Here is a 144179-nt window from a genome sequence, read left to right on the forward strand (position 1 = left end):
TTTCTTGTTTATTTTGAAGTTAGATTTATCAAGTTCAGAGAGGGGGAAATTGAGGCCCCCCACTAGCATAGTTTTGCTATGTATTTCTTTCTCTAACTCCCTTAACTTCTCCTCTAGGAATTTGGATACTAATATCACTTGGTGCATATATGTTTAGTAATGATATTGCTTCACTTTCGATGGTGCCTTTTAGCAGGATATAGTTTCATTCCTTATGTCTTTTAATTAGATCTATTTTTGCTTTTTCTTTATCTGAGATAAGGATTTCTACCCCTGCTTTTTTTTTTACTTTAGCTGTAACATAATATTCTGCTCCACCCTTTTACCTTTACCCTGTGTGTGTGTCCCTGTTTCAAATGTGTTTCTTGTAGATAGAATATTATGGGATTATGCTTTTTTATCTCTTCTGCTATCTGCCTTTATTTTATGGGGGAGTTCATCTCATTCACATTCACAGTTATGATTACTGCGTCTTTCCCTCCATCCTATTCCCTCCCATGTTGGTGCTTTTATTTCTTACTTCTCCCTTCCCCTCCTTAAGAGTTTTCCTTTTGACCACCTCTTCCTTCAGTATTCCTTCCTTATGCACCCCCTCCCTTTTTCTACCCTTTCCCTCTACTACTTCTTTTCTCCCTTTTAACCACTCCCCCCTTTTTTTCCTCCTTTTCCCCTCCTACTGGCTGTAGGGTATGATAGATTTTTCTACTTTAGGAAAGTCCCTCCTTAAACCAAAAACAATACATAAAGTTCATAAAACATTTATCTCCCCCCCTTTCTTTCATTCTACTATGATGTTTTTATGCCTCTTTGTGTGGCATAATTTACCCTTTTCTGCCTCCTCCTTTCCTTTTCTCCCATTATGATCTCTTTGCAGCCTTTAATAAGGTTTTTTTATCATCAGATTAGTTAATTTATACACACACCCTCTATCTATGTTTATCCCTTTTAAATGTCATGATAATTATGCAATTCTCAATATTGACAGGTATCAGCTTCCCATATAGGGATGTAAACAGTCTATTCTTATTGAATCAAAAGTTATGTGAGGGTGTGTGTGTGTGTGTTTTCCTTGCTTACCTTTTTATGTCTTTCTTGAGTCTTGTATTTTTAGACATGTTTTCCATTGAGCTCTGGCTTTTTCATCAGGAAGGTCTGGAAGTCCCTTATTTGATTGAATGACCATCTCCTTGCCTGATAGATTATTCTCGGTTTTGCTGGATAGTTGATCCTTCTTTGCCGTCCAAGCTCTTTTGCCTTACAAAATATTATATCCTAATCCCTTCAATCTTTTTTTTTGGAAGGCAGTTGGGGTTAAGTGACTTGCCCAAAGTCACACAGCTAGTAAGTGTGTCAAGTGTCTGAGGCCAGATGTGAACTCAGGTCCTCTTGACTCCAGGGCCGGTGCTCTATTCACTGTGCCACCTAGCCACCTCCCTTTGATCTTTTAATGCAGAAACTGCTAGGTTCCCTGTGATCCTGACTGTAGTTCCACAATGTTTGAATTGTTTCTTTCTGGCTGCTTGCAGTATTTTCTCCTTTAGTTGATAATTCTGGAATTTGGCTACAATGTTTTTGGAGTTTTCAATTTGGGATCTCTTTGAGGAGGTGTCCAGTGCGTTCTTTTTTTTTTTTTTGTAAAGCAATTGGGGTTAAGTAACTTGCTCAAGGTTACATGGCCAGTTATTATTTCTGGGTGTGGTGCTGAGTATCTGAGCCCGGATTTGATCCAGGTCATCCCAACACTGGAGCCAGTGCTCTTACTCACTGAGCCACCTGGCTGCCCCTAAGCAATCGGAATTAAGTAACTTGCTTAAGGTTACACGGCCAGGTGTTTCTGGGTGGGTGCTAAGTGTCTGAGCCCAGGATTTGATCTCCAGGTCTTCTCAACACTGGAGCCGGTGCTCTTACTTGCTGTGCTACCTGGCTGCCCCAAGTGCGTTCTTTTGATAACTATTTTACTCTCTCGTTCTGGACCCTCAGGGTAGTTTTCTTTGATAATTTCTTGGAGGATGTTGTCCAGGCTTTTTTTTTTTAACCATGGCTTTCCAGTAGACCAATAATTCTTAGATTATATCTCCTGGATCTGTTCTCCAGGTCAGTTGTTTTTCCAATGAGATATTTCACATTTTCTTCTAATTTTTCAGTCTTTAGATTTTGTTTTGCTTCTTGATGCCTCATAGAGTCATTAGCATTATTTTGGCTGTTTCAAATTTTTAGTGAATTATTTTCCTCATCTAATTTTTGATGCTTCTTCTCCATATGTTCAGATTTCACTTTTAGGGAAGTATTTTCTCCAGTTAGATATTGAACCTCATTTCCCAATTCACAAATATTACTTTTTGAGGTTTTGTTTTCTTCAGTGATATTCTTTTCCACTGTGGCAATTTTAAATTTAAAAGAACTGGTGAATTTATCTTCTACTTCTCTAATTTGGCTTTTTTTCTTTTGTAAAAATAAGACGTTTACTTTTTTTTTTTACATCACTATAATTTCCACAAGGATTCTTTTTATTTCCCTGTCCCAGAGAGTCATCCCATATAATAGTTTTTTTAAAAATTAAATTTTGTATTTATTTTTAGTTTGCATCATTAATTTCCACAAGATTTTGAGTTACAAATTTTCTCCCCATCTTTCCCCTACACACTGCCCTAAAAATAGGAATCGTACTGTATACCCCCTCCCTCGATCTGCTCTCTCCTATATCCTATGCCATGCACCCTCCAACATTCTGATAGGGCAAGATGGATCACCATATCCCAGTGCCTGTATATCTTATTTCCCAGGTGCATGTAAAATAGTAATAATAATAATGACATATTTTTAAACATTTGATTTTAAAACTTTGGATTCCAAATTCTTTTCCTTCCTCCCTCATAAATAACCCTTGCTGGGAGGTTAAGTAAATCAGTATAGGTTGTACATGTGTAGCTATGCAAAACATTACCATAGTGGATATATTGTGAAAGACTGACTATATTTCCCTCTATCCTATCCAACTACCCACTTGTTCTGTTATCTACTTTGACCCTGTCCCTTTTCTTTTTTTTCAAATGCTTAATTAACTTCTGATTTACATCATTCTTTTCTGCCACATTTTCAGTTACAAATTTTCTCCCTTTTTTCCCCTACCCACTGCCACAAAATAGCAGTCCCACAGGATATCCCCTCCTCCAATCTGTTCTCTCCCATATTTTCTTCCATACCCCTTTCGAATTTTCCATTGGATCTCTATGCCCCAGTGCCTGTATATCTTATTTCTTAATTACATGTAAAATAGTATTAATAATAGAATATATATGTATATATTTGAATATTTGATTTTAAAACTTTGAATTCCAGATTCATTCCCTTCCTCCTTGTCACCCATGCTTACTGGGAAGATAAGCAGTTCAGTATAGGTGGCACATGTGTGGCTAATGCAAAACAATAACATAGTAGATATATTATAAAAGACTGACTATATTTACCTCCCTCCAATCCCACCTCCCACTTGTTCTATTCTCTACTTTGATCCCATCCCTTTTCAAAAGTGCATGCTTGCAACTTCCCTCCCACCCCCAGCCTGCCCTCCCTTCCATCATCCCCCTCTCATCCCCTTCCCCCCTACTCTCCTGGAGGGTGAGATACCCTATTTAGTGTGTATTTCATTCCCTCCTCAAGCCAAATTCAGTGGGAATAAGGTTGACCCATTGCCTTTTGCCTTCCTATTTTTCCCCTCCATTGTAACCATTTTCCCTTGCCTCTTCTGTATGATATAGTTTACCCCAATCTGTCTCTCCCCATCTCCTCTCATTATATTCCTCTCACTGCTTAATTTCACCTTATAAGTATCATTCCTTCCTGTTAAATTGGTCCTGTGCCCTCTATCTATGTATACCTGTAAACATATATACACATTCACATATGTATTCATATGCCCATATACCCTCATATATAGACATATATATATATATATATATATATGATATATATATATTTCTAATCCCTTCAGCTACTGAGAAAAGTTTCATAAGTTACAATTATTGTTTTTCCATGTAGAAATGTTAATAGTTCAACTTTGATAAGTTCCTTATGATTTCTTTTCCCTGTTTACTTTCTTATGCTTCTCTTGCGTCTTGTATCTGAATGTCAAATTTTCTTTTCAACTCTGTTTCTTTTTCAGCAAGAATGCTTGAAAGTACTCTATTCCACTGAATGACCATATTTCCCCCAGAAACATGATACTCAGTTTTGCTGGCTGGGTGACTCTTGGTTTTAATCCCAGCTCCTTTGACCTCCAGAATATCGTATTCCAAGCCCTTCAATCCCTTAGTGTAGAGTTGCCAGATACTGGGTTATCCTGATTGTGTTTCCACAATATTCAATTTGTTTCTTCCTGGCTGCTTGTAATATTCTCTCCTTGATCTGGGAATTTCAGAACCTGGATATAATATTCCTAGGAGTTTTCTTTTTGGGATCTTTTTCAGGAGGTGATCGGTGGATTCTTTCAACCTCTATTTTGCCCTCTTGTTCTAAATCATCAGGACAGTTTTCTTTAAGAACTTCCTGGAGGGCGATTTTTATGTTCTTACTTTCATCATGGCTTTGAGGTAGTCCAATAATTTTTAAATTATCTCTCCTGGATCTTTTTTCCATGCCAGTGATTTTTCCCATGAGGTATTTCACATTGTCTTCTATTCTTTCATTTGTTTGGATCTGTTTAACAGCATATTGATTTCTCATAAAGTCATTAGCTTCTATTTGCTCCAATCTAATTCTGAAGCAATGATTCTCCTCAGTGAGCTTTTGAGATTCTTTTTCCATCTGGCAAATTTGGCTTTTTAAGGCATTTTTCTCCTCATTGCCTTTTTGAGCTAATTTTGCCATTTGAGCTAGTCTGTTTTTTAAGGTGTTATTTTCTTCATTCAGGCTCTTGATTCTCATTTCATAATTTTCTTGCATTGTTCTCATTTCTCTTCCCAATTTTTCCTCTACTTCTCTTATCTGCTTCTTAAGGTCTTCTATGGACTGTAACCAGCTCATATTTTCCTTTGAAGCCTTTGGTGCAGGAGTTCTGACTTCACTGTCTTACTCCTGTTCCATGATTTGCTCCTCTTTTTCCCCAAAATCGGAGTCTAATGTTGGAATCTATTGTCTGCTTTGTTTCCTTTGCCTGGTCATGTCATCCCTAGTCACTTGACCCCTGGGCTTTTTGCCACAGTAGGACTCTGCCACCAGACAGGGGAGCTTTCATCCCAAACTCTGGGGTTTTCTCAGCTGCCAGAAGTATTAGATGGGTGCCCTCTCTGAGGTCTCCACATGCTCTGGCAAGCTGGACACACACCCCAAGACCACCACCCTAGACTGCAATCCAGATCCAAGAAAGTTAAAGCAAGAGGAATTACCCCTCAGACTGGTACTTGGTTCCCCTACACTCTGCAGGCCAGGAGTTGAAGCTGCCACATGACACTGGCTGGCTGTGCCAGAATCTCAGTGGCTTCTTGCCCCGGGGGCAAAAACCACACATTCCCACTTACTGGGAAATAAGGTATACAGGCACTGGGGCATAGAGATCCACTGGAAAAGTTGAAAGGGGTATGGGAGAAAATATGGAAAAGAGCAGATTGGAGGAGGGGATATCTTGTGGGACTGCTATTTTGCGGTGGTGAGTAGGGGAAAAAAAGGGAGAAAATTTGTAACTGAAAATCTGGAAGAAATGAATGATGTGAATCAGAAGTTAATTAAGCATTTGAAAAAAAAGTGGGATGCACTCCCAGCTACTGGGTCCCAAAGTCCACACTGTACTGACCTCTCACTTTGTCCTTCACATCTATGTGTTGATAAATCTGGAAACGGCCACAGCTGCTGCTGATCTGGAGTCCCTCTGGCAGATGGTTGGTCAGGCCTGCCCCAGGGCTAAATCCTAAGCGTGGGGCTGGGCTTGGCTCCCAGAGCACCATGCTGGCCAATTCCTGCTGGCCTGCCAGGCTGTCCACAGCAGGAGGTTAGCTTTTCTGTATCATTTTGTGGGTTCTGTGGACCCTGTCCTTTTTCAAAAGTGTGTGCTTCTAACTACCCTCTCCTCCCCAACTTGCTCTACCCCCATTATGCTCCCTCTCATTTCCTTCCCCCCTACTCTCCTGTAGGGCAAGATACCCAATTTAGTGTGTGTAATTCCCTCCCTAAGGCAAATTCAATGAGAGTAAGGTTGACCCATTTCCTTTTGCCTTCCTATTCTTCTCCTCCATTTTAACAGTTATCCCTTGCCTCTTCTATATAACATAATTTACCCAATTCTGTCTCTCCCCATCTCCTCTCATTATATTCCCCTCTCCCCTCTCTATTTCATCTTTTAAATATCGTCCCTTCCTATTCAATTGATTCTGTGTCCTCTTTTTAGGTATACGTGTACATATATATATATATATATATATATATATATATACACTCACATATGTATTAATATGCACATATACCCTCATATATAGACATATATACATATATATATACACATATACACACATCCTTAAACTATCCTCATACTGAGAAAAGTTTCATAAGTTACAATTATCATTTTTCCATGTAGGAATGTAAGTAGTTCAACTTTGATAAGTTGCTTATGATTTCTTTTCCCTGTTTACCTTCTCATGCTCCTCTTGCTTCTTGTATCTGAATGTCAAATTTTCTATTCAACTCTGGTATTTTCATCAAGAATGCTTGAAAGTCCTCTATCTCATTGAATGACCGTATTTTCCCCTGAAACATTATACTCAGTTTTGCTGGGTAGGTGATTGTTGGTTTTAATCCTAAGTCCTTTGATCTCAGGAATATTATATTTTAAGCCTTTTGATCCCTTATTGTAGAAGCTTCCAGATCCTGTGTTATCCTGATTTTGTTTCCACAATATTAAATGCATTTCTTCTTGGCTACTTGTAATATTTTCTCCTTGATCTGGGAACTCCAGAACCTGGCTATCATATTCCTAGTTTTCTTTTTGGGATGTTTTTCAAGAGGTGATGGGTGAATTCTTTCACTTTCTATTTTGCCCTCTGATTCTAAAATATCAGGTCAATTTTCCTTGAGAATTTCTTGAAGGATGATTTCTAGGTTCTTTTTTGGATCATGGTTTTCAGGTAGTCCAATAATTTTTAAATTATCTCTCCTGGATCTATTTTCTAGGTCAGTGGTATTTTCAATGAGATATTTCACATTGCCTTCTATTTTTTCATTTGTTTGGATATGTTTAATAGTATCTTGATTTCTCATAAAGTCATTAGCTTCCATTTGCTCCAATCTAATTCTGAAGGAATGATTCTCTTTAGTGAGCTTTTGAGATTCTTTTTCCACCTGACAAATTCAGCTTTTTAAGGATTCTTCTCCTCATTGGCTTTTTGGGCCTCTTTTGTCACTTTAGTTAATCTATTTTTAAGGTGTTATTTTCTTCAGTCAGGTGGTTGACTCTCTTTTCATGATTTTCTTGCATCATTCCTATACATCTTCCCAATTTTTCCTGCACTTCTCTTACTTGATTTTAACAATCCTTCTTGATCTCCTCCATGGCCTATAAACAGTTCATAATTTTCTTGGAAGCTTTTGGTGCAGGAGTTCTGACTATGTTGTCTTCCTCCCATTCCATACTTTGATCCTTTTTGTCCCCCAAAAGAAATCTAACATTGTATAGCTGTTTTTGTTTTGCTTCCTTTGCTTGCTCATTTTCTCACTCAATTACTTAACTTTTGCACTCTTTGCCACAGTAGACATCTGCTTCCAGAGGGAAGAGCTTTGTCCCAAATCAGTGGGGTTTTCACAGCTGCCAGAGCTATTTGGAAGGTACCATCTCTACAGCCCCCATGTGCTCTGGCTCACTGGTCACATACCTCATGACCACCACCCAAGACTGTGATCCAGATCCAGGAAGGTTAAAGCAAGAGCAATTACCTTCTGAATGATTTCTTGGTCCCCCTATGATCTGTTGGCTGGGAGCTCTGAAGTAGCCACGTGGAGGTGGCTCCATGGCTGCTGCACCTCCACAGCTTCTTGCTCCGGGGACAGAGCCTGGACCTTGCCTCCATCTCCCCCAGTTCCAACAGAGTTCTACACTTACTTTTTACTATGTCTTTGACATTTATGGGTTGATATTTCTGGAAACTGCCACAGCTGCCAGTGATCCACCCTCCTGAGGTCCACTCTAGCCACTGCTGGTTGGGGCCTCCCTGGGGCTAAAACCACAGGTTCAAGCAGGGCTGGGCTTGGCTTCCAGCACACTGTGATGGACCCTTTCTATTGGCCTGCTAGGCTGCATTCAGCAGGAGATTTGTTTCTCTCTGTCCCTTTGTGGTTTCTGTAGCTCTTAACTTTGTTTAGAATCATATTGTATAGGTATTTGAGGTGGTTATGGGGGGGCACTCACTGAGTTTTCCTGCTTCTATGCCACCATTTTGGCTCCGCCCCCTCTCTAATTTGGTTTTTAAAATCCTTCTTGAGATCTTCCAAGAATGCTTTCTGGGCTTGAGACAAGCTCATATTTCCTTCTGTGGTATCAGGTGTGGGTATAGAGTCAATGCTGTCCCCTTCTGAAATGGTTTCTTCTTGCTTGTAATAATAGGATTCAATTGTCTTTGGTTTTGCTTTTCCAGCTTGCTTCTAGCCCATTGTGATTGCCTATTCCTTGGCTTTTAAAGTGGATTTCTGCTTTGGGGGTACAGAGGGCTCTGATCCATGCTTCTCAAGCTGGGGGCTAGAGGCCTGGTTGTTGCCTTAGTGTTCTGTAGCCTCTGGGTGTCTAGACTGAGGCCAAAGCCTGGACTTTCAGTGTTTTCCCTGGGTTACTCTGAGGCTCGCAGAGTAAGGTGTGAGGGAAGCATGGTCTGGCAACTTCAGGTTTCCACCTCTGTGTCCCTGAGCTAGAGATCAGGCAAGCTCAGCAGCTGGTGACTGGCTGCTCTGGTGTCTGCAGAATCCCCTGACTGTGCTAAGGCAACTCTGCCCTTCTGGCTTTAGTGCTTTCTGGCTCCTCCCTTGGGCTTTGGTATCTCCCACTGATCAGCTATGATGAGGCTTGTTGGGACATCACCAGTCCTTCACATCTGGTTCTCCACAACATCAGTCAAACCTTTCCTCTAGGACTCCCAAGTCCATAGCTGGTGCCACTATTTCAGGATTTTACAATGGGGCTATATTCTCTGGGTTTTTTGGGGTCAGAGTGGGAGATTAGAGCAGCTTGGATTTGCTCCACCATGTTGGCTCCTGGAAGTTCAGGCAGGTGATTTTTAAAACATCCAAGCAGTGGGTTGATAGCCCCAGGAGAAGCTGTTGTCATTGCCTCTAGTCCATCTGTCTCTTACCTAGCTTGAACAGACCCTCCCTGTGGTGAAAGGTCTGAAAATTGCCCCTTTGGTGGGTGAATCCGCTGTCCAGGGCTCACTCTGGCTCTGTTGTGGTCTGGTCTCAGATCTGTGCTGGGCAGCCCATGCATGCTCTTTACTCCTCACTCCATGCTCCCCCTGCCCAGTCCTAAGTGTGCACTTTCCTAGATTGGGAATCGGTCATGCTGCATATCCCAATGGATTCTGTCACTCTAAAATCCATTCAGATTCACTTTTTAGAGTTTGCTTATGGAATTCACAGAGGAGTTCATGTGAGTTCCTGCTTTCAATCTGCAATCTAAGCTCCACCAATAACTTATCCTTCTATCGCTATTTAGCTTCAGTTTCATTGTCTTGGCATCAGGAAGAATTAAGCCACATGTCTTTCAGAGGCAAGAGATAGGGTAAAAAGTTAATTTCTAGGTTCACATTATAGTGCCTCTTTCATGTTCATATGTTATATTTGCATTTCTGGTGTTGACGTGAATAAAGCTATAATTTGCCTGATAAATCTTCTCTACTTTAGGTTATAAAACCCCAATTCCTTCAACAGATCCTCAGCTCACACAATCTCAAGACTCTTTCAGCATCCTAGTTGCTTTTCCCTGGATGATTCAAGCTTCTCCATGACTTTTCTAAATCAGGATGCTTATGAAAGAACATGGTATGGTTATGTCTGGTTAGTTATGGTCTGGTCAGGATGGAATATATAGCAAATATCACTACTTCCCTAGTCCCGAGATCCCTCAGGATTGAGATCATCCTTTCTGAATATGGACACTGAGTGTGACAAAGGCAAAGTGGAGAACAAAGCTTAAAGTTAAAAGAGCAGGGCCATCTGAGGGTACCCAAGTTTTGTAATTACCCACTCTGATCCTTAGTAAGCACCTCCCAACTAGCCAAGATTTACCAAAGGGGTATGCCAGTTACCTTATGCTCTTCCAAGGTAGAAATTTGGGTGTAGGGGCATAAGAAATCTATTAAGAAATTAACTGAATAGTAAGACTATTAATGCAGCAGAATTTCAAACAGAATTATCTTTGGAATGGAAAGGATACATTTTTAAGAAATGGTTAATAGGGGGCGGCCAGGTAGCACAGTGAGTAAGAGCACTGGCCCTAGTGTCAGGATAATCTGGGGATCAAATCCGGGCTCAGATACTTAGCACCACACCCAGAAATAACTGGCCATGTAACCTCGAGCAAGTTACTTAACCCCAATTGCTTAAAAAAAAGAAGAAATGGTTAATAGGAAATGTAAATTCAAGATAAGAAAAAGTAGAAAGAGGTCATGTAACTACCCCAAAAGAGCTTAACTCACCTGTCTCAAACAAAATACATTCTAAGATTTGGCAAATCCACTGCCTATAGCCACTTCTGGGTCACACTTCAAGGGTAGAGAGGAGTACTTTTGATCAAGAGAGATCAGGGGCCTTGAAAAGCAGTATTACTTCTGGGCCCAAGGGAGCGGGGTATTTAAAGAGCAGTATCACTTCTAAGACCAAAGAAGCAGGGATCAGTAGCAATTGTAATCCCAAGAAATCAGGAACTCTTCCTGGGTAAGGACCAGAGCACAGACCACAAGAAAAGTGACCACAGCTCTCTCTAGATCACAATACCTTGGAAGCACTAAAAACTTCTAATCTAAAAACATAACTAGCTCTTAAAACAGTAGTATAAAAATGGTTGAAGCTTGAGACAACTTGGGACAGGCAGGGGTAGCAATCATGATCTCGGACAAAACAAACACAAAAATAGACTTAATTAAAATACATAATCAGGGAAACTGCATTGTGCTGAAAAGTACCATGGACAATGAAGTAATATCAATATTAACATATATGTACCAAATGGCATAACATCCAAATTCTTAAAGGAAAAGTTAAATGAATTACAGTAGTAAATAGAGAGTGAAACTATACTAGTATGGGAATTAACTTTCCCCTCTCAGAGCTAGATAAATGTCTAAAATAAATAAGAAAGGACAAGAGGGAATTAATAGTCTTTAAAAAGTTAAATATGATAGATCTCTGGGGAATATTAAATGGAACTAGAAAGGGGTATATCTTTTATGACACAAATATAATGCTGATGTTCAAACCAGGAAGAGCCAAAACAGCAAAAAAAAAAAAAAATTATAGACCAATTTCCCTAATAAATATTGATGCAAAAATATTAAATAAAATGTTAGCAAAAAGATTACAACAATTTATCACCAGGATAATACACTCTGACCAGGTGGGATTTTGTAATGGTAATGGTAATTTGAAGATCTTTCCTGCCCTTTAATAAGCTGAAGTGAATTTTTGGACCTTCCCTAATTTGAAAATACATTCTACCCCATAATAGGCTAAATGTACATGGAGCCTATGGTGGGAGGAGTTTGCTGAAGGGTGGAGCAGAGCCCAACAGGAGAAGCTTGCTTAGGGGAGGCTTGTTTTTCAGGAAGGCCCACACCTTGTTACTTTGTAATCAGACAGTGGATCAGGAGGGTTGTGATATTCTTTGACCCTGGAGCAGGCTATATATACCTCTGAGGTGAGGTTTTGCTTTTGGCCTCATTTATGGGAAGAGTTGTGTGATTTGGACAGATGAGACTCTAGGTAGCCATTGAGCACCACCACCACCCCCAGTCTCTCCTTTGAAAACCCAGATGTTGGTGCTTCTCTCTCTGATAACTAATTATGTAGATATGTGATGGTCAGACAGCTAGAAGCCCTATCTGTTGGTGAATTGTGTTATTTTCTCTATCTGTATGTTTTGTCTGCTTGTAACTTCTGTTTATATTCTCTGAAGTTCAGGTTGCTGACTTATTCCCCTGAACTAGGTAAATACATACACACACATACATATATATGTATATATGTTTGATTAAAGTCAGATTGTTAACCCTTTTTGAGTTGCTTTCCTTTAGAAAAGCAGATTAAAGAAACTGTGCTAACAACCATCCTGGGTATGCTTGGGTGCTTGCTACTACAGATTTATATCAGAAATGTAAGGTGGTTCAATGTTAGAAAAAATTTTAGGGTAATTGACCACATCAATAACAAAAACTAACAAAAATCATATGATTATTTCAATAGTTGCAGAAAAAGCTTTTGATAAAACATAGCACCCATTCCTTTTAAAAAATACAAGAGAGTATAGGAATAAATGGAGCTTTCTTTAAAATAAGTAGTAACTATCAAAAACCATCAGCAAATATGTGTAATGGGAATAAACTAAAAGTTTTCTCAATAAGATCGGGGTGAAGCCAGGATGCCTTTAATCACCACTATTATTCAATATCATACTAGAAATGTTAGCCTTAGCATTAGGAGAAGAAAAATAATTTGAATGAATTAGACTAGGCAATGAGGAAAGAAAACTATCACTCTTTGCAAATGATATGATGGTATGCTTTGAGAATCCTAGAGAATCAACTAAAAAAAAACTACTTGAAATAAGTAACAACTTTAGCAAAGTTGCAGGATATAAAATAGACCCATATAAGTCATCAGCATTTTTGCATCTTACCAGAAAGCTCAGCAAGAAGAGATAGAAAGAGAAATTCCATTTAAAATGATTGTAAGCAATGTGAAATATCAGAAATTCTACTTGCCAAGACAAATCCAGGAATTATATGAACACAAATACAGAACGCTTTTCACACAAATAATCACATTAAAAAATTGGAAAAATATAAATTGCTCATGGGAAGGCTGAGTTGATATAATAAAAATGACAATTCTACTTAAATTAATTTACTTATTCAGTGCCATGCCAGCCAATCAAACTACCAAAATTATTTTATAGAGTTAGAAAAAATAATGAAATTTACATGGAAGAGCAAAAGGTTAAGAATATGAAATGAATTCATGAAAAATGTAAAGGAAGGTGGTGTAGCTATACCAGATCTAAAACTATATTATAAAGCAGCAATCTTCAAAATAACCTGGTACTGAATAAAAAATAGTGTGGTGAATCAGTGAAATAAATCAGCTACACAAGGCACAATAGTAAATAATTATAGTGATATACTATTTGATTGACCCCAAAACTTCAGCTTTTGCAATAAAAACTTACTATTTGACAAAAAATGCTAAGAAAACTGGAAAATAGTATGGCAGAATCTAGGCATAGATCAGCATTTCACACCCTATACCAAGATAAGATCAAAATGGGCACATGATTTAGACATAAAAGGTGATACCAAAAGCAAATTAGGAGAGCAGGGAATAGTTTACATGACAGATCTATAGAGAATGGAGAAATGTATGACAAAAGAGGTGATAAGGATCATCATGAAATTCAAAATGGATAATTTTTATTACCTTAAATTAAAAATATTTTGCACAAACAAAACCAATCCAACCAAGATTAGAAGAAAAGCAGAAAGCTGGGAAACAATTTTTACAGCAAGTATTTCTCATAAACATTTCATTCCTCAAATATAAAGAAGTATTCTCCAATTACTAAACAGTCAAAGGATATGGATAAACAATTTTCAGATAAAGAAATCAGAGATCTCTGTAGGCATATGAAGAGTGCTCTAAATCACTATTGACTAGAGAAATGCAAATTAAAACAACTCTGAGGTTCCACCTCATACCTATCAGATTGGCTAATATCACAGAAAAAGAAAAAAAAAACATGTTGGAGAAGATGTGAGAAAATTGTTACACTAATTCATTGTTGGTGGAGTTGTCAATTATCCAAAAATTCTGGAGAGAAATTTGGAACTCTGCCCAAACAATTACAAAACTGTGTATAGCCTTTGACCCAGCAATGCTCCTCTTAAGTCTATATCCCAAAGAGATCATAAAAAAGGAAATGGACCTCCATGTACAAAGATATTTATAACAGCCATTTTCATGGTGACCAAATACTGCAAACTGAGGGGATACCCATCACTTGGTGGATGGCTGAAGAAGTCATGTTATATGAATGTAATGGAATACTATTGTAATATAAGAATTGATAAGCAGATGGATTTCCGAAAAAAACCTGGAAAGACTTATTTTAACTGATGTTGAATGAAGTGAATGGAACCAGGACAATATTGTACACAGTAATAGTGACATTGTATGATGATCGACTATGATTTATTTAGCTCTTCTCATCAAAACAATGATCTATGACAATTCCAAATGACCCATGATTAAAAATGCTATCCACATCCAGAGAAAGAACTTTGGAGTCTGAAAGCAGATTGAAGCATACTATTTTCTTGGCTTTTTTGCTTTTTCCCTTTTGATCTGTTTATTCTTTCAGAGTATGACTAATGTAGAAATATGTTCATGGTTGTACACATATTATCTATATCAGGGTGCCTGCCATCATGAGGAGGAGGCATGAGAGGAAAGGAGGGAGAAAAAATTGAAACTCAAAATATTATTAAAAAATGAATTTTTAAAATTATCTTTACATGTAATTAGAAAAAAAATTTAAATCTTTCCAGAAAAAAAGAAATAAAACATGGGAAGAGAGGGTATCTAGGAGGAGGTTATGGTCAGCAATGTGTAATAAAGCACAGAGAAGAGCTAAGGAAGGACTATTGGATTTATAAATAGATAATTATCATTCTTGAAGAAAGAGCAGTCTTACATAAGTGGTAGTACCTGAAGTTGTTCCACAACAAATGGTAAGAGAAAAATCGGAAATGAGGAAAATAGGGAGTTTTCTTTCTGGGAAATTGACTATCACATGAAGGAGAGATATGATGCAATTTTTAAAGAAGAAATGATCATATGAAGGCTTTTTATATTTATGGAAGAAATTTGGAAATGTTTCATAAGCATTAGGGAAAAAAGCAGTACATAAGGAGAGATTTAAAATTAGGGTGATAGAAAGTGTGATAGAAAGGACAAACTCCCAGAAGAGACAGGAGATGATAACATTAAGGGTCAAAGGAGAGGAACTGGTCTTGGCAAGGTCCTCTTTGTTCTCAGAAATTGGAGCAAAGAAGGAGGTAGTGGGGGAATGGTGTTGAGGGGCTGTGAAGTATAGAAACGGGAAAAGAAATCTCCTGACAGATGGCCAGGCTAGATCAACTCAACTCACAAATGCCAAGCTAATGGTTTTTATTTTTAACAATTCACCCAGCCATCCTTGGGGATTTAGGTGGCTCATCCTGGTTTCTGCTCCCCCTTCTCTTCACCTTAGGAATAATGTTATCTCCCCCAATCTCAATGGCTGCGTAAGTACTGGAGTTTCTCTTCACTGACCTCTTTGTGTTTATGTCCAGGCCTCCTCAAGCCCTAGCTAGACCTGCCCACACTTCTCCTAAACCCTGTTCTTTGGCTCAGATGGCTAATTAGCTTACTAGGAGAGAACTGGAGCTTAGGAGGCTTCTTTTCTCAATCCACACTTGGGCAGATGGCCCCTATGGGCCTCCAGTTTCATCAGGTCCTTTAGAGCCTAAAGAAAGCATTATACTGAACACTTTATTTTACACTTCTGATCTGCACCTAATATATATTATTATCTTTGCATTTAGTGAAGTTTGTGTCTTATGGCTTTCCAAACTGGCATCTTTATGAGGGCAAGGGCTCTCATATATTTCTAAATTTTACATTCCCCCAGCTGCAAAGTCCAGATCTCTGCACATTATGAATGCTTCATAAATCTTTGTGGTTTGGTTCAAATCAAACAGAATGACTATCTACAGGGTTCCTGATTTGAACATTTTTTTAGATTTCCACCTTATTTCATACAATGTAAATAGCCTTTCAGCCTGTGCTTCAGACTGCATGGAAATTTGCGTCTCACATAGGGATTATATCTACATGTGTATGAATATATATGCATGTGTACTTAAGTCTCTACTTGTTTGTGTGTAGTGAAACTTACTATGTGTGCTTGTAAGGGCATAGGTGATGGTTTTTCTTCCCTCCAAGCTAACATGGATAAATTTAGCTTCTTTTCCATGTTTTATGTTTACTGTCTCTACCTGGACACCTTTGCTATGTGTGGAGACCAGCCAGAGAAGGAAAGGATTGTTGGGGGAGGGAGCACTTTTCTTTCTTCCACCTTCCATCATCTCCTGTCCCCTAACACCCACTTGCACTCATAGTCTTGTTTAGAGATGGATGTTGGACACTGTTCAAAGTGACCTAAGCATCTCCTTTGCCCTGGGGTACCACTTAAAGTAGTCCCATCTTCAACCCTGCCTCCATCAGACTTATTCCAAGTCTCCCCCAGGACTTTGATTGGCCAAATCACCTTCCCAGTTCTCTCTCCAGGGAGGGCTCCCTTGAGAAGTCAGGGAATTGGTCCTTGGCCCCTCACTAGGGACAAACGGGAAGGAGGACGTGGAGAAAAAAAGAGTGTCTGTTCCATTCTTGGCTCCAGCTGAGGAAAGACAAAACCTAGACCAGTCCAACCATCTCAGCCCAGCACTGCTTAATTCAGCCCAATACAATTCCTCAATGTTCAGCCAAGATCAGCAGCTCCTGACCAGGTTTGGAGATTCATTGGTAATGTCCAGTATCCAAGGGCTTGTGTTCTTCACAGGCTGAAAACTTAGTTGAATTGCAACCAATGCAAAAATGAGGAACAGGAAATTTACCCAACATTTTAATAAATATTTTCAAAGCGCACACTTTGTGTGCAAGATTTGTAGAGAGATGCTTCCAATCCTTCCAGAACACCATTGAAGCTCTCTCTCGTTATCCATGATAATTATAATTATCCATTATCTCATTATCCATGATAATGGTGCAGACTAGTGACCTGGATAATCCCAAATTATTTTTATTTGACTTGCAAATGCATTTATTTTGTTTTTGTTATTTACTTCTTTAAAAAAAAAACATTTTTGCTCTCTGAGCACATAATGATTAACGTTAGAGGGATAGGAAAGTGGTGAACTAAAATCCCCAATAAAAAGGGAGATATTTGACCTCATAGGTGTCCCTGAGACTTGGTGGGAAAATTCTCATTATTATAATATGATTCTGATGAGATATGAAAGCAACAAAAATTTATTGGAAGGGGGGGGAGATTATCATTGTTTGTTAAACAATGATTAGTTTTGTGAGGAAAGTAACTAGAGGCAAACAGGGTCAAAAGCAACTAGACTATTAGGGGTACTTAACCTGATTTAAGGGTAGATTTCAGGGAGTTCAGGAGCTTGGATAGAGAAAAAAAATTGCTTTTTTAACTATTACTAGTCTCTCACAAAATTTAGGATTATTTTTGTAAGTATTTAAAACTATTATTCTGATGAGGGGTCTTTAGATTTCAACAAACCATGATAAAATAAAATAAAGAACTTCTGATTTAGATGAAGATCAAGAGAGGAAGAAGAGATGTTGTTAAAGCATAATGCAGGATACATGGGTAGAATGAGGAAATTAAAAAAAGAATTTGAAAAACTGTACATAAGCAAGGGGGACTTAATTTATCCAGATTTCTAGAAGTGTCCTTGCAATAAGCAGAACAATTAATTACTGTATAGAAGATAGACTTTTTTTTTGCTTTTTGGAGGGGAGAAAGCTGGGCAAGTTGGGGTTAAGTGACTTGCCTAAGGTCACACAGCTAGTTAAGTGTCTGAGATCAGATTTGAACTCAGGTCCTCCTGAATCCAGGGCCGCTGCTCTATTCACTGCATCACCTAGCTGCCCCAAAGATAGCCATCTTTTAGTATTTAAAATGCTGTCATGAATTGAGGGATTATATTTCTTCAGTTTGGTTTGTGAGGCAGGAATCAGGAGTTATGGGAGGAAAAGTCAAATTCGGGTTCGATGTCATGAAAAAACTTTTTTGAGAGTGGAAGTTATCCAAAAAAGAAAGAGTTGTCTTCAGAGCTATTACCTTTGGGGTCTTCAAGCAGAGGCTAGGACAATTAATGAGGTATGTTGCAGAAGGAATTCTTTTGGGGGTTATGGTTTGGAATAAGATTAAATCTAAGGTTCCTTCCCACTCTAAAATTCTTTGATTCTGTGAAGTAGAAAACAAATCCATTCCATGTAGAAAATCAATGTTCCAATACAATGATCAAACTAGGGTGGGAATCTGGCAGAAAATAGCTGGGCATTTTCCTGCATATGTGTATATATGTGAGGGAACTGGGGGTGGGGGAGGTGATATTTTTTCATGTAAGGGGAACAACCAGGGTCAGAACCTTGGGAGACAGTTAGGTGCCTGCCCTAGCTTTGCCCAGTCTGCTCAGAGGAACAGATTTGTTCTCCTCAGCTGCCAGTGAAGTCGAGATGAGTTAAATTTTCTTTCCTTTACATGGAGTGGGGCAGTACATGGAGAGAAGCATTACAAATTGGGATGAAGGCTGAAGTGATTAGCAATCCTGTTGTTCTTACAGATAATGATGATCACCATCATCATCATCATGAATACCTAACATTTATATAATAATAATAGCTAACATTTATATAGTGCTTACTGTGTGCCAGTTTAGAGACATCTCCTCTCCCACTGTTTGCATGGACTATTTGTGCAGGACCTGTGGCAGAGTTTTCCTAGCTTGTATCGGTCTGATCTGACCTGCAGCTAGACACACTGTATCATGACTCCAGCACTGTAATGTCATTTTTCTCCTCTTTGAGAACAGAGGACAACAACCAACCAAATATATGTCAGGCATTGTGTGGAGCATTTTACAAATATTACATTTGATCCTCACAACAACCCCAGCAACCCTGGATGGTTAGTGTTATTATTATCCCTGTTTTATAGATGATGAACCTTGGGCAGATGGAGGTGAAATGACTTGCCCAGGGTCACACAGCTACAAAGTGCCCAAGGCTGGATTTTAACTTAGGTCTTCCTGAGATCCCTCTGCCCCACTCATTTAGGCATAGAAAATATTAGAGCTTGAAGAAATCTTAAAGATCACTGAGTGCTAATCTCATTATTTAGGAAATTGAGAGCCAGACAGACCAATTGAACTAACTAAAGTTACATAGCTAATTAGTGGCAGAGCCAGAAGAAAAGCATAGGTCTTCTGACTCTCAGTTGAAGCATCATTTCACTTACCACCATTTTGCCTTAGTGTCTCCATTTCCCCAATGCCATTTACCATTACATGACTTCCTCTTTTTGCTACAGAATATCAGAGATATAGGTAAAGCCAGAATTATACTACCTCAGATAGAACTGAGCTAAAAATCAGGTAAGTTAAGTAATTTATTTAATATCACACTGTAATTTGAGGGTGAAGCTGGAATGAAAATTCAGTTATTCTTACTCCAATCCTGGGTTTGGTGGGATCTTTCCAATGGGGGAGCAGGGTCACTAAAAGCAATACAATTGAATTTTCTTTTACAGGTACTTTGCTAGTAAATTGACGAGGTTGGATTGTGACTTCTAAGGTCTCTGCAGTTCTAAACTTCCCTGTTCAAATATTCTGATTCATCAGATTTCTCGTGAGCCCTCCAGTACCTCCAGTGAAAGAAATTTTAAAGTGGAGAAGGTAGGCCTAAGAAAGGGGATGATTACACCCCAGATGGAGTGGTATATAAATAAATCCCACCATCAACTGGGACTACTTATGGAAAACATTTATCACAAGGGTTCTTGGTGTCTTTAGGGCAAAAGTTCCCCAAACACTCCAAAATAGGGAAACAGACACATTTCATAGAATCAGAGTCTCAGAGTAGGAAGGGACCTCAGCTTCACTTTACTGCAAGTTGCAAACCTGAGTAGAGAATTTCCTTTACAACACCTCCACTAAATCACCATCTAGCCTCTGCTTGAGGGCTTCTGCTGATGGACAGCTCTTTATCTCCTAAAGCAACCAGATCCAATTTTGGGATGTTTCCCTTTCTATTAAGCCTTAGAGTTTCCTTATTCCTAGTTATGGCTCCCTCTCCTTCTATCCAGGGCTTTAGAGAGATGAGCCCATATTTTTCTGTTAAACAACATAGTCTTGTTCCCATCCTCCAACCTCCTGATGATAGATTGAGTGAGATACTTGATTGAGCCTGAATACTAACTTCATTAGATTTCCTTGTGTCTTAAGTTTCTTCCTTTGAGAGTTTGAGAATTCCCTTCAGGGGTGGGAAAAAGAACAATAAAGGCTCTTTAGAATAGCCTGGAAAAATCCCAATTGTGACAATAAGCAGGACTTCCAAGGTCTAGGACCATATCTTGAAACTCCTTCCTGGAAAAAAAAATCAGACAGTAGGTTCCAGCATGGGCCACCAGTATTGACCTCATTGTCTTCTGGAATATATTCTCCATTTTTAATTCTCACTGATTTTTAGAAATCTTTTCTCCATCTCTTGTTGACTTTTTTTTGCTTTTCCCCTTGTGACTCTTCCAAACCTTTCCAAATCTCCTAGATTCCATCCTATCCCACCCTTACTCTTAAGAGATGAACAACCTAATATTTATGAGCCACTAGGTGGTACTAGGCCACTGGACTTGGAGTCAGGAAGAGATGAGCCTCAGACACTAGCTGTGTGACCCTGGGCAAGTCACTTAACCTCCGTGTATCTCAGTTTCATCATTTACAGAAGAGATAATAAGAGTACTTACCTCCCAGGGTTGTTGTGAGGATGAAATGAGATATTTGTAAAAGACTTTACAAATGTTAAAGTGCTCTATGAACATTAGTTATTGTCATTATTTCTTTGCTGAAGGCAAGATCATCCAAAGTGAAATCCTGCACCTGCCTCATCTCTATCATACAATCTCTATTTTCTTCCTCCTCCTTCTCTCCTGTCCCTTAGGCTATAGTTTCTCTTATCTTTGCTAAGATTTGCTCTCCCTTTGTGTCTTCAATCCCATCCTCACCTACTACCACTAGGGCTTACTCCACAATTATCCTCTCTTTTGTAAGTTCAATTTCTCTCCATAGGTTTCTTATCTTTTGCTTTTAGAATGAAGTTTTTTCTGTTCATGTTAATGAAACAAAACAAAATCTCTCCTTGCTACCACTTATACAATCACCTTGTTTCTCATTCTATTTTATCTCTAAACTTCTAGAAAAAAAAATTGTCTATAATTGCTGTCTCCATTTCCTTACCACCCATTCACTCTTCAATCTCTAGTATCTATCTCGTTCCCAGTTCACTGAAAATGTTCCTTCAGGTATTATCCATACCTCTTTATCAAAGACTTGCATCCCCTTAAAATGTTCTCCACCTTTTATTTCCATGTCATTGTACTCTTTTGGTTCATTTATTCATCTAGAGTTTCATGAAAAAAATATATTTATTAGGTCAATTAGGTCAATCAACTAACATTTAAGAAGTACACATTATGTGTAGAGCACTATGTTAGACACTAGGGGTTAAACAAGGAGAAATCAGATACCTGACCCCCAAGAAGCTTATGCTCTAATGAGAATAAAATAAATAATGATAATAATGATAGCCCAGCCCCCTGTCATCTTTTTTCTCTCTTCTGATGGTTCTTCCTTCATTGTTACTTCCTAAGGATAGATATTCCATAAAGTTATGCCACCAGCTCTCTTTTATTTTCTCACTATGGTTATTCCTTCAGGAAGCAAGCTAGATGTATTTTGACTATTTCACCAATGCTTCAAATTTAAGATGCCTCAAACATACATATTACTTTACCCTCAAACTATTTTCCTGTACTTACTTATTTTTTTTCCTCAGTTGTTGTCTTTGAGTTGCACCTGAATCTTTGTGACCTTATTTTGGGTTTTCTTGGAAAAGATATTTCAATGGTTTGCAACTTGCTTCTCCAGCTCATTTGACAGATGAAGAAACTGAGGTAAACAGGGTTAAGCAACTTGCTCAGGGTCACACAACTAGTAAGCATCTGAGGCAAGTTTTGAACTCAGGGAGATGAATCTTCCTGACGCCAGGCCTTGTATTCTATCCACTGTACCACCTAGCTGCCCCATTAAAAAAAATTTAATGGCATCACTATTCTCCAGGTCAAATAAACCTAGAATTATATTATTATATCATATTATATATTATAATATGATATAATATAATATAATATTATATTATATTGGAATTATTTTTGATTTCTCCCTCTCTTTGCCCCTTTGCCTCTAACCTGACTCATAATCATTTACAAGCCCTAACTGATTCTACCTTCTCACTGTTTCTCAGCTTGTTCTTTCTTTAACATTGTCAATACCTAGTTCAGGCTCTTATAACCACTCATCTGGACTCAAGTGCTCTTCCTACCTCCAATCTCTTTATCTTCCAACCCCTCCTACATGCAATTACTGCCATAGCAATCTTCCTACAAAACACCTCTAATGATGCCTTCTCCCTCAAAAACTTTCACTGGTTTTCTATTGCTTAGATAAGTAAGTACAACTCCCCATTCAAGACCTCCATTATCTATCTCTCTCCTCTGTCTCTAGAACACCTCATTTCCAGTTATTTCTCTACATCTACCCTGTGATGTAGCCAAATGGAATCACTCATAATTCACTGAAGATATACTATGAGTCTCTATTTCTCTGATTTTTTTCATACCTAGAGAGTATAGATAATCCAAAATATGCTATCCACCAGAAATAAATGATTCTTTGCTTTGTTTTTTCTAAAGCAAAGATAGAAATATATTAGAGACTGACAAATGAACCCTGTCACATTCTCTAACTTGTTTTGTGACCTTAGGTAAATAAGTTTAATTTAGCTTAAGATTTAGTCATTTATCAGATGGGTTTTATAATCGAATAAACTTCCTATTCCCCCTGGGGGTTATAAGAAGCAAATAAAAACAAGGATAATACTCCCCATTCCAAACCTCTACCATTCCACTTTTGGAATTAAAGTGGACATTTTCTTTTATCAGCCTTCAAATAGGCTTCAAACAGCTCTTCTTTTTATGCTGACACCAGCCAACAATCAGAGAGCAGGTTGTTTTGTCTCCCATGATAAACTAAAGGATCCATAACCAAAGATATGTGCTGAGAGATTGGCTGCATGACGGTGAGAGTATAGTGGAAGATTAGGGGAAACTTGACTGTGAATTTTCTCAAGAAGTAATAATGGCTCTCCTTGATTTATTCAACATTTATTAAGTACTAATTGCATATAAAGTAGTGAGAACAAAGCATGGGATAAATATAACCCAACAATGAGATGAAACTGTTAAAGAGAACTATAATATATGCCATTATAATATTTGGCTCTACTTTTTGCACTTGTTAGGTAGATTAACACAAGTATTATTTCTGTCATTTTGGATGTCTTTGAACTAGATCTGTGCTTTCTTTGGTGAAGGGAATTCCTGATAAGAAAGCTCAAGCCATCAACACAGATTGGAACTTACTCTGCAATTTATAGTCAATGCAGAGTTGCCTTGGAGAACTGAGAAATTGAGTGATTTGCCCAGGGTCAAAGAGATGGAAGATATATAAGGTAGAACTTGAACCCACATCTTCCTGACCCACAGGTTACAGCATGTTGCCATTGCCCTGTCTACTTTATAGATTAAAATACCGAGGTGAAGTTACTATTCCATATCCATGTATTTAATAAATAACACTGACAGTAACCTCCCACAGGTTTTTAGACTGGAAATCATGTGTTCTTTCTATTTGCCAACACTTTTCATGTGGTGCCATACTGCTTTCTAATTTCCTCATTTGTAAAATTAGAGAACTAGACTAGATTACTAACAAGAACATTTTACATAGCACTTTAAGGTTTATAAAGCCCTTTACAAATATCAACCCTTTTTGTCCTCCAAATAACCCTAGGAAGTAGTTGTTATTATTAAGTTCATTTTACAGATGAGGAAACTGAGGCTTAGTGAGATTAAATGACTCCCCTATGGTCACACAGGTAGTAAGTATCTTAGGACAGATATTGATTCAGATGTTCATGACTTCAGAACCAGTGCTGAATCCACTGTGCCACCTAGCTGTCTCTGCCTTCTATTGTCCTTTTCAGCTCTAAATCTTTTTAACTGTAATGTGGGCAGGCCAAACTGATGTCAGTAGGAGTAGGAGGCAGAAGCAGGAATGACTGCTCAAGACATGGCATGAATTGACCCTACTTATCCCCACAGCTAACTATGAATGCCAGGCCTCCAAGGGAGGACAACCGGACAGCCACAACCCAGTTCATCCTCCTGGGATTCCTCACACAGCCTGCCATCCAGCTACTCCTCTTCTCCCTCTTTCTGTTAGCTTACCTGCTGACCTTAATGGAGAACTTCATGATCATCCTTGCCATCCGTAGTGATGGCCAGCTCCACAAGCCCATGTACTTTTTCTTGAGCCACCTCTCCTTCCTAGAGATGTGGTATGTCACTGTCATTAGCCCCAAGATGCTGGTGGATTTCCTCAGCCATGACAAGAGCATCTCATTTGCAGGCTGTATGACCCAGCTCTACTTCTTTGTTACTTTTGTCTGTACTGAGTACATCCTCCTTGCTGTCATGGCCTTTGACCGCTATGTAGCCATTTGCAATCCACTCCGCTACCCTGCCATTATGAGCAACCAGCTCTGCTGTGCCCTTGCTGGGGGCTGCTGGCTCTGTGGCCTGATGACTGCCATGATCAAGATGGTTTTCATCGCTAGACTCCACTACTGTGGCATGCCCCACATCAACCACTACTTCTGTGACATCTCCCCACTCCTCAATGTCTCCTGTGAGGACTCATCCCAGGCTGAACTGGTAGATTTCTTCTTGGCTCTGATGGTTATTGCTGTCCCATTATGTGTGGTGGTGGCATCTTATGTTGCTATCATCACCACCATCCTAAAGATCCCTTCTGCCCAGGGCCGCTACAAAGCCTTCTCCACCTGTGCCTCTCACCTCACAGTTGTCACTCTCTTCTACTCCACCACTCTCTTCACTTATGCCCGACCCAAGCTCATGTATGCCTATAATTCCAATAAAGTGGTGTCTGTTTTATACACAGTCATTGTTCCCCTCCTCAACCCAGTCATCTACTGCCTGAGGAACCGAGAGGTAAAGGTGGCCTTGAAGAAGACCATTCTTTGCAGAGCTGGGGGGCCTGAGGAGGATAGGGCTTTGCATGCTTGATTGTTGGACAGAGGCTTTCTGGGTCACTGACAGAACTGAATCTTTGCATAACTGCCTGGCCCACATGCACTTAGGTTATTACCTTTCCATTTTCCATAAATTTCTGGTTCTTAGTTCTCAGTTCTCAGGAATTTGTGCCTACCACAAAGAATGAGAGAATATGAGCATTAGGAAGGATCTCTTAGAATGCCTATTCCTTCTTTATTCCTGACGAGATACTGTGGTACATTGAAGAAGCCCTGGAACTTTGAAGTCTGATTCCCCACTACCTTTGAACAAGTCACTTAATCTTTCTGACTCTATTTTTCATTTTCTACAAAATGGGGGTGGGGTAGAATAATAAAATGTGCTGTCTACTCACAGAGATATTTTTCTGGTTCCATATCAAGTTAATTTCTATAAATTGATTGTTAAAAATAATATTTTATTTTTTCCTAATTACATGTGAAGGAAATTATTAGCATTCATTTGAAAAATGTGTTCCACATTTTCTCCTTACATCCCTCATTTCCCTCCTTCCTTAGACAGTCAGTATATATGTGCAACCATGTAAAACCTATTTCCATATTAGTCATATTCACAGAGATGCTTGTAAGAATCAAATGAGAAAATATATGCCAGGTACTTTGTAAGTCTGAAACACTACAAAAATGTAAATTTTTATCATTATTAGTATTTATGAGTCCCTAGAAAATCCAAAGAAATCAGTCTAGATATTTGAATAATATCCAGCATTGAATTTTATCACTCCTTCCCCTTTTTCTGTCATATCTTGCTACATCTCTCCAGAACTTAGTCTTTGTCTGTAGTTACTTTAACAGATTTCAGAAGAAATCCTGTGGTCAAAGGTACAAAAGTACTTGAGATGTGGGCAATAGAATGTTTCTTTAGCTGATCCCTTGGTGATCAAGACCATCCACCATTAATCCTGGCTAATGGTTTTTCATTTTCAACATCTTGCTAAAGGCTTGCTTAAAGGACAAATAGTCCTTAGGATAGGATCATGTGGTAGCAATGCTTTTGAACTTTTCTTGTAAAGAGAAAATAGCTATGGGTTGGGGAGAAAGGTGAGCAGATTCACCAGTCACTTCTAAGTGGAACTGATTTTCAATTACTTTTCAAACAGACTTCAACTCTCTGTCTTTCTCTTAAAAGAGTTAAAGTCAGAGAACCTGGTCTTGCATTCTAGCTCTGCTCTCTTACTGAATGTGTGATTTTTGGGAAGCCATTCACACTCTTTCCTTGGGCAAGTTCCTAAAATGTTATGAACCCTAATTTCCTTATCTAAAAAATTAAGACAAATACATACTTCTTTCCTTATAAAGACATTATGAGGAAGAAGTGATCCATCAATCCATCCTTCTATCAATCATTGAACAAGAATACATTAATCATTTACTATATATGGGTACTACATGAAGCTCTGAGGAAATAAACTGAGCCAGTTCCTAACATCAAGTAGCAGCATTCTGCTAGGAAGGTCCATCAGGATCACACATGAGTAAATATAGGATATTTACAAAATAAATATATAATGACTTAAATTTGAGGCACCAACAACTGGGATAATAAGGAAAGACCTTTTTGAATAAGGTTGCACTTGAGTTGAGCATTGGGAGCTAGGATCAAGAGGGCGTGTGGTGGACAGCCCATACAAATATATGAAGGTGGAATGTCATGTACAGGAAACATCAAATAATCCCTTTGCATAGAATTTACATGTATAAAGAGCCAGAGAAATGTGAACTCTTTTACTGTTTCACAAATAAGAAATCAAGAAAGATCTCAGCTCCTTAACCTGCTGTCCTCTTATCGATAGATTTAAATGATCCCAAATTATAATAGATTAAACAGGGAATGAGGGAAAATGGACAGCTTAAGGCCTTTAAAAGAGAATAGTCTATCAGATAAGGGAAAAAAAGTGCAAGGAAGTAATAGTGCAGAGTAGCGGAGGGAGATACAAAAAAATAATTGACACTATGAACAAATATTTTAAATTTAAAATCCCAAAGAGAAGTCAAAAGAAAAAAATATGTATATGTCTTTTATATATATATATATATATTCATATATGTGTATATCTATATGAGCAGAGATAATACACATATATACATTTGTACATTATTATATGACATATAAAATATATAAATATATGAGTGTATTCTATGTATACTTTATAAATATGTCCATGTGGATTTTAGGTTTTACTAACAAAAGACTCTAACTGATCATGATAGAAAAAAATAAAGTTTAGCAATCATAAGTTTGAATCTTAATTGACTGAATTCCCTTTTTAAAGTTGAATGTCTTTTAAGGGCAGAAAATCATGGGACACCATAATGATACACATGTATAATGTATAAATGTGTATGATGGGTGTATAGATATATTCATATATGTATGTGCACACAATGCATAGATATAAACACGTAGACACACATATGTATGTATATATTTGTATATGTGTATATATGCTTATACAAACATATATGCATACACACACATATACATCATATAACACACACATATAAACTTTAACAATTGTCTAAGACCTGAAGGAAAGATCTAGAAAAAGATACATCCAAGTGGATAATAAACATTAAAAAAAAGAAGGAGAATTTGGTGATGTTAAAGAAATTTCAGATGATAGCAAAGCAAAATCTGACATCTGCAACAAAAAAATCTGTCACCAGTGGAAGTGGAACAATATTAACAAATAACAAATATCAGCAATAGAGAAAGTGATGGAAAGAAGAACAAAACCATGGAATTATTTGGAAAATAAAACTTTAATGCTGAAGGAAAAGAGCAGAAGTTGTAGAAAATGCAACAAAATCTCCCACCAGATTGAACTAGGAACAATACACAAAGGTGCTAATTCAATTTACAAAATGCTATGCAACAAAATCATATTGAATGATATCATATTGAATGACAATTGTAGCAAATGGGTCAAGGGCATGTGTCACAATGGATAGACAAATAACATTTATATACTTAATAAAACAAGAGTAATTTTTAATGGAAGCATGGAAATGAGTAATTCTTTGATTGCTGGTATCACAAATATTAAACAATAAAAGTAGGATAGTAAAGAGGTGAGTGGGAAATCTAAAAAAATGATACTCCTCTTTGGGTTGGGGAGGAGAGGAAAGAGAGGATAAAAGAAAATATGTTTAAACAAAACCTACAGAGTTCATTGAACCCATTAGAAATTTGGATTAATGTCAGTGTATGTGTCTTATCAGTGTTCTCTGTGTTAATTTGTAAGGAAAATGTAGAAGGAAGGGAAAGCTTAAACATTTTTTAAACTGCATATGAAATACAACCAGAGATTGGGGGGCCGAGCCAAGATGGTGGAATAGCAACAGAACTTTCATGGGGCTTTGGCTTCCACATCCCCAATTCATGTAAAAGGGGACTCTGAACAAACTTTGGAGCTACAGAACGCACAAAATGACACAGAGAAGCTAACCTCCTGCTGAAGATAGCCCACCAGGCTGGCAGGAATCAGCCAACACAGCACTCTGATAGCCCAGCCCAGCCCCGCCCTAGCCAGAGGTTTTAACCCCAGGGTGGGCCTGATGAACCACCAGCTGAAGGGACTGCAGATCACCAGCAGCTGTGGCAATTTCCAGAATTATCAACACATAGATATGAAGGAAAAAGTGAGAGGTCAGTGCAAGGTGGACTTTGGGATCCATTAGTTGGGAGTGCAGTTTGTCCCCAGGGTGAGTAGCCACTGAGGCCCTTCAGCTGTGCAGCCACGACCATATGGCAGCTTCAGCTACAGGGCTGCATTATTTTAGGGGGACCGAGTGACCAGTCTGAGGGGTAATCACTCTTGCTTTAACCTGCTTGGATCTGGATTGTGATCTAGGGTGGAGGTCCTGGGGTGTTTGACAACCTTCCCAGAGGGTGAGGAGGCTTCAGAGAGGGCACCCAACTAATACCTTCGTCAGCTGAGAAAACCCCAGAGTTTGGGATGAAGCTCCCCTGCCTGGTGGCAGAGTCCTACTGTGCCAAAAAACCCAGGGGTCAAGTGATTGAATGGTGACATGGGCAGGGAAAGGAAGAAAAATAAACAGAGCAACCCAACTTTACACTCCTATTTTGGTGACAAAAAGGATCAAAGTATGGAAGAGGAGGAAGACAGTGAAGTCATAACTGCACCAAAAGCTTCAAAGAAAAATACAAGCTGATTACAGGCCATAGAGGACCTTAAGAAGCAAATACGAGAAGAGGAGGAAAAATTGGGAAGAGAAATGAGAATGCTGCAAGAAAATTATGAAATGAGAGTCAAAAGCCTGATTGAGGATAATAATACCTTAAAAAATAGACAAACTCAAATGGCAAAAGAGGCTCAAAAAGGCAATGAAGAAAAGAATGCCTTAAAAAGCCAAATTTTCCAGATGGAAAAAGAATTTCAAAAGCTTACTGAGGAGAATCATTCCTTCAGAATTAGATTGGAGCAAATAGCAGCTAGTGACTTTATGAGAAATCAATATGCTGTTAAACAGATCCAAAGAAATGAAAGAATAGAAGGCAATGTGAAATATCTCATGGGAAAACCCACTGACCTGGAAAATAGATCCAGGAGATATCATTTAAAAATTATTGGACTACCTGAAAGCCATGATCAAAGAAAGAACCTAGAAATCATCTTCCAAGAACTGCTCAAGGAAAACTGTCTTGATGTTTTATAAACAGAGGGCAAAATAGAGGTTAAAAGAATCCACTGATCATCTCCTGAAAAAGATCCCAAAAAGAAAACTCCTAGGAATATTATAGCCAGGTTCTGAAATTCTCACATCAAGGAGAGAATATTACAAGGAGCCAAGAAGAAAGAATTCGAATATTGTGGAAACAAAATCAGGATTACATGGGATCTGGCAGCTTCTACACTGAGGGATCAAAGAGCTTGGAATATAATATTGCAGAGGTCAAAGGAGCTGGGATTAAAACCAAGAATCACCTACCCAGCAAAGCTGAGTATCATGTTTCAGGGGAATTTATGGTCATTCAATGCAATAGAGGACTTTCAAGTATTCTTGACAAAAAAAAATCAGAGTTGAATAGATAATCTGACATTCAGATACAAGAAGCAAGAGAAGCATGAGAAGGTAAACAAGGAAAACAAATCATAAGGAATCTATCAAAGTTGATCTATTTACATTCCTTCGTGGAAAAATGATAATTGTAACTAATGAAAGTTTTCTCAGCATGAAAATAGTTGAAGGGAGTATATATACATACATATATATATATACATATATATATATATATAGAGAGAGAGAGAGAGAGGAGGGTATATGGGCATATGAATACATATGTGAATGTGTGAATATATGTTTACATGTATACATAGATAGAGGGCACAGAACCAATTTAATAGGAAGGGATGATACTTAAAAGGTGAAATTAAGTGGTGAGAGAGGAATATAATGAGAGGATATGGGGAAAGACAGATTGGGGTAAACTATCTCGTATAGAAGAAGCAAGGGGAAACAGTTACAATGGAGGGGAAAAACAAGAAGGCAAAAGGGAATGGGTCAACCTTTATCTCATTGAATTTGGCATAAGGAGGGAATGACATAAACACTAAATAGGGTATCTCACCCTACAGGAGAGTAGGAGAGAAGAGGATGAGGGAGGGTAGGATGGAAGGGATGGCAGGCTGGGGGGGGGAATGGAAGTTGGAAGCACCCACTTTTGAAAAGGGACAGGATCAAAGTAGAGAATAGAACAAGTGGGCGGTGGGATAGGAGGGAGGTAAATATAATCAGTCTTTTACAATATATCTACTATGGTAATGTTTTGCATAGCTACACATGTATAACCCATACTGAATTCCTTATTTTCCCAGTAAGGGTGGGTGACAAGGGAGGAAGGGAATGAATCTGGAATTCAAATTTTTACAATCAAATGTTTAAAATATGTATATATATATATATATATATTATACTATTTTGTATGTAATTGGGAAATAAGATCTACAGGCACTGGAGCATAGAGATCCCCCATGCCCTGCTGGAAAAGTCAAAGGGGGTAGGGGAAAAATATGGGAGAGAGCAAATTGGAGGAGGGGATATCCTGTGGGACCACTATTTTGGGGCGGTGGGTGGGGGAAAAACGAGGAGAAAATTTGTAACTCAAAATCTGGTGTAAATGGATGATGTAAACCAGAAGTTAATAAAGTGTTTGAAAAAAATACAACCAGTAAAGAAACTAGTATAGAGCTTTTAATATATTTTAAGGTACATGTCTATATATATTTATAAAAGTTTGGATCAGAAAGGTGAAATGTGGGAGGAGGTCAGCCTGGAGTTTAGGGCTGAATAAGCAGATTTTGAGAATAATCTTCATAGGGATGCTAATTTAATCCCTGGAAACTGGTTAGATCCCCAAGGGAAATGGTCTATAGGAAGAAGAAAAGAGCCCCACTGGGTACTTGCTATTAGCAGGAGTGTCCTGAATAAAGATCCAGAAAAGGAAACTGAGGAGTGGTTAGACAAAAAGAACCAGAAGAGAGGAGTGTCATAGAAACCTAAAGAGAAGAGAGTATCATGTAGAAGAGGGTGGTTATCCATGTGAAAAGTTGCAGAAATGTTAAAGGGGATAAGGACTGAGAGAAGGCCATTAGATTTGACAATGAAGAGAACAACGGGCACTTTAGAGAGAGTAGTTCATTTATAATGATAAGATAGGAATTACAACTGTACAAGGTGAAAGAAGGAAATATATAGAAGAAGAATTGTGAAGGTAGAAATTATAAGACTTGGAAACAAATTGAATATGTGGTGTGAGTGAGAGTGAGGAGTCAAGGATGACACAAAGTTGGGAGCTTGGGCAACTGGTGGGATGGTGGGAAGGTTTTAAGGAAAAATATAGCAAGTTCAGTTTTGCCCACATTAAGTTTGAAATGTCTGAAAGACATCCTGTTCCAAATGTCCAAAATGTAGTCATGATGCCTGACTTGAGGTCAAGAGAGAAGGGACTTGTACAGCCATGATACATGTTACATTAAAAATCAATAATATATTATATACTGTAATTTAATATAATACACATTATATTAAAACTAATATTGGATAAATATAATTAAAAATAGATCAATGAAAGAGGTTAGATAATAAAATTGTTCATCTTTTTTTTTTTCAGAAAGGGCCAATGACATCATGAGTTGCTATCTTTACTGATGTGTGAATTGGATTTAAGTGAGGCAGAGTTGCCTCAAAGTAGTCAGTCTCTCTCTTCCAGAGTTATTGAAGTATGGTAGCAAGATGAAAGTCAGAACTACTGATGATAGTCTGGATTGCAATGGATGACCTTGGGGTCTTTGATGTCTGACCAAGATCTCAGTGCTCTACAGAATCTGTTTCAGTCTCCACCATGGCCATTAGAGCCATTAGGAGCATTGTTCTCTTCTTCTAGAGAAGTCTTCACATGCTTGGGGTAAACAGCTCCCTAACTCTCTGATGGATTTGAGGCCTATCATTTACCCTTAACTTGAATGGAGAACTAGCACCTCTGATGTGAGGGCTTGCCAAGTGCTTTCCAGGGCTGTTCATTCACTTTTGGTGTCCACCTTTCACCCACCTCTCACCTGTGGCTCCAAGAAGCTGTAGCTTGTTCATTGGCCGCATTCTGGTAAAACCATCTTCACACATAGGCTAAAACCAGACAGTAAAGTACTAGAACCATAGTAATAGAATATTCAATAAAAACAGGATCAAAAACTAAGTGATTTATTATTTGACAACTACTGCTGTTAAAAAATGGATCATAGTTTGGTGAAAATATAAATGGACCAACATTTCATTTCATATAAAATAATAATTTTCAAATGTATCAACATGCTAATTGTAAAAACTAAATAAAAGACAAAGGTTTGCTATGTCTTTTACATCTTTGAAGAAAGGATAAATTCTGAAGTTGTGACTGGGAAATTTCTAAGAGTTTATATATATATGTATTTAAAAATAAGTATTGATAAAAATCAATGTGTAATAAAAAATCAATGCAGCATAAAAAGTCAGTTTGAAACAAAAAGAATAAAACAAACTGGGGGAATTTTTGCTATCAAATACCTCCAGTAAAAGTTTGATATCTAAAATGCACTAATATAAATGCATATGAGTTAAAGCCATGCTACAATAAATAGTCAGAAGCTATAAGCAATCAATTCTCCAAAAAAGAAATATAAATTATCAGCTTATCTTAATGCTTTGATGATTTGTAATCTGTGGTTTCATAAATGTGCCTACTCCTCTTTGGTGATATAGATAAAAGAAATGCATGTTAGAGTCTTTGTAAATGTTTAACAACCTGATTTCTGAAAAAAAAAATAAACTTATGAAACACATTTAAATTTAATTTGTATTATTAACATTTGTCCATAACTTTCTTAAAGTCCATTAAATTAATAAAACAATAAATCATTCCCTTATTTGTACTGTTTATTGATTTCCATGGAATAAATGATGACATGAAAATTTTATAATTGACCCTTGTTGCTGGTGTACACTGTCTTCAGCACGCCCATATTTCATGTTCTTTCATCATGTGAGACACTTGTTCATGTCCTCTCATATATTCATAACAATGGATCTATTAAGTATATTGGGAGCATTCTTCTAGTTCTTTTGACATGGTGTACATATCACTAGTGCATACGGGTTTATTCCTTGCTCTGAATGCATTGCCACCCTACATTCTTTTACCAGACATACATTTTAGTGACAGCTTTTACATTTCTTCTCTTACACAATTCTTGTGTAAGACATCTTCAGTACCATTGCCCTTCCAGAGCATAAGAAGGATCATAGTCCTGACAGAGTCTCTCAAATGAAATATTTTCTGGTTCTCAGTGTCTTGGGTAATGATGGAGTCTCCTAATCCTCCAAGTACTGGAGTTGAGAATTTGACATTGAAGACTGAGAAGGGTAGAGGTTTAGAACTTACTGGGAACTTTAACTAGGATACTCATGTTTAACTTTCTAGCACAGACTAATTATCTTTTATAAAATGACATAATAATTGTAAAATGCTTAGCATAATGCCTGGCATGTAGTGCTAAATACACGTTAGTAATGATAATATTTATTATCCTCCCCCAATTTTTGACTCAGTCTAGAAAAAGAAAAAACTAAGATAAAGACAAAGCAGATATATGGACTGCAGAAGGGACACTTCAAAGGGTGCTGTAGAACTTAGCGCTATAGTTTGTAATGAAACTTCATAGGTCTGGTGGTAAGACTAGTTTTGGTGAGGGTTTGGGGGTAAGTCTCTCTCTAGGAGTGAAAACCAACTTCTCCCTTTTACCTGACATCACTTATTTAATGTCTTTTACCCGTATCAACTGAGAATAGATGAGAGGAGAGAAAGACCTTCCTAGCTGTATACTGAACAGTTAGCACTAGACTTTATATAGACAGTGAAAAAATATCAACACCTAATTTTCATACACTTAATTATATAGCATATTAGTTCTTAAAGAAATATATAATTTAACTATAGGGAGAAATGGTTAACAAGACAATAATCATCAAGGACTTTAATCTATGCATTTTGGACCTAGACAAATCTAACAGAAGATTAATGAGGAAATAAATTAAAGAATTTTCAAATTTGAATGATTATCATTTTCTGGTAATTACTGAATGGGAATCTTAAGAAGTATACATATTTTTCTGTTTTGAATTACACTTTTACAAAAGTCAGCCTTGTAGGGCAGAAAAACAATTTTTAGAAAATGTTTTTGTGTCTTTTATTTTTATATTGCCTACATTTTATGATATTTTCCATCCCTTACCCAGAGAACTGTACATTATAAAAAAGAAAAAAAAAGTAATTTCATTAAAGCTAACCAACATATTGAAAGTCTGAATTTATATACAATATCTTATACCCATAGTTCACTACCTCTGCAAAAAAGGAGAGATGTTCCTTTTCATATCTCTTCTTTGTGGCCAACCTTATTCATTACAATTGTCAGGATTTTGTTTCTATTATTCATTGTTCTTTTGATTTATATCATTGTGTAATTTGTTATTGTTGTCCTGATTCTGCTTTATTTTTATCATTCTATATGTCTTCCCATTCTTTTCTGCATCCATCATATTAATCATTTCTGATAGTAACACACAGTGATATTTCATTATATTCAGGTACCATGACCTATTTAGTCATTTCCCAGTCACTACACATCTACTTTATTTCCATTCTTTGGCTCTAAACAAAAAAAATATTACTACAAACATTCTGGCATATATGAGGATCTTTCTTATTGATCACTGACTGCCTTTGACCCTGTATATATATTTGGGAATATAAACTCCTAAGTCTATATTCCCCAAAGGTCAAAGAGAGAGGGAAAAGACTCATCCATATAAATATATTCATAGCAGAAGATTTTGTTGATGTTGTTGTAATAAAGAGCATACTTGTCAGTTAGGTAGTGGCTGAAAATTGTGGCATATGAATGTAATAGAATATTATTTTGCCACAAGAAATGAGACGTGAAACATTCAGAGAACCCTGAGAATACTTTTATGATGCTACAGAGTAAAACGAACACAAGCAGGAAAACAATTTATTCAATGATTACCATTATATAAGGGAAATTACCTTTGATAAGCTAAAGAATTCTGATATATTGTTAGCAACCATGATTTCAGAGCACTGAGGATGAAGCATGCCACTCAGCTTTTAGCAGAGAGAAGTGGAATAGAGGCCCCCAATTGGATACACATTTTTAGATGTGGCCATTGTATAGCATTATTTTACTTGGTAATATTTACATTTTTCAATGGAGGGACTCTGGAGGTGGGGAAGCTTAATAGATATTGAGAGAAAATCAAAAGAAAAGAACATCAATAAAACTTGAAAAATAAGTACACATAGTGGTAAAAATGTTAATAAAGAGGCTCAAACAAGGAAATTTTTCTTAACTATATTAAATGGAATATACTTAAAAACTGTATACAATAGAAGTCCACAGTTTCATATTCAGTCATTTTTGGGATTTTTTGCATGTTGAAATGTTGATATTTACTGATGATGAAGCACAAATTTATTTTAAAAATTAAAAGGGAAAAAGTAGCTGCACAAAGGTCTGCTGCCTCATATAAAAGTATGACTAGGTCCTGAAGGCTCCTTCTTGTTTCCCCCACAAACTTTGGAAGTATTCCCACATCAGTCAACAGTATTTACAATCTTCACCACCTCCAATAACTGATACAGAGACACTTAGCTAAAGGGAAAGGTGGGGTGAGATAAGTAGCTGGTAGGAAAGTTGTCAAAAAAAGGAATAAAGAAAGCTTTCTACAGGGTGAATTGAGGGCCCCGAGGAATTGGGGCATGAACTTGAGGAGTCAACCATCAGGATGCTCAAATACAAACTTCTTTGGTCCCACAGTCTGGTTATTATATAAATTTAAGGAGACTTTCCTTCTGGTTGATGATACAACTACAGCAATAATGTTTGCTTTTAGGTCACCTTTTGCAAAGTTGCCTGGGAGAAGTGGAAAAAAAAAACCTCATTATGTCAACCTTGTTCTCCAGGGCAGTGACTCCAGCCTGGAGGCTTAAGCTTTCTTGGGGTGGGTAGTTCTTCACGTTTTATAAATGATACACATCATCTTAGATCTCTCTTCCTTTGAGACCATGAACCATTATTGCAAAGGCAAAGAAAAGGAAAACAATGATAAAAGATGTTGGTCAATGTGTATATTGTGTAGGAAAAGAAGAGAATGAGAGAAGAAACAAAAAAGTGAGAAATAGGAGCATGCAAATATATTACTTCCCATACATGTAGTAAACATTGAGTTTAATAAAATACAATTGAATGTTCTATAGAATCAGATAGAAAGGAAAACATTAATTTGTCCATTTTCTTTTTTTGAAAAAAAAAAAGAGCTCACACTGGGTGACAACTGAGGAGTTTCATTGTTGGGATTTAAAGGCGATTTCACAGAACAGTTTAATGGAGAAGTGATGAAAAGAAGTAAGTTTTTTATTTATTACGTTTTAACGAAAATCTATGGTGACTTAACTAGAGATATCCAAGGGGATGAGGACAAGAATGCCACCTCAATTCATGGAGATCATGAAATCAATCAATTAATCAATCAACCAATCAATTTACTACTGTGTTAAAGATGGAGGATACAAAAATGAAAAATAAATAATGGTTCCTACTCTCAAGAAGATTACAATCAACTGGGGAAACCACATAAATAAATAGGTGAAAAATAAAGTGATGAGGTTGAGGGAGAGACTAAGAGCACCTGCAGTGGATCAGGAAAGGTCTGGTGTTGCAGGTGACATTTGAGATGAGCTTTGAAGGAAATTAAGAATTCTAAGGAGTGGAAGAATTTATTTTGGGCATGGAGATCACTTTGTAAATAGGCCAGGAAAGGCAGGATGATAGAATTTCATGTGGGGAATATCAAGAAAGTCAAATTGTCTAGTATGTGAATGAAATAAGTTCTTGGATTAATAAATTCCCTATGGGATATTTTGAGTTTGAGATACATATGGGAATGAAGCCTGAAAGAAACAAAAGCTGAATATGTAGATTAGAGAGTAACCTGCATACACATGCTGTCTGAGTCATGGGAGTTGATGAGATCATCAAACAGGGAGAATATAGCAAAGGTCAGACAGAGCCATAAGATACATTCAAATGCATCTGGATATGAATAATGAGTCAGAAAAAAAAGTAGTTGCTGGACAGATAGAAGGAAAGTCAAGAGATATCAATGAAGTGACAGAAACTTTGAGAGAAGAGATTATTTAGAAAGAAAGACTGGTCAACAACGGAATGCTCCTGGAGTTTCAAAGATGATGCCATTGGATTTGACAATTAAGTAAGGTCTATCTTAACTTTTATTTTTAATTTTTTTCTTGAGCCCTTACTTTCTTTTATAAAAAAAATATTTTTAGTTTTCAACATTAATTTCCACAAGATTTTGAGTTAAAAATTTTCTCTCCCTGTTTCCGCCACCCCCACCCCAAGATAGGAAGCCTATTGAATACCCCTACCCTAATCTGCTCTATCTTATAACCTCCCCTAGACCCCCTCTAACTTTCTAGTAGGGCTTGATGGATTTTCATACGCCAGGGCCTGTATATCTTATTGCCCAATTGCATGTAAAAAAACAAGCAGATAACTTTTTAAACATTTTTTTTTAATTTTGATTTCCAAATTCTTTCCCTTCTTCCCTCCTCACCCCCACCCACTGGGAAGACAAGCAATTCAATATAGGTTGTGCATGCATAGTTATGCAAAATATTTCCCTAGTAGTTATATTTCGCTCCATCCTATTCTGCCCCCCACTTATTCTATTATCGACTTTAACCATGCCCCTTTTCAAAAGTGTTTGCTTCTAACTACTCTCTCCCCTAATTTGCCTTCCCTTCTATCTATCATTCACCCTGTATTCACCTTACCCCCTACATTCCTGTAGGGTAAGTTACCCAAATGAGTGTGTATGTTATTCCCTCCTTAAGCCAAATTCAAAGAGAGTAAGGTTGACCCATATCCTTTCACCTTCCTGCTCTTCCCCTCCATTGTAACAGTTTTCTCTTCCCTCTTTTATATGGGATAATTTGCCCTATTATATCTCTCCTTTTCTCCTTCTCTCATTATATTCCTCTCTCACCTCTGAATTTTATTTTTTCAATGACATCCCTTACTATTCAACTTATCCCATGCCCTCTGTCTATGTATACATGTACACACATATAAAAACACACTCAACATATGTATTTATACACACATATACCCTCCTATACATACATACATATATATATATACAGACATATATATTCCCTTCAACTATGCTCATACTGAGAAAACTCTCATGAGTTACAGTGATTGTTTTTCCATGTAGGAATGTAAATAGTTGAACTTTAATAAGTTCCTTATGATTATTCTTGTTTACCTCCTCATGCTTCTCTTGCTTCTTACACTTGAAAGTAAGATTTTCTGTTCAACTCTGTTTTTTTCATTAAGAATACTTGAAAGTCCTCTATTTCTTTGAATGACCATATTTTCCCCTGAAGAATTATACAGTTTTGCTTGGTAGGTGATACTTGATTTTAACCTTAGCTCCTTTGACCTCCAGAATATCATATTCCAAGCCCTGCACTCCCTTAAAGTAGAAGCTGCTAGATCTTGTGTTATCCTGATTGTTTTTCCACAATAATCAAATTGCTTCTTCCTGGCAGCTTGTAATATTTTCTCCTTGACCTGGGCACTCTGGAATTTGGCTATGATATTCCTAGGAGTTTTCTTTTTGTGACCCTTTTCAAGAGGCAATCAGTGAAATCTTTCAATTTCTATTTTGCACTCTGGTTCTAGAATATAGGAGCAATTTTCCTTAAGAATTTTTTTTTCAATTGTTTTTATTTTTCAAATGCTTTATTAACTTATGATTTACATCATTTATTTCCTCCAGATTTTGAGTTACAAATTTTTTCCCCATTTCTCCAGTGGATATCTATGACCCAGTGCCTGTATATATTATTTCCCAATTACATGTAAAATAGTATTAATTGTGTATATATATATATATATATATATATATATATATATATATATATATATATTTGAATATTTGATTTTAAAACTTTGAATTCCAGATGCATTCCCTTACTCCCTTGTCACCCACCCTTACTGGGAAGATAAGCAGTTCAGTATAGGTTGTACATGTGTGGCTAATGCAAAACAATAACACAGTAGATATATTGTAAAAGACTGACTATATTTCCCTCCTTCCTATCCCAACTCCCACTTGTTCTATTCCCTACTTTGATCCTGTCCCTTTTCAAAAGTGGGTGCTTCCAACTTCCTTGTCCCCCAGCCTGCCCTCCCTTCCATCATCCCCCCTGTGATCACCTTCCCCTCCCCCCACTCTCCTGTAGGGTGAGATGCCCTATTTAGTGTCTCATTCCCTCCTCAAGCCAAATTCAATAGGAATAAGATTGACCCATTCCCTTTTGCCTTCCTATTCTTCCCCTCCATTGTGACCATTTTCCCTTGCCTCTTCTATATGAGATAGTTTACCCCATTCTGTCTCTCCTCATCTCCTCTCATTATATTCCTCTCTCGCCTCTTAATTTCCTTTTAAGTATCATCCCTTCCTGTTAAATTGGTCCTGTGCCCTCTATCTATGTATGCCTGTAAACATATATACACACATTCACATATGTATTCATATGCCCATATACTCTGATATATAGACATATATATTTCTATTCCCTTCAACTACTGAGAAAAGTATCATAAGTTACAATTATTGTTTTTCCATGTAGGAATGTTAACAGTTCAACTTTGATAAGTTCCTTATGATTTTTTTCCCTGTTTACCTTCTCATGCTTCTCGTATCTGAATGTCAAATTTTCTATTCAACTCTGGTTTTTCAGCAAGAATTCATGAAAGTCCTCTATTCCACTAAATGACCATATTTTCCTCTGAAACATGATACTCAGTTTTGCTGGGTAGGTGACTCTTGGTTTTAATCCCAGCTACTTTGACCTCCAGAATATCACATTCCAAGCCCTTCTATCCCTCAGTGTAGAAGCTGCCAGATCCTGGGTTATCCTGATTGTGTTTCCACAATATTCAAATTGTTTCTTCCTGGCTGCTTGTAATATTCTCTCCTTAATCTGGGAATTCTGGAACCTGGCTATAATATTCCTAGGAGTTTTCTTTTTGGGATCTTTTTAGGAGGTGATCGGTGGATTCTTTAAACCTCTATTTTGCCCTTTGGTTCTAAAACATCAGGGCAGTTTTCTTTGAGAACTTCCTGGAGGATGCTTTCCAGGCTCTTACTTTGGTCATGGCTCTCAGGCAGTCCAATAATTTTTAAATTATCTCTCCTGGATCTATTTTCCAGGTCAGTGGTTTTTCCCATGAAATATTTCACATTGCCTTCTATTCTTTCATTTGTTTGGATCTGTTTAACAGCATCTTGATTTCTCATAAAGTCATTAGCTTCCATTTGCTCCAATCTAATTCTGAAGCAATGATTCTCCTCAGTGAGCTTTTGAGATTCTTTTTCCATCTGGCTAATTTGGCTTTTTAAGGCATTCTTCTCCTCATTGCCTTTTTGATCCTCTTTTGCCATTTGAGTTAGTCTATTTTTTAAGGTGTTGTTTTCCTCAGTCAGGCTGTTAACTCTCATTTCATAATTTTCTTGCATTGTTCTCATTTCTCTTCCCAATTTGTCCTCCACTTCTCTTATCTGCTTCTTAAGGTCCTTTATGGCTGGTAACTAGCTGTTATTTTCCTTTGCTGTTTTTGGTGCAGGAGTTCTGACTTCACTGTCTTCCTCCTGTTCCATGCTTTGCTCCTTTTTGTCTAATAAGAGTCTAATGTTGGAATCTTCTGTCTGCTTTGTTTCCTTTGCCTGGTCATGTCACCCCTCAGTCACTTGACCCCTGGGCTTTTTGCCACAGTAGGCCTCTGCCACCAGACAGGGGAGCTTTCGTTCCAAATCCTGGGTTTTTTTCAGCTGCCAGGGTTATTAGATGGGTACCCTCTCTGTCTCCACACTCTATGGCAAGCTGGACACACACCCCAGGAACTCCACCATAAACTGCAATCCAGATCCAAGCAGGTTAAAGCAAGAGTGATTACCCCTAAGACTAGTGCTAGTTCCCCCTACCCTATGCAGGTCAGGAGCTGATGCTGCCACGTGGCACTGGCTGGCTGTGCAGGTGTCACAGTGGCTTCTTTCCCCAGGGGCAAAAGCCATGCACTCCCACTTACTGGGTCCCAAAGTCCAGACTGCACTGACCTCTCTCTTTGTCCTTCACATGTATGTGTTGATAAATCTGGAAATGTCCACAGCTGCTGCTGATTTGGAGTCCCTCCAGTTGGTGGCTGGTCAGGCCCATCCTGAGGCTAAAGCCTTGGCTCAGCTCCCAGAGTACTGTGTTGGTAAATTCCTGCCAGCCTGCTGGGCTGTCCAAGTGGGAGCTTAGCTTCTCTGTGTCATTTTGTGGGTTCTACAGCTCCAAAGTTTGTTCAGATTCCCCTTTTTGCATAGTTTGGGGAAGGCGTAAGCCCAGCAGCAGGGAGGTCCTGCTTCTACTCTGCCATCTTGACTCAGTCCCCAAGGATTTCTTGAAGGATGATTTCTAAGCTCTTTTTTTGGATCTTGGCTTCAAGTTGTCCAATAATATTTAAATTATTTCTCCTCGATCTATTCTCCAGGTCAGTGGTTTTTCCAATGAGTTATTTCACATTGCCTTCTATTTTTTTTTCATTTTTTTTTGTATCTGTTTAATAATATCTTGATTTCTCATAAAGTCACTAGCCTCCATTTGCTCCAGTCTAATTCTGAAGGAATGATTCTCTTCAGTGATCTTTTGAGATTCTGTTTCCATCTGGCAAATTTGCCTTTTTAAGGCATTCTTGTCCTCATTGTCTTTTTGGGCCTCTTTTGCAATTTGAGTTAGTCTATTTTTTAAGGTGTTATTTTCTCCAGTCAGGTTGTTGACTCTCATGTCATTATTTTCTTTCACTATTCTCATTTCTCTTCCCAATTTTCCTCCACTTCTCTTATTTGGTTTTCAAAATACTTTTTAAGCTCCACTATGGCCTGTAACCAGCTCATATTTTTCTTGGAATAGTTTGGTGCAGGAGTTCTGACTTTGCTGTTTTCCTCCTGCTCCATGCTTTGATCCTTTTTGTCCCCAAAATTGGAGTCTAATGTCAGACTGCTCTGCTTGCTTTGCTTGCTCATGTTGCTACTCAATTACTTGACTTTTTCACTTTTTCCCAGTAGAACCCTGCTACCAGAAAGGGGATCTTTGTCCTAATCACTGGGATTTTTGCAGCTGCTCAAGATATTAGTTGGGTGCACTTTCTGAAGACTCCACATGCTCAGGCAGACTGCTCACACACCCTAGGACCTCCACCCTAGACAGCAATACAGATCCAAGCAGCTTAAAGTAAGAGCAATTACCCCTTAGACTGGTTGCTTGGTCCCCCTACAATCTGCAGGCCAGGAGCTGTCAAGCAGCCATGTGGCAGCAGCTGTATACCTGCGGCACCTCGGTTGCTTCTCCCTCTAGGGGGTAAAGACTGGACCACACTCCCGAGCTCCTGGTTCACAAAGTCCACACTGCACTGACCTCTCACTTTTTCCTTTGCATCTAGGGGTTGATACTTCTTCAAACCACCACAGCTGCTGGTAATCTGAAGTTCCTCCAGCTGACAGCTGGTTTTAGCCTCCCTGAAGCTAAAACCTCTGGCTCATGCAGGGCTGGGCTTGGCTCCCAGAGTGCTGTATTGGCCCCTTCCTGCTGGCCTGCCAGACTGTGTTCAGTAGGAAGTTAGCCTCTCTATGTCATTTTGGGGGTTCTGTAGCTCCAAAAATTTTCTTTTTATGATTTTTTTTGGATCATTTTCATTTCCCTTCCCAATTTTTCCTCCATTTCTCTTACTCGATTTTCAAAATCCTTCTTTCGCTCCATTTCATATTTTTCTTGGAAGCTTTTGATGCAGGATTTTCACTTCATTGACTTCTTCCGGTTCCATGTTTTGATCCTTTTTGTCCCCCAAAAAGGATTCTATGGTCTGATTGTGATTCCTCTGCTTGCTCATCTTGCCAGCCAATTACTTGACTTTTGAGCCATTTGCCACGGTAGAACTCTGCTTCCAGATTGCAGAGAGCTATTTCCCAAATTACTGGTGTTTTCATAGATGTTGTTAGGGCTATGAGGAGGGCACCCTCTCTACAGACACCCCAAGCTTTAGCATACTGGCCACACACTCCAGGACCACCACCCAAGACTGTAATCCAGATCCAAGAAGGTCAAAGCAAGAGTGATTACCCTCTGAATGGTCATTTGGTCCCCATACTATCTGAAGTCCAGGAGCTCCAGAGGCAGCCACCAGCAGCAGCTGCAGCTACCATGCCTCCACCACCTCTCACCCTGGGGGTAGGGGCCAGACCATAATCTTCAGTCACTGAGTTCCAACAGAGTTCCCCACTGACCTTTTATTTCTCTTTGGGGTTTATGGGTTGAGAAGTCTGGAAACCACCATAGCTGCTTGTGATTCTCTCTCTTGAAGTCTTCTCTTGCTGGTCTGTGCTTCAGGTCAGGGTGCCGTGGATCTGGTCATGAGCAGTTCATGTGGGACTATGCTTGGCTCCCAGTGTTGTGCCATAGACCCTTCTTGTTGGCATGCCTTCAGTGGGATATTTGTTTCTCTCTATCACTTTGTGAGTTCTGTAGCTCTAAAATTTTAGAGTCATATTTTACAGGTATTGGAGGTATTTGGGTCCGGAGCCATGCAGAGTTCCTGTTTTTACTCTGCCATCTTGGCTTGAGTCCATCTTAACTTTTAAAGACATTTTAGTTGAGTGATGAGATCAGAAACTAAGCTATAAGTGGTTGAGAAGTTAGGCAATATGGACAAGTTTTCCCACTAAGTGTTTTGACTGATAAAAAAGGTTAGTAAATATAAAGTGAAGTCTTTTTCTGACAGAAAACATGGTGGAATGGAAAAGGAACTAGAGAGTTGTAAGTTAGTACCTACTCTTGCTCTCCAGCACATCTTTAAGTTCTGGATATAAGAACTTTTCTTGCCCTGGTTCACAATAGCAGGTTCCAGTTAGGGTCCTATATTAGAAGACTCCATGCAACATCCTCCTAGCTAAACCTATTCCCCAAGTTTCACAGACATTTGTCTGTCTATGCAGACCTGGACTGAGGAGGATATGATTAATTTTGATTTTCCCTAGGATTTCCCAATCAGGACTAATTCTGGTGGCTTTTTTAGGCCTACCTTCTGCTCCTGAGTTTAATGATTTTAAAATTATCCATGATATCAGATATCCAATACAACAAATATTTATTAAGTACCAACTATGTGGCAGGCATTCTTCTAATTCCCGAGTATATAATTAATAAAAAGAAAGACAGCTCTCACCTTCAAGTTGCTTACAATCTAAAGGGAAAAGACAATACACAAAATGGATAAATCACTGGACCTAGAGTCAGGAAGAATCAGGTCAGTCAAGACTCAGATACTTACTAGCTTCATGATCCTGGGGCAAGTCATTTAACTTCTGCGTTAGTTTTCTCAACTTGAAAATAGGGAATAATAATAGCATCTACCTCACAGGCTTGTTGAAAGGATCAAATGCAATAATGTCTGAAAAGCATTTAGCGTATTGTTTAGAATATAGTAGGTACTTAATAAATGCTTGGCAGCTAGGTGGCACAATGGATAGAGTGCAGTCTTGGAATCAGGAAAACCTGAGTTCAAATCCAGTCTCAGAGAAGTACTTACTATTCATGTGACCTTCAGCAAGTCACTTAATCTTATTTGCCCCAATTTCCTCATCCATAAAATGAGCTGGAAATGAGAATGGCAAATCACTCTAGTTATCTTTGCCAAGAAAATCCCAAATGGAATCATGAAGAGTCAGACATGGCTGAAATGACTGAACAATAGCAAATAAATGCTTATTCCCTTGTTCTACTCCTTTTCATGGAGTCATTGATTTTTGTTTGATCTATTCTAGTTTCCAGGGGTCTATTTCTTGGGTAAGGCTTATGACTTTGCCTTCTGATATAATTATTTTTCTTTCTAATTCTTTCCTCTAGAATTTCTATTTCTCTTTTTAATCTCCAGCTTCCTTTAGCCTAGCTATTTATGTAGAAAGATCCATTTTTCCTTTGTATCTCTGTTTACAGATGTTATAGAGTCTGATTTTTCAATTTTTAAAAATCTCAGAGGGCATATTCTTTGATTTATTAATCTCTAGACTTGTAATTGCTGACCTGCTATACTTTTGAGTGTGTTGGTCAATTCTACTTGGTCTCACCCTGGGCCTCTTGCATTTTTTAGCTATTTCTATTTTCTAAGATTCAGCACCCATGAAATTTTGAGCTTCAGAATGATTGATGTTAAGGATCTTCTCTGGCATTTCAGACCAGAGTGCTCAGGACCTCAGATCTCTGAGCTATCTAGGTCACAACTCTGTGGCACCACAACATTGGTATGGTTGTTGCCATTTTTCTGGGCTACCAAAGTCCTACCTTGGGACTTTCTGATTATCCTGGGACTTTCGGACATTGCTGCAGCTTTTCCAGGGGAAACTTCTGTTCTTGCTGCCTTTAGATACAGATCATTTTAGACTACATGTGTCACTGGGTATCTCTGGTAGAGTTGACACTAGTTTTGTTTAGGTAGGTGGGGGAAGAAGGTGTTCCTATTGCCCCTCATATTTTGACTAACTTCTTGCACAGTCCTAGAATGGAAGAAGTCACTTATTGTACTTTCATAAATGATTCCTTGATCATTATTCTGCTGTGAATTTGGGGGTTTGGGGGGTTTTTCTGGAATTGGTATAAGGAAGATAGAAGGCCTGCCCCCCATTCAGGTGACCATCTTGAAAGAAAAGTAATATGTTTGTATTTTCATAGACTCTCTAATACAATTTACACATTTTGTCATGTTTTCCAATTTACTGGGTTGAGGTAAAGCAATTGTTCTGATTTGTATTTCTGTTATTATTAAAGATATGAAACAATATTTTATATTTTAATTCAATCATTTTTCAGTTTTGCCTGACACTTCATGCCCCAATTTGAGATTTTCTTGGCAAAGATACTGGAGTGGTTTACCATTTCCTTCTCCAGTTTATTTTACAGATTTACGGAGGAACCAGGCCAACAGGACTAAGTGACTTGCCCTACAGCTAGCAAGTTTCTAGACCATATTTGAGGGTCAGGAAAACCTGACTTCAAAGGTATGTGACCTGGAGAAGTCCCTTAATTCTGTAAATTGAGCTGGAGAAGTAAATAGCAAACATCTCCAGTATCTCTTCCAAGAAAACCCCAAATTGGGGGGGGGGGAAGAGGATGGGGGCGAGCCAAGGTGGCCGAGTAGAAGCACGACCTTCCCGCGGATCCAGCTTCCACCTTCCCCAATCCATGTAAAAAGGGGACTCTAAACAAACTTTGGAGCTGCAGAACCCACAAAATGACACAGAGAAGCTAACCTCCCCTTGAGGACAGCCCAGCAGGCCAGCAGGAATTGGCTAGCTCAGTGCTCTGGGAGCCATGCCCAGCCCCACACCAAGGCTTTAGCCCCAGAGCGGGCCTGACCCAATTTATAAATGATCAAAGATATGAACAGGTAGTTTTCAGATGAAGAAAAAAAATTATCTATAAGCATATGAAGAAGATCTCTAAATCACTTCTGATCAGAGAAATGCAAAGTTAAACAACTCTGAGGTACCACCTCAAACTTATAAGTTTGGATAATGAGAGAAAAAGGAAGATAAATGATGAAGAGGGTGTGGAAAAATTGGAACACTGATGCACTGTTGGTGGAATTGTGAACTGATTCAACCATTCTGGAGGACAATTTGGAACTATGCCCAAAGGGCAACCAAACTATGAATACCGTTTGATCCAGCAATACCACTATTAGGTTTGTATCCCAAAGAAATATCAAAAAAAGGGAAAGTGCAAAAATATTTGTAGCAGAACTTTTTGTTGTAGTATAATTCTGGAAACTGAGGGAATGCTCATTAACTGGGGAATAGTTGAACAAGCTGTAGTATATGAATGTAAAGTATTATGCAATAAGAAAAGATTAACAGGCAGATTTCAGAAACACCTGAAAAGACTTGTATGAATTGATGCCAAATGAAATGAGCAGAAACAGGAAAACATTGTGCACAGTTATCAGTAACATTGTGTGATTGTCAACTATGAATGAATCAGCTTTTTCAACAACACAGTGATCCAAAACAAATAAAAAGGATTCATTAAGGAAAATTCTATCCATATCCAGATAAACAACTGAGGGGTTTTGAATGCAAATCGAAACAAATTTCTTTAATGTATTCTTTCTCATGTTTTTTTTTCTTTTGATCTTTTTCTTCTTTTACAACTATAACTAATATGAAAATATTTTACTTCATAGCACATGTGTAAATTATATCAAACTGACTACCATTTTTAGAAGAGGAAAGGAGAGGGGGAGGGAGAAAAATTGGAATTCAATAACTTGTAAAAATGAATGCTAAAATTTTTCTTTTTTCCTCTCTTTTTATTTTTTAGTTTACATCATTCATTTCCACAAGATTTTGCATTACACATTTTCTCCCCATTTTCCCTACCAACCACCCCAAGACAGCAATCCCACTGAATATCCACTCCCCCAATATGCTCTCTCCCATATCTTCCCCCATGCCCCCTCTGACTTTCCAGTAGAGCATGGTGAATCTCTATGCCCCAGTGCCTGTATATCTTATTTCCCAGTTACATGTAAAATAATAAAAATAATTATATGTATATATGTATATATTAAACATTTTATTTTAAAACTTTAATTTCAGATTGTTTCCCTTCCTACCTCATCACCCACCCTCACTGGGAAGATAAGCAATTCAATATAAGACTGTACATGTGTAGCTATGCAAAACATTTCCGTAGTGGATATATTATGAAAGATTGACTATATTTCCCTCCCTCCTATCCCACCTCACACTTGTTCTATTCTCTACTTTGACACTGTCCCTATGTATGTCATTCCTTCCCTAAGCCAAATTCAATGAGAATAAGGTTGACTCATTCCCTTTTGCCTTCCTGTTCTTCTCCTCCATTGTAACAGTTTTCCCTTACCTCTTCTATATGAGATAATTTACCCCATTCTGTCTCTCCCCATCACCTCTCATTATATTCCTCTCTCACCTCTTAATTTCACCTTTTAAGTATCATCCTTTGCTATACAACTGGTCCTGTGCCCTCTGTCTATGTATACATGTACACATATATTCATACACTCACATATGTATTCATAGCCCATATAACCTCCTATACAGACACACACACACATTTCTATTCCCTTCAACTATTATCATACTGAGAAAAGTTTCATAAGTTACAATTATCATTTTGCCATGTAGGAATATAAGTAGTTAAACTTTGATAAGTTCCTTATGATATCTTTTCCATGTTTTACCTTCTGATGCTTCTCTTGCTTCTTTAATCTGAGTGTCAAATTTTCTATTCATCTGTGGTTTTTTTCATCAACAAAGTTTGAAATTCCTCAATTCCACTGAATGACCATATTTTCCCCTGAAACATGACACTCAGTTTTCCTGTGTAGGTGATTCTTGGTTTTAATCCCAGCTCCTTTGACCTCCAGAATATTATATTCTAAGCCCTTTGATCCCTCAGTGTAGAAGCTGCCCAATCCTAAGTTATCCTGATTGTCTTTCCACAATATTCAAATTTTTTTTTCCTAGCTGCTTGTAATGTTTTCTCCTTGATCTAGGAACTCTGAAAACTGGCTATAATATTACTAAGGAGTTTTCTTTTTCAGATCTTTTTTCAGGAGGTGATCAGTGGATTCTTTCAACCTCTATTTTGCCCTCTGGTTCTAAAATATCAGGGCAGTTTTCCTTGAGAAATTCTTGAAGGATGATTTCTAGGTTCTCTTTTTGATTATGGCTTTCAGGTAGTCCAATAATTTTTAAATTATATCTCCTGGATCTATTTTCCAGTCAATGGTTTCTCCAATGAGATATTTCACATTGCCTTCTATTTTTTCATTTGTTTGGATCTGTTTAATAGTATCTTGATTTCTCATTAAGTCACTAGCTTCCATTTGTTCCAATCTAATTCTGAAGGAATGATTCTCTTCAGTGAGCTTTTGAGATTCTTTTTCCATCTGGACAATTTGGCTTTTTAGGGCATTGCCTTTTTGAACATCTTTTGTCATCTGAGTTCATCTATTTTTTAAGGAGTTATTTTCTTCAGTCAGGTTGTTGACTCTCATTTCATAATTTTCTTGCATAATTCTCATTTCTCTTCCCAAATGTTCCTACAATTTTCTTATTTGTTTTTCAAAATCCTTTTTAAGCTCCTCCATGGCCCGTAACCAGATCATATTTTTCTTGGAAGCTTTTGGTGCAGGAGTTTTGACTTCACTGTCTTCCTCTTGTTCCATGCTTTGTTCCTTTTTGTCCCCAAAATATAAGTGCAAAGTTGGATTGCTCTGTTTTCTTTGCTTCCTCTGCTTGCTCATGTTGCCACTCAATTACTTGATTTTTGAGCCTTTTGCTACAATTGAACTTTGCTACCAGAAAGTTGCATTTTATCCCAAATGCTGGGGTTTTCACAGCTGCTGGAGGTATTAGTTGGGTGCCCTCTCTGAAGCCTCCACGTGCTCTAGAAGACTGCTCATGCACCCTAGGACCTCCACCCTAGACAGCAATCCAGGCCGAAGCAGGTTAAAGCAAGAGCGATTACCCCTCAGACTGTTTGCTTGGTCCCCCTACAATCTGCAGATGAGGAGCTCTGAGGTAGCCACCAGTTGGGCAGCTGCACAGTGGTGGATCCTCAGCTGCTTCTTGCTCCAGGGAAAAAGTCTGAATTATGCCCTGAATTCTCAGGTCCCAAAATCCACACTGCACTGACCTCTCACTTTTCCTCAGCATCTATGTGTTGATACTTCTGGAAACTGGCACAGGTGCTGGTGATCTGAAGTCCCTCCAGCTGGTGGCTGTTCAGGCCACCCTGAGGCTAAAACCTCTGGCTCATGAAGGGCTGGGTTCAGCTCCCAGAGAGCTATGCTGGCCACTTCCTGCTGGCCTGCCAGGCTGTTCTCAATGGGAGGTTAGCTTATCTCTGTCATTTTGTGGGTTCTGTAGCTCCAACATTTTTCTAGAGTCATTTTTTTTATGAATTGGAGGAGGTGGAAGCCAGAGCTGCACAGAAATCCTTTTTCTACTCTGCCATCTTGACTCCACCCCCTTAAAATTTTCTTGATATGGAACTGGGGAAAATAAAATACTATTTAAAATTTTAAAAAGTAAATGAATTATGAAATTATTTTTATATGTAATTGGAAAAAATAAAATATTTTTAAAATAAAATAAAATATTTTTAAAATAAAAAAGAAATGGACAATTTCAGGTGAAATTGGAAAGAATTGATGCAGAGGGATGTGAGCAGAATTGGAAGAACATTTTATTCAATGGAAACCACATTATAGAAACAAACTTTAGAACTCTGATCAACTCAGTAAGAAATCAGGAGTCTAAAAGAATGAAGATGAAGCATACCATTCACCTACTGTGAGAGTGGTAATGCATTTAAAATGAAAAATAAAAGAAGTACATTTTTTAACATGACCAATGTAGGAATTTGTTTTGCTGTACCTATGCATGTACCTATTGAAGGCTTCATTTTTTCTGTTGAAAACACTGCAAAACATAAGAATAAATGAACATTTCCTGAATGTAGTATGTGGTATCTGTCCAAAATCAAGAGATGGCAAGAATTTCATTGTCATCAATTCTATCTGACACAGTATTAGAAATACTAGATATAGAATTAAAAGCAGTAAGAAAAGGAAAAGAAAATTGAGGAATAAGCACAGGCAAAGAGGAAACATAAGTATCCATTATTGCAGATGAAATGATGATTTACTTATAGAATCCAAGAGTCACTTATAATTAATTAAAATAATAAATAACTTTAGCAAAGTATCAGGATATGAAATACATCCAGAGAGATCATCAGCATTTCTGTATATAGCCCAAATATTTCAGCACAAAATACAAACAGGAATTCCATTTAAATTCACTACAGAATGTACAAAATACTTTGTAGTTTCCTTACCAAATAACATATAGGAACTATATGGATACAAAGATAAAATATTACTTAACAAAGTAAAAACAGAGTCAATTTGGAGAACTATTAATTACTCATGGGCAGTTTAAGCCAACATCATAAAATTCATAGTATTACCTAAATTAAATAACTTCATACATGCAAAAACTATTGAAGGGTTACTTTTTTTCAAAAAAAATAATTCATTTTTAGTTTTCAACATTCACTTCCATAAGATTTTGAATTATATATTTTCTCTCACTTTCTCCCCTCCACTCTCCCCAAGACAGCATACAATCTGATATAGGTTCTACATATAAATTTATATTAAACATACTTTCACATTAGTCATGTTATAAAGAAAAATTAAAAACCATGGGAGGAACCATGAGAAAGAAGTGAGAGAGAGAGAAAGAGAAAATAGTGTGCTTCAATCTGCATTCAGACTCCATACTTCTTTTTCTGGATTTGGATAGCATTTTCCACCTTTAGTCTTTTGGAGTTGTCTTAGATTCTTGCATTACTGAGAAGAGCTAGGTGGATCAAAGTTAGTCATTGCACAATATTGCTGTTACTGTGTCCAGGGTTCTGGTTCTGCTCACTTCACTCAACATCAGTTCATGTCTTTCCAGCTCCTCCTGTTCATCATTTTTAAATGGAACGATAGTATTACATTTTATTCATATATAACAACTTGGTGAAGGAAGGATTACCTTTAAAGATATAAATAATAATATAGAAATTCATTTGGAGGAATAAAAGGTCAAGAATTTTCAAGGGAAATAATGCAAATAAAAGTGAGGAGGAAAGGGGTCTAGCAGTGCCACATCTCAAAAATATGTTACAAAGAACAGTAGTCATAAATTTGATTTGATATTGGTTAGAGAAGTTTATTTATGAAACCTGACATACAGAAGCAAAAAATTCTAGAAACCTATTGTTTGATAAACACAGAGATCTCTAGATCTGAGATATGAACCCAATGATACACAAAATATTGGGAGGAAATTGGAAGTCAGCATAGGAAAAATTAGGTTTATTTATTTTTGTAGTTTGAATAGAGTTGCATATACATGTACATGGATGTGTATTTGTACCTACATATTATATATTTAATATATGGGTTACATATATAATATTGATATAGATAGATATGGGTCTTGTAAATTTTTGTATAACTGAGAGAGAGAGAGAAAGAGAGAGAGAAAGAGAGAGAGAGAGAGAGAGAGAGAGAATATCCACTCCTAGGGTGTCTTGGTGTCTTATAGCAATAGTTGGTCTCATTCTTATATATGTGTGGTTAGTTTTCCAGTAAGGGTTAAACCTATGATGAGAATGCCTTTCAAAGATAACTTCAATTTTATTTCTGAAAGAATATTTGCCCTGAGCCTGCACTCCATTGACATAAGGACGTATTTTACAGGAGAGCTAAAATATAATTATCAGTTCTTAAAAGACCATGCTAATATCTTTCTGAGTCTAGTGGATGATTAAATGGTTGAACATGATTCTTCCCATAGTAGCTCTGATAATATATGGTACACCTTTCCCAATACTTGATCATCACTGCAGTAGTTAGTCAGGAAAAAAAATCCTACACAGGTTTGAGAAGCATCAAAGCCAGATTATTGCAATGAACCATAGCTATGACTATGTCTGTAACTCACATATATTTTTATAAGGTTCCATAATATTTGAATTGTATGTTTTCAGGAGAAAACCCTCTCTACCTTTTGACCTTCCAAATGACCACCTGGACATCCTTGTTCCCCAACCTGTAAACCTCTAACTTCAATAAGGGATAGATGATGGTGTGAGTCATTGTCACCAGCCAAATCTTGCCAGATGTGTGTCTGGATGACAGCTTCAGGGAGACAAAAGGTGCACATTTGTAGTGGACCACAACCATTGTGAGGTGGGAGGTACACTGAAAAGGTATACTTTTTCCTGCCAATTGATAGGATCCTTAGGATTGTTCTGACAATGAAGCCACAGGTGATACAGATGAAAGTCAAGGAGGCCATGACCATCACAACCCCACCCAATTAATGTGATAATCTCATTGATGTAAGGGTCACAGGTTGAAGATGAATCACAGGTGCAATGATGGACCCTGTTGAAGTGGCAGAACAGTAGTCTTAAGATGAAACATTCCCACCACCGAAATCACAAAGCCACTTACACCACAAGTGACTGCCATCAACTTGGAAACCCACCAGTTCACAAGAAATGGGTAGTGCAGAGGGTGACAGATGGCAAATAAGCAGTCATAACCCATCACACCTAAAGACAGGCAGTTGATGATGGCAAAGCCAAGCAAGAAGAACATTTGGGTGGCACAACTGATGAATGATATTTTACTGAACACAGATAGGAGGTTCAGGAGCATCTTGGGTAGGATGACCAAAGTGTAGTGGGTGTCAGAGACAGAAGGACACCCAAGAAGAAGTACATAGGGGTGTGGAGGCTATACTCTAGGCAGACTGTGGTGATAATGGTGATTCCACCCATGATGACCAGATAGAGGCACAGAATGACAGCAAAGAGAACAAACTGAGTGTCATAAAGGTCAGAAAAGTCCAGCAACAGGAATTCAGTGACCATAGTGAGGTTCTCTAAAAGCAGCTACTTCTGGGAAATGACCTAGAGTGAGAAAGTTGGAAAGAAGTCTCAATTCTGTGCACTGAGGATGCTGGGGTTCATCCATTCATTCTAAGGGGTCTAGGTAATTGTCTCTATCCTGGATTTCTTCATTGTATAAGGTTAGAAGGTGAAGAAGATTAGAGTGTTAAAGGAAAGTGGCTCAGAGGTCAGGATAACAAAAGCTGTATTTATAGAAGAAATTATTTGGGTCATCAGTCAGAAGGATTGTGGTAAACTTGTGGAGCATATTATTGTGGAGAAATTGGCCAAGATTCTGAGAAGGCTTAAGCCGTGCCATCAGATTATCAGTTGAAGCAACCAAGGATGTTTTATCTTGAAAGGAGAAGGGCCTTGTTTATAATCTAGAATTTGAGGGGCTAGTATGTGTCTGTAACCTTAGACAGTATCTAATCTATGCTTTTACAACCCACAGGGACACTTCCTCTAGTATTTCTAACAGGCAGCTATCTAATCTTTTCATATTCCCAGGTATCAGCATTTTAATACCTCCTCCAACCCCCAAGGTAGCCCATTCAATTTTTACACAGCTCTAAGTTTTAGGAAATTCATTCTTAACTATTCGAAAAAATCTTCCCATAACTTCCAACTATTGGTAATAGTTCTCTCTGTGTACACTCTGTGCAGCATTTTTCTTACCTTTCCTACTTTGGTCAAATATTTTGGCATCTGGTTTCTCAATCAAGTCCTTAAATCTCCTGCTTCATATGAAACACATCTGTCATTTTCCTTAATATACCATAGACTTGTGAAGTTATTCTAATCTATTGTCTGCATGTTAGGATTTCACAAGACAGGAAAACAGAGCCAACTGCAACTTGAAGACTTCAGTATATTTTCCTACTTCCAATCACTGATGAAAAGATTAATTTACAACCATGCCAGAATCAATCCCTGGGGAGCCTCACTTTTCCTACTTCTTCCAGATAAGAGCGTGCTAAATCCTAACTGCTGTTTCCAATTTGTAATTAAGCTATTTCCCTGTCCTAAACAACCCCCCTTTCCATTTCCTTTGGAGTTTCTTTTTATTATCTTTGACATATAATTGTGTAAAATAATATCCAGAAGTTCAAAGAAATTATATTAATGAGCTCTCCCAAGCAATAGGCTTATAAACTCCTAAGAACAATAACATATTTTTCAGATTTTTTTTTCAGCTAGGAGGTACAGTAAATATACTACTGAACCTGGAAAGACCTGAACTTAAATCCAGTCTCATAGTCTTAATAGCTGTATGACCCTGGACATATTACCTATCTTCTCTTTGTCTCAGTTTCCCCATGTTATTATGGAAACCATAATAACATATATCTCATGAAGCTGTGGTGAAGATCAAATAAGATATCTATCAAGCCCTTAACACAGTGCCTGACATACTTAATGTACTTAATACATGTTTGTTCTCTTCTCTTTCATATATAACAATCATGCTAACTCCCCCCATCCCAAGATTACATTTCAGCGTACAGTGATCATGTATGGTCATAAATTTCTAACTTGTGTCATAGTTCACCACAGTCTACAATTCCCAACATCTCCACTGAATCTTTATCTTGGATGAGGGCAAGGAGAAGTCCTAGAGGCTATCTGATAGTTCTGCAACAAGAAGAAGATTGGTAACAGTAGGTTACTCATTTTAGCCTGTGGTTTCACAGTTTTACCCTGACTTCATATTAATACTATCTTCTCTAGGGTATTTCTCCACATCTTCCCTGTAGTTGAGGTCTAGGTTATTCTGTTTACTGTTCTGATTTCAAATAGAATTTGGGGCTTCAAGGAAGATAGTAATTTATTTATTTTTTGTTTTGTATTTTATTTTTCCACAGTTATATGTAAAAACAATTTTTAACATTTGTTTTTAAAACTTTGAGTTCCAAATTCTCTCCTGTCCTCTCTCCCCAAGACCTTCATTGAAGAGGCAAGCAATTTGACATAGGTTATACATGTGTAGTCATCCAAAAAAGTATGCTGCAATCTGTATTCAGGAATCATCAGTTCTTTCTCTGGGAATGGATAGCATTTTCATCATAAATCCTTCAGAGTTGTCTTGAAAGGTCGCATTTTTGTGAATAGCTAAGTCATTCATAGCTAATCATCTGACAATATTGCTATTACTTTGTACACAATACATATCAGTTTGCATCAGCTTCTGTAGGTTTTTCCAGGTTTTTTTTCTGATAGCATCCTGCTCATAATTTCTTATAGCACAGTTGATGGGCATCCCTTCATTTTCTAATTCTTTGCCACCAGAAAGGAGGTCCTACAAATATTTTGTACATAAAGTTCCTTTTATTTTTTGTTTTTAATCTCTTTTGGGATATAGATCTAATCGTGGTATTGCTAGGTCAAAGGGTATGCATGGTTTTATAGCCCTTTGGGCATGGTTCCAAATTCTCCCCAGAGTAATTGGATCAGTTCACAATTCCATCATAGTGCATTAATGTTTCATTTTTCCACATCCCCTTCAAATTTTTCAGTTTCCCCTTTTTGTCCTCTTAGCCAATCAAATAGATATGAGGTAGTACCTCAGAATTGTTTTAATTTGCATTTCTTCAATAAATAATAATTTAGAGCTTTTTTCATATGGCTGTAGAAAGCTTTGATTACTTCATCTGAAAACTGTTCATATCTTGTTGATATGGTCGATTATGCTGCTCTTCATTCCTGGAAAAATTCTACCTTGTCATAGTATATTATCCTAAAAAAAACAAAAACAAAACTGTTCATATCTTTTGATCATTTATCAATTAGGCAATGTATCTTATTTTTATAAATCAGACTCAGTTCTATATGTGTTTGAGAAATGAGGCATTTATCAGAGAAATTTGCTTCTTTTTTATAGTTATGATTGCTTATTATTTCTCTTCATCCTATTTCTCCCTCTTCCCCTCCTACTTTCCTGTAGAGTAAGGTAGATTTCTACACCAAATTGAGTGAATGTGTTATTCCTTATTTGAGCCAATTCTGATGAGAGTAAGATTAACTCACCCTTCCCTCCCCTTTAAAAGCTTTTTCTTGCTTCTTTTATTTTAAATAATTTGTCCCATTCTACCTTTCCCTTGCTCTTTCTCCCAGTACTTTCATCTCTTGTCCTTTAATTTGATTTTTTAAAGATGTCATCCTTTCATATTCAACTCACATCTGTACCCTCTGTCTATATATACTTCTAACTGCCCTAATAATGAGAAAGTTCTCATGAGTTATAAGTATTGTCTTTCCATGTTGGAATGTAAACAATTTAACCTTATTATATCCGTTATGATTCATTTTTACTGTTAACATTTTTATGCTTGCCTTGAATGTTATATTTGAAATTTAAATTTTTTGTTCAGCTCTGGTCTTTTCCTCAAGAATGCTTGAAAGGTGTCTATCTCATTGAATATCTATTTTTCTTCCTGAAGGATCATTCTCAGCTTGATGTACATTTTGTTTATCATTATATAAATGTGAGTTATTATCAGCATTTTTATTGTTTTTATTATATATTAATTTTGTCATATCATACCATATTCTATTATATCATATCATATTGTATTATAATTATATTGTTTGTATTGTATTACAATTATATTGTATTACATTACATTATGTTAGTTATGTTATATTACATTAAATTACATTATATCATATGATATTGTATCATGTAATATCATATTACATTACATTATAATATATTATATCATATATGATGATGATGATGGTGATGGTGTTGGTGTTGTGGGTTTTTACCTGACATATATCCCTGATAGGAGACCAAGTTACCAAAATCCCCATGCATGCCTTCTGTTATGGTGTATTTATTGTTTACTTTTACTGTAAGATGCCAGGACAATATGCAGGTTCCTTGTGTAATAGCAAGCACAGAAGTAGTTCACACCTTGTTTCAGTTCAAATTTCTTTTGAGCCTTGTATCAAGTCTGTTAAGAGACAGAATGTGTGAACCCCACAACTTGTGAACCTTAGAACTCATGAACTCCTGCAACAGGAAGGGGAGGAGCTAATATAAGGAGAATTTCAAGGCTACAGACAAAAGAACTAAGAGGAGGACTCTTGTGGTGGCACAGGAGAAAACCTGTGGTATCCCAGCACTCTGTCTGATCTGTCTGTGTTGATGTTTGTTTGTGATACTTTGTACAGAAGCCCTGGGACCTTATTGGAAGCCCTGAAAGAGGATTTTCTGGTTTTATGTTTACTGAAATCCTGGAAGAGGATTTTGGAGGTCCTGGGACTTCACTGATGATTTCTGCTGACCTCTTGGACCTTGTCTGTGGGTCTGTGTTGATTTCTATGTTGATGATTTGTGTTGAGTTCTCAGACCTTGTTGGTGGGTATGAGTTGATTTCACAGGCAGATAGTAAATGGATGATGGTGCCAGCAAAGTGTATAAATATCATTGTGGCTCTGTCAAGCTTTGTCTTCCCAGAAACAGGAAATATGAAGGACTTGTGGTGGACTGGACACTGTGAACTTCAATATGGAATGGAAACTGGATGAAGAACTGGACAAGGAGCTGGACAAGAAACAGGGAACTTCCTGCCTTTGAACCCAGGTTACAGCTGGAGCTGAGACTGTGGAAGAAGAACCGTGGAAGCTGAAAGCCAGCCTCAAGTCAAGCTGAAAGAAGACTTTACTTGGATACTGTGTACTGACTGAGAAGATTATGATTTACTCTGACCTAAAGGTGGAGAATTTGACTTTTGTACTTTGTGATTAAATTAAGGATTTTGTGATTGACTAAATGAATGTACTTTGTTTAAAACTATGCAACCACTTTGGTGAAAACTATGTGGCCATTTTAGTGATAAGTTGTTGACTTGTGCCCTGGTGAATGCTATATTTTGATTTTCTGTGATAAATTGTAACATTGTGAATGCTGTACCTTGATTTTCTGTGAATGTTTTGCACTGATTTGTTATTGAATAGAGAGTTCACTCTACTGTATAATCAGAATCTTGAAAGCTGCCCATGTTTGGCTTTACATCTTGTGGCAATCCAGATGCCACAGTCAGACCCTCCTACCCAAGTGACCATTGATTCACCTTCTGCATATAGAATCTTAAAGTTGGAAGAAACTTTAGAAGCCAGATAAACCAATCCATGGCTTAATGATAATCCTCTCTATAATACTCCTAAAATGCAGTCATCTTGCATGTACTTACAAAGTCATATGAGGATAGGTGGAGGAGGAGAGGGAAGAGAACCATTACCTCCCAAGACAAAGCTTTCCACTTGTTTGGCATCTCTATGAGGGAGACTTTCCTCCTTCTTCCACATGCCTTTAAGGCAAATATTTCTATTTTCATAGCAATCTACCTCAAATTTGGGCAGTTTCATAGTGCAGGACAAAGGGCACTGGGTCTAGAGTCAGGAAGATTCATCTTCATCTTTCTAAGTTAAAATCTGGCCATTTACTAGCTGTGTGACCCTGGGCAAGCCCTTTAACCCTGTTTACATCAGTTTCTTCATCTGTAAAATGAGCTGGAGAAGAAGAAGGCAAACCATATCAATATATTATTGAGAAAACCTCAAATGGGGTTACAAAGAGTCAGACATGACAGTTCTCAACAATAACCTTAAATTTAATCTCCCTTCCTCATGAGGTCCAGAAAAAGTTAAGAACCTCTGCAACAGGATAAATATCCCCGTTTCTTTAATCAGTCTTCATACGACATGATATCAATGTCTTCTATCATTCAGATTGCTTTCTCAATGTCCTTTCTAAAACAGTGGTGTCCAGAATTGAATACATATACTACAGCCTGATTGGGTAATAGTAAACAGGACAACCATTTCCCTAGTGATCAGAAATATGTCTTTCTTAATTTGGCCTAAGGTAACATAAGTTTTTTGACTGCTGCATCATACTACTGATTCATACTGAGCTTATAGGTGAATTAAATGTGCACATGTGTGTATATATGCAAACATATGTAATAGAAAATATATGCATGTTTGCATACACATATAAACACATACATATGAATTGTATAAATGGATATGTATATATTGTGTACATGTATATATTTTATAAATGGATATGATAAATACACATATGTAATATACTCTGTATACACATGCATATATGTGTATATTTTACATGCTTAAACATATGTGCACTTTATGATACCTATATTTTTGTTGTTCAGTTGTGTCTGACTCTTTATGATCCTATTTGGGTTTTTGTGGGGTTTTTTTTGCACAGATACTGGAGTGGTTTGTCATTTCCTCCTTCAGTTCATTTTACAAATGAGAGAACTGAGGCAAACAGGGTTAAGTGACTTTCCCAGGGTCACTGAGCTAGGAAGTGTCTGAGGCCAGATCTGGACTCATGAAGAGTAGTCTTCCTAATTCAGGCCCCAAACTCTGCCCACTGTGCCACCTATCTCCCCCTGGATTCCTATGTACATATATGTATATGGATGTAGAACACACATATGTTTATGTGTATATAGGTATAGATAAATTTTTTAGACAAACTGCTATCTAGCTACTTTTCTCACATCTCAGATTTCTGAAGTTGATTATTTGATGTCAAGTATTTGATTTCACATTTATATTAAATATCAGATCTTTAATTTAGTTCATCAATGTACCCTGTAAAGATTTTTCTGTCTCATTGTGTTCACACTTCATCTTGACTTTGTGCAATCTGTAAATTTGATGAGTAGGGCAAACATCTCTTTATCATGGTCACTGATAAAATTATTAAAAGCACCAAGGAAAATAAATCTCAGGGGGCATTCTCTAGAGTCCTTCCAACTTATCATCAATCCAACTCCTCTTTAGGCGCAATCATTTGATAAGTTTCCAGTTCACCTAACTCTACTGTTATTTAGCTCACATCTTTTCATCTTCTTCACAAAAATAAACATGATAGACTTTATCAAATACTTTCTTGAAAAATATGTTAATTTCACTCTGATTACTTTAGTCAATCAATCTAGTAACGTTTTTGGGAAAAAGTTGATTCTAGTATGGATTGTTTCATATGTCTACATGTATGTGTCATTGAATATACATACATCATACATGTGTGATGTGTATGTGTATGTGTAATTTTGTATGAATATAATTGACACTTCCCAAACACCCAGGAACCCCTTAAAATACATTATTTTAAAATTGTTAAGGAAACCTGTCTACTAGGGTGAATGAAAATGAGAGCATAAGAATTGCCATTTTTGTAGCTTAGAAATTGCTGACATTGATCATTGTTTTTATCTGGGCTTTGTTGCCTCTTGGTATTCAATTCACTTCCCCCAGAATTTACTAAGCACCTAATATATGCTAAACACTGTGTTAAGTACTGGGGATAGAAATTATACAAAAGAAAAGAAAGAAAGAGAAAGAAAGAAAGAAAGAAAGAAAGAAAGAAAGAAAGAAAGAAAGAAAGAAAGAAAGAAAGAAAGAAAGAAAGAAAGAAAGAAAGAAAGAAAGAAAGAAAGAGAGAGAGAGAGAGGGAGGGAGGGAGGGAGGGAGGAAGGAAGGGAGGGAGGGAGGGAGGAAAGAAAGAAGGGAAGGAAGGAAGGAAGGAAGGAAGGAAGGAAGGAAGGAAGGAAGGAAGAAGGAAAGAAAAAAGGAATGGAAGGAAGGAAGGAAGAAGGAAAGAAAGAAGGAAAGGAAGGAAGGAGGAAGGAAAGAAAGAAGGGAAGGAAGGAAGGAAGGAAGGAAGGAAGGAAGGAAGGAAGGAAGGAAGGAAGGAAGGAAGGAAGATATGAATAAAGAAAAATTTTCCTTGCTTTCATGGAATTCATCTTATACTTTAGGGAGGTTTGGCGGTTAGGAAAAGACCAAAATTATGATTTATTTTATCAATATAGGAAACTTCCCACGAGTAAATTTCCTCTAGGAGTACATTTTTGGCAAGTTTCATAATCTTTAAAAATTGCTTGAATTGCAGAAGAGTTCAGCAAGTTGTTCAGTGTCATATGTCCAGTAGGTATCAGAATCATGTTTTGAATAAATGTAACGTTAACTCTAAGATTTCCTCACTATTCACTGCACACATTACCTTTACTTGGGGTAAATTAAATATATATATATATATATATATATATATATACACCAAGGAAAATCAAAATAGTTTTGACAGAATGAGTCCACTAACAACTATGGGAGGGGGAAAGGGAGAAATCAGGAAACACTTCATCTACACAACAGCCTCTGAGCTGATTTTTGAAGGGCCATAGGGATTCCAGGAGGGTGGAATTAGGAATGAAGAACATTCTAGTTATTCAGGGACCACCTGATCAAAGACACTGTGATGGGAAATGGAATGTCATGTACTGGAGTCATGGGTCCTGATGCATTCACAATTCAAGTGGACTTCTAAAGAACTATTAGTACTACTGCATAAATTGCTCTCAAAAGTTGAGGGAAAGGGGTGGCCAGGTGGCTCAGCGAGTAAGAGCACCAGCCCCAGTGTCGCGATGACTTGGGGATCAAATCCTGGCTATGATACTTAGCATCACACCCAAATAACTGGCTGTGTAACCTTGAGCAAGTTACTTAACCCCGATTGCTTAAATAAAAAAGTTGAGGAAAAAAACATCTTACAATATTCCTTTTGTGAGACAAATAATACCTTTAATACCTAAACCAGGGAAGGATAAATTAAAGAAGGGGAGCCAATATAATTAATGAGTATTGATTTAAAAAATTAAAATAAGAACCTTTTAAACAATATAGTGATTCATCCAAATAATCATTTATTAAGATAAATTTGGATTTATACCAAATACAAGGGTGGTTATATATTAGAAAAAGAGACAACATAATTAATAATATAAAAAGCAAAAAGTTCTAAAAATTTCAAATGAAAGAATAAGAACAACAACTACTAATAGTATTTTTGTAATATGTTTTGTTTTTGTCTTACAAATATTACATCATTTTATTCTCACTCTAAACCTGTGTAGCAGCAAGCACCCTGGAGTCCCTAGGGTGGCTGCTCACACAGGTTCTTGGATCTCCTTTGATAAAGGAAAGCAACTCAAAATGGGTTAACAAGCTCACTTTAATCAGTCAGACATATATCTTTTACATTGTTCAGGGGAAAAGGTCAGCACCCCGAACTTCAAAGTACACAGGCAGAATTATCAAGACAGAAACAGATCTAGTAGACAGATTTTAAACTGTCCAACCATTACATCCATACCAAATCAACATCTGGCTTTCAACATCTGGGTTTTTCAAAGCCGGGGGGCTCTGGCCAACGGCTTCCCAGAATCCAGATCAAATCACAGAACACTTCTCAAAGTGAGCCCCCAAAACAAAGCTACACATCAGGGCTTATATAGCCTTCTTATGGCTCAGAGAATGTAACAACCTTATTGACTCACTGGCCAATTAAGAAGTATCTACTGACAAACAAGCCTCCCACTCCAGGCTTCAGGTGCACTTTAGCCTAGGGGCAGGGAAGATCTTCCAAATTTGCATTCCCATTACAACCTGTGAGGTAGGTGATATTATAATCTCCATTTTTATAGTTGAAGAAATTGAGGCAAACCATGGTTAAATGACTTATCCAGGATCACACAGCTAGCAAATGTCTGAGGCAGGATTTGAGCTCAAATCTTTTCTGCATCCAAGTCCACAGTTATTTGATGCAAGGTAGAAAAACCCTTTTGAAAAATATAATACTCATTCATGATAAAAGCCTTAAAAATAATTGACATAGATTTTTCTTAATATCACAAAAATTGTCTTATCTAAACTCAAAAGCAATCATAATGTAATTGAGAATGCTGGAATATTTTTAAAATTTAAAAAAATATCCAAATTATTATTTTATTTATTTTAGTTTTCAACATTCATTTCCACAAGATTTTGAGTTACAGTTTTTCTCTTCCCATCCTTTCCCTGTCCTCCATCTCAAAATAGCAACCTACTGAATACCCCTTCCCCCAGTCTCTTCTCTCTTATATCCTCCCCTTCACTTCCCTAACTTTCTAGTAGGGTAAGATAGATTTTCATACCCCAGCACCTGTATATCTTACTTCCCAGTTGCATGCAAACAAAAACAATTTTTAAACATTTGTTTTTTAAAATTTGAGTTCCATATTTTTTCCCTTTTTCCCTCCTTATCCACCCCCACTGGGAAGATAAGCAATTCATGACAGATTGTACATGTATAGTTACCCAATTCATGACAGATTGTACATGTATAGTTACCCAAATCATTTCCATAGTAGTTATATTGTGAAAGACTAACTATATTTCTCTCCATACTATCCTGACCCCCACTTATTCTATTTGACCCTATCCCTTTTCAAAAATGTTTGCTTTTAACTACCCTCTCCCCCAATATGCCCTCCCTTCTATCCTTCTCCCTTTTATCCCCTCCTCCCCCTATTTTCCTGTAGGGTAAGATACCCACTTGAGTGTGTATGTTATTCCATTGTTAGGGTTATATTCGATGAGAATCAGGTTGTTCCATTTCATTTCACCTTCCTACTCTTCCGCTCCATTGTAACAGTTTTTTCTTGCCTCTTTTATATGAGATAATTTTCCCTAATCTATCACTCCCTTTCTTTTTCTCCCTCTCTCACCTCTTAATTTTATTTTTTAGATATCAGCCCTTCATATTCAACTCATCCTGTGCCTAGTATACATGAATATACAAATGCCCACATTCTCATATATATTTATATACACATACAGCCTCCTATACATATATATGCATGTATACATATATATATATATATATATATATTCCCTTTAGCTATCCTCATACTGAGAAAGGTCTCAGTTACAATTATTGGTTTTCCATGTAAGAATGTAAATAGTTCAACTTTGATAAGTTCCTTATGATTTCTTTTCCCTGTTTACCTTCTCAAGCTTCTTTTGCTTCTTATATCTGGATGTCAAATTTTCTATTCAACTCTGGTTTTTTCATCAAGAATGCTTAGAAGTCCTCTATTCCACTGAATGACAATATTTTCCCCTGAAACATGATACTCAGTTTTGCTGGGTATGTGATTCTTGGTTTTAGTCCTAGTTCCAGATATTCCTCTGGAATATCATATTTCAAGCCCATTGATCCTTTAATGTAGATGCTGCTAGGTCTTGTGTTATCCTGATTGTGTTTCCACAATACTCAAATTGTTTCTTCCTGACTGCTTGCAGTATTTTCTCCTTAACCTGGGAACTCTGGAATTTGGCTATAATATTCCTAGGAGTTTTCTTTTTAGGATTTTTTTTTAAAGAGGTGATTGGTGAATTGTTTCAGTTTCTATTTTGCCCTCTAGTTTTAGAATACCAGGGCAATTTTGCTTGATAATTTCTTGAAAGATGGTGTCTAGACTCTTATTTTGATCATGGCTTTCAGGTAGACCAATAATTTTTAAATTATCTCTCCTGCATCTATTTTCCAGGTCAGTGTTTTTCCAAGGAGATATTTCACATTGCCTTCTTTTTCTTCATTTGTTTGGATATGTTTTATAGTATCTTGATTTCTCATAAATCATTAGCTTCCAATTGCTCCAATCTAAATTTGAAGGAGTTATTCTCTTCAGTGACTTTTTGAAATTCTTTTTCCATCTGGAAATATGTCTTTGTAAAGTATTCTCCTCTTCATTGGCTTTTTGGGCCTCTTTTGCCATTTGAGTTAGTCTATTTTTTAAGGTGTTATTTTCTTTTGTGAATTTTTGGGTCTCCTTTAGCAAGCTGTTGACTCACTTTTCATGATTTTCTTGCATCATTCTCATTTCCCTTCCCAATTTTTCCTCCACTTTTCATACTTGATTTTCAAAATTCTTCTTGAGCTCTGATGAGGGAGCTCTGGGAGTCCCCTTGAGCTCTCCTTGAGTCCTTTAGGTACAGGCTCTGGGAACATCCCTTGGACTCTTGATTAAATCATCCCATTTGATTAGGCAAATATTTTACTAGACTTCCCACCCTTGAACTAGCCTAGTCCAAAATAGTTTGTGGTCTCCAGGTGTCTTTCCACCCTTAATCACTCATTGACCTCATTAACTCCTCCTGAAGACCTTCCCCAAACTCCTCCTCTAGACCACCCCTAGATTACTCCCATAAACTTCTGCACATATCTCACACCATGTAGTATGAGAGCCCCATAGAATGCCATAGAATAGTGAGGGTGCTGTAGAATTTTCTAGCACAAACTTACTCTGTGTCTAATGCAAGTGAACTTTCAATAAATTTTACTTTTCTTTGGCTGAGAAGACTCAAGTCGAATTCATTCAGCATGTTGGTATTTTGGAGTCTCCAGAGCAACCCTAACCCTCTTAGTGGGTAACCTTTTTATTTTTATGGTTCCCTCCTCCTGAAGACCCTCCCCAAACTCCTCCTCTAGATCACGGCTAGATTCCTCCCACAACCTTCTGTATATAAGACCCCATCTCACAACATGTCTTGTGAGAGAGTCATAGACCATTTCCCTTACTGAGCTCTGGGCAAGCATGATTACCTACTTTATCATGGCTAAGTTCTATGTTCTAACCACTTCTACCCTCCCCTTGACCAGTCAAGGGCATGGAAGGGGAAACTAAGGGATATCTCCAGACATACCCAGTCTCCTGCCTATTTGAGGATCTGTTGTTTGAACACTCCTTCCTTATACTCTCCTCTTATCCTTTCCCCTTGTTGGGAAGGGACCCATTGGTTAAATTGAGAAGCCAATTTTCTCTAGTTAAGGCTCCCAGATGTCCCCATGTTCCCTTAGGAGTGTGGGAGATAGTTGAGTCAATTGTTTGGGATCATGAAATTCCTGGGTGAGCTATTTCTGCCATCCCAGCATTTGTTTTTGACTCCTAGATCCTAAAGTGTTCCCCCAGAGTGGTCTATATCCAATTAAACCCAAGGCCTGGGAGGGACTGAAATCAAGTTAATTGCTACTCAAGGCCCAGACCACCAGGTGAAAGCTTTTGAGAATTTGAAAACTTAATTGACCACCCCTTCAGCTTTATCCAATCTAGGTAAAACCTTTCACTCTCTATGGTGATGGAAGGAGAGAACAGGTTTTGGGAGTTATTGCCTGTTTTTGAAAACGATTAGATTCTGTGGCTGCTATTGCTTTCCATGTGCTAAATGTCCATGGAGCAATTTAGAAAGGAAAGGGATATCTGTTGGCGTTTTGGTCTTGCCACAGTCATCTTTAATTCCAATCAGGAAAATTGTCTTTTGCACCAGGGAAATTGTCTTTTCGCTATTGGTTTGGTTTTTTAGTTTTGGTTCCTGTTTGTTCTTTATATGGTTAACCTCTTTGCCAGGTTTGTCTCCTCCAGGGTTCAAGACATCAATCTCTGGATGACCACTAAGGCTATGCAAATCTCTGACTGAATCCAAGTTCTCCAGCCTACTGGACCTGGCATCATACATGTTCCAGAGTCTTACACCTTGAATGTGAAGTCTGACCCCCTTAAACTGGACCCAGAGAGGCAGGGACAGTTTTACACCCTGTTGCCAGCAGAAAGCACTTTCAGAAGCTGAGACCTTTGCCCACCCCAAGGGAATTTGGGTCCCATATGTTTGAGGGGGGAATGATGAGGTATGGGCCCTGGGAGCCCCCTCAAGCTCTCCTTGAGTCCTTGAGGGAGAGGCTCTGGGAAAGTCCCTTGGACTTTTGATTGAATCATCCCATTTGATGAGGCAAGTCAGTTACTAGACTTCCCACCCTTGCACTGGCCTAGCCCACCATAGTTTGTGGTCTTCAGGTGGCTTTCAACCCTTAATCACTCATTGACTTCATTAACTCCTCCTGAAGACCCTCCCCAAACTCCTCCTCTAGACCACCCCTAGATTACTCCCACAAACTTCTGTATACATAGAATGCCATAGAATAGTGAGAGCACCATTGAATTTTCTAGCACAGACTTGCTCTGTGTCTATGGAAGTGAACTTTTAATACATTTTACTTTTCTTTGGCTGAGAAGACTCAAATAAAATTCATTTGGCAGGACCCAGTGTGTTGGTATTGTGGGATCTCCAGAGTAACCCTAACCCTCTTAGTGGGTAACCTCTTCAGCCCCTCCATGGTCCGTAGCCAATTCATATTTTTCTTGGAGCCTTTTGATGCAGGAGCTGACTTTGCTGTCTTCCTCCTGCTCCATGCCTTGATTCTTTTTGTCCCCAAAAAAGGATTCTATGATCTGTTTGTGCTTCTGTTGCTTGCTCATATTGGCAGCCAATTACTTGACTTTTGAGCTCTTTGCCAGAGTAGAACTCTGCTTCTGGAATGGAGAGAGCTATGTCCCAAAACGCTGGGGTTTTTGCTGCTGCCACAACTATTAAATGGGTGCCTTCTCTACAGCCCTTGCAAGGTCTGGCTCACTGATCACACACCCCAGGACCACCACCCAAGACCACAATCCGGATCCAAGCAGGTCAAAGCAAAATCGATTACCCTCTTAATGGTCCCTTGATCCCCCTACAATCTGAAGGCCAGGAGCTCTGAAGCAGACACGCAGCAGTAGCTGCAGCCAGTGCCTCCTTTGATGCTTTGCTCCAGGGGTAGCAGCCAGATTGTGCTCCTCCTGTTTCCAACAAAGTTACACACTGACCTTTTACTTTGTCTTTGGCATTTGTGGACTGAGAATTCTGGAAACTGCTACAGCTGCTGGTGATTTACTTTCATGAAGTCTGCTCCAGTCTTGGCTGGGCAGGGCCATCCTGGAGCTAAAACCTGGGCTCTGGTGGGACTGCCCTTGGCTCCCTGCATGCTGCGATGGACCCTTCCTGCCAGCCTGCAGGGTTTCCTTCATCAGGAGATTTGTTCATCTTTGTCACTTTGTGGGTTCTGTAGTTCTAAAGTTTGTTTAGAGTCATTTTTTACATGTATTGGAGGAGGTGGAAGCCAGAGCCACATGAAAGTCTTGTTTATACTCCACTATCTTGGCTCTGCCCTCCTCGAGTGCTGGAATTTTCCAGAATAAATACAGTTAGCTGGGCTATTTCCACTCTGGCATATTACAGCTAGTAAAGTGAAAATATAGTTCCTTTGTAAAATCAGAATTATCCTGGGTGACCATTGTGCTATAGTAGAGGGCCTCAGGTAGAGTTGCTGCTTATCCTTCATTTTAAAGTGGACTGATTACACCACAAGGATAAATATCTTGGCTTGTGTGTGAATTGGATGTAAGTGAAGTAGAATTACACAAAGTTGACTCTCTTTTCTAGAGTCATTGAAATTGAGAGGAAAGACAAAAGTCAGAATGACTGGCGATGGCCTAAGTTACAGGGGATGATGACCTTGGCATCTTTGAGGTCTGACCAAGGTTTAAGTGCATCACAGCACTTCAGTCCTTCAGCTGCCTTCATGGCCATTGGCACAAAATGTTCCCATTCAGCCATTCCAGGGGAGGAAGACTTCATAGTCTTGGGGTAGATATCTCCCTAACTCATTGGCAAGCAGTTACCCTCAACCTAGTTTAGCCTGTCTTCCCATACAGTTTACTAGTGTGCAGCACTATGTATGCTACAGCTTCTTGGAGTCACAGGTGAGAAATGGGGGAAGGTAGACACCAAAGGTGGATGAGCACCCCGGAAAAAGACTCAGCAAGCCTTCACAACAGAGATACTAGTCTTCCATGAATAGCAGTTAAGAGTGCCAGACCTGGAATCAGGAAGATCTGAGTTCAAATATGGTCTCAGACATTTGGTAATTATGTGATCCTGGACAAGTCACTTAAGCCTGTTTGCCTCAGTTTCTTCATCTGTAAAATGATCTGGAGAAAGAAATTCCAAATCATTCCAGTATCTTTGCCAAGAAAATCCCAAATGGGGTCATGAAGAATTGGACATCACTGAAGTTTCTGAAAACAGCAACAAACACAATCTAGTCTCTGTCCTCAAGTATGGTGATAGTCATGTGAGTAGAGAAAAGGAGATGAAGGGAAAGCACTAACTGATAACCTTGGAAAGTGCAATTTCCATTGAGTGGTTAGGTTGGAAACCACATTGTGCAAGGATGTGAGAAATGAGGAGGGAAATGATGAAGTAGAGGCATCATATTGTACTGCATCATTGTGGTCCTTTTCTATATGTTTGGAGTTGTTGTGTCACTGTTTATATGGTTTTCCTGGTTCACTCTCCCTTCTACATTTCTTCTTACAAGTCTTTCCATGTTTTGCCGATTTCTTTCTATTTGTAATTTCTCAAGGCAAAACTTCTACAGAAGTGTGTTTCTGCTGAATGAAGTCACTGCTAATTGGCGGGGGAGAACAGAAAAATCTCCTTCCATCCTCTTTGTGGCACTCCCCTGGAGGTACAAGAGCAAAGGTAAAGAGTAAATTATTTTCTCTGATCTCAGTCAGTACTGACTTCAAAGCTATCTGTCTTGTTTTTTGAAGGCCAGTTTTTCTTAGCCAGTCACTTTCATCCAATGGCCTATGTCTTATAACTCCTTCAGGTTTATGGAGGAACTTGGTCAAACTTTGTTGTCAAGTTATTTGAGCAATTGCTTTTCTTCTTATAAGTAGATTTTAAAAAAAATCCCTGACTGCCTCTTTTAAAATAATTTTTGTTGAACTTGCTGGGGTAGAGTCAAGATAAAAAGATGGAGGAAACATTCAGCTGAGCTTTCCCAATATTCCCCTCCAAACAACTTTAAAAATAACACCACATATCAAATTCTTGAATGGCAAAGCCCACAAAAGGTCATAGTGAGTGAGACATTCTTCCAGCTCAAAACAACTTAAAAATTTAGAAATAGACATCTATGACACAGGGATATGGGCTAACTGGGAGCCCATACAAATGAAACACCAGTGGTGGAACTAGATGATGGTGACAGAAGCAGCTTCAGCTTTGGGACCTCTCAAGCTAGAGATGGTAAGTGGACCAGATACTACTGAGTACCCTTGTTCTAGCCTTGGACAGATGTCATTTGACAGCTCCATTTTCTATATCCACTTACAGGTCATAGATCAAAGGCAGGGAGGAGCACTTTCAATTAAGAGAGAATAAAAGCTTGAGCGGCAGTATTACTTTCATTCCTGAGGAATCAGGGACCTTGAGGAGCATTATCAATTGCAATCTTAAAGGATCAAAGGCCTTTCCTGGGCAAGGACCAGAGTGCAGAATAAAGACCAGTGACCACTCCTTTTCCTAGATCTCACCACCTTGGAAGCCCTGAAAATTTCCAAACCCCCGGAACTAGCAGTGAAGTCAGCAGTGCAAAAAAAGACCTAAAACTTGATGTTGTGCCCCTTTCACACCAAAATAGAAACCAATATTAACATAAAGTTCAAATAAGGAAATAAGGTTGAAAAATGAGCAAACAACCAAAAAAGTACCTGATCAATAAAATGTATCATGGTGACAGAGAAGATCAAGAAACAAAATCAGAAGAAGACAATAAAGTCATAATAGCTACAAGCAAAGTCTCAAAAAAAGTGAATTAAACACAATCCCAACAAAATTTCCTGGAAGAGCTAAACCATAAAATATTATTTTCAAAATCAAATAAGAGTGGTAGAGGAAAAATAAGTCAAAGAAATGAAACCAAAGAAAGAAATATATAAAAAGACAACTAACAGCTTGGTAAAAGAGGCACAAAAATATTTAATAAAATTGTAACTTAAAAAAAACCAGAATTGACCAAATGGGGGGAAAACTAGGTACAAAAATTGACTGATGAAAAGAACTCCTTAAAAAGTAAAACAGCTAAATGGAAAAAAGTTGCTAAAGCTCAACGAAGAAAATAAATCATTAAAAATTAGAATTGGGCAAGTGGAAACTAATGACTCTATAAGATATCAAGAAACAATAAAACAAATTCAAAGGAATAAAATTATCAAAAAATGTGAAATGTCTCATCATAGAAATAAATTTAAAAAACATATTGAAAAGAAATAATTTAAAAATTATTGAACTGGACTATAATCTCAAAGGAGGGGCCTAAGCATCATATTTCAAGCAATTGTCAAGAAAACTCCTTAAATATACTCAAACCAGAGGGTAGAATAGAAATCAAAAGAATCCAATGATAACCACTTGAAAGAGATTCTAAGATGAAAATTTCCAAAAACATAACCAAATCCCAAATCTACCAGGTAAAAGGGATTATGTTTCTAGCAGTCATAAAGAAATCATTCAAATACTGTGAGGCTATAGTCAGCATCACAAAAGATTTAGCAGCTACCATATTAAAGGAACAAAGGGGTTAGAATATGATATTAAAAAAACCAAAAGAGCTGGAATTACAACCAAGAATAATCTACCCAGTAAAATGGAATATAATCCTTCAAGGGAAAAAATGGATAGTTAATGAAACAGAGGATTTTCAAGCATCCCTGATGAGAACACTAGACATGAATAAAACATATGACATTCACACAGAAAACTCAAGAGAAGCATAAAAAGGTAAATATGAAAGAGAAATCACAAGGGATTCAATAAGATTAAACTGTTTACCTATCTACATGGGAAAACGATACACTTATAAGATTTATTTTCATTTTTATGGCAGTTAGAAGGATTCTACATCAAAGAAGATGCAGGAGTAAGTTGATTATGTTGGAATGATGTAAAGTTGTGGATAGACAAGGAAAAAAATCCCTTAGGAGGAAGGTGAAGGATGGGAAATATTAAATAAAAGAGATGTGCAATGAAAAGCTTGTATAACGGAGAAGAAAATGATGTTTGTGGAGGTGGGACATGCTTGTACCTCACTCACATGTGAATTGGTTTAGAGGAAATATACACACACACACATATATGTATGTGTATATATGTACATATATATGTATGTGTGTGTATATATATACATATATATATATTCATTTGGTAATAGAAATCTGTTACTCAACAGGCAAGTAGGAGGGGAAGGGAATAATAGAATGGGAATTGATTGATAAAAGGGAGGACAAATAAAAGAAATCAGTGATCAGAAGCAAAACAGACTTTAAAGGAGGGACAGGATAAAAAGAGAAAGACAAAGATAAATAGAGAAAAATAGGATGGAAGGAGATACACAGTTAGTAATCATAAGTGTGAATGTGAATGGGATGAACTCACCTGTATAATGAAAGCAGATAGCAGAATGTATTAGAAACCAGAATCCAAAAATATGTTTGTTTGTTTTCTAACAGGAAACATGCTTAAAACAGAAAGACATGCAAGGAGTTAAAATAAGGGGCTGAAGCAGAATCTATTGTGCTTCAGATGAAGTAAAAAAGGCAGGGGTATAAATCATGACCTCCAAAAAAGCAAAAAGAGAGTTAATTAAAAGGGATAATCAGAGTAACCACATTTTGCTAAAATGAATTATAGACAATGAAATATTAATGCTAAACATATGTACATAAACAAATGACATAGCATTCAAATTCTTAAAGGAAAATTTAAATGAATAGGAGGAAATCGACAGTAAAATTATAATAGGGGGATACCTCAACTTTTCCTTCTCAGAGCTAGATAAATTTAATAAAAATAAATAAGAAAAGAAGTCAAGGAGATGAAAAGAATCTTAGAAAAGTCTGATATAATAGTATGTAATAATTGGGGGAAAACTGAATGGGAATGGAAAGGAAAATATCTTTTTCTCACCTGTACGTGGAATCTTCACAAAAAAAAATGACTGTGTATTAGGACATAAAAACTTCACCAACAAATTCAGAAAAGCAGAAAGACAATCAATTTATTTTTTAAATGAATCCTTTTCAGACTATAGTGCAATAAAATTACTTTAATAAAGGGCCACATATGCATATATTTAAAGTTAATTGGAAACTAAATAATCTAATTCTAAAGAATGAGTGAATCAAAGAACAAATCATAGAAACAATCAATTATTTCATTAAATAAAATGATGACAATGAGACAGCATTCCAAAATGTTGGGATGCAACCAAAGCAGTACTTAGGGGCAAAATTTTGTTTCATAATGTGTACACCAAAAAAAAAGAGAGAAAGTGCAGAGATAACTCAATTGGATATGCAACAACAACAAAATCTAGAAAAAGAAGAAATAAAAATTCCCTAATTAAACACCCAATTAGCAGTCCTAAAAACTGAAAGAAAGGTTAATAAAATTGAAAACAAGAAAACCATTGAACTAATAAATAAAACTTGGAGCTAGATTTATTTTTTAAAAACTACAATAAAATAAATAAACCATTAATTAGATTTTAAAAAGAAAGAAGAAAATTAAATTACTAGTATGAAAAATGAAGAGAATGAATGTACCACCAATGAAGAAGAAATTAAAATGAATTGTAGGAGTTATTTTGTTCTATTATATGGCAGTAAAACTGGTCATCTAAGTCAAATGGATGAGTACTTACAAAAATATTAATTGCTTAGATTAACAGAAGAGGAAATAGAATACTTAAATAACCCTATATTAGAAAAAGAAATTGAACAGGCCATCAATGAGTTTTCAAAGAAAAAATCACCAGGGCTAGATTGATTCAAAAGTGAATCCTACCAAACATTCAATGAACAATTAATCCCAATACTAAATTAATTATTAGACAAAATAGTAAAAAGGGAATCTTACTAGGTTCTTTTTATGACCCAAATATGGTGCTTATGCCTAAGCCATGAGAGAAAAAGCAGAGAAAGAAAATTATAGACCAATTTCTCTAATGAATATTGATACAAAATTTTTAAATAAAATAGTAGCAAGGTGATTACAGCAATATATCACACAGATCATACATTATACCAAGGCTGATTTAATATTAGGAAAAACAATCAGCATAATTGACTATATCATGAGAAATACAACAAAAATCATATGATTATCTTAATAATTGCAGGAAAACAACCTTTTACAAAATAAAACACCATTCCTATTTAGATTCCCATTGCATTCCTTAGAAAATTTTAGAGCATATAATTAAAGAGGTCATTGACCAAATGTCAGGTTAGAGTGGTTTGGGACAAGATTAGAAGAAACTCTCCAATCAGAAACTGAATTCCCAGAGTCAGAGTTCTAGGTTCCATTGGGTAGAAGAGGAGGATAAGTACTTGAGTTCAGCTAGAATGCTATGGAGATGACTTGGAGGTGATTTGGAGGCTTAGTTTGGGAGATTTATTTCAAGTTCAGCCATTACAGCAGAACTTCTGAGGATCAGAGTTCAATGTTCCAGTGGAAAAGACATGAGGATGATGACCAGAACACAGGCAATATGGTACATAGATATAGGAATATATCATGTATGTTTGTGCTTATGTATATATAAGAAAAAATATGCACAGATTTGTATGTGTATATATCCATGCAGACTTACATGTATTTATGTTCTAATATTCAATGAATTTGTGAAATTGTCACATTTGATATTCCCTCTAATACTGTAGATGACAACCAATTAATGATTACCCATCCTGTAAAATCTGTCTTCTTACAAGTTCACCACATGGAATACAGTAAATGTATCAGGCCTTTCTTCACTTTGTTTTGACATTGTGTAGGATATTAATAGAACACACAGGCTATCCCTCAGTCTCACTTATAGGACCAATTCCTGTCTTTTAAAATGATCCTGTGTTCTTCCTATTATATAATTTATATTATTTAAAAATAACTTTTAGCTAGTTTTAAATTACAGTATATCCATTTTCACATATGCCATAACTCTGTTCTTTGTGTAATCCTCACCTTCAATTCTTTGGAGACTGTAATGTTTCATGACTTAAAACCAAGGGTTGAACTAGTAAACATTTAATAACTAGCTCTCCAAAAAAGAAAGTACCCACACATTTTAAGTTTAATCTGCATTATCATCATTTTTCTCCATCACTTTCTTAGCTTCCAACACTAAAAAAACAAACAAAAACAAACCCAAAACAAATAAACAAAAAACAAGAAATAAACCCCTGATTTGTAGTGTTTGTCAATTTATTTGATGTAAATGCTCACATTAAATATTTAATAATTGGCACTTGGGAGCCAGTTGGAATTGATTCCACACACACTTTTGCATGTATACATGTGTATGTGTGTGTGTGTGTGTGTGTGTGAAGTAGTCAAAGTTTTTCCTTAACAAATCAATCAACAAACACTTATTAAGTGAATACTATATTCCAAGCCTTGAGCTAGTCCCTGGGATACAAATACAGCAATAAAACTGTCTCTGTCCTAAAAGAACTTACATTCTATTTAAAAGTTGTATTTATTTTATTCTGAACTTAAATACAATAAGCATTTCCATAATACAGTAGAACAGAAAAAAAAGATGATTGCACCTGAAACTGCAAATCTATTATGCAAAATTTGGTATTCCATTTAAATATATATGAAGGTTATAACTAACTTTGTTTTCCTTTTTCTTTCTTCCCTCCCCCCCTCACTTTAGAGATGGCTACCATTAGACAGAAATATGTGCATGTGTTTCTGTCTGTGTGCGCACACACAAATATGTAAAGTCATACTTTACATACTTTTATTTATCAGTTTTTTGGATGCATCTTCCTTCATAGGTTTGTATGTTAGTAGATAATTTGTGGTTAATTTGGGTCAGTTAGTCACTCAAAGTTTTTCTTAAAGCAATATTTCTGTTACTTTACACAACATTCTGTTTTTCTAAGTTCATTGAGCTTATCATTTCTCATAGCCTGGCAGTATTTTATCTCAAATATGTACCACAATTTGTTCAACCATTCCACAGTTGATCAACATCCCAACTATTTCCACTTCTTTTCCACTAAAAAAAATCTGTTATAAATATTTTAGAACACATTTTTTTTCATACTCTTGCTTACAACTATACACTATCACTATAAGATTATTGTTGTTAAATAGATGGGCTCTGCTTTTAAGAAGAAACTTGGTCATCCTTAAAAAGATTTAGTAATTTTCTATTGGTAATACTTCCTGCTATCCAGTTCCTAGTCAATTTGGGCCCTAGCTCATTGAATATCTATAGTTTCTGTCCAAGAGAAATATATTAATGGATAAACTCTATGGGTTGTTCATCCAATTCTATTCCATCATTGGGAAAACAGGCACTCTTCACCTTCTTGTTTTATCTTGTACAGATAATTAGTACAAATTCTTTTTAATGGTTATGTATTTCATTTAGGAAGCTCTTCAATATTCTAAGGCTTATGCAATCAGCATTCTATGAGTCACAAATGGGAACACTTGGAATACCTCATCATTTACTGTATAGGGAAAACTTCAACTTGCTTTCAGCTGTTTCCCCTCAAAGACAGTGGTCAACATATTTTAGTCAGGAAATATTGTCTTGTTTTATGCTTCCTTTGATTTTAATAATCATAGACTTGCTTAATCAGTTTATCTTTGTTGTTATATCTCTCAAAGGGATGTCATCATTTTGATGTGTATGACAGAAATCTTATTTATAGAGAGGCTTTCTTCCTGGTGGTATTTTACTCTACTGAATCAAAATTCTTTTAATAGTCCAAAACACTAACTGCAGTGGGATGTTACTCTATATTTTTCAGTTGACTGTATGACAGCAAAAATATAGTCTACTATGGAATATTGCTTATAAAAATATTTTCCTTTATAATATCCTTATAATGTATCATCATACCTTTTTGAATATAGATGAGAAATTAGGCATATTGGTCAGTGATTATTGATATTCATTTTATCTTTTTCTCACTAAATATTCATAAGTGTATTTATACTTGTGTATCACATATGTGATACATAATAATTTTATTTTTGATAGATATTGTTAAAATTAAAAATCAAATTGGAATAGCATGTATCAGTTTTAAAAAATTAAATTAACAATCACTTAGGGGTCTGAGTAAAGATGTCGGAGTAGAAATAGGACTTCCTCGGGGGTCCAGCTCCCACCACCTCCAATTCATGTAAAACGTGACTCTGAACAAACTTTGGAGCTACAGTACCCCAAAAATGACACAGAGAAGCAAACCTCTCACTGAGGACAGCCCAGAAGGCTGGCAGGAAGCAGCCATCTTAGGGCTCTGGGAGGCAACCCCAGCACTGCTTGAGCCTGAGGTTTTAGCCTCAGGGCAGACCTGACCAGCTCTGGCTGGAAGGACTTCAAATTACCAGCAGCTGTGGCAATTTCCAGAATTATAAACCCATAGATGCTAAGGACAAAGTAAGAGGTCAGTGGAGTGTGGACTTTGGGATACAGTAGTTTGGGAGTGCTGTCAGCCTGTACCCCCTGGAGGGAGAAGCAGCTGAGGGGCCTTGGCCATGTAGTTGCCCCCACGTGGCAGTTTTAGCTCCTAGTCTTCAGACTGTAGAGGGACCAAGCGACCAGTCTGAGGGGTAACCACTCTTGCTTTAACCTACTTGGATCTAGATTGAGGTCTAGGGTGGAGGTCCTGGGGTGTGCGACCAGGTTGCCAGAGTGTGTGGAGGCTTCAGAAGAGGGCACCCAACTAATACCTTTGGCAGCTGAGCAAACTCTAACATTTGCTATGAAGCTCCCCTATCTGGTGCCAGAGTCCTACTGTGGCAAAAAGCCCAAAAGTCAAGGAATTGAGTGGCAAAATGAGCAAACGAGGGAAGCAAAGAAAACCAAGCAACCCAACTTTACACTCCTATTTTGGGGACAAAAAGGATCAAAGCATGGAACAGGAGGAAGACAATGAAGTCAGAACTCCTGCACCAAAAGCTTCCAAGAAAAATACAAGCTGGTTACAGGCCACAGAGGAGCTTAAAAAGGATTTTGAAAACCAAATAAGACAAGTGGAGGAAAAATTGGGAAAAGAAATGAGAACAATACAAGAAAATTATGAAATGAGAGTCAACAACCTGACTGAAGAAAATAAAACCTTAAAAATAGACTAACTCAAATGTCAAAAGAGGCTCAAAAAGCCAATGAGGTGAAGAATGTCTTAAAAAAGCAAAATTTTCAGATGGAAACAGAATCTCAAAAGCTCACTGAAAAGAATCATTCCTTCAGAATTAGACTGGACCACATGGAAGCTAGTGACTTGATGAGAAATCAAGATACTCTTAAACAGATCCAAACAAATGAAAAATAGAAGGCAATGTGAAATATCTCCTTGGAAAAACACTGACCTGGAAAATAGATCCAGGAGAGATAATCTAAAAATTATTGGACTGCCTGAAAGCCATGATCAAAAAGAGAATCTAGAAATCATCCTTCAAGAAATTCTCAAGGAAAATTTGCCCTGATGTTTTAGAACCAAAGGGCAAAATAGAGGTTGAAAGAATCCACTGATCACCTCTTGAAAAAGATTCCCAAAAGAAAACTCCTAGGCAAATTTAGGCATGTTCCCTTCCAGATCAAGGAGAAAATATTACAAGCAGCCAGGAACAAACAATTTGAATATTGTGTAAACACAGTCAGGATAACACAGAATCTGGCAGTTTCTACACTGAGGGATCTAAGGGCTTGGAATACTATATTCTGGAAGTCAAAGGAGCTGGGATTAAAACCAAGAATTACCTACCCAGCAAAACTGAGTATCATGTTTCAAGGGAAAATATGGTCATTCAGTGGAATAGAGGACTTTCAAGCATCCTTTTTTTTTATAAAGCAATTGAGGTTAAGTAACTTGGTCAAGATTACACGGCCAGTTATTTCTGGGTGTGGTGCTAAGTATCAGAGCCTGGATTTGATCCCAGGTTATCCCAACTCTGGGGCCAGTGCTCTTACTCACTGAGCCACCTGGCTGCCCCTATCTTCAAGCATTCTTGATTAAAAAATGAGAGTTGAATAGAAAATTTGACATTCAGATTCAAGAAGCAAGAGAAACAGGAGATGGTAAACACAGAAAAGAAATCATAAGAAACTTATCAAAATTGAACTCTTTACATCCCTACACGGAAAAAGGATAATTATAACTTATGAAACTTTTCTCAGTATGAGAATAATTGAAGGGAATAAAAATGTATACATACACACACATATACACACACACTTAAATAGATATGTCTATATAGGAGGGTATATGGGTGTATGAATACATATGTGCATGTATGTATATATGTGTACAGGTATACATAGACAGAAGGCACAAGACCAGTTTAATGGGAAGGGATGACACTTAAAAGGTGAAATTAAGAGGTGAGAGAGGAATATAGTGAGAGCAGATGGGATGAGACAGATTGGGGTAAACTATCTCATATAGAAGAGGTAAGGGAAAATGGTTACAGTGAAGGGGAAGAACAAGGAGGCAAAAGGGAATGGATCAACGTTATTTTCATTGAATTTGACCTAGGGAGGGAATGACATACAACCTAAATAGGGTATCTTACTCTATAGGAGAGTATGGGGAATGGGATGAGAGGGGATGATGGAAGTCAGGGCAGGCTGGGGGAGAGGGGAGTTGGAAGCACTCACTTTTGAAAAGAGACAGGATCAAAGTACTGAATAGAACAAGTAGGAGGTGGTATATGAGGGAGGGAAATATAGTCAGTCTTTTACAATATATCTACTATGTAAATATTTTGCATAGCTACACATGTACAACCAAAATTGAATTCCTTATCTTCTCAGTAAAGGTGGGTGACAAGGGAGGAAGGACATGAATCTGGAAGTCAAAGTTTTAAAATCAAATATATTTTGAGTATATATACTATTATCAATAATATTTTTCATGTACCTGGGAAATAAGATATACATGCACTGGGGCATAGAGATCCACAGTGCCCTACTGGAAAGTTGGAGCAGGTATGAGAGAAGATATGGGAGAGAGCAGAGTGGAGGAGGGGATATCCAGTGGGATCGCTATTTTGGGTTTGTGGGTAGGGGAATAAATGGGGAGAAAATTTGTAACTCAAAATCTTGTGGAAATGAATGATGCAAACTAGAAAAAAATAAATATAAAAAACCAATCACTTAATAAAAGCCTATTATATGACATGCATTTTGCTAAGCCCTTTATACATATTATCTCATTTTATCCACACAATAACCCTGGAAATGAGGTGCTATTACTGTTGCCATATTACAGATAAGGAAACTAAGACAGACAAAAGTTATTTGACTTTGCAAGAGTCACACATCTAGTAAGAGTCTAACATCAAATTTGAACTCAGGTCCTCCTGAATCCAGGTTTTTTGTTGTGTCTGTCCACTGTAACATCTAGCTACCTCTAATTATCTAACCAAAATTTGGCATTCTTTCCCCCCACACACACACCCACCATGTATTTTGTTTCATTAGTAGGAGTTTGAATAAAAAGTCTCTTTTACCTTGCTTTGTTACTAGGCAGTCAAACTTACTATAATATCATAGAGGTGGCCAATATAGTCCAAAGTGCCAAAGGATCCCTACAGTTCTTGTAAAACCAAAGTTTTATTATGGGGGGGATGGACAAGGGTCTTTACTCTGAAGTTTATTCTAGGTCTAATAGTAACATGAAGGCCTGGTCTTCCCACTACTGCCTGCTTTTTATAAGTGGGTTAAAGGCTGAGGATGGCAAGCACATCTTTTTTAAGACCTGGCCACTAGAACTAGTGGTTGCCATGTGACCTCAGAATTTCTGAGACAGAGTTGTGTACCAGAGAATGGAGGGATAGGAAGCAGATCAAGGCCCAGAAGCTTCTTCAAGATTCATTTTTCAATGTCATCCTGTGGGGAGAAAACTTGGGAAGAAGTCTTTTGGGATGAAAAGGTTCATGTCCACATCTCCACAGGTTCCTCTGAAGCTCAGCAATTTTGAGTGACAAAAGATGCAAGATCTGAGGATGCCAATTATTCACCAGAATAAGTTCTCTAACTTCTCCCAACTCCAGTAGTACCATCAAGGTTCATTACTATTCTATAGACTCTTCCTGGGGAAGCTTTCTCCTCAGTAGGCGAGGTCTGGGTCCAAAGGGAAGACAAGAATACCTTATAAAATGTGTGGCCTTGAAGACCCACTGAGTACCAATTATTCACCAGAAAAAAAGTTTTCTAACTTCTTCCAACTCCAGTAGTACCATCAAGGGCCATTATTGCTATACAGTTTTCTCTCAGGGAGGGGAGGTCTGGGGTGAATAGGAAGATAATAGTTCGTAAAATGGGTGGCCTTGAGGACCCAGAAAGCACCAATTCTCTGCCATAATTAAGTTTTCTAGGTTCTTCCAACTCTAGTAGTACCATCAATGACCAGGATTACCATAGTCTTACAGGAGGAAGAGACAGGAATTTTCATACAAGGAGGGGCCTGGACACTGACAGGTTGCCATTGGGTTAGTTGAGTCAAAGCTAGCTCCCTTAATAGCTTTCCATTTAGATAACCCTCAACATCTGGCACCTCCTAAAGTGACAGGAGTAATGGAGTTGACTTAAAAAATGGTTCTATTCTCCATTGCTTGAGTCATGCTTTCTCTCATTGTGGAAGCTTTGAGAAGGGACTTTCAGGATGAGAAAGTTGAAACACATTTCCAATTTGTAGATTCTGTTCATGCTTCAATGGTCTTGGGCCTCAAAGTTGTAACAGGTACAATTGCTTGCAGAAAATGATCCTGGTCACCATGAAGATTCCCTGTGATGACTTGACAGGCTTCTTAGTCAGAATTTGTCAAATAAACTCATCACAGCTGCTTAGCCTACCAGACTGCCAAATTCATACATCAGTCAGGCCTCAAAGGACCCAGAGAGGTAGGGGCTAGAGCCTCGAGGGACCCACCCACAATGGGGGGGGGGGAGGAGGGAGGGAATGGAGTCCTGAAGGACCAAGAACCAAGAACTGGGTGGGTCACACCTGGCTGGGTAGGGCCCAAGGTTGCATCTGCCTCTGGAAGCATCTCAAAAGCTTGTAAAGAGAAAGTGCTGGGGGGAGGAGCCAAGATGGTGGTGTAGAAGCAGGAAAACTCTATGCACTTTCCCCCATCACAACTTCAAATAGCTATAAAAATGAATCTAAACAAATTTTAGGGCTACAGAACCCACAAAGTGACAAAGGGAAACAAACATTGAAGACAGCCCAGCAGGTGGACATGAAGGGTCCATTGCAGCCCACTGGGAGCAGATCCCAGCCCCGTGTGAGCCTGTGGTTTTTGCCCCAGGGTGGCCCGATCACCCACAGGTGGAGGGCCTTCTAGAGAGTGCATCACCAGAAGCCGTGTTGGTTTCCAGAATTATCAACCCATATATGCCAAAGACAAAGGGAGAGGTCAGTGGACTTTGGGAAAAGGGGGTCTGTGAGTGTGGTCCAGCCTCTACCCCCAGAGGGAAAAGCAGCTCAGATGCAGCAGCCATGCATCCACAGCAGCATGGCTTCTTCAGGGCTCCTGGCCTGCAGATTGTAGAGGGACCAAGCAACCATTCTGAGGGGTAATCGCTCTTGCTTTAACCTTTAACCTGCTTGGATCTGGATTTCTGACCTGTGGAGGTCCTGAGGTTGGTAATTAGGTGCCAGAGCCAGTGGTGGCTTCAGAGAGGACAACCAACTAATTGCTCCATGTAATAGTAATGGAATTTAAAGATCCCCCTGTATTGGCTTGGTTTTTGGTTTGATTGTGTTAAAACCCAGAGCTTGTGAATCCCACTTGTGGGATGGATTTTGTTGACATGAAAAGAGTGGGCTGGACTGGGAGGAGACACAAGAGACACAAGAAAGGAGAGAGGCAGAAGAACTTTTTAGAAGCAGCACCTTTGGAGGCAGAGAGAGACTGAGAGGATTGCTGAGGGCCACTTTGAATTGCCCAGGACTTTTGAGAGCTGCCATCCATAGCCGCCAAGGACTGAGGAGACATGGCTGTTATGCTGGTACTTTGTCTGTCTGTTTTGATGTTGTTTTGCCAGATTCGTCCACTGGTGAAGGACAGTGCTGTTGTTGCATAGGTCTTGGAACCTTGCTGTTGGTTCAGAGCTCTTGAGACTGTTCTGCAGACAGAGAGTGAATTCGTCCACTGGTGAAGGACAGTGCTGTTGTTGCATAGGTCTTGGAACCTTGCTGTTGGTTCAGAGCTTCAGAGACTGTTCTGCAGACAGAGAGTAAATTCTGTCCAATGGAGAAGAACAGTGCTGTTGTTGCAGAGGTCTTGGAACATCGCTGTTGGTTCAGAAGCCCTGAAGAAGGATTTTCTTGTTGTATGTTTACAGAAATCCTGGAAGGGGGTTTTGCTAATGTTTTCAGGGGTCCTAGGACTGTTCTTAAGACAGAGAATGAATTAATGAAGACACTGGCAATGTATCTTGTGGCCTTGCTAAGCTTTGTCTCCCCAGGAGCAAAGATTGCTGAGAACTTGCCTCATGTCAAGATGAAGAAAAGACCTCCATTTGGGTATTAAATGCTGTGCTTAAGCTTGTTGTAACTCTGGGGTAGATTCAATTGTGATCCAAGGGTGGGGAACTTTTGACATTTTTGTGCTCTGTGATTGAACAAATGAATGTACTTTACTTATGATTGGGAATTAATCTCCATTGAGTACAGGGGCTTTGTGATGGACCAAATGAATGTACAGCCTAGGGGTGGAGTAGTATTTAGAAGAGGGACTTTATGATTGATTAAATGAATGTAATGTCCAGGGGTGGGGTAGTACTTGATTAAATCACACTTGATAAATGCTGTATTTTGAATTGTGCTATATGTTGATTCTCTCTGTTCTTAATTTGTCACTGAATAGAATGGAGAGCACCTATGCTGGTATTTTGAAACTTGGGAAGTTGCCTTTGCTTGGCATTACACTCCAGTAGCTGAGAAAACCCCAGCAATTTGAGACAAAGCTCTCCTCTCTGGTAGCAGAGTTCTACTTTGGCAAAAAGCTCAAAAGTCAAGTAATTGAGTGGCAAAAGGAGCAAGCAAAGGAAGCAAAGCAAGCACAGCATTCTGACTCTGGATTCCTTTTTTGTGGACAAAAAGGATAAAAACATGGAACAGGAGGAAGAAAAGGAAGTCAGAACTCTTTCACCAAAAGCTTCCAAGAAAAATATGAGCTGGTTATAGGCCACAGAGGAGATTAAGAAGGATTTTGAAAAGCAAGTAAGAGAAGAGAAGGAAAAATTGGGAAGAGAAATGAGAACGATGCAAGAAAATAATGAAATGAGGGTCAACAACCTGACTGAAGAAAATAAAACCTTAAAAAATAGACTAACTCAAATGGCAAAAGAGGCTCAAAAAACCAATGAGGAGAAGAATGCCTTAAAAAGCCAAATTTGGCAGATGGAAACAGAATCTCAAAAGCTCACTGAAGAGAATCATTCCTTTAGAGCTATACTGGAGCAAATGGAAGCTAGTGACTTTATGAGAAATCAAGATACTATTAAACAGATCCAAACAAATGAAAGAATAGAAGGCAATGTGAAATATCTCCTTGGAAAAACACTGACCTGGAAAATAGATCCAGGAGAGATAACTTAAAAATTATTGGACTACCTGAAAGCCATGATCAAAAAGAGAATCTAGAAATCATCCTTCAAGAAATTCTCAAGGAAAATTGCCTTGATGTTTTGTAACCAGAGGGCAAAGTAAGGTGGAAAGAATCCACTGATCACCTCTTGAAAAAGATCCCCAAAAGAAAACTCCTAGGCAAATTTAGGCATGTTCCCTTCCAGATCAAGGAGAAAATATTACAAGCAGCCAGGAACAAACAATTTGAATATTGTGGAAACACAATCAGGATAACCCAGGATCTGGCAGCTTCTACACTGAGGGATAGAAGGGCTTGGAATATGATATTTTGGAAGTCAAAGGATCTGGGATTAAAACCAAGAATCACCTGCCCAGCAAAATTGAGTATCATGTTTCAGGGGAAAATATGGTTATTCAGTGGAATAGAGGACTTTCAAGCATTCTTGATGAAGAACTGTGAGTTGAATAGAAAATTTGACATTCAGATACAAGAAGCAAGAGAAGCATGAGAATGTAAACAGGGAAAAGAAATCATAAGGAATTTATCAAAGTCAAACTATTTTCATTCCTACAAGGAAAAACAACAATTTTAACTTATGAAACTTTTCTCAGTATGAGAATAGTTGATGGAAATATAAATGTACATGTATATATATATATATATATATATGTATGTATATGGAGAGAGAGAGAGAGAGAGAGAGAGAGAGAGAGAGAGAGAGAGAGAGAGAGAGAGAGAGAGAGAGAGAGAGAGGAAGGGATGATACTTAAAAGGTGAAATTGAGAGGTGAGAGATGAATATAATGAGAGGAGATGTGGAGAGACAGAATGGGGTAAATTATCCCATATAGAAGAGGCAAGGAAAACTGTTACAATGGAAGGGAAGAACAAGAAGGTAAAACGGAATGAGTCAACCTTACTCCCATTGAATTTGGCTTAGGGAGGGAATGACATATACACTAAACAGGATATCTCCCCCTACAGAACAGTAGGAGAAAGGGGATGAGAGGGGGGATGATGGACTGGAGGGCAGGTTGGGGAGGAGGGAAGTTGGAAGCACACAATTTTGAAAAGTGACAGGGTGAAAGCAGAGAATAGAACAAGTGGGGGGTGGGATAGGATGGAGGGAAATATAGTCAGTCTTTAACAATATATCCACTATGGAAATGTTTTGCATAGCTACACATGTACAACCTATATTGAATTGCTTATCTTCCCAGTAAGGGTGGGTGACAAGGGAGGTAGGGAAAGAATCTAGAATTCAAAGTTTTAAAATAAAATATTTAAAAAATATTATTATTATTATTATTATTACATACAATTGGGAAATAAGATATACAGGTACTAGGGTATGCAGATCCATCTTGCCCTAATGGAAAGTCAGAAGGGAGCATGGGGTATGATAAAGGAGAGAGCAGATTGGGGAAGGGGTATCCAGTAGGATCACTGTTTTGGGGTGGTGGGTAGGGGACAGATGGGGAGATAATGTGTAATTCAACATTTTGTGCAAATAAATGATGTAAACTATAAATAAACATAAAATTTAATTTTAAAAAAAGTGCCACCAGGCTGGGAGGAAGTGAGCAGACGAAGGTGGGGCCAAGAGGCAGTACCCCCCCCTTCTGGCCCCTCCACTCTGGAAACTTCTGGGAGACAGGGTTAATTCGGGAAACCACATACTTGGGGTCCTCCAGAAACCTCTCTGAAAATTTGGGATTTTTAATTTGGAATATGTGCAGCTTATTTTCTTGCTTTTCTATTCCAGCCCCACCCAATCACTTTATTTTAAAAGACTGATAAAAAAAATTTAGTATCCTAGTAAATAACTTGAACTGTTTTTATTTATGTTTTGATTTTAGGCAATATTTTTTTCACACTTCCTCTCTCACTGCCCCACCCCCCCATTTTGATATCTAACACTTTGTCAATGTCATCTAAATATGAATCTGCCACCTCTTCTAAGTCTCTTTCATTTTTCTCATAGGATGGAATCCTCTGTGCAGAGTCACTCCTGATACTTCTTTTCATAATTTGGTTAAAGGAATACCATTATATGCAATGAAATATTGGTTTGGTTCGTGCATTAAAAAAAACTAGTTGTGATCATTTTCAGGTGCTGTTTTTCTATAGGTTGAAGTCACAAAATCTACCCCAGTTACTTGACTGAAGTTCTAAGTGTTTCAAAGGTATGTCTTTCAACTGTGGTTTCCCTTTGGCATAACTATCAATTCTCTGAATCAGTTCTTTAGCACTGGGACAAGCAGAAACAGGCACACTGGAGAACATGCGAAGGACTACCCCTCCTCCACCATATATCTCATTTCCATTTTCCCGCCTGATGCTGAGTGTCCCTAACCCTATCTATGCTGACTTTTCTTCCATCCTTTTCTATTCCCCAATATAACCACCATTCCTATTCTGCTAAGACCCTTGGACCCACTAACGTCTTTGAAACAGTCATCAATTTTGGACAAACTCACTCTCTCTGATTGGATGAGCAGATAACTTTCAGCTACAATCCTTCCAATAAGTTAGTAGATTGCCAGGCCTTACTATCTACCCTGCTGATTTGCCCTTTTGATCCACCTGCAGGCTTTGCCATCTGCCTTGCTTCTGAAACCTCCTATATTTGAGCTCCTTGAAACTAAATCTATAATTAGTAATTGAAGTCCTTGAGAACAGGGACTGTCTTGCTGTTCTATTTGTATCTCCTACCATGAGCTCAGTGTTAGACACATAAAAGTGCTAAAAACATGTCTTTCCATTCCACATCTGTATTTTCTTTTTCTTTCTGAGATCTTCTAAAACTGAACTTGACAGCTTCAATGCGCTCCTTCCCCCCCACCCCATTCCCTGACAGCATCTTTAGAGGTTTTATTACACAGATCAAATTGTTTTCCATGGGATTATGGGAAAATTATGTATGTCAGAGGGGAGAAAATTCAATTATTTCTCAAAGACTAAAGCATCTCTTCTCTTCCTTGATATGTGGAGAGAAAGGTAAAGAAGATGGAAAAGGATGATAAATTGAGATAAAAGTGATTAATAAAGGATCAAAAGGTTATAGTAAAAGTGAAGACTAAGTTTAGTTTGTGTGAAAGAGTGAGAGAGAATAAAAGATAGGAAAAAGTGGTTAGAATAAGTAATTACAAAGTTCTGTATCTGAAAACTGGTATAATCCTGACAGATATTAAGGTCTAAAATATTACCATGTTGGTGTGGAGTAGAAGTAGGGTTGGGAAGGAAGTCACCATAAATGAATTTAGGAATTTTATAGTCTGGATGTAAGACAGGTTGTCACTAAATATTGAAATCAGTGATAATGTCAGGGGATGAGATGGAGAAGAAAATCATAAGATAGATACTAAATTCAGTGAAGAACTTTGGAGAATTTCTTGTAACCTTGTAGATGATAGAAAAAAAAACAGTAGCTACATGTAATAGAGGAATAGTTAGTAAGTGGTACTTGGGAACAACGATCAAGTTCACCCCTTGTGCTGGCCCAGGGAACTGGTGTAGTGGAAGCAGTAGCAATACTGATGATGGTTGAAGTGTGTCATGTCTTTGAGGGAAGAGCCAGGTTTTTACTAACGGAAAAAAGTGTAGAATCTAACGTTCTTTGTAAAGATTGAAAAGGTAGATGACTTTGGTAATAAGAGAATAAGAGTTGCAAAGAGTATCACGTTATTGAATAGGTAATGGATGAACCTTGTTGAGTCAAGTTGAGGAAATGTAGGGATCATTAGAATATGAATCAAGGTTTGGAATTAGGGAATATTAGAATATAACCTGCTACTAAGAACATAATACACAAACCCCAAAAGCATGTGATCAGGTATATGTGGTAATTCTGATTTCCTAAGTGATAAAACCAGGTTTACTGATGAGAAGTTCTTATTAATTGTGCAAATTCAGTTGCTAAAACATCTAAGGGACACTATCTTACCATTACAAAACAAAGACAAAGAAGAAAGAAAAAAAATCTCCATCAAGTCTCTCAGAAGATTTCATTTATTTGGATTTTCATCTCCTCAACTCTAAAATTCCAGGATTGAACTAAATATTTTAAGGTCCCCTTCCAATCTGACATTCTTTGATTCTGTTGCTCCTCTTCCCCCTCACCAGTCATACAACCGTCTTTCATTTAAAGATGAGGTGGGATGTATTGAGAAGAGTCTAATAGAACTTGCTTTTGTGGCCCTCTTCTGGTGATCTCTCCCATTATGTTTATAAATATATGAGGATAATAGTACTCTTGAATTCTGTAATCACATCTTTCCAGACTTTTTAGACAGTTTCTGAATGTGCCCTATACCTCCTCAACCTGCTGAAGAAAAGGTTTAAATTTCAAAAAGGGTTGAGCAGGACCAAGATGAACTATGAGCTCTCAAACATTCCTACCTAGTTCTTTAAATGGTGAATAAAGTTAAAGGGGGGGGGTGTTCTCCCCACTTGAGCCATATCCAGGCAATAAAACAGCATAACTCAAATAATTTTATTGCCAATAGAGTAGCCACAGGTTTGTCTTAGGTGAGGTCCAGGAATAAAGTTACTTATACCATCTCCCAAACTGCATCCAGATCCACAAGGAGTTGGGTCATTGCAAACTCACTGTGTAGGGTGTGAACTCCAGTCGCCCAATCCAATATGAAGACTAAAGAACATCTTTCCCTTCCATTCCTTACAAAAACATAATCCTTTTTCTCCCTGGACCCTGAGCTTCCTCCATATAACTCTTTGCTTTTCATATTTAAATGTTTCCTTTCCTTCCTTATTTTCTCTGTGCCTCCCATGTTCTCATCTGGAAAAATCAGAGGAGGTAGATTTGATAGGTTCTAAATTTCCATCCATCTCTTAATCTATAATCCTACAACCCTAAGAGTGGCAGGGCAATAATGACTGAGACAGACTTTGAAATCAAGACATAGTCATTGAAAGAGTCAGATATGATAGACAGAACACTGGATTCAGAGCCAAAGTCTCATTCCCAGTGCTGTCTCTATTACCTTTTACTTGTGTGACCTTAAAAAAATCAGTTGACCACTGTATGCCTCAGTTTTCTCATATGAAAAATGAGGAAGATGAGTAAATCATGTATAAAGTCATTTTAGATCCTTTTTGTTTGTTTTAGAGCCTGTGATCTCTCTGTTATCCATCTATGGATTATTTATAATATATTGTACATTTTAGGCTGATTTAATTTGTAAGCATGGGTTATCTTATCTTTTCCTCTTTTTTCATCTTCTTTCAATGTATATTAACTCAATTCAGTTCAGTTCAATTCAACAAACATTTATTATTGTGCTATAGCTGACAAAGTAAGGACCAAAAGTAAGTCAAAAAGCATTTTACTGAATTTGGAAGTCAGCTGAGACATTTAGAATCCTTAGCTGTTGGGGATTATTTATGGAATAACCTCTATCTCTTTGCATGTGTGTAAACCTTTAGTTAAAATGCCTCAGAATAATTTCTTACCTGATTGTGTTTAATCCAAGTATACAAAGTTAGATGTTGTTCAGGATTTCATTTCTTCTGTTTTCATGTGATGTGTTCACATCCCTGACACTGTTCTTTCTCTGTGTTGTTCTGCACACACACACACAAAAATATAAAGTCAGGTGACCAGATGGTATGTGAGCTGGTTATGGAAATGTACCTGATAAGTTATCATTGTCTGTTAAATGAAAAGTCACTTTCTTCCTCTCTTCATAGGGATCTGTGTAAATTAAATAACTCTCCAAAACTTGCAATTTGCTCTCATTAATCTCAGCATGCTGTGTGACAAGTGACTTAGATAATTCTTCAATAAAGCTCTGGAGGATTGAACTCAGCACAGCCTTTAGAGGTCCATATATTCTATTTCCTAAAGCCCAGTTTAACATTTCATATGAGTGTTTACAGATGAAAGGGAGTAAAGATGAAAGAAATTATCTCAAATCTTCTTATTCATATTCCTCCCCTGCTCAGATCCCTACTAAGACTTCTTCTTTTTGATGGACTGATTGATTAATTAGTTGATTAGTTCATCCATTCATGAATTCTATACATACGTGGTAAACACATCAAGTTGCTGTGTTGTAAATTGTAGATAAAATACTATACACGACATTATATATACCTTGTCTTAATTGTAAAGCCAAGCACAAGCAGCTTTGCAGAAGAATGCTACTATGAACAGCTTTTTAAGGTTCTGATTACATAGTATAACGAGCACTCTATTCAATAACAAATCAGAGCAAAACATTCACAGTAAATCAAGGTACACTATTCACAATGTTACAACTTATCACAGATAAAAAAATACAGCATTCACAACAACTTATCAGAGAAAATGGCCACATAGTTTTCACCACAGTGGTCATACAGTTTTGAACAAAGTATAATCATTTAGTCAATCAATCATAATCAATCATTCAATCAACTCAATCTTTCAATTATCCTTAAGGAAGCTTGCCTCCTTAAAGGTCACAAAATACAATAGTCAAAGTTCTCCACTCATGGGGCACACTAAGTTACAATATCAGGCACTACTCATTACTCTCTTAAGGGGTAGTATAAAATACACAGGCCATCCACCCCTCAATCAGAAATGTTACAATCTTCTCAGTCAGTACACAGTATGCAAGTAAAGTCTTCTTTCAGATTGATGGGTAGTCTCTCAGATTCCTGGATCCCCTTCCATAGTCTCAGCTCCTACCTGGATTTGCCAAACTATCACCTGGGTTCAAAGGCAGATAGCTCCCAGTTCCTTGTCCAGCTCTCTGTGCTGTTCCTATTCAATGCTAAAGCTCACAGTATCCAGTCCACCTTAAATCTTTCATGGTCTCTGTTCCTGGGAAGGCAAGGCTTAACAAAGCCACAAACAGGTTCATGCAGAGTACCAGTATCACAGTCATGCTTCCTCAGTCTTTGGTAGCTCCCAGAAGAAGCTGGTAGCTCCCCATAAGAAGCTCCATCTGGGTCCCAGAATCAAAATCATTTGACTCAGCTTCCCAAAATCAAAATCATTCTTTCCACCTTGGGCCTTTCCTCTCCAGCCTCCTCAGCAGCAGTTGCTTCTGCCTCCACAAAACTTAACCCAAGGAGTTCTGACTCTGGGGCTTTTCCTTATATATTGTATTGCTCCTCCCTTTTCAGCCCCTTCCTGTTAAGTCAGCAACAGGGGTTCATACCTTCTGTTTCTTTAACAGAAGCTTAATTTAGGGGGTGGCTAGGTGGTGCAGTGAATAGAGCACCGGCCCTGGAGTCAGGAGGACCTGAGTTCAAATCTGGCCTCAGACACTTAACACAAAAAAACTAGCCTTGTGATCTTGTGCAAGTCACTCAACCCCAAATTGCCCTCCAAAAAGCAAAAAAGAAAAAAGAAAAAAAAAGATTGTTGTGGTGACTAGGTGGTGCAGTGAATAGAGCACCGGCCCTGGAGTCAGGAGGACCTAAGTTCAAATCTGGCTTCAGACACTTAACACGAAAGAAACTAGCCTTGTGATCTTGTGCAAGTCACTTAACCCCAAATTGCCCTCCAAAAAGCAAAAAAGAAAAAAAAAAGATTGTTGGGGGGGCTAGGTGGTGCAGTGAGTAAAGCGCTGGCCCCTGAGTCAGAAGGACCTGAGTCCACATTCGACCTCAGACACTTAACACAAAAAAATTAGCCATGTAACCTGGGGCAAGTTACTTAACCTCAATTGTCCTCCAAAACACAAACAAAACAAAACAAAAACATAAAACAAAACAAGAGGTTTAATTTTAACTAGGTGCTAAATACCTCTTATCTTTCCAATACAAAGGGATCTTTAAATTTCGTTACCATTACATTAATGAACTTACAGTCTAATAGGGGTAAAAAGACTAACTAACTAATGAAGAATTAAATGATACTTTGTTGAAGTGTATGATTAAGAGAGTAGAAGAAATGATGGAGAATCATCTAGGTGAAAAAGAAGAGTAGGTATAGATCTCCAAAATATAGTGGTGAAAAATGGTTAAAACAAAAATCAAAAGACACAATTGCTACAATAAAGTAGGTCTCTGTAAACTAAGACTTTAACTTGAAGTAAAAATAAGCAGGGCTAATGTAATAATCATGTCTTCCATAATGAACTAAAAACACTGAACACTATCCCATAATAATGCTGTAAATCATGGGAAAATCTCACAGTAGTTATAGAAATTGAAAGTAAAATATAGATCCATAGGATTCACAGGTCACCAAAAGAGGGTAATGCCAAAATTGACTCACCAAAAAGTTATGTTCTAGAGTTTCAGAACTCTAAAATTAAAAAAAAAATAAATATTGTAGGCAGCCAGGAGGAAATCCTTCCCTTATGAAGGGAAAGCAACTTGGATCATCCAAGATTTCTCTTCAGTTTTGAGAAATAAAAATAAAATTACAATATGATATCATGGAAAAGGAAGGTCAGTTTTGTGCCTCAAAATAATTTGCTTCATAATATGAAGCTTAACCATCAATGAAAAAAGATGGAATTTTAGCAAAAAGGAACTATTTGAAGTGTTTCTTTAAAAGGAAAACCTCAGAAGTGATTTTGGTATTTGACAAATATGACACCTAATGTGGCAGTACCTCTAGTGTGGATGCATATATTCACTTTGTATCTTGACTCACTTACCCCAAGGTACCCTTAAATAGACAGGTCTAGATTTTCATGAAGCTGCAGACTTTCTCAGAGTTCCAGGGGTAACCCTGGTATAAGTGACATACTCTGCCTACTCACTGCTGTAGCTTGGAGCCCACACTAATGTGATTCCATTTATACAACTCAAACATTCATAACGATGACATATTTGATTGTAAACATAACCATTTGCTTAAAAACAACAACAGCCATAAATAAATCAAATGTAGCTATATAAGGCAAATGTAAGACTAATAAATATCTGGGGTAGAGCCAAAATGGTGGAGTAAAAGCAGGGACTTGCTTGAGCTCTACCCCAAACTAGTCCAAATACCTGTAAAAATGACTCTAAACAAATTCTAGAGCAGCAGAACCCACAAAATGACAGAGTGAAACAAATTTCCAGCCCAAGAAATCCCAAGAAGGTCAATAGGAAAGGTCTGTTACACCAGTGTGAGAGAAAAGTACAGTCCAGTGTGGGCCACACTGGCACAGATGAGGCCAGAGAAGACTTCAGGGAACTGAAACCCGGGCAGCAGTGAAAGTTTTCAGACTTCTTAACTCATAAATGCCAAGGACAACTTAGAAGGTCTGTAGAAAAGGTCTGTAGGACCTGGGTGAGAGAGGAGTGTGGTCCCACCCCAGGCCCAGCCCCAGTCCCAGGGTGGTGATAGCAGCAGTGCCTGCTTCCAGAGCTCTTGGCCAATAGACAGTGGGTGGATTGAGTGACTGATCAGAAAGGGATTGCAGGGATCTCTTTGCTGGCACTGAGAATTCTCTTGCTTTATCTGTGTTTGGATATGGAGCATAGTCCTGAGTGTCAGTCTTGGGTCGAGGAAAAGTCCTGGTGTGGCAGAGCTTGTAGCTGTGGTGGAGAGCAAATCTTCCTCACAAATCTAAGGCAGAAAAGAGTGTTTGAGGTCACTCACGGAGCACATACCAGGAGAGGGATAAACCTCTCTCCTTTTATCATACAATCTTGCAAGAGCTGAAAATTTACAGATCCCTAGAAGTATCTCTGAAAACAGTTGCACAAAACCTATGAAGCTTGGGACAGTTTGCTATTCACTCTGGAAGAAGAATTCTGCTTTAACAAAGAGCTAAAAAGTTGAGTAATTGGCTGGGAAAATGAGAAAATAGTGGGGAAAAAAATTAGACTATAGAATCTTACTTAGGTGACAAAGAAGATCAAAACATACAAACGCAAGAAGACAACAAAATGAAAGCTCCTGCATCCAAAGCTTCCAAGAAAAAAATGAATTGGTCACAGGTCATGGTAGAGCTCAAAAAGGATTTTGAAAATCAAATAAGAGAAGTAGAGGAAAAATTGGGACAAGAAATGAGTGATGCAAGAAAATCATGAAAAGAATAATAAATATTATAGTCTACACATATGGAATCACACTCTTTCATTATGAAAGCCAAATAGAGGATTTCTTAATTTATCCTGAAAGTGATAAAAAAAAAAAAAACAACAAACAGGGGTTTGAATTGGAGAAGTGGGTAATGGTTGAACTTGTGCTTTAAGAAAATCATTTGGCAGCTGAGTGGAAGATTTTATTTAAATTACCCATTTATTTTTTCCTTTTATTTATTTAGTTGTAATTTATTTTTGTACTCTTTCCTCTACTCAGCTGATTAATTCAAAGCATTCTTTCACTTTTAACCTCTTGTTTTTATTGATTTTCTTTTATTACATCTTTTTCTAAGAATTTTTTTCATATTTTGTCCTACTAGATACTAATCTTTCCTTGCAATCTGTTTTGAACTTATCTGTACAATTTGTGGACTATAACTTTATTTCTCTTTTTTTTTACTCTGTATGCTGGATGTATTTTAGAGATTTTGAAATTCCAAATTTGAGCTTCCTTTCATACATAGTTTAAGTTATACATTGCTATTACAGATATTGACTTATCTTCCCCTTTTCTTCATTCTAAGAAATATGAACTTTTGAGAGAAGTAATGTCAAATAGAAATAGCACTATGCAAATAGAAATAGCACTATGCAATTGAAGTTACTTTATGATCCAAATTTTATGGGATCTAGGGTCATTTCCTAGCCTCACCATGATCACTCCTTTCTTAAAGAAAGGCATCTATTCTCTGGCCCTATATTATTCTTAGACTACCAGCATTCTGTTTGTCAGCTGCTTTTAGTAAATCACACATGTTTTCTTTTAGAATTTTGTACTAGCCAAGCTATAATACTCTCTCAGATGCACAGATTACCCTCAGCCTAAATTCATGAGAAGGTCAAAATTACCCACCACAGGAATAAATTTCATATACTTTCTCCACCATGACAAAGCTTTTCAGTCTAAGATACTTGCAAGATGAATCTTCTCACCATTCATTTCTTCTTCTTTACTTCTTTCTCCTTCACCTTTTGTTCTCCTTCCTCCTCCTCCTCCTCCTCTTCTTCATCTTCATCTCCTCCTCCTCCTTCATTCTCTGTTATTTATTGTTGAAGCTTAATTTTTATTTTTGGAAATATACTATTGAAATCCCCTTGTGATTTCTTGTGATGGCAGAATATTATTATGTTATTAAAATTTTTCCTTTCATGTTTGAAGATTTTTCTCCTGGCTACCTAAATGAGTTATTTGTTGTCACTGAAATTGTGAAATTTGACTGGTAATGTTTCTATGTTGAAGTTTTATACCTCTTCCTAAAAGTAGTTTTTAGATTCTTTTGAACAATAATTTGCTATCTATATTCACAAATGATTGACATACACTTGATATAGCACAATATAGACATACATATTTAAATTATCTTTGAAAATTTACGGGTCCCTAGAAGTATATCTGAAAACAACTGCACAAAACCCCTGAAGATTGGGACAGTTTGCTATCCACTCTAGAAGTAGAGTCCTACTTAAACCAAGAACTAAAAAGTCAAGTAATTGGCTGGGGAAATGAGCAAACAGTGGGAAAAATCATCATCTTATTTCCTTAGAGAGATTCTCTAGTATGTATTTAATTTTTCAGAATCTGCTCATTGAGTTTTTTATTCTATGTTGAAATCTCTCGATTCTGACATATCCATTTTTAATTTATTTGCTTATGATTTTTTTCTCTTTTGACTATTCTGAAATTTCATCTTGTTCTTATGTGGTATGTGGGAAGCCAAGATAGTTCTATCTTTTAATAGATGTTATCAGTTCACTTTTCCTCATATTATACTATTTAAGAGAGTTTTGCATTCTTTTGTGCTTTTACTCATCCTGCATTTTGTATTTAGGATCCTCTTTGTTCATTTATGTTTGCTTATATGCTGATCTCTTATTGAGATTTCTTCCCTTGATATCATTTAGATTTTTTCTTCTTGTTTGGTTTAGTTGTGTCTGACTCTTTGTAAGTCCATTGGGGGTTTTCTTGGTAAAGATACTGGAGTGGTTTCCCATTTCCTTCTCCAGCTCATTTTACAGATGAGGAAACTGGGGCAAACTAGGTGGAGCAACTTGTCCAGGGTCACAAAGCTAGTGTCTGAGGCCAGATTTGAACTCAGGAAGATGAGTCTTTCTGATTTCAAGCCCAGTGCTCTATCCACTGTGCCACCTAGATGCCTTTTTCCTTCTATTCCACATTGATTGTTTTCTCTCTTTATCCCCTTTGTTTGTTAGCAGGCACCTGTAGCTAGCCAGCCTCTTTCTTTACCCTAGGTAACTTGAGGATAAAGAAGGATAGTGAAACTAGTACTTTCACTGGCTTTCAACATCCCTTCCTTCATGTTTGATGGTATTGCCTATGTTGGCATCCTATTTAATCCTTTCCTGTTATTTTCCCCTTTCATTGATAGTTGGGCAAAATCAGTATTTTCTGCTTTGTGTTGGGTGAGGAACATGGAGTTTTGTTGTTTAGGCAGAGTCCTCACAACTGTGGTGGATCGCAAAACAGACTCTCAGGCATAAATATGTTTGTGTTGTGTTCTCTGCCATTATCATGTGGAGGTTGATGGGTCAGAGGGCTATTTAATGTGTTATAAGTAATAAAGATCTTTCCATAACAAATCATAAAGGACTTTTATCTTGTCATTACCTTGTAATTATGTATCTTCATATGAATTTAGCTGTAATTATTCTTTATATTACACGAAATATTAAAGGTTGAGCAATTTTGCAGAATATGGCTCATCTTGCTGGACCCATGATCTCTACATCTCCATAGTTCTATCTATCTATGATTCTATATGTAATAAAAGTATTATGTACTAGATGTTCTTCTGACAGATGCATATGTGGTACTAAATACCTTTATCATATTTACTTGGAGTATTTGCATTTATGGTGTGGTCATAAAAAAATGGTCAAAGGGATTTGAATTAAGTTGGCGTGCAATATCTAATTTAGCCACTAGGTGGTAACCTAGCTATTCTCTGCTGACCTATGCCTATGTAGGTCTATCACTCTTTTATAGTCTGCAAAATCCCCACTGACCACTAGAGTGAATTCAAGCCTGCAAAATGCTGGTTCTCTCTGTTAAACCTCCTCCCCGCTCTCCCTTCCCTCAACGATTTTAACATACTTTTGCCCTTTAGTTTCAGAAGCTGTGTTTTATCTCCTTGATGTACTGTCTTGATCTAAGAAATGAAATATAAAATCATTAATGCGTATTTCTTAAATTTATAAAATTGGCTCCTACTTGTCCCATTCCATTAAAATTCTTAATACCCTCCCAATTCCCCCTACCTACTCCCAGACCCAGGTGATTGCAAGGCCATCTTTTCCTTCTCTTTTTGGGCTCCAGAAAGACATACTGACAAATTTTGTATTCAGGGGACCATAGGTTCTGATCCCATGGACACCCAAGAGGGATGAATAGAAGCAACCTAATAGGCCAAATGACCTTACAATCCATGCAGTTTCTCTGTGATGTGACTACCCATCATTGTGTGCTAGAATGCCTCTCCTGTTTTACTGTAGTCAATGCCTGTAGTCAACATTCCAACCTGGTCCTTTAGGACAACCAAGTCATTTCATCCACGATTCTCTTTCTGTGCCATGTTAGCAAAATGGAGGAAAAAAATATCTAGATAAAAGTTACAATGGCAATCAGACATTCACTCAGTACCTAATTAAATGGAATTGAGAGAATTACTACTCTGTTCCCCAGGATTTTATATCTTATCAAATTCCTGGAGTCCTATTTTCACACTGCCACCATCCAAAAACAGAAGAGGGCTAGTGTTTCTACATGGATCACTGACAGTGTATTCCCTACATAGGGTTAAAGAACCATGAAATTTGAAGAAATTTCCAAGGTCATTGAGTTCTACCCATACCCTGCTCCAGCATCTCTGACAGGCAGTGATATATTTCTTTCCCCAGAGCACATTCCCACTCTCTGTCAGCAGCTCTACTATAGAGCCGCTCACACACAGTTCAGTGTAAAAGCCTTGAACTCTGATTTTTTGATTAAGTTCCTGCTTCTCAGAGATCAGCTTCTTCTAACTCATACCCCTCCTACCTCCATCCACCATCCTCAGATATAAGACCTACACATACCATTTGCAGTAGGCCTTACTTATATTCTGCACAAGGTTGTCTCACAAGGGATAAATTATGCACTCAGGCTGAGAGCAGATTGATTGGTACACATACCTAGCCAATTCCTGTTAGAGATGACTGCTGTGATATATATTTCTTCTTTCTTAGAACCTGCATCCTTTTTAATGGGTGATAACAAAATTTATTGTTTTATGTACCCATTCAACTGCTCAAAAGAAAGAGGAGAGAAAATGTCCCTCTCTCCTCATTGACCTGGTTATCATTTGTATATGATGGAAGGAGGCTTAATATGGGGGCAGACCAGGGACACTTTGGCTCCTTGGAGCCAAACCAAGCACCATTGCAACAAAGAATCAAGACTCCTCATAGATAGTTCTTCATCCACTAAGACTATAATAGAGATGGGCAACAAAGATGAGTGCACTGTCTCTGTGTTGTGATAATATTCTGCTTATTACCAATCCCCTTTATTTAGTGGTGCTTGCAACAATTCTCCAGAGTGCAGGAAGCCAGGCTGTACTAAATAAAGTTGAATTGCACTTCTGAATGAGGGAGATCAGAATATGGGGCTACTGACATTCACATTAATAAGCTTTTCTAGCTTTGTAACTTTTTTCTTGCTCATTTAATCACTTCCTAGAGTCTTATAATTTGAGCATTAATTGGTTAGTTCATCCAGATAGCACTCTTAGGTTCGTTCTGTTACAGATACAGTCCATGGGCCAAGCTTCATCAATGATCACCAGTCAGTGTTAATTAGGCCCATTAATAAGAAATAACTCCCAGTGAACATCCTAGTCTTAACAGCACTCATTATTGTTGTTTTTAAGTCATGTCTGACTCTTCATGATCCCATTTGGGGTTTTCTTGGTAAAAATACTGGAGTAGATTTTCATTTCCTTCTCCAATTCATTTTTACAGATGAGGCAAACAGGGTTAAGTGACTTGCTCAGGGACACACAGCTGTTAAGTGTCTGAGGCCAGATTTTAACACATGAAGATGAGTCTTCCTGACTTTAGACCCAACTCTTTATCCACTATTCCACCTAGCTTTACTAGAAGCAATCACAGATAAGAAAGTTTCAAGAATTAAAACCTACTCTTTCAATATAATTCTGTCCCTGCCAAAACCCTGACTTAAGAGGAAGCACATAAATTCAAACAGGGAGAACTGGGTAGGGCACCAAACATCTGGATGAGGCTAGCCTTAGCCAGATGTCTTACAAGAATGTACTTGAGGAAGTCTGAGATTCAGTCTACGTGCACTGAAAGTAAATATTCTAGCGAAATAGATAAGCAGGGAGGAGTTCCAGAGGCAACTAACAATAAGAAATTCTTCTTGCTGGTCCTCATGGTATATTCTTGACTTGGTTGGATAGATGCAGAATGAATCATGCCCTCAATTGATAAACCACCCCTACCAGTGTGGATTCAAAGTGTTAATACTGATTAATCAATTAATATTTACTGACACCAAGGAAAGTAAATTACACATACATGCTTGCTTTCCCAAAGCTCTTAGTCTACAAAAGACAGGATATCTTTGTGCACAGTCATCAGATTGGAGTAGTGGGTAGAAAATTTACTCTACATATGGAAACCGAAAACCTGGGTTCAAATCTCAGTGCTGCCTTTTACTATCAGCATTTCTTTGGGTAAGTCACTTAAACTCTTTGTCTCTCAGATTCTCTATCAATTAAAAAAAGAATGAGGGTGGAGCCAAGATGGTGGAGTAAAGGCACCAATTCACCTGAGCTCTCCCAAAATTTTCCCCTCCAAACAACTTTAAAATAACACCTCAAAAAGAATTTGGAGCAGTAGAACCAACAAAAGGTCAAGATGAAACAATTTTCTGGCCTAAGACTACTTAGAGGATTGGCAGGAAAGGTGTCACTAATGGGTTGTGATGTTAATGGGATATAAGGGCTTCCCTGCCCATTAATAGGCCTCACATGGAGCCCATTAAGGGAAGCTTGCTTAGGGGAGGCTTGCTTGTAGGAAGGCTTTCACACCTTTTGAGAATTTCTAATTAGACACTGAATCAGGAGGGTTGTAAGGCCCTCTGGCTCTAAAAAAGATATATATATACTCTGAGGTTAGCATTTTGCTTTGGGGCTCACTCATTAGAAGAGTGTTCTTGTAATTTGACCAGATGAGATTCTGGGTAGCTGCTAAGGATTCCCCTGGTTTTGAAAAGCCCAAATGATGGTGCTTCTCTCTCTGGCAATTATGCATGTATTGCCTTGGTTAGACAGTTGGATCTGTCTGTTGATCCGCACTAATTTATCAGACAGTTAGAAGCTCTGTCTGTTTGTCTTTATTTCTCTGCTTGTATTTTCTCTATGTTCACTGTTTCGATTTTCTCTGAAGTTCAGGGTGCTGACTTTTCCCCTGAACTAATGAATATAATTTAAAAAAAAAGATTGTTGACCCCTTAAATCATTATATTTCCTAGTAAAGCAGATCTAAGAACCTGTGCTAGCAGTCATCCTGGGTATGCCAGTGTGGTTGCCACTACAGGTGTGAGTTGAGTGTGGTTCAGTATAGAAAGACCCAGGCTACTTAGTATCTATCAAGTCAGGAGAAGGACTTGGGGAGATTGAATCAGTGGTGGTAGAAGATTTCAAAGCTCTCAGCCCAAAAGCAATAAGGAGGTGAAACAACTGGCCAGAAGGATATTTTTAGGGGGCACTTGGCTGCCACTGGGAGCAAGACTCTGTTGCATTTCCCATATGAGGTTCTGGGTTGCAGTCCCAGGGCAAGGAAGAGTACTAGCAAGAGGAGGACCCTGGTCACAGTTCCAAGGCAGAAAAGAGTGGTTATGGTAGTTCAGAGCACAGTCCAGGAGAGTAGTGACTGCACTTTTTGTTATATCAGATCACCTAGGAAGAACTGAAAAAAATCATAGAAAGTTACTATAGTGATAGGGGAGATCAAAACACAAACTCAGAAGAGCATAACAAAATCGAAAGAGCTATATTCAAAACATCATAGAAAAATATGAATATAGAAAGAAGGATAAAAAGGGGAGAAATGGGATAGAGGGGAATACACAATTAGTAATCATAACTATGTATGTGAATGGGATTAACTCACCCCCCAGAAGGAAGCAGATAGAGTGAATTACAAACCAGAATCCTACAGTATATTATTTATAAGAAACACACTTGAAGCAGAAACACACAGAGAGTAAAGGTAAAGGGCTAGAGCAGACTCTACTAAGTTTTATCTGAAGTGAAAAAAAAGCAAGGTTAGCAATCATGATCTTAGACAAAGCAAAAGCAAAAATAGATCTAATTAAAAGATAGCAAGGAAACTTCATCTTGCTAATAGGTACCATGGACAATGAAATAATATCAATATGAACTATGTATGCACCAAATGTTATAGCATCTAAGAACTGAAAGGAAAAGTTAAATGAGTTACAGTAGGAAATAATGAAACAATTTTAGTGAAAGAGTGCAACTTTTCCCTTTCAGAAATAAATAAATATAGGGGGGCGGAGTCAAGGTGCCTGAGTAGGTACAGAACTTCCTCTAGGCTCTGGCTCCCACCTCCTCCAATTCATATAAAAAATGACTCTAAACAAACTTTGGAGTAACAGAACCTGAAAAATGACAGAGAGAAGCTAACTTCCCACTGAAGACAGCCCAGCAGGCTGGCAGGAAGGGGCAAACATAACACTCTGGGAGCCACGCCCAGCCCCACATGATCCAGAGGTTTTAACCTCAGGGCAGCCACAATCAGCCACTGGCTGGAGGGACTTGAGATCATCAGCAGCTGTGGCAGTTTCCAGAATTATCAACCCATAGATGCTAAGGTCAAAGAGAGAGGTCAGTACAGTATTGACTTTGGGAACTGGGAGTTTTAGAGTGTGGTCTGGCCTTTATACACTGGAGGGAGAAGTGACTGAGCCTCAGCAGCTGTGCAACCACCGCCATATGACTGCTTCAGAGCTCCTGGCCTGCATATTGTAAGGGGACAAGCTACCAGTCTGAGGAGTAATTACTCTTGCTTTAACCTGCTTGTATCTGGAACACTGTCTAAGATGGAGATCCAGGGGTTCATGAACAGTTTCCCAGAGAGTGTAGAAGCTTCATAGAGGGCACCCAACTTTGTACCCCAGCAACTGGGAAAAACCCCAGTGATTTGGGACAAAGCTCCCATTTCTGATAGGACAGTTCCAGTGTGGCAAAAAGTTCAAAAGTAATTGAGTGGCAATATAAGCAAGCAAAGGAAGCAAAGCAAGTAGAGCCATCCAACATTAGACTTCTTTTTTGGGGACAAAAACGATCAAAGCATGGAACAGGAGGAAGACAATGAAGTCAGAAATCCTGCACCAAAAGCTTCCAAGAAAAATATGAGCTGGTTACAGGCCATAGAGGAGCTTAAGAGGGATTTTGAAAACCAAATAAGAGAAGTGGAGGAAAAATAGGGAAGAAAAATGAGAACGATGCAAGAAAATTATGAAATGAGAGTCAATAACCTGACTGAAGAAAATGAGACCTTAAAAAACTCAGATGGTAAAAAAAGGCTCAAAAAGTCAATGAAGAGAAGAATGCATTAAAAATCTAAATTTGCCAGATAGGTAAAGAATCTCAAGAGCTCACTGAAGAGAATCATTCCTTCAGAATTAGATGGGAGCAAATGGAAGCTAGTGACTTTATGAGAAACCAAGAAACTATTAAATATATCCAAGCAAATGAAAAAAATTGAAGGCAATGTGAAATATCTCATTGGAAAGACCACTGACCTGGAAAATAGATACAGGAGAGATAATTTGAAAGTTATTGGACTACCTGAAAGCCATGACAAAAAAAAGAACCTAGAAATCATCCTTCAAGAAATTCTCAAGGAAAATTGCCTTGATAGTTTAGAACTAGAGGGCAAAATAGAGGTTGAAAGAATCCACTGACCACCTCCTGAAAAAGATCCCCAAAAGAAAACTCCTACGAATATTATAGCCAGGTTCTGGAGTTCCCAGATCAAGAAGAAAATATTACTAGCAGTCAGAAAGAAACAATTTGAATATTGTGAAAACACAATCAGTACTACCCTGGCAGCTTCTACACAGAAGGATCGAAAGGCTTAGAATATGATATTCTGGAGGTCAAAGGAGCTGGGATTAAAACCAAGAATCATCTACCCAGCAAAACTGAGTATCATGTTTCAGAGAAAAATATGGTCATTCAATGGAATAGATGACTTTTAAGCATTCTTGCTGAAAAAACCAGAGTTGAATAGAAAATTTGACATTCAGACACAAGAAGGAAGAGAAGCATGAGAAGGTAAACAGGGAAAAGAAATGATCAAAGTTGAACTACTTACATTCCTACATGGAAAAACTATAATTGTAACTTATGAAACTTTTCTCAGCATGACAATATTTGAAGGGAATAGAAATGAATATACATATACATATATATGTCTATATAGGGAGGGTATATGGGCATATGAATTCATGTGTGAGCATGTGAATGGATGTGTACAGGTATACATAGACAGAGGGCACAGAACCAATTGAATAGGAAGGGATAATACTTTAAAGGTAAAATTAAGAGATGAGCGAGTAAAATAATGAGAGGAGATGGGGAGAGACAGAATGGGGTAAATTATCTCTTATAGAAGAGGCAAGGGAAAACCATTACAATGGAGGGAAATAACAGGAAGACTAAAGGGAATGAGTCAACCTTAATCTCATAGAATTTGGCACAGGGAGGCAATGACATACACACTAAATAGGGTATCTCACCCTATAGTAGAGTAGGGGGGAAGGGGATGAGAGGGGGAATGATGGAGGGGAGGGAAGGCTGGGGGGTGGAGGGAACTTGGAAGCACCCGCTTTTGAAAAGAGACAGGATCAAATTACAGAATAGAAGAAGTTGGGGGTGGGATAGGATGGAGATAAATATAGTCAATCTTTCCCAATATATCTAACTATCGAAATGTTTTGCATAGCTACACATGTACAACCTATAATGAATTGCATATCTTTCCAGTGAGGGTGGGTGATGAGTGAGGAAGGGAAATAATCTTGAATTCAAAGTTTTAAAATCAAATGTTTAATATATATATGTATATATATATATGTATATACACACACATATATATAATTATAAATACACACACACACACACACACACACACACATATATATATATATATATATATATATATATAATTAGTCTTATTTTACATGTAACTGGGAAATATGATATACAGTCACTGGGGCATAGAGATCCACCATGACCTATTGGAAAGTCAGAGGGGGAATGGGGGAAGATATAAGAAAGAGCAGATTGGGGGAGGGTATATTCATTTCAATCACTGTTTTGGGGTGGTGGATAGGGGAAAAATGGTGAGAAAATTTGCAACTCAAAATATTGTGGAAATGAATGATGTAAACAAAAATATACAAAAAATTTAAAAAAGAAATAGATAAATATAACAGAAAGAAGGAAAGGAAGAAAGGAAGGAAGAAAGAAAGAAGGAAAGGAAGAAAGGAAGGAAGGAAGGAAGAAAGAAAGAAAGAAAGAAAGAAAGAAAGAAAGAAAGAAAGAAAGAAAGAAAGAAAGAAAGAAAGAAAGAAAGAAAGAAAGAAAGAAAGAAAGAAAAAAGGAAGAAAAAAGGAAGAAAAAAGGAAGAAAGTTATGTAGATATAGAATTTTAGGAATATTAGTTAGATAGACCTCTGGAAAAAATTAAATGGGAAGAGAAAAGAAATTACCTTTTTTTCCCCCTTTAGTGGCACAGGGCACCTACACAAAAACTTGACCATATCTTAGGTTATTAAAACCCACAAAAGAAAATGCAGAAAAGCAGAAATTTAAAATGCATCCTTTTCAGATCATAATATAATATAAAATATAATAATATAATAAAAATTACATTTAATAAAGTGCCATGGAAAGTAGATTAAACATTAATAGGAAACTAAATAATCTAAATCTAAAGAATGAGCAGGTCAAAGATCAAATCATAGAAACATAGTAACAATCAATAAATTCATTAAAGAGAATGACAGCAATGAGACAACATACGAGAATTTGTGGGATTTTTTTTTGGGGGGGGGGGTGATACAGCCAAAGCAGTACTTAGAGGAAAATTGTTATCTTTAAAAATTTATATCAATAAAATGGAGAACAAGTAGATAATGAATTGAGTATTTAACAACAGCAACAACAAAAACAACTAGAAAAAATGACAAATTAAAACTCCCCAATTAAACAACAAATTGGAAAACCTGAAAGGATTAATAAAATTGAAAGTAAGAAAAACATTGACCTAACAAATAAAACTAAGCTAATTTTATGGGGAAAAAACCCAATAAGTAAACCACTGATTAATTTGATTTAAAAAAAGATGAAAACCCAATTACTGGTATCAGAAGTTTAATTCACTACAAATCAAGAACAAATTAAAGCAACTATTAAGAGTTATTTTATAACCAAGATTAGGAGGGAAGCAGAAAACTGAGAAAGCTTTTTTACAACCAGTGTTTGATAAAGACCTCATTTCTAAAATATATAGAGAACTAAGTTAAATTTACAATTTACAACTGAGTTAAATTTACAAGAATACAAGTCATTCCCCAATTGATGCATGGTCAAAGGATATTAACAGGCAGTTTTCAGAGCAAGAAATTAAAGCTATCTATAGTCATGAAAAAATTCTCTAAATCATTATTGAGTAGAGAGATGCAAATCAAAACAACTTTGAGGTACCACATCACACCTATCAGATTGGCTAACATGTCAAAACAGGAAAATGATAAATGTTGGAGAGGATGTGGGAATGTTGGAACACTTGGAGCTGTGAACTGATCCAACCATTCTGGAGAGCAATTTGTAACTATGCCCAAAAGGTTACAAAAATGTCCATACCTTTTGACCTAACATTAGTGCTCTAGGCATGTTTCCCAAAGAGATCATAAAAATTGTAAAAAAGATGCACATGTACAAAAATATTTCTAGCAGCTGCTTTTGTGGTGGCCAAGAACTGGAAATTTAGGTGAAGTCATAATCTGGGAAATGGCTAAACAAGTTGTGGTATGTGAATGTAATGGAATATTATTGTATTGTAAGAGATGATGAACAGATGGATTTCAGAGAAACTTGGTAAGACTTCTATGAACTGATGCTGAATGAAGGGAGCAGAACCAGAACATTGTACATAATAACAGCCAGTGTATGAGGACTGATTTTGATAGACTTAGCCCTTCTCAGCCATGCAAGGACCTAAAACAATTCCAAGGCACACATGAAGAAAATGCCAGCTTCATACAGAGAAAGAACTATGGAGTTGGAATGCAGAACAAAGCAGACTACTTTCTTTTTGTTTTATTTTATATGTTTTTCTTTCTTTCTTGTGTTTTTTCCCCATTCCTTGTAATTCTCATATGCAACATGACTAACGTGAAAATGTGTTTAATAGGAATATATATGTAGAGCCTCTATCAGACTGCATGCCATCTTGGGGAGAGGGGAGAGAAAGGAGAGGGAGAAAATTTAAAACTTATGGAAGTGAATATTGAAAACTAAAAATAAATAATTTAATTGTTCTTTAAAAATATTTATTTTCCTGAATTATATGCCAATAAATCTGACATCCTAATGAACTGAATGAATATTTACAAGAATATATACAAATTGACATTATCAGAAGAGGAGATAGAATTCTTAAATAATCTCATTTTAGACAAAAAAAAAGAAACTGAGCAAGGCATTAATGGTCATTCTAAGAAAAAATCCCTTGGACCAGATAGATTCAAATGTCAATTCTACCAAACATGTAAATAACAATTAATTCCAGTACTATATAAACTATTTGAAAAAAATAGACAAAGAAGTAGCCCTACAAAACTACTTTTACAACACAAATATGGTGCTAATACTTATCCTACCGAAGAGCAAAAACAGAGTGAAAATATAGACCAATTTCCTTAGTGAATATTGATGCAAAAATTTTGAATAAAAGACTAGCAAGGAGATTACAGTAATATATCACAAAGATCATATGTTATGACAAGATGAGATTTATATCAGGAATGCAAGGATAGTTTAATATTAGGCAAACTATTAGCCTAATTGACCATATCAATGACAAAGCCAACAAAATCACATCATTATTTCAATATATGCAGAAAAAGCTTTTTGACAAAATTCAGTGCTCATTTTTATTAAGAAAAAAAAACCATTAAGAAAACATGGGAATAGAGCTTTCTTTAAAATAAGTAGTATTTATCTAAAAACAATCAGCAAACATTATATGTAATGGGAATAAACTAGAGACCTTCCAAATAAGATCAAGTGTGAAATTAGGATGTCCACTATCACCACTCTTATTCAATATTGCACCGGAAATGCTGTCTATAGCAATTAAAGAAGAAAAAAAATGAAATTGAAGGAATTAGAATAGGCAACTAAGAAATAAAACCATTATTCCTTGCTGGTAATATGATGATATATTTAGAAAATCCGAATCAAAGAAAAATTATTTGAAATAATTGATAATTTTACACATTTGTAGGATGTAAAATAAACCCACAAAAAATCATCAGCATTTCTATTACCAACCAAGTTGAGTAGCAAGATATATAAAGAGAAATTTCATTTAAAATAGCTGTAAATAATATAAAATACTTGAAGTCTATCTGTCAAGAAAAACTCAGGAACTATAGGAACACAATTACAAAACATTTTTATGTAAATTAATTCTGAAAAATTGGAAAAAAAATGCTAATTGCTTATGGGTGAAATAAGCCAATATAATAAAAATTACAATTGTAGCTAAATTAATTTACTTATTCAATGTCATACCAAACTACCAAAAATATCTTGTAGACATAGAAAAAAATAAAATTCATCTAGAAGAAAAAATAGTCAAGAATATCAAGGAAATTAATGGGGAAAAACAGTAAAGAAAGGTGGCTTAGCTATATCAGATCTCAAACTGTATTACAAAGAGGTAAATATCAAAATAATATGACCCTGGCTAAGAGATAAAATGGTGGATCAGTGGAATCAATTCACAACTCCACCACCAGTGTATTAGTGCCTCAACTTTCCCCTGTCCTCTCCAACATTTGTCATTTTTCTTTTTCATTCTATTAGCCAATATAATAGGTGTGAGGTAGTACCTCAGATTGTTTTAACTTGAATTTCTCCAATCGTGATTTAGAGCATTTTCTCATACAGATATAGAGAGCTTTGATAACTTCATCTGAAAACTGACTGTTTGCATTTTATCAATTTATCAAACTCTTTCCCCCATAAGACTCATTTCTCTATATATTTGAGAGATGAGGACTTTATCACAGAAACTTGCTTCAAAACCATTTTTTCCACAATTATGATTGCTAATTGCATTTCCATCCATACTTCCCCCCATTTATTCTATTCTCTTTCTCCTTTAACCCTTTCCCTCCTCAAAGGTGTATTGCTTCTGACTACTACCTCCCACAATATGTCTGCTCTTCTATGAGCACCCCCCTTCTTTTGTCTCCTTCCCCTCCTACATTCTTGCCAGTTAAGGCAGATTTCTATACCCAATTGAGTGTATATGTTATTCTCTCTTTGAGCCACTACTGATGAGAGTAAGGTCTAGCTTTTCCTGCCATATCCCCCATGTTCCACTCCACTGTCAAAGCTCATTTGTACTTCTTTTATGTCAGATAATTTACCTTATTTTACCTTTACCTTTCCTTCTCTCATAGTGCATTTCTGTTTTTCAGCTCTTAGTTTTATTTTTAAGATGTCATCCCATCATATTAAACTCACATCTGCAAGTTCTATCTATATGTATTCTTTCTAACTGCCCTAATACTGAGAAAATTCTTATGAGTTACAAGTATCATCTTCCCATGGAGGAATGCAAACAGTTTAACCTTATAAAGTGACTAATGATTTTCTTTCCTGTTTACCTTTTTATGATTCTCTTGAATTCTGTATTTGAAAGTCAAATTTTCTATTCAGCTCTTGTTTTTTCATTAGGAATACTTGAAAATACTCTATTTCATTGGTTGTTTTTTTCCCTTGAAGCATTATACCGAGATTTGCAGGGTAGGTGATTGTTGAGTGCAACACTAGCTCCTTTGCCTTCCAAAATACCATATTCCAAGTCCTCCTCCAATTCCTTTAATGTAGAAGCTGTTAAAGCTTGTATTATCCTGAATCTTTTTTTCATGGCTGCTTGAAATATTTTCTTTTCATCTGAGATCTCTATAATTTGACTATAATATTCTTGGGAGTTTTCATTTTGTGATCTTTTTCAGGTGATTGGTGGATTTTTTTTTTCAAAATTTATTTTACCCTCTGGTTCTAGAATATCAGGGAAGTTTTCCCTCATCTCTTGAAAGATGATGCTTAGGCTTTTTTTTTTTTTATCATGGCTTTTAGGTAACCCAATACTTTAAAAAAAATATCTCTCCTGTGGTGGATTTAAGATGGTGGAGTAAAAGCAGGGCTTCCAAGTGGCTCTGGCTTCCACCTTCCCCAACTAATGTAAAAAGCGAACTCTGAACAAACTTTGGAGCTGCAGAACCCACAAAATGACACAGAGAAGCTAACCTCCTGCTGAGGACAGGCCAGCAGGAATCGGACAGCACATTGCTCAGGAAACCGAGCCCAGGCCCCCATGCGCCAGAGGTTTTAGCCCCATGGCGGGTCTGATCAGCCACAGGCCAGAGAGCCTCCAGATCAGCAGCAGCTGTGGTTGTTTCCAGAATTATCAACACGTAAATGTGAAGGACAAAGTGAGAGGTCAGTGCAATCTGGATTTTGGGACCCTGTAAGTGGGCATGGGTAGGCTTTTGCCCCCAGGGCAAGAAGCCCCTGAGATGCCTGACATAGACAGCCAGCTCCACATGGAAACTTCAGCTCCTGTACTGCAGACTGTAGGGGGACCAAGTGACCAGTCTGAGGGGTAACCACTCTTGCTTTAACCTGCTTGGATCTGGATTGCAGTCTAGGGTGGAGGGCCTGAGGTGTATGTCCAGCTTTCCAGAGCATGCGGAGGCCCCAGAGAGGGCACCCAACTAATACCTCTGGCAGCTAAGAAAACCCCAGCATTTGGGATGAAAGCTCCCCTGTGTGGTGGCAGAGTCCTACTGTGGCAAAAAGCCCAAAAGGCAAGTAATTGAGAGGCAAAATGAGCAGACAAAGGAAACAAAGCAGACGGAAGATTCCAACATTACACTCCTATTTTGGGGACAAAAAAGAGCAAAGCATGGAACAGGAGGAAGACAGTGAAGTCAGAACTCCTGCACCAAAAGCTTCAAAGGAAAATACAAGATGGTTACAGGCCATAAAGGACCTTAAGAAGCAGATAAGAGAAGTGGAGGAAAAACTGGGAAGAGAAATGAGAACAATGAAAGAAAATTATGAAATGAGAGTCAACAGCCTGAATGAGGAAAATAACACCTTAAAAAAACAGACTAATTCAATTGGCAAAAGAGGCTCAAAAAGCCAATGAGGAGAAGAGTGCCTTAAAAAGCCGAATTCGCCAGATGGAAAAAGAATCTCAAAAGCTCACTGAGGAGAATCATTGCTTCAGAATTAGATTGGAGCAAATGGAAGCTAATGACTTTATGAGAAATCAAGATGCTGTTAAACAGATCCAAACAAATGAAAGAATAGAAGGCAATGTGAAATATCTCATTGAAATATCTCAATCTCATTTCTCTTCCTAACTTTTCCTCTACCTGTCTTGCTTGATTTTTAAAATGCTTTTTGAGCTCTTCCATGGCCTGAAATCAATTCATATTTTTCTTTGTGGCTTTCAATGTAGGAATTTTTACTTTGTTATTTTCTTCTGAATATGCATTTTGATATTCCTTGTCACCATAGTGACTTTCCATCATTAGAATTTTTCTGTCGTTTACTCATTTTTTCCAGCCTATGTCTTGACTTTTAGTTCTTTGCTAAAATGGATCTCTGCTTCCATGGTGTGGGGCTCACTGTCCCAAACTTCAGGGGTTTTATGCAGCTATTTTCAGAGATAATTTTAGGGACCTTATAAGTTTTTAGTTCTTTCAAAATGGTATGATCTAAGGAAAAATGTTTTCACTACTCTCCTGTCAAATGCTCTGGTGTGCAAGCTATCACAAGTATTCTTTTCTGTCCTGGAACTGTGATGGGGATCCTGGCTGCACTGTACCTGAAAGCTCTTATGTGCTAGTAGCTTGTAACTGCCACCAGTACTGCAATCCAGATCTGAGTGTGGGCAAATCAATGCAATCCTGCCCCTGGTGCCAGTAAAGAAACTCCTGTAATCTCCTTCTGACCAATGGTTCATCTCCCTTAGTGTCTATGGGTTGAGAGCTCTAGAGGTAGCCACTGTTGCTACTGATTCAGCAGCTCGTGAGGCCTAGTCCTGGTTTGCTGGGGCCCGATCTGTGCTGGTGGGGTCCGCACTGGATTATGTTCCTCTATCACCCTGGTGCAACACACCTTTTTTTACTGAAATTTCAAGTTGCCTTAATCTGGAAAATTGTTTTGCACTATCCTTTTGTGGGTTCTACCACTCCAGAATTTGTTTTAGGACATTGTTAAAATATTTTTCGAGTAGATTTGGAGAGAGCTCAGGCAAATCCCTGCCTTCTCTACACCATCATGGCTCCACCCCTAAAGAATGCAAATAAAGATAATTCTGAGGTACTACTTCATGCCTATCAGGTTAGTTAATTTGACAGAAAAGGAATATGATAAATGTTAGAGAGAATATGGGAAAATTGGGACACTAATGCATGGTTGCTAGAATTGTAAACCGATCCAGTCATTAAGGAGAGCAGTTTGGAACTATGCCCAAAGGGCTAAAAAAACTGTGGATAATACCCTTTGATTAAATGATACCACTACTAGGGCTGTATCCTAAAGAGATTTTTTAAAAGGAAAATTACATGAACGTAAAAATATTTATAATATAATATTTTTGTACAAAATACTATATAACATAATATAATAATTTATAAATTACTTTATAAGATAATTTTATAATGTATAATTTAAAATATTTATTATAATTTGTAGTATAATTCTTTTTTTTTGGTGGTAAAGAATTGGAAAAGGAGGGGTTGTCTGTCACTAGGGAAATGGCTAAATAAGTTCTGGCATATGATTGAGAGCGAACACTATTGTGCTATTAGAAATGATGAACTGGAAGCTTTCAGAAAAAACTTGGAAAGACTTAATTGAATTGATGAAAAGTAAAGTGAGCAGAACCAAGAAAATATTGTGCATGGTAACAGCAATATTGTATGATGATGATCAACTATGAATGACTTAGCTATTCTCAGCAATATAAAGATGGAAGTCAATCCAAAGGACTTATGATGAGAAATGTTATAAACCTCCACAGAAAGAAGTTATGGGATATGATTGCAGATCAAGGCATGCTATTTCTTATTTTATTTTGTGGGTTTTTTTTGTCTGTGATTAATATGGAAATAAATTGCATGACTCACATTTATACCTATATCAAATTGCTTGTCTTCACAATGAGAGGGGAGGGAAATTATTGTAAAAAGTATATAATTGGAAAATTGTAACTGGAAAAAATAAAATATTAATTAAAAATATAAAGGCATGAGACTAGGTAATCGTTAAGGTTCATTGTAATTTTAGAATGTATCATCCCTTGAATCCTTTTGCTTCAGTTTTCTCATCTAAAGTAAAGGCTTGGACTAAACAACCTAGAAGGTCTATTTCTGTTTTAAATCTATGATCCTATGATTTTTATGATCCCTATTGCTCCCTGGGCTACTGTGAAATAGCCCCAAACAGTAGATGGATAGATAGATAGATAGATAGATAGATAGATAGATAGATAGATAGATGATAGATAGATAGAGATAGATAAATATCTTTTGGTATAAAGATAGAGATATAGATAGATATCTATCTATATATTTATTTATACAGACACTATTTTGTTATATGGCATATACAATATAATAATATAGTATATATAATTGTTATATATACTATATTATGTATAATATATTATAATAATTATATCATTGTATTAAATAACAATTATATTTGTGTATATATGTGTGTAAATACACATATACATATATGCCTATATAAATATGTATGTATATGTATATATATATACGTATATACATATATGTATGTATATATATGTGTGTGTGTGTATATATATATAAAAGTGTGTGTGTATAATAGTAGCTAGGTAGTACAGTGGATAGAGCACTGGGCCTGGAATCAGAAATATCTGAGCTCAAATTCATTCTCAGACACTTACTGTGTGTCCCTGGGCAAGTCACTTGACCTCAATTTGACTTCGTTTTCCTTATCTATAAAACAAGTATAAAATATTATCTAAAAATCTCTCAATGCTGTGAGGATCAAATGACATAATAATTGTAAAGCTTTTAGTACAGTGCCTGACATATAGTAAGCACTATCTAAATGCCAGCTGTTATTATGTACGCATATATATTAAAAAGAAATGTTGATATTAGATAGGCAATAATTATAACTAAAGAACAAATATGCATGTACAATCTCTCCTTGTCATAGAAAAGCACATTTTAGGAGTGGAAAGCAATAGAAACATCCATGGGGGTTCAGAATTGATGAGATTGAGAGACAATACATTATAACTCTAACTGATCTTGTAAAACTTCCTGTTTTATGACAGTAGTTTGAGAACCAAATGAGAAAAAGTGAACAGGTGGACTGACAAACCAGGCAACTATAGAGAGGACAGGGAAAAAACGTAGTAGCTTGAGGGAAGGATGTTGAGTCTATGAGATATGTAAGTTGATTGAACAAGAAGAGCTAACTTAGAGGGAACATGATAGTTACATTTAAATATTGAAAGGCTGTTATGTGAAAGAGGGATTAGCCTTGTTTTCCCTGTAACTTTGGTCTATCAGACCATTTTGGTTTCATGGCAGCAAAAATATTTCCAAACAATTAGAGCTACTAAGAAAAAAAAAGAATGCACTGATTCGAGAGTTTGTGAAGTTTTCCCTCATGGGAGTCTTTCAGCAAAGGCTAGGTGACGTCTTATTGCATATGTTGGAGACAGAACTAGTCAGTTCCTATTTTTTTGTTCACCTTTTATATATTCCTCTTTCCCCTGCAGGATATTCCCTGATGATCAGCAAACTTCTAAATTCCCATTAGGGGAACTGGGGAGTCCTCAGAGAACAAATTTGTTTGGCTGTTAACTGATATAAGCTCCAAGAGGTCTGGAGATGCTTGTGGAGACTTTACTAACATATGGAAATGTGGCTTAGTCCCTCAAGAGCAAGAATCTGTGGGATGATGCCTCAGGTCCACCATCGACATGTAGATGTAAGGTAGTAAGTAATAAATGTAAGTAGTAAAGGTCATAGCCAAAGAGGTATTGGAATGAGCAGAAAGCAGGAGGTCAGGCCCCTGCAGGTAAGCGGAGAGGCCTTCCCCAGTCTAGCCTTAAAGCAAACCATGGAAAACTCTTTAGAGCAGTGTTTCCCAAACTAATTTGACATTGGAATGCTTTGGGGCTTGAAGTAGACAGAACTGAGAAATTCTGATCTGAGAAAACTGGGTGTATGGCATAGATCTTGGAGTAAAGGGGGTTAAGGAAATTTTGGAGTGAAACAGAAACAAATCTATTTTTGCAGTAAAAATGCTGCTACATATAATCAGCTTTTTGTCCATTCATATATAATTTCATATTTGATAGTTTTGGAGAGTACTATCAAAAGCATGACAGTTATGAACACCAGGGTCATAGGATCTTGACTTGAGAGAGAACTTAGAGATTATCTGGACCAACCACATCATTTTATAAATAAAAAACCCAAGCCCAGAGAGGTGTCCAAGGATACAAAAATAGGAAAACAAGGATTCTAATCCAGGTTATCTGTCTCCAAATTCTGTGCTCTTTCCAATGTGTCTTACCAGCTTCTGACACAGCATGGAAAATGTTTATTCTAGAGACAACAGAGTCTGATTATTGGGGCACTGAACTGGGGAGTCAGCAGGTCTGGCTCTCAGCCAACGTGGGCCCTGGAGCTCCCTCAGACCCTTCGGGTATTCTCTTTGCAACAGGAAGCAAGGGGGATAATGATCTCAGCAGCTCCCTCTCCCCTTATTCCCTCATCCCTCCTAAAGAAAATAAAAGAAAGAGAAGCCCTAAGTAACAAACTCTATGTCCCTGCATTGTATTTTGACTGTGGTGATAAATAGTCTCCTGTGCTAAGTCTGTGAGTGGCCAGAGAAGAAGAGGGGTGCAAAGGGCATTATTATTATTGTTAATTATTATTATTAAATTGGAATGAGAAGTCCTGTTTCTGTCTCCAAGTACTGGTATGACCTTGGGCAAGTTACTCACTGGCCCTCAGTTTTCTCATCTGCAAATGAAGGAGTCGGGTTAGGTGATTCTAAGAAAATTTTTATTCCTAGCAAGCTTTGATTTTATATCTGTGGCATATATCCATTTCTATGTGTGCATGTATGTGCATTTGTGTAAATAAGTGTGAGTACAGTTATATGCCTATTTGTTTTACATAAAAATAACACCCTAATTTTTGACTAATATTCTAGAGTCAGGTCTTCATCCCTAGGACTCCACAGGCTGTGGGAAGGAAGGCTCCCCAATTTCTTCTTGCAGCCAGCCCTAGTTTCATTGGCAAGGTAGGTTTCCCTTACAGAGTACATAGTCAGACAGACTCTGAGGAAAACCTGCTTTTCTTCCTTGTACTCAGGATGGGGCTATGCAACGAAACCACTTGGAGGGACTTTGTCTTCTTGGGCTTCTCCAGCTTTGGAAACCTGCAGTTCCTGCTCTTTGCCATCTTCCTCTTCCTCTACCTCATCACCCTGACCAGCAATGTCTTCATCATTGTCATCATTCGACTGGACAGTCACCTTCACACCCCCATGTACCTTTTCCTCTCTGTCCTCTCCTTCTCTGAAACCTGCTACACTCTGGGGATCATCCCCAAGTTACTTTCAAATCTGGCAGTTGGGAGCCAGGCCATCTCCTACATTGGTTGTGCTGTCCAGATGGACTTCTCTGCCTCCTGGGCCTGCACTAATTGCTTCCTCCTGGCAGTGATGGGCTTTGACAGGTATGTGGCCATCTGTGCCCCACTCCACTATGCTAGCCGTATGCACCCCACTCTCTGCACCCAACTAATTGGCACTTCTTTCCTCAGTGGGTATCTCATAGGGATGGGGATGACACTAATTATCTTTCGACTCCCATTCTGTGGCTCCCACGAAATACACCACTTCTTCTGTGACACCCCTCCAGTGCTGAGCCTGGCCTGTGGAGACACTGGCACGAGTGAGCTGGGGATCCTTATCCTCAGCCTTCTGGTCCTCCTGGTCTCTTTTTCACTCATAACCATCTCCTATGCCAACATCTTGGTGACCATTCTGAAAATACCCTCTGCAAAGGGGAAACAAAAGGCCTTCTCTACTTGTGCTTCCCACCTCACTGTGGTCATTGTGCATTATGGCTGTGCTTCTTTCATGTACCTTCGGCCCAAGGCTAGCTACTCGCTAGAGCGGGATCAACTCATTGCAGTCACGTATACGGTAGTGACCCCACTCCTCAACCCCATTGTCTATAGTCTGAGGAACCGGGCTGTACAGGCTGCCTTTAAGAATGCCCTCCAGGGGAAACTTCTGGGGAAAAGATGAGGTTAAGGAAGGTAGCCTAATATAGTGGAAAGAAGGCTGAAGTTGGAATGGAATGTAAGCTTCTTTAAGGCAGGAATTGTTTTTTATTCTTCTTTGAACCCCAAAGTTGAATACATTCTGAGTATTTTAAAATATTTGTTGGATGGAATTACTGGATCTGAATCCCAGTAATGAGACTTCGTTTCTATGTGACCACAGGTATCTAACTTTTTTGTTCCTCACTTTCCTCATCTGTGAAATGGTGATAAAATATTTGCACCAGGGCTAATGTGAGGGAAAAAAAAAACTTTGTAAACATTAAAGTGATAGAGAATTGTAAGCTATTATTATGGAAGGCCTGAGCAGGATAATTTTCTCAGAAGGCTGGGCACATCTTCAAGATAGAAGTCATTGAATTGTCTGGGATTCAGGCAATTACTGCTTTGGTCCCGACTCGCTCCAAAGGAGAATAGGTTCCTCCCCTGATTGCTCTTCTAAACTCTTGGAGTCTGTTTGGAAGCAGTGTGATGCAGAAGAAAGAACATTAGATCTGAAGTCAGAACACCTGGATTTGAGTCTGGGCACTACTGACTATCACCTGTGTGACCTTGGGCAAATCACTTAAATCTCTAGGCTATAGTTGACTCCTCTATAAAATAAGGGGTGAGAATAAATTACCTCTAAAAAGGCTCCTTCTTATTCTAAATGTATGATCCTATGACCTAGAATGGAAAAAGGCAAGCTGCTTATATAATAAGCCTCATCACGTTTAATAAAATTCTGACTCTGACAGTAACCAACTAGACAAGCAGGGGGCAAATTACTTAATCTTTGAATTCTGTTTCCTCACATGTAGAATGGTGGTGATAATGCACGTAGCACCCAAGGCAGGGCTGTTATGAGGATTAAATGAGATATGTTCCTATAGTGCTTTGAAAATCATAAAGCATGAAATACACATTGGTTATTATTATTCATTATTATTTTCAGTTTCAGCCACACATTACCTCCCTGGGTTTCCATTTCCTTATATGAAATGTGAGGAAAGGACAAAATAATCTCTAAGGTGTTTTCTAGCTCTAGCCTGATTGATTCTCTGTGGATTCTACTCCTGTCTCATGTGTCATGCTGAGGTGTATAGGAGTTAATCTATGTATCCAACTCCACTTATCTCCTTTCCAGTACTCTCCTCTTCCAGCCCCAATCCTTCTACAGGTACCGACTCACTGTCATTGAGTTGACTCTTGAAAGGGTAGATACCTATCCTTGAAGTGCTTAGTTCCCAATATTCCTCTAGTTACTTCCTCAATCTGGGCTTCAAGACATTTACTGCAGGATTAATTAAATAAAATTTTAATTTTTTCCGCTTTATTTATCTTAGACTTGAATACATTACTTTGTTCTCCCCTTTTACCCCCCTATTCCAGAAGGCTACAATTAAAGTTGAATATATTTATATATGGATATATTTATATGCTACATATATACATGTATACATATACACACATTCATACATATAAAGACATATTTTCCCTAAGAAATTCTACTCCTGATCTTTGTTTTTATGTTTGTGTGTATCTCTTATTTCCTATCTCTCCTGACTCCTCTACTTTACTTCTATCTGCTACCTTGCCCTCCAATTACTTGACCTACCCTTATATCCCTCCCTTATCCTCCCATTCCCATTAATCTAAACACTCTTCTATATCCCCCTTTATCCCTCCCCCTCCGCTCTAGTGATACCTCCCTTATCCTCTCCCCACTCCCTATTGCCTTAGCATTTATTACTTTCTGAATTTAGGAGACTTTTATACTTTTATAGATATATATGTATTGTTCCCTCTTGAACCTATTGCCTATGAAAGTAGGTTTTCAGAACTAACAGCCTTCCTCCCCCATCTAATTCTTCTGTGCTTGTTCTTACTCTCACAATTTATTTGTGTAAGATAATTATCCTTTCTAGCTGTTCCTAAAGAGTTTTAATTTTTAAAGTCATATCATATTCAGATATACCTCAATCTTTCTTACAAACTAATTACTAATAACAATCTTAGACATTTGTTTTACATACATAAAAGTTAAATAATCTGTCCTTATTGAGTCCCTTGTAATTAGTTTTGGTATATATCTTATATTTATCTTGACTATCACATGTCAGATCTTCTGTTTTTTTATTTTTTAAACAGAGTCCTGAAAGTCTGAAAGTTCATTGAATGTTCATTTTTTTTTCAGTCAGGATGATTCTTAGCTTTGCTGGGTATGATATTTTCGGTGAGAACCCCAGTTCTTTTGCTCTTTGATATATAATGTTCCAAGACCTGTGGTCTTTCAGGGTCACTGCTGCTAGGTCTTGTGTGATTCTAATTGTGGTACTGTCATATTTAAATTGTTTTTTTTTCTTTTTACTTGTCACATCTTAGCCTTGTGCTAGATGTTTCAATTTGACTATAACATTCCAGTGGGTTTTTCTCATGGGATATTTTTCAGGTGGGGATTGGCGCGTTTTTTTTTTTCATTTCTATTTTCCCCTCTTGTTCTAATGCTTCAGGATAATTAAAAATATCTCTTTGTTATTGTATCAAGATTCTTTTTTAACATAACTTCCAATTAGTCCAATTATTCTTACATTTTCTCTTCTTGAATTGTCCTCCAAATCAGTTGGTTTTCTTGAGATTTTTCACATTCTCTTCTATTTTTTCATTCTTTATATTTTGTTTTATTATTTCTTGATCTCTTATAACTTCACTGACTTCGCCTTCCACAATTCTGATTTTCAAGAAGTTGTTTTCTTCTTTAAGATTCTGGATTTTGTTTTCTAACTGGTTGACTTTTTTTGTAATCTTGTTTATCTTGTATTGTTCTTATTTTTATTTTTTGTTTTTCTTCAATCTCTCTCATTTGATTTTTAAAGATTTTTTTTAATTCTTCTGTGTTTTTTGGGGGGGTCAGATCAGCATTTGACATTACTCTTTGAGATAGAAGAGGGTTTCTTTGCTTCACTATCCTCCTCTGAAGATGAACTCCAGTCTTCTCTATTCCCATAGGAACTCTCTATGGTTAGATTCTTTCTCCTTTGTCTGTGCATTAAAAAAAAAATGTAATAGCTTAGTTTTTATAATCACCTCTAGTCCTGGGGCATGGAGGATAGTGCCTCTAGCCACAGATCCTTCTTCAGTTCTCCCCTCTGGTCTGGTACTGGAACAAAGACCTTCAGCTCCCTGTAAGTGCCCACAGTCAATGGCATCCCTATCCCACTGCTTCTGGTTGCAGCACAGTTGGATCTGGCATTCCTTGTCAGCAGAGGTTCCTTTGATCTCCCACTCAGACACTTTATTCCTCTCACTGTCCTGGGGGTAAAAGTTCCTGTGGCTGGGCTAAGGCATCCTCCCAACCAAGCCAAAGCCAGGGTTTACTGCTTGTTGTTTAAGGAGACCTAGGACCTAGCCTGAAGGTGTTTATTCTTCCCAGGGACACAAACTCATCCTGGATTTTTTTCAGATCTTCTCCAGTTGTCCCAAGAGGATGCCTGTTTTCCCCTGCTCTTACTTACTTTTACAATTCTATGCTCACCCTAAGGCACTATTTCATCTCTTTTGTGGGGGAAAATCTTGAGAACTTGGAATTTTCTGATCTAATCCACATTCTTCCCAGAATCCTCTCATCTAAATAAAATTTTAAATTGTGCTTAAGCTCTCTATGTCTGTTTCCTCACCTATAAAATGTGGGGCTTAGACTAGAAGATCTAGAAAATCTGTTATTCTCTCAGTTTTATGATGTAGATATGTATGATATGGAGCAGCTAAGTGGCACCATAGAACAAACACTGGGTCTGGAGTTAGAAATACCAGAGTTCAAATGTGAACTCAGACACTTTCTAGCCATGTGACCCTGGACAATTCACTTAACCTCTGCTTACAGAAAAGAAAATGTTGAATCACTCCCATATCTCTGTAAAAAAAAAAAACTCCACAAGATGACAAAGAGTCAGAAATGGTCAAACAATTGAACAACAACAACAACATGTGGTATAATGGAGATTGCCCTAGAGTCAGGAAGACCTCGCTTCAGATCCTATTTTTGAAACTTACTGTGTGACCCTTGTCAATTCATTTAATTTCCCCATACCTCAGTTTCCTCACCAGTAAGATAAGGTCATTAGACTTGATGATGCCTAAGGTCTTTTCCAGCTCTAGATCTATTATCCTCTGCTCCTGTGTCCATTTGTGGGTATGTGTAAGAGAAAGAAGAGAAGAGAGAAAAAAATCAGAGAGGGAGAGTAAAAGGCAGAGGGACAGAAACAGAAGAGAGTGAGATATAGAAAGGCAAACAGAGACAGAGAGAGAGATAGACAGACTTTTAGACTAGGGTTTTGTATTATTCTGAAAGGCAATACCATACAATGTCATTGTGAAACAGGGATCACGGAAACATTTAGCAGAAAGCCAGGGAAAAGCCTCAGCATTGGGATCTCAGTCTGTAGGTCCATTATGTTGTTTGTATGTGTAGTATATACTTGGAAGCAGAAGGCCCAGGTTTGAGTACTGGCTTCATAGTTTACCATCTGTGTAAGCATCAGTAAACCACTTTGGTTTTTTTTTAATACCTTTTCATTATCTATGGAAAACAGAGAAAATAATACCTGTCTGCCTACCCCACATGATTGTTGGGATCATCAAATGAGACCATATGTGAAAGACCTTTGTAATTTATGAGGTACTTCAGTAATGAAGCAGAATTATGTGGAGGATGTGACCAGGACTTGTGCAATGACATGATGCTCTTTGTCTCTGAAGACATCTGCCTTTGGAAGGGAAGGACTTTATGTCAACATCCTGAAATAATAGATTGAGGGCTGTAAGGGGCATTAGGGAGCACCAAGTCATCTGATTCCCTCATTTTACAGATGAGGAAACTGAAGCTTAAAGAGGATGAGCAACTCATCCAAAGTCATTTAGGCAGTAACCCCATAGAGCTAGGATTGTCTCAGCTTTCTGACACCATGCCCAGTGTTTTGCATTCTACTTTACATGCTGATGGTGACATCAAAGACATTGCTTTGTTGGGGTGTTGATAGTGTTGATAGACCCTTGGACTACTGAGCCATTGAAATGTTATTGAAGATGACTGAGGGATGACTTTTGTAGATTTGTCTTGATCCCTTGGACTCAGGTCTATAAAGGTAGAGTTTGGTCCAAAGGGGAAAAAAATAGGTCTACCTATCAAAACAGTTTCCTTTCTGCCCTCCTCCCAATCTTTTCAGCTTCCTTTTGTGTTATCTCCTCCCCCATTAGATTGTAAGTTTCTTGAGGGCAGGAACTTTCTTTTTTCTTATTTTTATCCCCAATACTTACTGCAGTATATAGTAGGCATATAATAAAGGTTTGCTGTATTATTGTATCATACCAGGAATCCCTCAGTCCCAAAGAAAGAAGGCAACACACACACACACACACACACCTCTCAATAGGCAATAAGTAGTCAAGCCAACTCTTCTTCTGCTTCTGATGAATATCACCTTCCGTGAGATACCAGTATAGTCTACCAGACTTAGAATGTTACCCTAAGATTTAAGGTTCCCATGAAAAGGGAATTTTGTATTTGAGATTGCTAAAGATTCAACTCCCTTCCCATTGGAGGTCATTAATGAAGTCCAAGGTCCCAAGTTTGCTCCTTCATGTCTAGGCCATTCTTATTACTCTTCTCTCCTAAAGGCTTGGTTTGGGTCCTTGAGTGGAAATCCAATTCTTTCCTCAGTACTAGATCAAGTAACTGAGTGCTGATCAAGACCAAGCCTTCTCCTTGCCTAAGAGGCTAGATCCAGGGATTTAAGTAGAACTCCTCTTCTCTCTTAGAGGTGGAGGTTGGGAGTGGCCATTGTTTTACAGTTGCCTCTAGTTGTTCACATATATCTAGGGTCAGATGAGGGTAGGCAATTTGGTGAGGCAGGCTTACCTTCTACCAAGGACCCTAGTCTAGTCTGGTTTTTTGCTTGTGCTTAGTTCTCTCGGGATCTGTCATCTTTGGCACATCGGTTTGCTCTATTTTATAGGCCCAAGCCGAAGGATATGTTTCCAATCTCTAATTACCTTGACTCAATCAGTTACACTCAGTGAGTTCAAGGGACCTATTCACACACTATTGGGTAGGGGTCCTTAACCATCTTGTAGTGTCATTGGAGATGACTTCACTTTCCAGAGGAAGCTGGTTTTAAAGATATGAGCCTTTAATTTTATCAGTCCTTAACCAGGTTCCTCTAGGTCACACTGTCTTAAAATGATATGCCAAAGATAAAAACAAAAATGTGTTCCAGTATTAAATGGAAATTATTTGGTGATTATCTATATCAACTTCTTTATTAGGGAGACAAAAGATCTATTTGTACTTAGCCATGAATTCATTAATTCTAGAAAGCACAAATTCCCAGTTTGGATCAGCAGGACTTTAATTCAAGTCATCTCATACAAAGGGAGATCTTAGCTTTACAAATCCACACATCCCCACCCCCTTTTTTTCCCCACAGTGACTCAAAATACACCTGAATCTGTAGTTCTTGAAAATATCCAGGGTCTTGACAGAGTATAAAATATACTCTTTGAGCATCCTTCTCCTTCCCTAGTCACATCAGGATCTTCTTATCAGTTACCAAAATATGAATTTGTGAATCCAACATAGTCATAGCCAGCAGTACGGCCACGAGGATCTGTATAGGGCTGCATTCGTGAGGCACAGAATTGTACCTGCTCTGGAGTGAGGGCCTGGAAGAGAAAGAGTTGTGGTGACAGGCATCCTAGGGAAAATGGTTACTTCAGTCTCCAAGCTTAGTGATGGAAGCAGCAACAGATGTGAGAGATACCTCTATTTCTCCCTTCACTAACCTCTCCCACTAACCCTACACCTAAAAATTAAGATGGCCTTGAAATTCCTCAAGCTCACCTTGTCCAAGTGATAAAACCTCAAGTGCCAGGCCATTGCATTAATCCCTATCCCATGAACTTTCATATATACAATCTATAGACTATTCCTTTACATTTGTCTTTTCAATATCTGTTACTTTCTCTATGTCTCCCCAATCAGATAAGGAGCAACTTGAAGGAAAAAGCCATGGCTTCCTCCTTTCTCATCCCTTCTCTCTCCCCCTCTGCCCCACCCAAGACCCTGGTAGAACAAGTTTTGTATTTTCCTTTCTTCCCTAATCTTCCTTCCAATATCTCCACTCCCTTCCTTTCCCTGAATGAATACTAATCCTCACCCTTATGGGAAAAAAATCCAGAATCTTCATTTCACACAGACCCTCAGGTCTACCACCTACCTTTCCAATGAATTATATATAGGGACCTCTGCCTTTGGGACATACATGGCTGTTCAAACCACTTGAATAAGCAGGGAGTCACCAACTATGATCCTACTGGTAATATGTAGCATTTCCATGGCTAACCCTTTCTCTTGCTTTTCCATTCTAAAGTCTCTGGGACCATACCATTGGATTAGTTTCTATACCTTCCAAACCCCATGTACTTTTATCTGATCTGCATCATTACATAACCTAAGAACTCTTGGACCTTGCCATACACCTCACCTACCCCTAGAAATTTAGAGTCTTTGCATCTACTCTGTAGGTGAACTATCTAATATTTGTTGATAAGCTTAGAATATGAGCTCCATTAGTCCAGGGACGATCCCATTTTCCAATTTATATACTAAGAGCTTCCTACTGTGCTTGACTCATAATAATCATCCGTGCTTTTTCATTTAGTCATTCCTTTTATCCTTCTGGACATCTCTTCAGTGCTTAGTCTAGAGCTTTTGGTACAGGGGCCATGTGAGAGAGCAAAGAGGAAATAGTATTTAGAATCTGTGCAGAAATGACCAGGAAAGGCTGATAAAGAAGCACTTAAACAACATAGGCATCAGGGCTAAAATCACACTGGTTCACTTGGAGATCACTAACCCAACTAGATATCTAGAAATTGAATTGATCCTCACCAAAAAAAATCCAAACAAAAACAGAAGAAGACTTAGAATATAATCAGGAAAGAGAAGGGGCAAAATTTCGCATGGAGAGGGGGTGATCTATATAAAAGCTCAGAAGCAAGTCAGGTGCAGGGTGTGGGAAGTTTGTTGACCATGCATGATGGTGTTGTAGCAGGAGTACTGGATATGGAGTCAGAAGACTTTCGTCCAAATTCTGGCTCCCTGGATCTCGAGAGCTACTTACCTTACCTTACCTTACCTTACCTTAACTTACCTTACCTTACCTTACCTTACCTAACTTTACCTTACCTTACCTTACCTTAGCTTACCTTACCTTACCTTACCTTACCTTACTTTACCTTACCTTATCTTATCACTACCTTGGGCAAGTAGGAGCTCAGGCAAATCATTTTTGTCTTTCTTGAGTCTCGGTTTCCTCATCTGAAAAATGGGTAGCTCAGGGGATATTGGAAAAGCCTTCTAACTAAATCTTAAGAAAATACACACTGATCATAGATATTAATGATCACAAAGATTAGTATAATTAATAAATAAAGGTAATGGAGTACAGCTGGGGAGAGGAATCTTTAAAACAAATACAGAAAGGTTCAGATCATTTGACAGTATGTAATAATTTAATAGAGTCCAATTTGTGGGGAGTGGTGATGGAGATCTTTAAAATAAATGCAGAAGGGTTCAGAGATTTTGAGAGTATACAAGAACTTTTATACAGATCATAAAGATTAGCATAATTAAATAATAAGAGTAATGGGGTTCAATTAGGGGAGAATCTGTACAGAAAACGAGGAAGGGTTCAAATTTGATATGACAGTCAGAAGGGAGCTAAATTGTGTTCTTGTGTGGGAGAGGCACATAAGTGAATACTGGTTCATAGGAGCATAGATTTAAAATGGAAGAGAAGAGACCTTAGAGATCATCTAGCTGTCCAACCTCCTCATTTAATGAAAGAGGAAACTGAGGCCCACAGAAGTAAGTGCTTTGCCCAAGGTCACATAGTTTGTAAGTTATGTTTCCTCTAAATCCAAAACTCTTTCTGGTGCATTACCCAAGTTATTCTGGCAGCTATGTGTAGGATGACCTGGTAGAAGAAACCAGAGACCAAAAAGTAAATAGTGCTAGTCACTCAAGCGAGAGGGCTGAGGTCTACATTCAGATGGTATGTGAGGGAGGTGGGTGCAGGAATGGAGAAGAAGGGGATGGGTTGCAGAGTCTGACCTGTTTCAGGTCGTCCTTTGTGATGTAAGCTTTACCCTCAGCCAGGGCCTGGAAGCCATTCTCAATTTCTTCACTGGATTTAATGTTCTCTGACTCCTTGTCAATCAGGAATGAGGTATATTCCTCCAGTGAGATGTAGCCCTTCCTGGGGGAGAGAGTTGGGAAGGGAATAGTTTAGTAGTTATGTCCTTTCTCAAGAGGAAAAACTCACATTAAATTTCAAAAAAGCATGAATTGAAGAACTTTTGTCTTGGTTCTCATGGATAGTGGAGAGAAAAGTTGGCCACAAAGATAAAATATAAAAGCTAATTTCATATTCCAAAGGTAGTAACCTTAACCTTGGCCTTTGACTTCCAGCTCTATTTGCTCCCTGGGAGCCCACTAACTCATTGTTGTATGTGTGACCATCTGTAAGATGAGGATGTCAGTTGACCTCAGGTCCCTTCCAGTAGACATGCCCTCTATCTTTGGCCCTTTTAAAATTCTTTTTGACAACTGGATCTTTGATCTCATTCACTAAATCTATAACATGTCTTTCTCCCTTCATGAACTTAGGACAGATCTTCCTTTTCCACTGATGTGGCTCCCTGAGTATAACCCCATGGAAATCTCCTGCTGTCCTCATGTTTCTAATTCTGCTTCTGACTCCATTTTTATACAGTTTCAGAACAAACAGGACCCTTCATAGACAGGGCTGAATCATCAATTTCCCTTCCTCCACTCCCCTTAAAGAGTGGGGCAGAGCTCATTACCAAAGTTATCTTTAATAATTATGACTGACTTAATAGGCTTACAACTGGCATTAACTTTACCTCTTTCTGCAAATTTTCATACTTGCCACTCCATTTTTATTTCTTTTAAAAATTATTTTATTTTAATGTATGGAATAAAACAAGCATTTCCATAACATTGTATAATAAAAATGACTGCATTTTTCACACACACTCTCTCCCTCCTGCCATTGTCCACTATAATTTCTTCTTTCTTCTAGTTGTACTATCGTCACCTCCAAGTCCATTTCTAATATAGTGATTAATTTTAGGAGTCTACAATGTATCTCCTGATACTCTAACTGGATCAGGGGATTCAGAACTAACTAAGGATCTCAAAACACATCACTTTCTTTCATCCTACCTACTTAGAGGAGAAGGCCAGTGAGTAAGTAAATAATCTGTTCTCTCATCCCTTCTGAGACCCTTCTTACTCCTTTCTTGCCATTACTGCCTTAATTTCCATCCTTGTCATGCTTCTTACCTTCCAGGATCCACAGCATCCAGGAACTTTTCAAATTTAGGCTCAGGTTCTCCTTCCTCAACCATGGGTAAGTAGTAATTGAGGCCTCTGAGGCAGGACCGAAATTCTTTGTGGCTCAGTCGTCCAGTCAAGGTCTCATCAAAGTGTCTGGATGAGAAGATAATTAATGCTGATACTTCTTCATGGACCAGAGTAGGTAAGGTAGTCAACAATCATTTATTAAGCACTTACTAAGAGTCAGGCACTATGCCAAGGGCTGGTGCTTCAAATAAAAGCAAAAATCAGTTCCTGCTCTTACATAGAGTTCATTCAAATTCGAGAGAAAACATGCAAATAAATAAGTAATATAAGATATATACAGAGCAGCTAGAAGTAAATCTCAAAGGAGCAGTTTCTTTTCTCCTCTAACTACTGTATACTTCCAGTCTTGAGGATGCTGGTCTTCTTATGCAGGAACAAGCTGGAGTCTACTTGTATCAGCTCGGGAAAGTAAACTGAAATTTTCAGCATAAACCTTTATATGTCGGAAATCAGCAAACACTACAAATCAGGTCTTGATTTTGCTAATTGTCAAGACTTTAGAAAATTATAAAGACAATTTAAATGGAGCAGATTCAACTTGAAAGTGTGTGCTGTGTACATTTATGTTTTCCTAGCGAGACAGCTGTTAAATATTTACCAGCATACTCCTGGTCTTATACTTACTGATAGGTTGTGCTAAATTCCTTGAGCGTCTCTTCACTTACACCAATCATGTCCCTGCAATGAATAATCATAACATCACATACAAAGTATTTTCTCATGGATGCCTACCAGCTCTACTATCTCCCATGGAAAGAGACAGTACAACCATCTGCTAATATCAGTTCACTTGAGAGCAAAACAGATTCCCCTAGCAATTATAAGAATGGCACATGGGTCATGAAATAAAAATTGGGAAAGCTATCAGGGCCTTGTGGCATTTATAGCTGGTGACTATAACTCTGTAGTGAAGAAAAAAACAAAGAGTGTTCAGGGATACTGAGACTGTAAACAACTTACTACTTGGTAGAGTAACCAAATCCATAGATCATAGAAATTAAAGAATCTTGGAGATGGAAGGGACTAGAGAAGCCATTTAATCCAGTCTCTCACTGCTATTTCTCAGTCTACCAGCACTGGAAATTTCCTGATGCTGGTGATTCTGACTGACTTTATTTCAACATTACTGAGGAGTGGGAAAGTGAATCATTTAACAAGCATTTATTAAGTGTTTACAATATGATTATTGGGTATATGTAGGAGGGGGAGCTCCTATATGTAGCTCTTAGAACCCATTTTGACCTCAGGGAAGTGAGTCAGAGAGGTCTTACACTTGAGCTTAAGGAAACAAAAAGCTAAGAATATAAGGAATCTGGGAGAAGTTTCAGGCCAGGATCAAATACTGCCCCAAATCACTTGAGTTGCACCTGAAAAGAATCTCTATGAATGTATAAAGCGTGTAAAGCATTTTGAATGGTATCATGACATATGAGACTGAATGCTGGTCTGGAAATCAGGAAGCTCTGGGATCAAATCTCACATCCAGCACATATTAGATGCATGACCATGGGCAGGTTATTTAACATCTATAAGCCTCAGTTTCCTCATCTGTAAAATGGGGATACTTATACTCATCAAACATTGCTCATGCTATTATGAGACTCTAATGAGATAACATAATTTTTGAAAACTTTAAAGTTCTATTTACATGTCATATATTGTTATAATTATGATAGAATATACAGGTCATTACAAAGTGCTCACAAAAAAGTAATTCCATTGAAAGGGCAGTACTAATAGCTTTTGAGTCTTTGCTCTCCATTCTACATGGTAAGCTCCTTGTCCTCTCCCATTCACTGTGTGTTTGCCCCCAGTGTCTCACTAGACCCCGTGGAGTTCTCATCCCTTCATCCAGGCCTAGTCAAAGCCTGGAGAGTTCCTAGATTTCCCATGGGCCCACAGTACTTGGCTTGGATCTGCTGCTCGAGATTGTGCTGCATCCTCATTCCTAGTTGGTGGAGCTGGTCCCACTGCTGGGCTAAGCCAATGGTGCTGTATTTGATGTCCAGGATCAGAGCATCCTCCATAGTATCCCCCAGGTCCTCAATCTTGCTCAACTGACGCTTCATCACCTGAATTTCCTTCTGCTTCCTCTGGAGAGGAAGAAGAGTGGGGAAAGATTAAGATTTATCAATGGAGGGATAGCAACCTGGATGGATATATCTACTGGAGTATCTTAGTCCTGTTTTTGCTCAGAAGCCTGGGGTGATGGACACAATGCCTACCTTGAAGCAAGGAAGACCTTAGTTCAAATCTTGCTTCTATGTGAATCTGGGCAAATCACTCAACCTCTCAATGCTCTAGGCAACTACAGGTTTTGTTCAGTCATTTTTAGTTGCATCTGACTCTTCATGACCCCAGCTGGAGTTTTCTTGGCAAAGATGTTGGAATGGTTTGCCATTTCCTTCTCCAGCTTCTTGTATAGATGAGAAACTGAGGCAAACAGGGTTTAAGTGACTTGCCCAGAGTCACACAGCTAATAAGTGTCTAATTTGAGTTCAGGTCCTCCTGATTCCAGGCCTGGTGCTCTATCTACTATGCCACCTAGCTGTCCAGTGAGGGAAAGAAGTTACTAAATGATTTCTGTAGTCTCTTGCAGGTCTAAACTTGTGACCTAAAAAATAAATATAAACATAAATTCCCACATTTACATTTGAAAACGACTTTACCTATCAAGTTTAAAGAGAGACATCTTTTACATTCCATGTTTAAAAAAAAATCAGGATCTTAGCTAACAGCAAACTTAATATGAAGCAATGTTAATACATAAGATGCTTAAAATAAAAACAAAAATAAGGAGAAAAAAAGTTCTTGTGACCTTAGGCTGTATTAAGACAAGGATAATTTCTGGGATGGAGGAAGTGGTAGTGATACTGTAATCTTCCTGGTCAGTTCTGGGATGCTGTGTATCTGGAGGGACACAGATAAGCTAGAGCATGTCAATTAACTGACTATCCAGAAGATAGTCCCCAGGATAGTGGAAGAATTGGAGAATGTTACACCTCAGGATTGGTGGAACATACTGCAGCTATTTAGGCTGGAGAAGAGAATGTTTAGAATGCACAGGATCCTAAATATCAAGTATTCGGGGGGCTGACATAGAAAACAGTGCCTGGTACATAGTGGTGCTTAATAAGTGTTCACTGAATTGAACTGAGATTTGACTTGATCAATTTGATTGATTGGTTGGTTGGTTTTGACTTTTTTTTTTAAGGAAAAACTCTTAGCAATTAAAACTATGGGAACCAAACAGACTGCAGTGAAATTCCCAACATAGAGACTGAATGACCTCTTATAAGAAATGTGGCAGGGGGAATTCATGCTTCAGGTAAAGACTGGACTAGATGAATAGAAAGGTCCCTTCTAACTCTTAGTCTGACAGTTATCTATGTCATGAATTGAGGGACAAGAGGCAGATAGGATTCCAGCACATTTCAGTTGATTGATGGTCCTCAATTATCTAGGATCTCCATTATTTCCCCATGAAAGTTGGAAAAGAGCATATAGTTATAAACTAAGGGGGAAAATGGTAGAGGGACATCCATGATGTATATTCTGTCAATTTAAAGATAACTACCCAGTAGTTACTGTCTAAACTCTCAGAAGATCTTCTCAACCACCCAGCAAGTTCTTTGAATAACCCATCACAGTCAGACCAGCTTCATGACCAGCTTCTTCCACCAAAACTTTTGGGGGCTATATGACATTTTGATCTACCCTGGCTAATTTTTTCTTTCCATTATATTACTCTGCCACCCAATTAGACTGGAATAGCCTCCTTAGAGCAGACAAGGAAAGCCTCTGATAGGTCATGCCATAAAGTCTACAGGATGTGAGGTCAGTGCTATTCTCTCCCCCAACCTTGAATTCTATAATATTCCCACCATAGAGTTCACTTTCATTTATTTTTATAGGGAGAGTTATTCTAACTAATGGACAGAAATTTTGGGACAAACAATCCACAATGTTAAATTATCCCCAAAGCATTCCATTTTGATTTGGAAGTACATTTTATGATATTTTGCAATCATTCTTCTTAATGCTAATTACAAAGAAAAAAAGCTCTCTATGTAAATCTATATCTCTAACAAGACCTATGCCTATATCTTTGTATTATCAGAATAAACACATAAATACTCTTTATAATACCACAAAGGGAGGCCTTTTCATCTGAATATCTAGTAATAAGAGAAGGGAAAGAGGAAAAAAAAATCTTTGACATGTTAGCTTGGGGGTCCAGAATTTGACAACACTCTAATGGATCTGGCTAATGCTAAAATCAGTCTTCATTTTCTGGACATACATTGACTGACAATGAGAGGAAGATAGCCCTAGGTTTAAGAGGAACCAGCATGGGAATAAACATTTATATATAGCACAATATAGTGGGAATAGCATTCCCTCAGGGACAGCAAAAGTGAGGTTCAAATTCTGGCTGAGGCTACTTGTGACTTTGTGAAAGTACCTCTTAGGGCCTCAGGTTCCTCATCTGGAAAATGAGGTGGTTGAAATAGATAATTTCTCAGTTCAGTCCATCTTTTCAATGACTAACTGAATAACAGAGTTGTGAGACCTCCACATTGATCTAGGTGTCACATTGGTATCCCTTGAGCTACTTGCTGCTCCATAAACAAGACAGTCTCTTGGCTCTAGGCATTTCCCTTAGCTGTCACTCACAATTGAAATGATCTTTTCTTCTCATCTCCACCCCCTGGCTTTCTTTATGTCTCAACTAAAATCTCGCCTTCTACAGGAAGCCTTTCCCATTTTTGCCATTTGTTCAGTCATTTTAGTCATTTCTGACCCTTCTTGATCCCATTTGGGATTTTCTTGGCAAAGATACTGAAGTGCCTACTAGTTTCTTCTCCAGCTCATTGTACAGAGGAAAAACTGAGTCAAATAGTGTGTTAAGTGACTTGCCTAGGGTCACATAATCTAGTAAGTGTCTGAGGCCAGATTTGAACTCAGGAAGATGCATATCCCTGATTCCAAGCCCAGTGCTCTGTGCACTGTGACACCTCATTGCCTCAGCCTTTCCCAACCCCTTCCATTAAACTGACTAGATCAGAGAATCACAGGATTTGCCCAACCTTCTTCAGATTGCTCAGAAACCTTATTAAAAAGGAGGCAAGAAAAAGAATTAGAATGAAGAATTAAGGACTCAACCAGCTAATATAAAAGAAAATGATTCAAAATTTTAAAATCTTGAGTCTTACTGCTATCAGTCATGCAACCTCTTCCAGAAAATCTATAAGAGGGAACCTGCCACCCCCAAGGTGGTCCATCACACTTTGAGGAGGCTCTGATTATTAAAGAGTAGTTTGGGGCATTTCCATTTGGGTTTGAATGGCCTGACATAAAACCCAAAATGACCTTTGTACCCACTGGAGGCTCCTAAGTTTCTTTTCTGGGTCCAAACACAATAAGTCTAATTTTTCCGCTTATGTAATGTTTGAACATGTTGAAGGCAACAGATCATCACTCTAAGCAGGGCTTTCTTACTCTCTGTGATTCAAGCAGCCACAGGCACTGCAGGCACTTACTTTATTAGCTTCCAGCTGAGATTCCAGGGTCCCAGTTTCCTTGAGCAATGATCTAGTCAGAAAAGCAGAGGAAAATGTAACAAATTATAGAGACTGATGGTGCCTGTGGAGTTTCACCTGCTCAAAGCCTCTTCATTTTTGTGTCTCCTCTTCTGCTCCCCATTGTTTCCTGAATTATACTGTGCATGTAAAATGTTCTCCTACCTTACATCTTCCCCAAGCTCCAATTATCCCTGAAATTCTCATTTCCTAAGAAGCTTTCCTGGATTAACGAGAGAGGATGATTTGCTCCTAGCATGCTCAGCCTAGGATGGGGCTCCTACAATTCCAAATCACTCTGTGCCCCCTCTTTCCCTTACCAATTCTTATTTTTATTTTGATACTAACAGGTTACAGTGGATATCAAGGGTAGAAATTAAGGTCACAGAAACCAAAATGGGCATCATAGGGGCTGTTTCATTCTTTGTATTTGTACCCTTAATGCCTATATCGATGTCTAGAGAGGAGTGGAACCTGTGGCCCTCTAGGTCCTCAAGTGAGGCCCTTTGACTGAATCCAAAAGCTTTAGGACCTTGTGACCTTGAGGTCACATGTGACCACATGTGACCTTGAGGTCACAGGTTCCCCACCCATGGGCCCCTAGTCCATAGTAGTTACTGGATAAATGCTGACTGACTGATTGGCATTTTAGCTCTTTATAATCTGGTTCCTTACTATCTTTCTAGGCTTTTAACACATTCTCCTTCTCACAATACATACAGTCCAGCCTACTTATTTTCCTTCAATTGACACCTTTAGCTTCTGTCTCCCTTCCTCTATATTAGCTGCATCCAATGCCTGCAATGCTCTGCCTCCTAGCTTCCAAAGCTTAGAATCTTTGGTTTCCTCTAAGACCTAATTCAAGAACCACCAAAAGAGGCCTTTTTCAGTAGCCTCTAGCAACTAGAGCCTTCTTTTATAAAACTACTTTTTCCCTAATGTGAGTCATCAAGGTTGAGACTAAAGACTTTGTGCAACTCTGCCTCACTTTAATCCAGTTCATGCACAAGTCATCATCACCCATAATGTCATTGGTCCTCTTCATAAATGAAGGGCTAAGGACAACAGTTTATCTTTGAAATAGACATTTATACTTATGTTGTTTCCCCCATGAAAATATAAACCCCTTCAAAACAGGGACTCCTTTTGTTTTTTCTTTGTATTCTAGGGCTGATCACAGTGCCTGTCACACAGTAAGTGTTTATTAAATAAATGCTTGTTGATTGATAGATGTTTCATGGAACTTGAAGGGTGTGCCTGAGATTATGACAATAGCTCAAATTTGCATAAGAGTTTAGAATGACAAAATGCTTTTCATACAGGATCTTAACTAATATGACACTTGAATGGATCTGTGATCTCATTAAGGTAGGTACTCCCTGGCATGCCTTCTCAATCTATCTTATACCTGTCCTTCTATAAATCTTCCTTGGACTCTCCAGGGGACAGGTACGGATCTCTTTCTAGCTGTTTTGACGTTACATGAGTACTAATACAGCATATGGGCTGCCCACCCCTTATACTTTGGCCAGTCCACCTCTTTTTCTGGTGATAACATTTCTTTGATGATTTTTCTATGCCACTTTTGTGGATGCAATTCATCATTTGTAACATGCTGCAACCTATTTACACTCACCACGCATCTCTCCATTACCCTTTGGGTGACCTGCAATTTCTATTTCCCAGAAGCTTTGGTATTCCCTGATTGCAGCCAGAGAGGCATACCAGAAGAATATGATTGTTTACAAGGCGGGATTTTGTTTCAGGGAGAAGCTCAAAGTCACTGAAAACACTACTGTTTCTCAAATTCTATCCAATTCATTGTCTTCCTCCTATATTCAACCCCAGTCTCAGTTTATTGTCTATCTGCAGCATCTCTCCAGGATCTGTCTGCTGATAGATTAGTTCTGTGGGCTGGGCTTAAATATAAACATAGTCTAGCCAGTAGGCACTCTTCAGTCACTTTAATATTTGCTCTATACAATCCAAAAACAAAGGATAATGTCGTAATTCACATTTTGCAAATGAAGACATCTAGACTCAAAGAAGCCAAACATCTTGCCCAAGGTCAAACAGATAATGGTGGAAATGGAAGTAGAATAAAAAATCTCTGTTTCTAAATCTAGAGTTCCTTCTATGATACCATTTTGTCACTAGAAGGTAAGTGGAGAAGACTGGGGATCAGAGCAATTCCACTACTTTGCCATGGTGATGGTGAAGAATTTTATAAGTTGATTGTTTTGATGTTACATGCCTACCTGTCTTATAATATTACATGCCTACTTGTCTTTATTTGTCTGTGACTTTCCAGAGGGCAGAAACTAGGTCAATATGGAGAAAGCCCTGGAGTTAGAGTGCAGAAGTCTGGCTCTGCCACTTAATTAAGTGGACTTAGCTAAATTTCTTTGTTTCTTTGACCTTCATTTCCTCATCCATAAAATGGGACCGTGTTATGTGGTGGGTAGATTCAGAAAGAATTGGATTCAAATTCTCCCTCTGGCATGTTCTAACTAAGTGACAACAGAGCAACATTTTTTTTGGTCTCAATTTATAATTTACTCAGTGTGAGGGACTTTTAGTGTGGAAACTCCCTCCACTGATAATCAGAAACTCCTTAACAGTAATATGATCAGAACTGGAAAGGGTTTTAGAAGTCATCTACTTCATCCTGGTAATTTTAGGTAAGGAAACAGCTCTGGAAATTACCTTGGCCCTAGAAAAGTTAAAAAGTGAGGATAATGATTCTACTTTGTCTGTCTCACAGGAGTATCATAAACACCAAATTAAAAAGTGGATATAAAGTGTTTTTACACCACAATCATAGCTATAGAAATGCAAGCTATCATTAATATTGGTACTTACTCACTATAGCCTGCAGTCCACTAGCTTAATCAAGAAAAAGGACTACAATGCCTGGGCACCAAGCAACCACTAACAGGCTGACTACCTTACTGACCATTCAATTCCCTCCATCCCCTTGCCCATATTAAATATAAAGTTCAATACTAACCCATCTAGGAAATAAGCCCTGAACAGGAAGTTCCAGGAACAGGAGCCAGAAGGAAAAAAAAGAGAAAAAAAAGTAAATCAGTCAAGTTACTCAACACAAAGGTATCTTATTTGCCTGAATTTTCAATATATTTAAGTTCTAGTTCTGGTTTGTGGATTTGAAAAGTCTGCTCACTGATCAAGATCTTAGCCCTCAAATCTCTGGCATCAAAAGTCAATCAGACAGCTAGCTGTTGTCCTGCTCCACCCATCTTTCCCCAAATCCCCACCTTTTGATCAAGCTCACCTGTTCTTCTGTGCCCATGAGCACTGACAACTCCCATCTCAACAAGTTCAAAGAACATCACATTCTGTTTTTAACAGAATCTACCAGACTTCCCACAGAATACTCAAGAGACAAGCATAAAAAGGGAGAGGCTACGGTTGAGCGATTTCTTTTATGCCTGCCATCTGAGTTCCATGAGCCTCACTTCCTGATTTCCTTCAGACCATTGTCTTATTTCTTCTTGGCCCAGGATGGATGGGACCAATTTCTTTTGTGTTTTCTGAAATACCTGATTCCATCACCAGAGCCAAGCATTGCTTTATGGTGTAGACTGAGCATGAACTCGATGACACAATAATTTTTTTTTTTCTGAGAGTAGGGATGGAGACACTTCTATTCTGTCTCTTATCTACTTACCTGCAACAATTAAAAAAAACACACCATTAGAAATTATTTCCTTGAGCTTAAGATATTGCCATCTCCAGCCTCCCTCTCTTCCAGTAAAAGAAAAATGTCACCCAAGTAGGGTGACATAAGAAGACTTAGATAAGTAATCTCTGTAGACCCTAATTTTCTCATCTGTCAAATGAAAATGTTCAACCGGATGATTTCTAAAATCTTTTTTTCTCCCAATTCTATGACAAGCTACCACCAAACATTCACACTTTATTGTAAATTAACTCATCAAACATGTCCCTCTGTAACAGCTACCTGGGACCAAGGCAATTTGTTCTAATGCATGAGTAATGAGAGAATGAGGGAGGTATAATTTCATGACAATACCTAGGCAGGTAGGTCTCTTTGGGATGCCACAATGACAGTAGTGAAAGCTGAGACAGTGATACATTGTGGGCCCCAAATTACTTTGAAATTTTGCCTATGTTTGGTCTCTTTCTCAGACGTTCTCTAAAAGCAAATTAATGCCCATAGTGAGGGGAGGGAGAGGGTAGAGTAGATTCACTGACAACCCTCTGGGAGGGTGGTGGTGGTCCCCACAGGATCTCCTATTTAGGAAAAGTAGGCTCTGGCCTCCATTTTCGGGATCTGATGAATCCCTCCCCAGTAGAAGTTGAGGGACCCCAATGGGACAGCAGACCTGGTTTCCTGGATCCACTGGGAGAATAAACTGGCATCTTGTTCAAACTCTTGGCATAGCTCATAATTCTTCAGTTGTCTTTCTTCCTCTTTTTGCAATTCTTCCTCTCGTTCCTACAAGCCCAAGCCAGAGACTAAGGTAATAATTTTTTGAAAGCCCCTGCTTAGACCAGTAAGTCACACATCTATATCCACAGTAGCATCTCATTTTTTTCTTCTCAGACTGTCACCTAAGCAGTCCCATTTACCTCTGCCTTACCCCTTACCTCCCTTTCCTATGGCATCTTACTGGAACAAGGGCCCCCTAATCTCTGCCTATCAAAATCCTATCCATGGGCCAAGCTGTAGCTATGGAACCTTCCCATATTACCCCAACAAGAAGTGACTATGACTGAGCTTCATTGGCACCTTGTTTGTCTACTGCAATATATTGGAAAGGACAATGGATTTGAATACAGAACACACAGGTTTGAGGCTTGAATTTACATCTTATGAGCCATACAAGTTATTTTATATCTATGATACTCAGTTTTCACATCTCTAAAATGGGGATAACAATAATTGTAAATATGAAAGGATAGTATAAATATAAGTTATTAGTATTTATCACAAGTTTCTTTGTGTTATATTTATTTCATCATATCTGTATATATCATCATAGTTCCTACTAGATTGTAAGCACATTCAAGTTAGGTGGGAACTACATCTACACATCTTTGCATAGTTGTGGTAAAATGGATAGAGAAGGGGTGGCTAGGTGGCACAGTGAATAGAGCACTGGCCCTGGAGTCAGGAGGACCTGAGTTCAAATCTGGCCTCAGATGCTTACAAGTTGTGTGATAGTGAGTAAGTCACTTAGCCCTGTTTGACTTAGTTTCCTCATCTATTAAATTAGTTAAAGAAAGAAATGACAAACCACTCCAGTATCATTGCCTAGAAAACCCCAATATGTTTGATGCAACTAAAGTGACTGAATAACAGCAATAAAGCCCACTATCTAGCATAAAGCCTTGTACTTAATCATGTGGGGATAGATGCTGGACTTGAAATTTCATTGTTACAAGAAAATCTCAAATGAAGAAATTCCGTCTACCAGTGCAGGTCAGTATCTTCCCTACAATCTATAATCATAAAAAGTTACCTAGAGGCTGCTAGGTAGTATAGTGGATAGTGAGTCTGGAGTCAGGAAAACTTGAGTTCAAATCTGGCCTCAGATACTTACTAGCTATGTGACCCTGGGGAAATTACTAAATCTCTGTCTGCCTCAGTTTCCTCAAATGTAAAATGGGTATAATAATAGCACCCACCTCCAGAGTTGTGGAATCAAATGAGATATTTGTAAAGCTCTTTGAACAATGACTGGCTTATACTATGTACTACTTTTAGAGTACCAAGACATGAGACTTGTCTAGGGCTATGTAGATAGCATGAGCCAGAGGGTTGAAATGAACCCATATCTTCCTCTCCCTGAAGTTAATTTTCTTTTTTCTGTGCTATGTTGCTTTATACAGTAGGGCTTTAATGCTTATTTATTGAATTAAAATTGCAGTTCAAAGTTATCTATAGGAAGACAACTTTGTCCCAACATCCCATTCTCCGTCAATACAATGTTTGATAAAGACATTTTTATAAGTAGTCAATTCTAAGTTATACATGCAAAAGAACATGCAAAAGCAATAATCCTCAATAATGGGAAATCTGAAGGGAGTAAAATCTCCCAATTTTGGATGGGTAGTAGGGAGACCTGATCTTGTCTTAGATGTGTTACCTTAGACATTTCATTGCCCCTCTATGGGCCTAGCTCTTTCACAATTAAACATTAATATCAATAGGTAGATATATTATAAAAAACTTCAAGGTTGCAAAGCACTTTAAGAATGTTAACTCATTTGATTCTTACAACATCCCTGTGACGTAGATACTGTTATCATTCTAATTTTAGAGGTGAGGAAACTAAGGCTAATAGAGATTAAATGACTAGTGTCTGAGGCAGGATTTGAACTCAGTTCTTCAAGGTCCCAACTTCCATGTCCTATATCCATTGAGCCACCTAAATATTTAAAATTAAGTTGTTAGACTAGATGATATTGATATGGTCCTGCCTAGTGCTTTCATTCTATGATTCCATTTTTGTCTGACTTTGGAATTCTATATAAAAACCTTTAGTAGAAGTAACCTGCATTTTAAAAACTAATATGAAACAGAGTTTTCATTCCTTGGACCAAATCAACAGATGGTGCCACGAAGGGACATAGCATTCTGAGCAAAAGGGAACACAGACTTTGCCCTAGACAAGTTTCAAATCAAATAATCCACACGCAGATAATCAATAGCTAACTATATGTTTTTGTAGACTCTGTGTGTGTATGCATGCTTGTTTCCTTATGTGGTCTCCTTTATCCATCTCTTGGCATCCTGTGTATAGAGGCTATTGCTATTTCTTAATATGATCCTCAAACATCCCTGTTTGCTGACTGGCAAATTAAGATTAAGATTGTGTGGGTTTAAGTGATTAAGAGTGAGTGGGTTGGTCATCCTGAAGCTTCAAGTCAGCTCGAGAATGACCCAGGATGTCGTGAATATTTTTGTTATAGATCAAAATTTCAAGAGGGTACTTGCTCTAGAACAGGAATTCTTAAGTTGGGTTTTCTTTATAATTATTTCTAGGTAATTGGTTTCCTTTGTAATCCTATGCATTTTACTTTTAAATTTGGAAATCTTATTTTGAGAAGGGATCATAGGTTTCCCCAGACTGCCACAAGGGTCCATGTCCCTTATGTCTGAAATGCTCTCCTTCCATGCCCACATTTTGCAGGAAAATTTTTCTCAGCTCCCCTCCCCCATTAGCAGTACCTTTCTTCTGAGACCATATCCCATTCACATTGATATATTTAATACGTATATAGATGTTTACATGTTGTCTCCCTCCTTTAGAATGTGAGCTTCTCCTAGGCAAGGACTGAGGTTTTGCCTTTCTTTGCAGTCTCCACACTTGCATTGTTCCTAGAATATAGTAGGCACTTGATAAATATTGAATGATGATGATGATGGTGGTGGTGGTGAAGGTGGTGATGATGATGATGGTATGACACAAAAACTTTTAAGAACAACTGTGATGTGTGATTATGTACACGTTACCTCAACTTTCTTATTCTATGATTGAGGACTACAGCTATCAGATTATCAGTCTTCCCAACACCTGTTATAGTATAAAACTCTTGTTATAGCATAAAACTGATTCTTTTTTTAAATTTGTGTCCTGAGAGGTGAGCTTCTTTGTTTAAAAATATTTCCGACTAGAAAAACATAATTTATGCCTCAGCTTTCCCTTTCCTAGAATGCATAATCCTAGCTCTTTCAGCCTTTGCTTCTTGGCCTTTGTGTTTCCTCCCTAGTTTCCTGTATCTTCTCCTGCCCTTGACTGCTAAGCCAAGCACAAATGGGATGCAGTAAATGGGTTGATATTCCTGATTCCAAGCCCACTAGTGGTGTCAGTAGAATTAGGTTATTTTTGTCTTCCTCTCCCCTGCCCTGAGAAAGAACTGACGTTACTTCATAGAAATGCCTGATGACCTACTGGATGGTGCTATCACTGAAGGCCTTCCCCATCAGGGATGTGGTTCCCTGGCAGGGGTTATTGCTTTTGGAAATGGAGTAAGGCATAAATCTTTCTTTGTATTCCCTTCTCATTCCCTGCATTCTTATGCTTGATTTCAGTGACTTATGACTTCATCAGTAGTATTCACTCCACTAATGCTGATTGCATCCATCCACCTCTGAGTAAATCATATTCATAATTTGCTCTTGCAACCCAAATTCATCATCTGGCTGCCATCTTTCTGGTGATGAACCTCCCTAAATTAAACTAGTTGAATCTCGTATGACACACTTATATTCTATTACTAGGCCCCTAATTAAAGCTTTTCCACTTTGGTAGGGCTTCCAAATCTTGCATTCTGCAGGCTTTGAGAAGTCAAGGTCAACACCATCAGGACAAAACAATGGAACAAATGTTCACAATCCTGAGAGAACACTGGTCAAGGAGACCAGATGAAATCTGATCAAAATAATATCAAACGTAGCCTTCAAGTGCAAAAGAAGTCACAGAAGGGTAGCTTATGATGTAGTGGACTGAATGCTCAGGTTGGAATGAGGAAGACTTGAGTTCAAATCCAGCCTCATATATTTACTAGCTATGTCACCTTGGACAAATCACTTAACTTCTCTCTGCCTCAGTTTCCCTTTCTATAAAATAAAGATAATAATACCACCTACTTTCCAGGATTCTTATTTGATAAATGAGAGGATATTTGTAAAGTGCTTTGCAAAGCTTAAAGTGCTATATAAATGCTTCTCCTCCTCCTTCTCCTTTTCCTCCTTCTCCTCCTCCTCCTCCTCCTATACCTCCTCCTTCTTCTCTTCTTCCTACTATTATATAGGCGAGGGACAGTCCCACCTCTGGTAATGCTGTGCATGTGTTGGGAATGGGGTGAAGGAGGGGAAGAAAGGGGCCTTTGGCCATGATTATGTATATGGGAACCTCATCTTTATTTTTAAACATAAATGACACTGAAACCCTTTGTATTTGTACAAGCTACCTTACTGAGTTAGTGTCCAAGTACCCAGATGAGATCGATGGCTCTGCTTCTCTGTGATATAGGGATGCTTTAGATAATAAAAAGGTAAAACAATTCAGAGCTCTGAAGAACCTTAGTGGTAATCTAGTCTAACTTCCTCATTTCATAGAAAAGGAAACTAAGGCCTATAGAGCCTAAAAGTATTTGCCCAAAGTCATGTGTGAAATAAATATTGGAGTTAGGAAACAAAGGCATTTCTTCTGATTCCAAATCTAAAGTTCTTTTGACTATAACTTGTTGCCTCTAGGACTAGCCCCATGATACCTTGATGATGTTGGGCAGGTTCAACCAGATGCCTTCTAGAACCTTCACAGTTAACCAAGTGTATGGACTGGAGGGCATGTTCAAGGCCTTAATTTGCTGATCCAATTCCACCAAGTGATCAAAGTCAGCTCGAGCTCCTGGGAGGGAGGCCACAAAGGCCTCATGATCCTTCTGAAGCTGCTGGATCTCTTCTAAGGAGACACAGTGTACAGGTTCAGAG

At 37.8% G+C, this 144179-nt stretch overlaps 3 protein-coding genes and 1 pseudogene across 3 annotated transcripts in view; 2 read left to right on the top strand and 2 right to left on the bottom strand.

Moving 5' to 3' along the window:
* The first annotated feature begins 24301 nt into the window (after positions 1-24301).
* On the top strand, positions 24302-32758 carry LOC138142010 (olfactory receptor 6Y1-like). Its single transcript, XM_069062928.1, has 2 exons — positions 24302-25232; positions 32712-32758. The coding sequence occupies exons 1-2, from the start codon at positions 24302-24304 to the stop codon at positions 32756-32758; spliced, it is 978 nt and encodes a 325-aa protein (XP_068919029.1).
* Positions 32759-53621: 20863 nt separating this feature from the next.
* Positions 53622-111557, bottom strand: LOC138142011 (olfactory receptor 10R2-like; annotated as a pseudogene).
* Positions 111558-117644: 6087 nt separating this feature from the next.
* OR10Z1 (olfactory receptor family 10 subfamily Z member 1) lies at positions 117645-118586 on the top strand. The gene has a single exon (XM_069062812.1). The coding sequence runs from the start codon at positions 117645-117647 to the stop codon at positions 118584-118586; it is 942 nt and encodes a 313-aa protein (XP_068918913.1).
* A 6403-nt stretch (positions 118587-124989) lies between these two features.
* Positions 124990-144179, bottom strand: part of SPTA1 (spectrin alpha, erythrocytic 1) — a 98330-nt gene continuing 79140 nt past the window's right edge. The window contains exons 46-54 of the mRNA XM_069062813.1: positions 143960-144179; positions 139060-139172; positions 137700-137717; positions 134651-134702; positions 131013-131200; positions 129732-129785; positions 129027-129173; positions 127773-127917; positions 124990-125320 (exon numbers count right to left, since the gene is read on the bottom strand). The exon at positions 143960-144179 is cut by the window's right edge and continues 77 nt beyond it. Coding sequence (XP_068918914.1) covers positions 125201-125320; positions 127773-127917; positions 129027-129173; positions 129732-129785; positions 131013-131200; positions 134651-134702; positions 137700-137717; positions 139060-139172; positions 143960-144179 — 1057 coding nt within the window. The 3' untranslated portion in view covers positions 124990-125200. The remainder of the gene's footprint in view (positions 125321-127772; positions 127918-129026; positions 129174-129731; positions 129786-131012; positions 131201-134650; positions 134703-137699; positions 137718-139059; positions 139173-143959) is intronic.

This window comes from Petaurus breviceps, unplaced genomic scaffold (genome assembly GCF_028583685.1).
Source record: "Petaurus breviceps papuanus isolate PSGF00001 unplaced genomic scaffold, PetGlider_PUasm1.0 90510, whole genome shotgun sequence".
In the NCBI taxonomy this organism is placed as follows: domain Eukaryota; kingdom Metazoa; phylum Chordata; class Mammalia; order Diprotodontia; family Petauridae; genus Petaurus; species Petaurus breviceps.

Excerpts from the sequence above, each read along its gene's own strand:
- LOC138142010 (XM_069062928.1), top strand. The coding sequence starts at position 24,302 with ATGAATGCCAGGCCTCCAAGGGAGGACAACCGGACAGCCACAACCCAG. Across the intron at positions 25,233-32,711 it reads GGCCTTGAAGAAGACCATTC|AGAGAAGTCTTCACATGCTT; the intron begins TTTGCAGAGCTG and ends TTCTCTTCTTCT.
- OR10Z1 (XM_069062812.1), top strand. The coding sequence starts at position 117,645 with ATGGGGCTATGCAACGAAACCACTTGGAGGGACTTTGTCTTCTTGGGC.